At 41.3% G+C, this 139,520-nt stretch overlaps 1 protein-coding gene across 1 annotated transcript; it reads left to right on the forward strand.

Annotated features, from left to right (window-relative positions):
• The first annotated feature begins 25,016 nt into the window (after positions 1 to 25,016).
• On the forward strand, positions 25,017 to 121,052 carry cacna1ha (calcium channel, voltage-dependent, T type, alpha 1H subunit a). The gene is made up of 38 exons (XM_041062390.1): positions 25,017 to 25,122; positions 26,349 to 26,821; positions 72,623 to 72,734; positions 74,250 to 74,383; positions 75,267 to 75,364; positions 79,116 to 79,275; positions 82,440 to 82,764; positions 85,922 to 86,014; positions 87,513 to 87,751; positions 88,282 to 88,832; positions 91,688 to 91,854; positions 92,202 to 92,396; positions 96,208 to 96,359; positions 97,169 to 97,354; positions 97,490 to 97,607; positions 98,822 to 98,977; positions 99,487 to 99,574; positions 99,740 to 100,023; positions 100,193 to 100,564; positions 102,844 to 102,947; positions 103,216 to 103,339; positions 103,726 to 103,794; positions 103,965 to 104,149; positions 104,303 to 104,429; positions 104,961 to 105,086; positions 105,320 to 105,409; positions 106,425 to 106,638; positions 109,477 to 109,628; positions 109,905 to 110,014; positions 110,596 to 110,729; positions 111,096 to 111,166; positions 112,427 to 112,505; positions 115,004 to 115,125; positions 115,883 to 116,041; positions 116,240 to 116,380; positions 116,475 to 116,643; positions 118,646 to 118,803; positions 118,885 to 121,052. Exons 2-38 carry the CDS (start codon positions 26,373 to 26,375, stop codon positions 120,322 to 120,324), a joined length of 7,653 nt encoding a protein of 2,550 aa, XP_040918324.1. The 5' UTR covers positions 25,017 to 25,122; positions 26,349 to 26,372; the 3' UTR covers positions 120,325 to 121,052.
• Positions 121,053 to 139,520: the final 18,468 nt, after the last annotated feature.

Here is a 139,520-nt window from a genome sequence, read left to right on the forward strand (position 1 = left end):
AACCCTGGTGTGGGTGTAATGTGACCACGTGTCTGTCAGACAGTCTGTGCATTACATGCTAGTGTCATATTTGTGAGCACATGTATATGCGTGTGCGTGTGTGTGTGTGTGTGTGTGTGTGTGTGTGTGTGTGTGCGCGTGTGTGTGTGTGTGTGAGTGCTGACTAAGGGATCATAGCATTTGCAGCTGCTAGATTAAAGAATTCGGGACTGCTTAGAGGACAGAGGGATGGAAGTAGGGGATGATTTGGTATCCATTACTGTGAAAAGCCAGGCAGTTTCACCACGACGCTGTAAATCTCCTGTGATATGAGTGTGTGCCTGTGTGTTTATATTTATATGCCTTCAGGGTTATGTTACAGACACTTTATGTGTGGATATTTTTTGTCTGGTTTAGAGTTAGGATTTGGATTAAGGGTTAATATTACAACTGGGATCAGGACTTTGTCCTGTAGTAACAAATGTCATGCATGTGTGTGTTTGTCTTACAATGTCAGGTAATTTCAGCTGTTCCATTCAACACGTGAGCAACAGAGCTGCAGAAATAATGAACCAAACACACACGTTTTCACCTTCAGCACACCCACACCATGACTCCTCATTTTTCTTTCTCTTGCCCTCCTTCATTCCCTCTTTATTTTCCCTCCCCCCCAACCTGTAAATGATTATTGCATGCAGTATAAATTTCATATAGCAGCTGGTTATTTTCTTTAGAGACATCACCCTCATCCTGTCAGCAAACATATGTTAGTGCATGATTTACACAGCATAAAAGCAGGAACGTATGATACACAGTGGGTGACGGGAGTTAATAGATCGCCTGCCTGGTGGTAAATGCACACATATTAAAGGATCATTTCCTCGAAAAAAGTGTTTATATCCAGTCCTGCCCAGAATATTTTTCATGGGACAAATAATGCTCAACTTTTATTACCACCATATGTAAACGCAGTGATGTTAAGTTCCATAAAGTGGCTCACTCAACACATTCATTCATATTGTTGCTATTTTCCCCAAGTCAAGCATAATAGCATGAAATATACACAATAACATTCTTTTGGGTTTATATGGAGGGATATGCTGACCCATATTGCAAGGGATTGGTGCATGATGGCAGGACTGAGCAGGTATTCCCTTCCTTTCTCTCTCTCACACACACACACACACACACACACACACACAAACGCATACACGAACACACACTTGCATAAAGACACGCATTGTTATCTTCACTCTTCGTGCTGTCGTTTCCAACCAAAGAAAATGTTCTGTTCTTTGCTTGCACTTTGCACCAACATGTTATTTTCTCCTCCCTCCCCACCATTTCCACCATCGGTCCATCTTTCCGCCCTTCCTTCCGTCACTGTCTTCCCTCCTTGCATCACTCCCCTCTCCACTATCTGTCATTACCTTTCCCCTGAGTCCCTCCATCCTTCCTTTCCTTCATCCCATCGCTCATCTCAGTTCAATATAGCTCCATTCAATCAGTTTTGATGGCTCTAAGTACAAATCAGCATATATTGCCAAGGCTTTTGTATTGATCATTGTTGGTGATTACATTAATTATGATAATCAACACAGATAAGCAATCATAATTCACTTAAATGTAATTGTGTATGCTCTCACTGCTCACTTCCTCACATTCCTCCCCCACTGTCCCAGCATCAGGTGTTAATCTGTCATTTCAATGTGTGTGTGCGTGTGTCTGCTTATCTGATCCTTGTGATTTTTTTTAATCACCTGTGCCCTCTCCATGTTTCAAAACATATATGTATGTATTATTTGTAAAATGAAACAATAGACACAGCAATTTGCATTTACATTGAATCTGGGAAACAATAAATTGTCCATTATGTTTGTGTTTATGTTTATGTTTATGTTCAACTGATAAATAGAGAATGGCAGGAGTTCAACGCTATCCACACACACACTTCCCCATTTTATTCTCATCTGTTGTTATTGTTTCATTTTTCATTTTGATAAAGCCTCACATTCGCTTTGGCTGAACTTTAAACTGCATCTTTTTCACAGAGCAAGAACAGTATGTTTTGTCCCCACGTCGTTTAAAGTGTAAACCACTGTATTAGACAGACTTTAAAAAATCTGAACCTCCTTTAAACAAAAATCAGCAAGGTCTCACTCACACTTTATTTCCGTTTCTTAGGGGAATTTTTTTTTTTTGGGCATTGTCTTCAGCTGAGCGAGGGATCAGAAAAGGTCAGCTTGAAAGAAGGAAAGAAAAATGACAAACTAAACCCAGAAGTGAGGAAGCAGATGTTCTTTTTTTTGTACCATCTCTGCTTAACGCATGAACTCCCTATAAAGCTCTAGTGAAGGATGAAGAGAGTCTTAAGCCAGTGGTACAGCTCTGTCTCTCACTTGCACACTCAGACATATTCCCATCTTCTGCTGTTGTTTGCCTCTGCTGTTCTGTTTCACACCTGACACTTTGTCCCATCAGATGAGGCCTTGATTCTCCAGTAAAGACATAAACATGTTTTATATTTTAAAATTTCTTCTCTCAGTTGGCAAGTTTATTTTTTTCCAGAGCAATGCACATTGAGTGCAACATTAAAAGATAGTTCACTACCTAGTACCTAGGTTGACCGAGTAGCCTGATGATATGAATGTGATCCACAGTCGTGCAAGAGAGAAGTGCTACAAATAGATAAGAGGAGTTTTTATTTCAGTAAGATATATAGAGGAAGAGACTGACAGCGTGAGAAAGATTCACAAATTCACAAAGCCCCCTTTTTTTGCCAGTGTAGGAGCTCCTGAACCTGAAGTGAGAGCAGAAAGCAGATTACTGGGGCTTCAGTGACAGATGCTTTTTCTTTTTCCTCCCCCTGAGAATAGGAGCACGCTATTGCTGCTTATATTACTGATGGGAATACAAATGGTTTTTATAGATGGCTCAGTTTAAAGTGGAAAGATTTGCATTTTGTAAATTAACATATACATTTATTTTGCTTTGAATTGATTAATAAGACTCACACTTCATCTGGTTCATTGGGCAAATCCTCCTGAGAGCTCGGTTTATGCGACGTGGAAAGAAATCTCAACGTTAATATTTGATGTTTGGAAGGAGATGGTGCTGTAGAAATCCAGCTTTCCCCCAGATCACTTTACATTCCATCTGTTTTAATCACTAGCCGTCTGTATTTCTACAGTCCTGCCAGGTTGCCAGTGTTGTGGCTTTCAGTGTAATTGTTACCAGTTTATGGAGTTAGTGCACTTTGGGGAGCAGAGTTAAATAATTTGACATGAAAATGCAAATTGGCTTGGCCACACAGCTTTGGCCATAATGTTCTCTGCACCAGCTGGCCGTTTCTAAGCCTTGGCAATGTTGCTAAGAAGTGGCTACTGACTTGTCATGTGGTGTGAAGCTGCACAATTTGATTTCCTCAGTCATCATCTTCAGAAGACTATGTCGTCTACACTGTCAGCAGCCCACAGGATAGTAATTTGGATCAGTTAAAGTGATGAAGAGTGGAAATATAAGAGACTGTTTAAGGAAAGTAAGGAAAGGAAAGGAAAGTAAATGAATTTCCTGAACTTTATTGTCTCCAATCTTTGGAAATATGATCGTTTTTAGTGTCTAATAAGTGGTGCTAACCATTGTCCTTTTGTATGTTTGATAAGTTTAATTAAAAGTCTAGCCATTATTATTTGATCATTGCTTCAATGTCATATGTCACATAAGTTTTATTTTACACAAAATGGGACAATCTGTTGGTAAATAAAAAAATAAATTTTGTTTCCGACTTAACGCTGCCCTGCCCTGCTGTGCAAAGGTCTCCAAGATTACAGTTTATCCCCAGAAACAAAAGTATTTATGTTACCACAGTAAATCTAGGCCACCAGGAGTCAAGGCTGAATGCTGTTACAGTGCATTTTTAACAGTTTGAAATTTACCGCTGACTAATGACAGTTATGTAAGGAAGGGGCAGGGTTACGTAATCACTGTCACAGACAGCAGGAAGAACAAAGAACAGATTTCCTGGTCTCCTGTGTTTGGTCCTAATCTGGCTCCTGACAGTTAAATATAGAAGAGTAATGTCATGAAGCAGCTATGTATACGACTAATGACAGGTCAACAGCCCGAGGAGATTAAAAACATAAAAATCATGCACAGTTGCCTTAGACTTTCTAACAATAGGATCAGAGGTTCGATCCTGACCTTCATCCGGATGAACCTCAAATGATTTTGTGTGATTCTGTGCTAAAGTTTGAAGTGAAGAACTGAAGTTTGCACTATACTGTGAGCACAGGCATACAGTATAATGCATGATAGACATCATTACACTAGCAGTCAGGAAATCTGCGAGTCGGAAGTGAGGACACAGTTTAGAGAATTCTGTCTTTCTTCCTCATGTGTTCACACATCAGTAAGGTTTAGAGAGGCCCCCTCCTCTGAGCTGGGGAGACTGATCACCTCATCAATCATCTATACCCAGACCTGACCCATCCTCGTGACCCCTGCATGTGCACATATACGAGACGCACAGACAGAGTTAAAGTTTGAAACAGCAATGGTGTGCTTAGGGTGTCGTCCTTTAGTGCGTGACAGCTGAGAATGTGAATAGGTCGGAGCAAACGTGAGTGTTTAACGGCAGAGATCTCAGTGTCTGATGAAGTTATTACCATGGGCAACACTGATCTGACTCTTGGCCTTATTTTAAATAAAAGCGTTTTAATTAATTTTGTAGGATGAATATAAAACTAAATCATTCAAACTTCTGTATGCCACAGCAGAAAGTACGATTAACCAGTAATGACACGATCAGAGTTCATTACACTGCCATAGTTTACCTCTGGTACGCTTGTTGCATCTGTAGTTTAGCTTTGCTCTGGGAAACAACAGGCTTTTTAAAGATACAAGTGAGACTAGATTCAGGTAGCAGAGTGTGAGTGGAGATGGTTCCCCTGGAAGCTGTACTCCACAAATGGAAACACACAAGATTTGTTTGTGCTTAATGCTGAAAAGTCTGAGACAAAGTGTGTGTGGCATACTTTACCAAGCAGTAGGATGTTCCTGTTTCTTAGAGGAGCAGTTTGACATTTTGGGAAATTTGCTTATTTGCTTTATTGCTGAGAGTTAAATGAGAGGATCAGTGCCACTCTCGTGTCTGTGCTGTAAATATGAAGGTAATACCAGCAGCTGGTTGGCTTAGTTTAGCACTGGAAAACTGGAAGCAGTGAAAAGAAAGCAACAAAGCGAATAAATGTACTCCCCAAAATGTTGGACTGTTCCTTTACAATATGATAAAAATTTCAAATTAAAATTTGAAATACCCTTTGGATTAAAGATAATTTTAATGATATTTAACATACTCGTAGCCCGAGTATCAGCTTAATCAGGTTAATACTTGAATATCGTCGTCATCAATATCATAATCATAGTTATTGAGTCACTGATATTGATCAGTGACTCCATCAACCTTTCAGTGTAATATGATTTTTTTTAATTTAGCAGTAAAAATTTTATTTATTGGCCCTTTAAGAACAAAAGCATCCCCAGTGAGTCAGACTATGTGGAGCAGTCACCAACAGATTGATGGAAACTCACATACATTATCAATTCCCGCTACATGCACAAACACACACACACACACACATCCATTAGGGAGATTTAAGTAATCTAGGGAGTGACGTGTCAATGTAAGGTAAACGGTTTCTGAGAGATTTTACTGTCCCACAGTGCTGAGGACTGTTTTACACACACACTATAAACCTCTCGCTTTAATTACCTCCAGCCTTTAAAATTCACACACACACGCACACACATTTGCAGTCACACCTACTGCATGCACAGAGTGTATTCCCCTTACTGTTGTGCACTTAACTGTATGTAACCTGTTTACACATCAACACACACACCATTAGTTACAGTTCATTTATTATTGACAGCCGAGTGACCACATCTTTCCAACTCTACTGTAACAAGAGGCCTCAGGGTTCAATGACAGGTCGCCTAGAAACCCTAATGACATCACCCACCTCTGTTTCTTGGGCGTGTGTGTGTGTTTGCAGTCATGCCTGTAGGTTTCATAGCATTTGTGTATGTGTGCTTATATGAGAGAGAGAGAGAGAGAGAGAGAGAGAGAGACAGGGAGACAGGGAGGAGGAAAAGAGAGCGAATAAGTGAGTGATTGATTTTATTTGACACTGTGTAAGAAACATAAATAAAAAGACTGCAGGCAGGGAGGCCTGTCAGTGAGAGCAGGGATGGCTGTCAGAACTATTAACAACCCCTAACTCTGGCGACTTCACCGTCACTCTTTAAATCCCTTAAATTCTGACTCACAATGCGCAACTTTTTAAAGCTTCAATTTTTCTTCCAGTGGTGTCACAGTACTAATTCAATGAAAAGTCGGTGATGGATTTGCCCACTTAGTAACATAGCTTCACCAGTGCTTGTTTTTTAATACCGAAACCAGGTTTCTGTGGTGGTCCTCACATGGAGAAGCAGCACAGGGGACAGTAAACTCTGTCTCCTAAACATGACATTTATATTTAACAGAACTGCAAGAGCAAATGTGTTTTGTAGAAAACATAATTATGACAGGATTTTGTTTTCTATTAACGTAATGAGGAAATGTTAATTTATGTATGTGGCAAGTCACAAACATGGTACTGAATGTAAAATAAAATGTAAAATGTTCACAGACAATATATTTGTTTCCCACCAAAATATCAGATTTTGTAGAACTTGTAGTGACTTTAACATGATTAAACTATTTTATGGTTATGTTCGGGTGCTTACAGTATTCAAGGTGAGAGAAAAATTGTGGTCTGGAATACAGGAAAACAGTGACTTCAGACACAACAAAATAATTTAACAAAACCCAGATCTTTCCTTAACCTTAACCAATGTTTTTGTTTCCTAAACCTAACCACAGGCTGGATTGTGGATGTGAACTGAGGTCACAACTGTGCTTTGTACACCCAAAGAAGTACAAAAATATAAAATGTAAAAGTGCTCATTATCCCGAATGTTCCATTTCCGAGTGATATTTTATAGATATAATGTCACTGCAGTAGTTACTAAACTGGTCCCTTTAATGGTCTGTTGAGCTGTTGCAAGAGCAGTTTCCCTGATCAGAGGAAAACTGAGCCGAGCAAAAGCTGAATGAATCTGATTAATAAGGGGGTATAAACAAACAAGGGTGCTCTGATGCTGGCAAGATTTAGCTTAGCAAGATATATCAGAAAGAAAAATTCAAAGTAAGGAAAGAGGAAAGGCAAATGCAAAGTAAAAAAAACCTAAAAAATTATATATATATATTTAAACTGTATTGTTAAAGTCATAGAATAGCTGTACGGGGAGGATGTGATTTTAACTACCTACCTACTACTGTTGGGTAGAATTAATGGATCATATATTTTAAGCCAAAACCAGCCACATAAAACAGTGAGAACAAGCTGAAATCAGTGGCATCAGTGTTCAAACATTTTTTTTCTACATCTCTAAACAGTGTTAGAATGGAGTCCACAGGACCAGCAGCCAGCGTGCAGCAGCCACGCATCACTTTTCTGAATTCTGCTCAGTAGAGCTCATCACGTCAGAGAGGCTGATAGTGTCACAGGAGTGGGGCCTTTGAATGGCAGAAATTTGTTTGCCATTGTTGCCCCGTGCAGTGACGTGTCGCCGCCCGTCCACCGCCACAGGATGGGCTCTCGCAGTAAATACGTTTTGAGTGGATAATAACACACACAAACAGAAAGAGGATAAAGGGGAAGACATTCTGGGGCAAGGGATTTACGTGTGAGCATTTGTGTGCACGGGTTGTGTTTGCATGTGATTGTGCGTTTTGTCGTGTGAATGAACGGCGTACGTGCAGGTGTGCTTCTGGGTATGTGTGTGTGTGAGCATTGTGTCAAAGCAGAGTAAAGGCTACTCCAGGCTGAGAAAGATAAACCCTGCTGATACTACAGCTGCTGTTAATACTGCAACTCTTTGTCTAGCACAGCTTGGAGCCTGACTCACATTTATTAAGCATCTTCGGAGGCGTCCAGCAGTATCAGTTGCCGTTCTGCTTCATTTTAATGGTCTGTTTAGTAGTCACTGAGTTATTGAGTCGATTTTAAGGCCATAAAGGCTTACCATTCACAGCAGGAAACGAGATACAGCTCCCAGCAGCAGTGCCTCGGGCATGGATGGGATTTCCAGTGAACTCAGCTGGCTGTATAGATGGTCTGAAGAAGGCACGCGATTCCATTTCCCTGTTGCTGCACCAGTGATTTCTACTGGTTGGTTAGCATGTCTTCCCAGGGGTGGGGTAGAGTGCTCAGGGGCCTGAGGGAGATTTGGTGAATTTAAATATCGTGTCCTGGAGAACGCCCTTCTTGTCTTAAGTTGTCGTAAGTTATTATCACTGCGCTTATTTCTCGTCATAATATAGTAAAGTGGCTGCGCACCAGAATCTCATCAGGGCAGTAAAAACTGTGGAGGACACTGAGGACACTCATGTCGAGAGGAAGAGAAATGAATGGTATTTAATGTTTTCTTGAATTTACTGAACACATTTACTGTTTTTACAAGCTGAAATGGAGCATTCTAAATTAAAGGAATGTAGTGGTTTGACATTTTGGGAAAATACACAATTTGCTTTCTTGTCAAGAGTTAAGTGAGAAGATTGATCACTTCTTCCAGTCTTTGAATAAACTATTCCTTTAAAAAAGCAAACTGAAGGAAATGAGCCTAAATCTCACTGCTCCACCTTCCCAGTCTGCTGACCTCTGCCCTCAGAGTCTACAATACGTCCTGTTCATTACAAATGTATGGAGATAGTTGACAGTTCACACAGCTTTTCTTTGTTGACCCCATGGTAAGATCTTAATATTGATAGGGCTGTGATGGCACAGTACTGATATCAAAGTTTAATTATTAAAGACTTATTTGTTTAGTAAAGGCCCCAGGGCTAACAATTAACAATACTTGCAATGAGACAAATTATGAAACATTTATACATTTGTAAAATATGCTTTGAGAAAAATATAACCACCGCCCAGATTTCTCATTCTTAACATTGAGTCCATCTATGTAAAGGGATGTGAACCTGGGTGGTTCACGTGAGCGAAAAGCAAATGAACATAATTCCTCAGATACTGGCTTGGATCTGTGTGTTTCCAGCACTGATGCACTTCTCTCTCTATTGGAGAAATACAAACTGTGCTGTGCTCTGAATCACAATCGCTTTATTTAACAGAGTACATTTCTATGTTGGAGGAAATTGTGCTAACGGTTTGGTGCCAGACAGAAACAACATGGGCAATAAATTAAAACCGCAAGCAATATATGAAAGCCCAATTTCTCCTCCCATAATGGCACCCACCCCACCACAGAAACAAACACACACACACACACACACCTGTGTCAGAAAGCAGTGTTTACCCACAGTGTCATTTGCTTGAAGGAGTATTTTTCCTGGTAATTGGACCTGACCTTCAGTTGTTCTGCAGTCCTGCCTCTGTCTCTCTGGCTGATCATGACAGTTTCATTTGTCTGTTGTCTCTAAGCCGTCTTTAAGTCGTTTGATGTTGTACTAATTAAATTAATCTCATCTAATACTTCTTTTGATTTTAATGTCTTATTCCTGCAGCTGGACTCATATGTTTTCTAATGGAGGGAATTCAAACAGATATGGGTCAGATGACATTTGTTGTTATCCACTTAAGGTCCAAGTGGGTGGAGTATTACAGTATTATCAGAAAATCAGACAGTCAGAGTGCAATATTTGAGAAGTTAGTGTCACAGAGTTTACATACTTCACATACTCAGTGGCCTAAATTGTATAATCTACGGTATCTGATGCAGTAAACCCCACCCAAGTACTTTTAAATGAGTCCCTGGAACTATCTCCTCTCAGTATCTCACCCTGACTTGTGTGTTACCCCTTCCTTAAACCGCCCCCAACCCCACACCCCCACCCCACCCACACACATACTTCTGCTCACTCCCCTCCTCCTGTGACTCATCCACTTTTCGCTGACCGCATGTTATCCCCACAGTCCCACTTCTGTCTCAACAATCCTCCTGACACTTGGCACCCGCCTGTCTCTCCTTTGTCTCCTCCACCCTTTCCTCCCTCTCCCTCTCTCTTCAAAGCTGTCAGAAGAATAAGAAGACACGCTTTGTGTTAATCGACAGAATGAAATTCTGACATTCTGACAAACTGTTAGTATGGAGCTGAGACACAGGTAATGTTACATTTAGGTTTCACAACAGAACATTTTCATGGAGGACAATACGACATGTAAATGGGAAAGCACAGATTATTTATGGTTGAATTCCAGTTAGGTGATTAAGTTCGGGGTCCTGGTATTGTGACTCACTGTCACACTCACAGCTTACTGTACTGAGACACATGAATAGAACAAAGCCATTATAAATGTCATTATTGACACCTGTGCTTTTCCTACTGTGACTTGTTGAACTGCCTGCTTTGATATCTTCAATTTATCGGACATATTTACATCTTTTACAGCTCCTAAAATGTGGCATTTTCAATTAAAGGAATAAAGTAGATTTACATTTTGAGAAAAGAGTCGAATGAGAAGATTGATCCCACTCTGTGTCACCATGTCTGATCAGTAAATGTGGTGCATGTTGTGGAGTTGTAGTTGGTGTTGTGGTAACTGTTGTTCTACGTGTCTGACTGACTGCAGGATTTTTTTTTCATAGTTGGAGCCTCAGCGTTGTACCTCACGAGCAAGATGTATGTAGAAACAAAGCAACATGAATCTTCACCTCGACCGATTGCTGTAGTGGTTTTTCAGTCTTTGCAGTCAAAGCACCAGTCTACTGATTTATGTTTTGCTATGACCACAAACAGCGACTGCGTGACACCTCAGACTGACTTATTTCCAAATTTACCAGGAAATAAAGCTTCGCGTTTTCCTCCAGACTGTCTGCATTTTGCTTTTGTCTCTCTAAATTCATACAACTTGAATTAACCACTCCAGTTGAAACTCTCTCAGCTCAAATTGATGTTGCTTCACTTTCATTCGCAGCACCTTGGGCAAATCTGCTCCTGTTTGACTCTTCCTCTTCCACATACTGCTTTTTAAAATGCAACTGAGCTGTAATATTCACCTGATTTACTTTGAAAACTGGCGTTAGTGGTCAGCTAAAGTGTTTAAAACACCTACATTTCACAGCATTAGTTCTTTATATATTACTGGAGACTCTCATTCTCATTTTAGCATTTTATAACACTTTTCACAGAGATGTTCACAGAGATAAGAATGTGATTGTAAACAAACTTTTACTGAATGATAGGACATTATTTGCATTTTGCTCCAAAAGCTTTTAGAAGAACGATTAAAAATCAGAAGTCAATCATGACTCATGCGTGAATCAAACTGGATTCTGAGCTGACTGTATTATAGCACCTCTAACAGCTTTTAAATGGCTATAGTTCCATAACCATGAGCACAGCCATGAAATGAGAGCGATTTTAATGTTCTCTGTAGTACTTTTGGAATTACCAGGAGAGGTATGGTTATTTTTTATGTCCCTACAAAAATAGAAAAAATATCTTCTGTTCTGGTAAACATCCCAACTGAAATTACTTACTTTGTATGTGTAAACTCTGGTGTCCTGGGGAGATTTTTAATGCCATCTGGATTGACGTCTGCTGTTTCACGGAATTAGCGACTGACGCACCAATTGGATTACAAGGGGCTACATAATCAGCAGCAGGGTAGAGCAGCATCACTCTGTAGATTAGATTAGATGATGAGTTGATCATCATGACAATAATAGGCTGGAGCAGCAATCATAATACAGTTCAGGAAGGAAAATAACAATGGAATAAAAATGAAATAATAATGAATAGAACGTAGACTCACTTATGAGTTTATTATAACATCTTTCAGTGTAACACAGCATCAGCTACACAAAGTGTAGCATCCAAATGACTATGAAGTTTAATAAAGCTGCATTATCAACTTCCTGTGGCAATGCTAGTGCAGTCCAGAAGTGTCTGCTTCCAAAAGTGTCATTTGTTAAACCATAGTCAACAGAGATGCTGCTCCATAATTGTAATATGACATTTGTCCATCTCAAGTGCGAACCCAGAATGTTTTCTTTTCCTTTATTTTTCCTTTTTATTGATTTCAGCAGCGGTCCCATTGGGAAGCCCCCAAAATCTCAGTCTCAGTGTTGGTTTAATTCTGATCTGCAGAGGGTTCTTTGATTTCTGGCTCTGAGAGCAAGTAGTGGTCACCAACTGATCAGCTAAAGACTGTGAGATCTGAGGGATATAACCTCGTCACTCTCTGACAGAGCAGAGGCATCTTCTGAAGTTCAGCGATTCAAACCAGCTGACTTCAGTATGGCGAGCTTCATTAAGCTGTCCTCACTGCGTCAGCCTCTCCCCTCCTTCTCCAACCAACCTGTCCTCTTTTGCTCCCCCCACCCCCCTCCTCCTTCCAGCCTGCCTAGGAATCCCCTTTGATCTGTGGTATGACAGCAGCTGCACTGTGCAGCTTCCCAGAAGCCCATAAACCAACTGACAAGTGATCTTTCTTTCTCGCCACACACACATAAACACACACTGGTTACAGAGCTCAAAGGAATGCACCCAGTTTTCGGGAGACCAGCCGATTGGTCAGTTTAGAGTATAAGTTATGAGAACATAAATATCAGTATAAGTGCATATAGAACAGCAGTGGTGTCAGGGAGATTTATGACCCGTTTGTTTGTCCATGTGTAGCTTACATTTACTCAATTACTTTGCAACTCATGGGATGGCTGAGGCTCAGGTGGTAGAGTGCGTTGTCTATTAGTAGTAGGATTGGTGGTTCGAAGTGTCCTTGAGCAAGATGCGGAACATCAGGAGTGCATTGTTCTCTGTTAAAAGTGCCATGTGAGTGCAGTCCATACTAGAGTCAACTGCAGATTAAAATGATTAAACTGCTGTTTTGACAGAATTGATAAAACACACGCTGATGTGAGAGAGATACTCGGTATCCAAAGAGTTTCGAGGGTGGTGTCACTTTTCTAGGAGCAAAAATTCAAGACCAATAATATAGGGAATGGATTAAGCTGTGTGTTTATATTTGTAGTTTATGTTTAACGTATGATGAATGAATGAGACATTCAGTGTGTGAGAGCTGGTTCTGGATGTTGCTGCTCTGTAACCGCAGCCTAATAGTTACCCAAAGCAACTGTCAACCTTAAAACCTTTTCTCTTGTAATGTTTGAAAATATGAAACACTAAGCATGAACCTCAGCTGGATACAGAGTTTTCATCTACTCACTGAGATAACAATACTCTACCTAGCTAGCTGGCTATCTACAGTATAAAATAATAAAATATGCTAAGAACAGTTGTTATTTCAGCTTGCAAAAGGGAAGGTCAGCGGCTAGAAATGAGAAGCCTGCTTTTCTCTACTACAGTCTGAAATCAAGGACCCATTGTTCCAAAAACTTCTATGAATTTAAAGTGGTAAATCTGCCGCCATCATCGTTGCAAACTGCATGAGAATGGAAAACTTGACAGGCATAGTAACAGTAACCAAGGGGAGGCTTAGCGAACTGTGAATTGACTCAAGGTTTCGTGTTTACTGTAGTATATTTTTCCAGCTTCAGCAAGTTTTCATAAGTTTTTCATAGTGCATATAAATTAATGGCAGGAAATTCCTGAGGACAGCATGCAGAGTCCTGATGCATCCATGCATCAGCTACATTTTCTTCAAACACCACGCAACAATGAAAAGCAACACGGATGACTGATGCAAATATTCCTTAAGAAAGGCAACGTATCAAAGCTCGAGGCAAAATCATATCCACAGATTACAGAGCCATCTGTTCTAAGAAGCAGCGCTTTGATTGGTGAGCTGGATGGGAAGGTGATTATCATTGGGTGGTGTGTCGATCCAGTGACCCAGCACAGCCAACCTTCCAACCTCTGTGGGTCAGGACTGCATGTTTGTGTGTGTGTGTGTGTGTGTATGTGTGTATAAGATCAGTATCAGCAGGTTGTTCTCCTGCGAGGCCTGTATTCAGATTAGATCACACCACTGGAGAGTAATCCTTCTTTGATGAACATATGTTTTAATCCTACAGCTTCCCACATACCCACACACAGACACACACGCTCTATGCTGTACATGCCAAAACACACCACTTAAGGTAAAAAAAAAAAAAAAAAGAACAAGAAAAAAAGACTGAGGCTTTCTATAGAAAACATGGAGAAAGAGGGAAGTAGAAAAGAGAGAAATAGAAAAGAGCTTGAGGTGCAACAGAGCAAGCAAGAGATGGGGGATTAACCATGAGAAGCTGCCAGGACAAGGACCATTTGGCCTCACACACGTTTTCTCTCTCTCTCTCTCACACACACATACACACACACACACACACTTACAAACCAGGAAACGGATTAGTGAGTGGGGTTGTTTGGAGGCATATCGGATGAAATGGTGATTCACTGTGTCTGTTCAGAGAGTTTTAGAGGAGAGTTGCTCCTGCATGTGTGCATGTGTGTGTGTCTGTGTGTGTGTGTGTGTGTGTGTGTCACTGTCTCATTAGTGAGAGCAGTCAAGCCAGCTCCGTGGAGGCGATGCTGCCACAGACCTCGTTAGGAATCCTCGCCTCTAACCTCATGATCCTCAGAGTACACAAACTCACGTACACACATGAGTGCATGTAACCCCTCACACACAAATGCTGTACATTGTAACAGAGGATAATATTTGATGCTCATATCAATTAAACTATATTTACTGGGTTTCAGGCCCTCCACACATGTACATGTGCACGTCTGTGTGTGTGTGCGTGCACGCTTTTCTTTGTGAACATAAAGGGGGATGATGAAACTGAGCTGAAAGTCTTGTGAGGCAGTGAAGCAACCGAGGCAGAAAGATGTTATCAAATGAGACAGAGCATTTCCTGTTAGCACACAGTAGCTTCTGACTTTTACTTCAGTATTAACTTTTCAATTTTCTTTTCTTTTCTTTTTCTATGATATAAATTAAATCTTTTGGGTTTTGGACTGTTGTTTGGACAAAACAAGACATTTGAAGACGTCACCTTGGACTCTGGGAAACAGTGTTGATGATCTGAAGCTTTAGTCAGGTTACATACTCACCAAAATGATATCTGGCTGTTCCATCCCAGTCTCTCACTAACCTCCCCCGATGTGATAGAGATAAAAGAATTAATGGAAATTTATGTTCAAAAGACTTGACCGACTATTGACCGATGACCCACGTTCAGTTCTCAGTTCAGAATAGTTTGTCTCTGTGAGTGAAATTTAGATTTTCAGCGGCACATTTTCCTGTTTTCCTGTCAACTCAGGATCAGACGAACAGAATTTGACTTCAATCTAACCTTGAACTTTTCAAGGTTAGATTGAAGTCAAATTCTGTCCTGTTCAGGATGACCCTGTATAGCTACATTTCTAAATAAATTTGTCCTTGATGTGAATTTCATCTCAGAATATGATGTTACTATTTTTCTGTTGTGTGAAAGGAGAATTTTATTTAAGCTCCTGTAAGTGACATTTTGGCTCTGTGTAATTTGAAAGCATTGCTCCCACTACCAGATATATTGAGAAATGGCACGACACCTCAGTCTGTAGCTTATGACCTGTAGGTTAAAGTGTGAGAAGTGACCAAAACAGACAGACACAACATTAAATTATATCAGCTAATTGACAGCTACAGCCGTCGGGAGCAGATTTAGCCAGTAAACATTGTTAGTACGTGTTCGGTGCCTGGTGATAAAATTCAGTAGACGGACAACATCTGTAAATCACTGAAACAATTCTCTCTGCATTAGCATGGCCAAATGGTGTCCTCATTCCTTATCGGCTGTATGTGTACAGTATGTTGTGAAGCACACTATGGCCACAGTCAGTTGTGCGACCGGACTGGGCATTAAAGTGTGTCGATGTAACTACAAAACCTGCAAACCTGCTGTGAAACCAGCTAATTCTTCTTTCTGTGAATCTGAGACATGAGGCTGGAGACAGACAAATACACACACACATACACTGGCTGGTAGCCGTGACTGGTCCAGATGGTAGGAAAGCAGAGGGTATTAGTGGATAATGTGAGGGAGATGGTGTGTGTTGGGGGGGGGGGGGGGCCCTCAGCAGGGGCGAGAGGGTTAAATCTCTCTGATTGGAATGCACAGCTGCACCGTCACTCACACAAACACACACATACACAAATGCACACGCATATCGTTACACAGCTGAGTATGCGAGGATTGCACAGAAGTTTCTGGAAGTGTAGTGAGACTTCACAGTACAGCGTGACTCAGTAATGGGAGTCTGCTTCCTCCTGTCTGTCTGCTCATCTTTTTTATTTATCTCTGTGCCATTTCCTTCTCAGTCTCCCTTTCCCTCCCTGTCTCTGTCTCACCTTTATTAGTGGGTCTCGGTTCAGCTCACACTCACTCTAAACGCACGCTGTCTTATTTACTGTCTTTGTCTCACTTTATGTCTGTGTCTCTGCGGGAGCTCCTAATGTGACAGACAGTTGTAGACTCCTCTGACAGCTGTTTCAGACACACTCGCCGGAGTGGAAAGTCAAGCAGAAACACACAGTGATGAGTTTGAAAGACAGATGGTTTAGTGGTAGACAGTGAAGAAGAAAAGGAGGGTAAGCCCACCTTTAGCAAGTTACCTGCACATCTTATCTTGTTGTTTAATAGTGTTGATTCTTCTCTTTGAACTGAGATGAATATGGAAGTTGTTCATTGATTGATTCTTAAAGAAAATATTATTCTTAAAATAATTTCCCCCACATTTATCACCGACAGGACGCCATATTTTCCTCACCTCTTCATTGTTCATTATAAGCTTTTGATTAGTTTTACCAATTTAGAGCCATTTAGTTCCAACAGGTGGCATCGACTTTGACAACGTTTGTCAAAGGGGGAAAAAATACATGCCTTTTTGTAACCATTGCATTATATATTCCACTCTGTATATTTTTTAATGTCTCATTAGTCCACGTGGTTTGTTTTTCATTGACAATAGTATTGTTTCCTAATTTGTATAGTCCTGTGAAGTGAGACAGTGAGTTATGTTTTTGTAACTGAAGCTGTGACTGATGAAACTTCAATAAATGGATATCCAAGAAATGAATGGTTCCCTAACCTCCTATGACTAAGACCTGTTCTACACCAAACAATGTGAACAGGAAAAAGTCATGTTTTTTAAGTCTGGATTTGGATTTATGGATAAATTATTCAAAACTGAATCTGGAGGCAGGCAACTTAAAAGTGACCCGCTTAATCATTTATATTACATAAAGCAAAGGAGTGGTAGTAGTAAATTGTTGACCTGATAGAACTGTCATGAAACTGACGCTAAGGTAGGCTTGGCTGAGACTCTATTAGCACTGCCAGACAAAGCAATGGGAAGGTCACAAGTCCACACGATTCCTATTAAGCAAGAATCAGCTTGGGACACAAATCAAGTCATTTTACTGCAGAGGGGTGTGTGCGTCAATAATGAATAATACTCGAATGGATCCAAGTTGTCAAGTTGTCTGATCATTTAGTGTTTTGTTATAAATCCCCAGGGCTCTTTTCATCAGGTCTTTTTTACAAAAAAAAAAAAACCTTTATGCAGAAGTGCAACAGGTTTTCAGTGACATTGTGTGTTTAAAGTACAGGCACAGTATTACTGATGTAGTATTGTTTTTCTGTATGTGATTGTCCATGTAGGTGTTAATATGAAGTCACTCAGAGGGCAGCCAGACCGTGTTATACAACACCAGATTATAATCCAGAAGCTACTGTCATTACTGCTGCTCTGACACATCATTCTCTCTCATTCTGTGTTCTCGCTCTCTCTCTCTTTCTCTCTGTTTTCACCTCTCTCTCCCTCCATCTCACTTTCTCTTTGTATACCTTTATTCCTCTCTACTCTCTCTCTCTGTTTTGGTCTCAGCCTCTCTGTCTGTCTCTGAACGGGTTTGAAGTCTACCAGTAGGGGTGTACGTGGGTGAGGACGCCCTGGATTCTGCAGGTCTTTGTATTGAAAATGAGTTTTATATTTTTCAAGAGGGCAGGAGGAGGTCAACTCCTGTATGTGTGTGTGTTCCTTTATTTTTTATTTTAGTTTCATCAGATGAAAGGAGACACGGTGTAGACACAGCAGAATCACACCTCAGACGATACAGTAAACAAGATTCAAATCCACATGTCCAAAAGAACATTTCTACTTGAGATTTATCAGATTCTTCGCTTTTCAAATACTCCGACGCAGAGAGGATAATTTGGTGTTCCAATAGACAACCTAAATTATTTATTGATGAAGAAAGTCACAGCTTGGCAGGGTTGCATAAGAGAGACTAATTTTATTTCTGTCTTTAATTATGTATTTATGTAACAGTGACGATACAGATAAACATAATGTATATAGGGCATCTCTTGCTTGAGATAATTTGCTGTTTTCGGTTGTAAAATATAAATTAAAATAAAACAAAAAATAAGTATAACAGCTTGAGGATAAAACAACACAGCAGATGAAATGGACTGTGTACTGTGTAAGTAAGTCCACTCACAACATTTCCACATTTTTGTTGTTTTTAAGCCATTGTTTCACTTGTGACAGGTACGTACAAACAGTGGGTACAACAGCTAATAAAGTCATATGCCATGCATATCCATGGTTTTGTTTTTATAAATTTGGTTGATGTGCATGAACCTGATTTCTATTCTTAAGTTAGCCACATCTGTTCTTGTCTGCTCTACCAGGCTCTGGGCAATGAAGAGTATTCAGTCGCATTATGTTGGTGAACAGTTACAGTTGCCTGTGTTTTGTTAGAAGGTGAGCATGTAGAAAGCATTGAAAATTCACTTTTGTTTGTGTAGTGCTAATCCAAGGGTTCAGTTCCCACCCAGCCACCAGTTATCTCCATGATATACAATGAGTCCCTCTGTATTTAAAAGCCTTCATAGCTGGAGGTGTCAGACCTCTTTGTGGTGAGACCCCTTGCTGCCAATCTAAAAAAAATCTAATCTAATCTAAGAAAATAAAAAAGTCCAATATTTAAGATGTATGTATTTTAGATTTCCATCCATTTGGCTTACACGGTTTTAACTTAAACAGCCTTAATGTGATGGGTATTTGTCAGGAAAACATGAATGAAACAAGTTAGAATGAGATTTATGTAATAGCACTAATCCAGTGTTTAAAATGCAGCACTACACACACACACACACACGCTTCAAGACAACACAAATTTACATGCAGTGGATGCAGATGACCCAACAAATGATGTGTGTACACAGGCTATATGCAGATGAAAGCAGATCTAATTCTCTTTTATGCATCACACACACACACACACACACATAGACACACACAGGTGTCTTTTACATGTCATCATGTACGAGTGAGCTGCATGGCTGAGTGGACTCTGTGGCATGACAGATTTTGTTCTAAAGCTGTCTGTGATACTGCACCATACTGTGTGTGTGTGTGTGTGTGTGTGAGAGAGAGAGAGAGAGAGAGAGAGAGAGTGTGTGCTGGTGTTTGTGTGTGATTATGTAACTATTTCCTCTGTTCCTGTTGTGTTTATGAATGTACAGATATTTTTTCCTCTAACATACCCTAATTAGAATTACTTTGGCATGCAGCTTGAAAGAGGGATGAAAAAACACAGACAAAACAAACTCTTTCATCCTTTTCTATCTTTCTTTCTAACTATGCCAGTCTCTTTTCAGAATTCCTGTGTATCTCGGTGTACTTTTCTTAGCTAGATTTCAATAATACATCAAGAGTATGTATATTTCAGAGGCTTTGTGCAGTACACTCGTGACACACACTCATGTCTGCACATGTATAGAACAGAGGAGCCCGTGCTCGCTGCTGCTGCTGGGGGAAGCCCTCTGAAAGATGAGGTGTAGTGTCTCCCCCTCCTCACATACGTCAGCAAGCCTAATGAGAAGACTCCAGTCCCACAGAGACGAGGGGGGCGAGGGGGGGGGCGGAGAAATGAGGGGGAGGAATGGATGAGGATAAGATGGATAGATACATTGACCTAAGATAGATCAGAAGACAAGGTGAGATGGAGCTGGGAGAAAAATAGATGATGCTGAAATCTTTAAGAACTATTCCTGGACTTTGTTGTTTTCTTTCAGGACTTTGGAGACATCTTTGATGTCTTTGTTGTGTTTCTACCCTGCACATCTCGAGAGATCACTTGTCAATCAAACAGTACAGGCAGGACTGATTTTCCTTGCAGTTTCCGTCAAAGACGTTTTTTTATGTACTGCAGTTTTCTTGGTGTGTTCAGCCATTGTTGCTCTTGCTGCTTATACTACCTTCTCTACCATTATGTAATGTAATTCACTATATTAATGGTACTTCAACAAAACTTGATAACACTTATAGTTCACTGATTTGTTTCTTGTATATATATATATATATAAACGAGAAGGCTGATTTAATTCTCATCCTGCAAATTTTAATCTGTCCGTGTCTGTGTCTGATTAATATACACTTGGAAATGAAAACCCATCTCTTTGTGTGTGTGTGCACGCAATGGCTTTGCTCTCTCTGCTACTGTACTTGAAAAATCCCACTTAGTAGGATCGAGTGATGGTCGCTGATGAGAAGGAGATGAGAAAAGCAGGAAGAAAAGGCTGGATGATGAAAGCGTGGGAGTTAGAGCGGAGGGGAGGGTGGGATATGATGGGATGGGGGGATGGGGAAGTGGTCGGGACAGCCGGGAAATGGAAGGCAGAGAGTGCAGGCTAACGGAAGAGTATTGATTATCTGAGGGAAGCACAGGCATTCCCATTGATTTAGACTGGTGGCAATATGTTCTGTACAAATGAATTAAATACAGTGTGTGAAGAGAGATGTTTTCTTCCCTTAAGATATAACACAGTCCGTTATTTTGTCGCTGTATTGAATTTGTGACTAAGTGTATAGCCTTCATAAGTGTTTTTAAAATCAGAGGTAAAGTATAGCTCAGGAGCGACTTTATCATGTAAGAAAAGGGAAGCAAGCAGAAAAAATCAGATACTTTGCTTCTCTGAGGCAGAACGTGCTGCTGAGGGCTGGTAGAGAAGATCGTTTGGTGAGAGTTGCCTTGAGCAAATTCAAACCAGCCTTGCAGGCTTTGTAGACACAGCTGAGAGCGGAGCGAAACTGAAGCCAGAGTTAGCAAAAACCTCATGGGAGCCATTTTGGGGCCAAGCCTACGGTAATGAGGATATGAGCTCCAACTCTGTGCATGATGGGAAGGCGGGGGGGTTGGTGGGGGGGGGGGGGGGGGGGTAGACAGGTGTAAGAGGGGTGTGTTGCTGTGGAGCTCGGTCTGTCGGCACACTGCACGCCTTTGCTCACAGCTGAGAATGAACAGACACACACAAACACACATATGATCAGCAAGTTTTCACGATTGATGCTACTTTGGATAGTGTAGTGCTGCTCAGACTGAAAACAGGAAAGAGTGTTTCAGCAGGGATGGGGGCTCAAGTAAATAAAATGTATGACCCCCACCCCACCCCTTTTCAAAACCATAAATAACCCTGGGATGTGTGAAGAAATGAATGCGCTGTCCTCCTTTCTTACAACTACAGATTAAAAATGATTAAAGTTCACCATTTTTTAATAAAACCCAGGAGCGTCTCCATTGTTCCTTCAGTGTCACAGCTTCAAACGACTCCTTAATTGGCTTTCAGGGATGTGGCTGCGCTGCCAAGGGTCTTGAAGGAGAACATCAACCTTTTGGCAATTTATTATTTTGATCAGCTTAGTCTTGTGTGATGAGGAGGTTGGCAGCGACTTCACATTTGTGTGCCCAGCAGTTATTCAGCTTGTTCCAATGTATTAGATGCTTCAGAGTGATCTGTGAACCGCACAAGATAGCTATAAGGCGATGCTGCTCAATAAGTCACTGGCAGTGCGATTACAGCGGATCTTATTGTAACACGTCACACCGATCAAAGAGCTCAATTGCCAAAAGGTTGGTTATCTAAACTTTAAATATTTTCTAAACCAGCTGAGAGTCTGATATCTTAAAGGCCTTTGTAAAGATGAGCGCTGCTTTTGTTGTGTGGGTTTTTAATGGATTGAGTACTGGCATTTCAAAGTAGGGACTATGGATTTGTGGCTTGAGGATGCATTTGTTTTTAGTTGTAATGAGAAAGTAGTACAAGTTGCTGTGTTTACAGTTTGCATGTCCCATTGCAGGACACAAATATAAAAGCTGCACGGGCCTGACAAACCAAGGAATAAGTAAGTGTTCCTTTCCTCATGTCAGACGTACAGATGTGAGGATGGAAACACCAGGATAAGGAAGAGTGTGTAGATTACAGGTCTCATATTTCTTTGTATGTATACACAGAATGAGTAAAGGATTACATCAGGTTGTTGGGAGACTGGCCTGCCTGTCTACTTGTCCATTAACAATCCAATAGATTGTCCCCTTCCCGAGCGCAGATTATGCTGATTACTTAGCACAATTTTACAACAGCAATGCATGAGTAGCCTTATTCAATTTGTGAGCATTTTATTTTTTTAAAGACATTTTAAATGGGAAAGCCTTTGTTATATTTTTACATAAAATAATAATAAGAGAAAGATGTTAACTCAAGCCAAAGACAGTGCCTTCAGGATTTACCACTTTTCCAGACAAGTACCTTCGTAGGCTTATTTCTCACTGACTTTTAGCTGCAGTCCTCCACTGCTCCCCCTCCTCGGTTTCCAGTGGGAACCAAAGCAGCACTGGTAGGTCAAAACACTTTTATTGGTTTTTCTGCGTTAGCGTGGCGTGCCAGAGCGAGCGGTCCACCAGGAATACATGGATGACTTTTCAGCCTTCGTCTCCCTCGAAAATCTCCCACAAACTCGGTGTGTTTGAATGACATGCAACTTTGCATTTATCTGTGACCACGTTTGACCGCTCAGACTTTCATCCAATCAGCTGTCAGATCTAAATGAACCCTGAGAGATTTGATTCCAGAGGGAGGCTTTGAATCCTTTTCATTCTCCCACATCCTGATGTCAATTACTGTCAAGTTTCTGTCAGTTTCTTCTTATGCTGTTGATGTCAGCAGGGTTTACCAGCGTGGGCCCTGGCAGTAGAGCTGCTCAGGATCCAAATGTACAGCACTAAACTGTACCCGAGTACAAACCTTTGCCTCTTCCAGTCTGTGAGTTTATGTCTTCCTCCCGCTGTCTCATCCTCTCTCTTTATCACACTAAAACACTCTTCATTAAATATATAGTTTGTATTTGTGATCGATCGTCCAGGCAGCATGGGAGTTTAAATTGATTGCCAAATCAAATTGCCTATAAAGACGTTGACGCGGCACAGAAGGAGCAGTTCCCTGATTCAATACAGGCACTGAACCATGACAAATATACCAAACAAAAAATAATGTTGATTATGAATAAATGCATAAACAAGTAATTTTAAAAAGCCAACTTTGCAATTCACATTAACTGTGACATGAAGGAGAAAAAAATACACTTCCTCAGCAGATACTGGGTGTATTTTGCCAACGTTGGCTGTAGTTTACAATATATATATTTGAGCTAATATAACACTTAAGATTAAACATTTATAGCAGTGCTGTTTTCTTTTATCTGGCTAATATTTGCAGCTTCAGTAGAGTCAAACTGTGCAGTTTAACACACAACTCCTCCTTCTCATGTTGTGTAGATGATGTGTTCCAAGCTGGCTTCAGTGAAATGAATGGCTCACAGGCTTTTGCACTTCTGGGGAAAATAATTCTGGATCCAGACCAGATCCGAGTAATTCAAAGTGGCTCATCTGGCTCTAATCCTCCGTGGATCCATTACTCAAAGTGATTTTTATGAGCTAAATCAGATATTATAAGAGGTGCAGACAGTCTGACCAAAATCCAACCAACTCAGGGCTGTTGAAAATAATTGAATAATACGTCTCTTTAAGACTTTTTATTTTCATTGGATCTAATGAGCAAATTGTGACAGTATTAAGAGTCACTTGTAGTTTTTGAGATGCTTAGAAAAAAATGCATTCATCCTTCAACAGCCGTGCGTTTTTGTGTATGGGGAAAAAGTCTTGGGACAAGTGAGGGTCACTTGTCCTGCAATTCCAACAGTGGCCACTGTTCAAAATCGCTTTGCAGCTCAGCTTGCAACAGCTTTTTGTTTTTCTCACCTGTCAGCACCTTCATCTCATGATGAAGTCCAAAACCCAAACCCATCTGTTCAGCCCAACAGGTACCGACTATTAACACCCAGACGAATATTTATAATAATATTTATATAAATATTTCTTTTTTGAAAACATGGACATGTAAGCACATTAATCTCCCTGTCACTCCCCTATTATACCGTGATGTTTCTATACAGTAGCAGATATGTTAATGTAGGCTCCATACTGGAAGAATATCATGGAATGTTATAATAATAAAATATGTTATTGTTATTATTATTATTATTATTATTATTATTATTATTAATAATAATAATAATAATAATAATAATAATAATAATAATAATAATACAGTGTTTCTGTGCTACAGGTTAATATATTTTTCATACCACTTCCATTATCTGCTGCTGACTGCATGGTGATGCATGAAACACCGCGGTGCGTGCGCGCCCAGCTTGGCTCTCCTTGCCTTTTTCGCGCGCATGTGTGTGTGTGTGTCTTCCACTGTGCGCTTCGTCTCCATAGCCGAGCGTCACGTCACGTGTCAGGGCTCCCGGGTCCTGGGCCAAGTTTTTTTTTTTTTTTCCTTTTTTTCTTTTCCCCGTGTCAGATCATCCACGGAGCTTCACAGCAGAGCAACCCACACGGTCCGACCCTCTCGCGCGCATCTCCGCTCCACGCTGCGTAACCAACACCTCGGCGAGGATAGACGGATGGATGGATGCATGGATGTGGATAGATGTTCCCGTTTAACCCAACGCGCAAAACTGCAAGAGATTCTTTGATTACTTAAATTACTAAACGGATCTCGGATTATCTTTGATCTGTGAAAAGGCAAAAGAAGTAAGAAGACTTTTATTTCGCGGAGAGAGAAGAGAGGAAAGAAAGGAAAGGAAAGGAGAGCTCCGGGTTTGCTGAGAAAAGGCTGGGTGCGCTAGAAACACGGAAAGTCACGGATCATGCTTATGGGAACTTCCGATTCCGTCTCGATAAGGTATTTTAAAAGAATAAAGTTGCTCTTTTTGCCTGTCATGTTTAAGTACCCATTGTGTCCACTTTTTAACAACGAATAACGAGAAAACACAGGTGATGGGCGCTCTGTTCCCTCAGGCGGTTTTATTTCCTTTGGCACCGTTTGAAATGCGCGTGTAAGTACTTTTCAACATCTATTGTGGTGAGAGCATGTTTAATATTTTTCCCTCTGTCATACGATTCTTCGAGAAGAACATACAACTGCCTCAAGCGTCAGATGCGCTTTTCTGTCTTACAACGGCAAACGGCGGACATCAAAGCCCATTAAAAAGCCCTTAGAGGAGAAAAGAAGTCTGTTAGCTGGATTGTGATGACCAACGTTTTGTTCTTGATGTTATTCTACTTATTATTATAATCAGGATTAGTATGGCATTTATTGTTTTTCTTTTTTTTTTCTTTTGCGCATTCCCTGCCCACCAATGCGTGGTGTGGGCTAAAAACCTCCAGTAAACCAGAGACAGAGCAGTCCATCTGTTCAATCACATAGCAACAGGAAGAGAGAGGGAGGCAGAGTGAAGAAAAAAAAAATCCCCACTATTCCCATAATATCACAATATAATTCTGCAGTGCTCACAGCGTTCACTGTTACATTGTTTTACTGGATAAATTTTGTGTTTATAACTATTTGTTGTCACTGGAACAGCAAGTAATTGTCCGTCTGTGGTGCTAAATAGTGAGTTTGGTGTAGCCTTTATCATATTCACACAATATGTCTGTGATGTTCCACAGAGACTCGTGGTTTTGTGTGATAATTTTCTTTTTTGTGGTAGAGAGAGAGCAGGTTTTGCTCTTTTTTTTTCTAAGTGGAGCAAGAGACAAAGAGGAAAATGTCTGAACTGACAAAGAGCTTTGTGAAATAAATTCTCATGAAAATCCTCAAACGCTGCCAGGTCAGTAAACAAATATTGAAAATCTGTGTGTAGACTGATTGGAAGTACTTTTTTTCTGCTGAGGGATTGGATGGAGGAGGAAACTGCCTAAGTGTTTATTTGGCTCATTGTGTGATTTGTCTCCAATGGCTCTGTGCTGAGTTGATCGCTCTCTTTCAATGTCTTCTTACTCACTGTCACTGTTTCCCTGCGTTTTTGCAAATTCCTCTACCTCCATCTCCGCCTCGCTCACCACACTGTTGTCCGTCTTTTCACCTCTCTCCCTCTCTAACCTCCCTCTTGTCTGACCTCCCCTCAGAGTGGCTCTGCCTGATGCTCTATCATGACTGATGGCGAGGGGAGAGCGCGCTTTCAGTATGCAGAGTGCCAGGAGGGGCAGGAGCAGGAGGAAGTGCAGGAGGAGGTGAGGCTCGCCATACCGACGCCCTACAGGAATGACGCCCCGGGTCGTGATGTTGACCCTGGCGGAGGCAGTGATGAAGAGGACGAGGAGAAAGAGGAAGTGGAGAGGAGGAGGAGGAGGAGGAGAAGGAGCAGCGGTGTTCGGGGAGAAGGAGGAGATGAGTGGAGTCCTGAGGTTCAAGAACCGGAGCTGGAAGTGGAAGTTGGACCAACGCTGGGAGTTCGCATCACGGCTCCTATTCGCGATCCAGACTGTGTCTCCGAGGAGGAGGAGCAGCAGCCGTACCCGGCCCTGGCCCCCGTGGCCTTCTTCTGCTTAAAGCAGACAACGAGGCCTCGAAACTGGTGTCTTCGTGTCGTCTGTAACCCATATCCTTTCATATGCTGGGAATCTAACCCTGTCTGACGCCTGGTAAGACCAAATATGTCCACAGTCCTTTACGTGTGAGTTTACTGGCCAAGCCTCTTGTCTCAACATGATGATGTCATCAGCTGTTGTTTATGGGCGTTAATGGATTTGAAAAGCTTTTCACTAGCCATACTAATTTAGCAACTTGCTTGTTCCTGCAAGACTAAACAAGCACCAGTGGCAGAAGTTTGACTGGTCACTTCTCCAAACACTGGAGTTAAATATCCTCAAGCTGCCTGTTTGGGCATCTGAGATTATTAATGACGTGTGCAGCTGTACATATGGGAACAACTGGTCTTGCTACAGTTGGAGATCTGTAGCAAGACCAATTCATGAACAGATCTTCACTGGAGATTTATTAGATGCTACTTTTACTAATTTTCCATCCTGTACTGGCTTAAAATTTGGATAATTTTTTGTTTTAATCTTATGTATGGACTATGTGCTTTTCACTTGGTCAAAGCAAAACATGTTGGTGTGTTTTGCTTAAAGAAGCAGTTTCAGTTTCTTCTATAGGAGCCACCAACAGAGCTTTTAGGCTGCTAAAGGTTCATTCAGATGCACATAGAAGCTCTATTGGCTTTATTTGTGCAAATTTCACCTCTTTGTTGCTTTTTAGATGCTGTTTTTTTGGCCACCTACAGCCAAATGACAAGCTTTCCGTGTCTTCACTGACTGTAGGCATATAAATACCTGTATGAGAATAGCACATTTGCACTGAGGCATCATAAAGTGAAAGAGCACAGAAACCAGCCTGTAGGGAATCCCAGCACTGACAGGCTTTCACTGTATTGCGTCATGCTCTTTTCTGGTCACCTTTGGTCGCATATATTTTCTCCAATTATATTCAGTAAGCATTTCAGCTGTCTTTAATTTTGTCAGCATTGTTTCTGGGTTTATGTTCATCCTTGTTTTGTGACGCTGTACCTGGGTTTGTCTTGGTCGTGCGAGTGTAGATTTGAAGTGTTTGTAGAGTCACCTGAGGATGCACATCATTAACTCTACAGGGTAAATGCTACAGCAGCCATTGCTGTGCTAACATTTTCCTCCAGCTATTTTGTGCTAAAAGTTATTCATTTAAATTTAATGTGGGGATGCCAAATAGTCCAAGTGAAGTCATTTTTCTTTTAGCTGCTAGTCTTGCTTTAGCATCTTTTATTACCTCTCAGCTGAACATTCTGCCTGGATAATTTTCATCTGTGGGATGAGCACAGACAAAAAAGAACATAATGTGCATCCAAATCCGAGTGCTATGAAAAGAACTTGAAGATGAACCGCTGCAATATTTTTTCATCCCTGATGCGGTTTAAGTGGGCGGTGTAAAAACAAAATCAGGACCTGAGTCATATTTATTTGCTTAGTACATTTTTTGTGCTCTGAAATCTAATCTGTGGGGTGCTGAGAGTATCAAAACACAAGCAGAATTATAAAATGCAAACTCAAGTAGTTCTTTCTCCTCAAATCTTCCCTTTGTCTTCTATTGTGTGGATGTTATAGCTGTAGTAGATGATGCTAGCTGAGTGCTGTAGACTCTGGCTGCATGCACAGATGATTCAGTTAGCAGTAATGCGTGATGCTTTGGTCTGCAGTGTATGTGTTTGCACAGGTCTGTGACAGAGGCAGCCTGAAGGTGGAAGTGTGTCTTTTGAAGGTGAATCTTGACAAGGTGTTTGAAGTTGGACAGGAAACAGATAGAGGGTACAGGTAGATAAACAGATAAACAAATTATAATAAAAATTACAAATTATAAATTATATTTCTTTTTGTGAAGAATTGCAACCAAGTAAAAATATCTACTTGTCAGTGCTCTCTGGTGGATAAACTATGCAATAGTGACACTGTTTCTAAATAACCTCACCCCAGTTTCTTTCTGCATGTTGGCCAAGATATATACTCAAACTGATACAGCTGCAATAAGCTAATACCAGTCAATGTAACAGTCTGATCTGATTTATTGGCCAAGGTCTACCACACATGCAATTCAGTAGCACATTTCATTAAACCTTTTCTGTCTTTTAAATGCCCTGCCCAGCTCTAAAAAGCCAGTGTTCTATCAAATAATTGAAATCTCTAACTCAAGATAACACAGAAGCTGTAATCAGGAAATACAGATGACATTACACATCTGTTTTCACAGGCTGAGAGGACGAATAAACTGATCTCAATGCATTAAATTGGTGGAATGCCCCTTTTAATGCTCCTGGATACTTTACCATGTTGATCCTGTGTTGGTTTGAGAAATGGGCAGATGAGGAAACTGTCGTAAGCTTGTTCTTGAGGACAAGCCTTCTGGGATTTTCCTCAAACTGGGGGCCTTTGATGCAAACGACCGTGTCAACAATCATCCAGCCCATCAAGTGACAGTATAAAGCATCTCTTCTATCTGCAAGGTTTCTGTTTTGTGGCTTACAAAACACTTCTAAAAGGGAATTTTCTTTTGGGGGATAAATGTCACAGTGTCACACATTCGTATACTGCTGATTGTTGGAAACAAAGAACCCAGCCATGGAAGCGAAAGGCGTGTCATGCTCTTTTACAGAACAGGGGTACTTGTTGATATTAAAATATTCCAGAGTTCAAGCAGGCTGCCCTTGCTGTACGAGCAGTTGCATCTAAAATTGGTTAGAAGAAAATTTAAAGGCGATTGAATTGGCAGACCTGTGCAGGCATTTTGGATATCCTACAGATGCACATCTTGTTGGCTGTTTTTAAATGAATACAGCACAAAGTGGCAGGGATCCTGGCCAACTGTGTTTCTTCTCATGCTGGTGCTCACATACACGCACTGAAGGTGTATTTAGATATTTCAGAGTAAGGATGCAGAATACTTGAATTACTTTCGTTTTCACGTATTTTGTTTTATTTGAGGCATTGTCTCTGGGAGTAGATTAAACTCAGATTTTGACATTATACATTTATGCATGTAAATCCTTCAAGAAGATAGAAATAAGAGAAAATTAAAGCAAGCAGATGAGGACAGGAGAGAGGTAAAGTCTAAAAATGATCCAGCTTTATCCAGTTAGACATGTAGACTTAACACACAGGACATATGGCTTGGCAGCCAGCTGCTTGACAGATGTTAATGTTGCATTGCATTATGTCTGTTTTGTTCACAGCACTGTAGCAGGCATGATACTGCAGTGGCTGCTGAGGTAGCCTACTGCTATGGACACATGTCTCTATGGTCAGCACAAGTTCTTTTTTTTTTTTTTTCTTTTTCCTCCTTGTGTCCTGATCACATTTCTGATTTCCAGCTGAGCGCTGATGGTGTGAGATGTGTTGTTGTTGCTTGGCAAGTGTGAGGACTGTTTGTACCCAGATAACATGGCTAATGAATGAAGCGCACACTGTCACATGCTTGGCATTGCATTATAGCTGCTTGTCGAAGACTAGAGCGAGGTTATGTCATAAGAGCTGATTTCCCAGGAGAGCTCTCCGTGTTTTATTCCTCAGTGTCTGCGAGTGTGTTTGTGCAGGACCCACTGTGTAAAGAGCGCAGTGTTGGTGGTCCACAGTGGGCTATGTAAATATTATTCACAGTATAAATGCTCTGCCACTCAGTCACACAAAGGCATGCACACACCGGTCAAAGTGTGAGTCTGGAGAAGATAAAGAGACAAACCGATTGGCTGCAGAGGTCAAGGAAGCCACTGATCAGACTGTTGTATCATATAAAATCCAGATTTCTCACAGTCCCGTTTCACATGGTGCAGAATAGCTAATCTGTATTTGGGGACACACTAATCACACGTGACAAGAAAAACAGGTCAACGGTTTTTCTCATTTACCAGACTAGCATTTCAGCACATTTTCTCATCCATCATGTTTATGATGCTTATCATCATTGATCAAATGGACCGCTCTCTATGTCTGTTCATAAACATCTGAGCATGTCCAGAAAAATGCATATCATCACTCAAGCTGCACTTAAAGCTGTTAGCTATTAAAGTTACTCATTTATTTATCGCTCTGCTCTCGACTCCTCCATCCTCCATCTAATTCAATGAAAATATTAAAATATTTTCACACTTTTAAACAAGGAAGCATTGTGTTAATTCTTAAGTCTGCTGAAATGAATAGAAAACCAGTTGTTGCCTGGGAAATAAGAAATGCCTTGAATGCTTTGGAGTTTGTTTTAATTGTTGTGTATTCTGTTATACCTGAATATACTCCTCCAGCGCTAATACAGTCACTGTCACAAGACCGAATGTTTGGGAGTCACTGTTTAGATGGTGTCATACAGTAACAAGCTGATTCAGGCTGATTAGATCAGATTCGAGGGCTAGACAAGGTTAATCCATTGCAGATGAGTGGATTCATCATGCTATCTGTCTCCATTAGTCATCCTATACTCTAAACATGTTGAGAGGGGCCTCTTGCACTTCCTTCGTAAATGAATACAGATGAGGCTGTAACGAGGAACACACACACACCCACACACACACACACACACAAACACACACAGAACAGCAGGCCACCTTTTGTGTTTGTTTGTTTGAAGGATCAGAGGCGTTTGATATTTCTTGTCTGAAAATATAAATCAAGAGGAGATGATTTCTCCGGGCATTTGAGCTTTTTTGCAAGAAGATTTAAAGCTGCCTGACATGTGGGATAACCATGAGTTAAAAGCTTCAGCATGAAGAAACTCCTTTAAGTGTAGCCTGGATAAGTATCAGCTTCAAGTGGTGGTGACCCCTAATCAGCTCTGTCTTCAGGACAAAAATGTGGTATTGTCCACTTCCTCTTACTCGCACTTCAACGTCATGTTATAGGTTTTTGTTCTCTATGTCCACAGTGTGCATGTGTGTGTATTTATGACTTCATCTCTGCAGTGTTAGGCACACAGAGTGTTAGCCTTGATGTCAGCAGGTTGTCCTTACCTTACTGCCACTCAGACAGGAATCCTGAGGTATGTGTGCGTGTGCGTTTTTATGTGTGTGCAAATGCACTCAGATAGACTTCTGTGCATCTCTGCCAGACTCAGTGCTCATCTCGCTGTATTTATGTTGAGCAGTTTGTCTGTGTGTGTGTGTGTTTATGTGTGTGTGTTTGGTGACTCATTATATTTGGCCTGTGCTCATGATAACAGCAGATTGGGGGTCATGAGGTGTGTATTACTGCAGAGACAGAGGGATCCTGTCTCTCTGACGTGTAAAGTACTGGCACACCCTGCACAGTCCTCACAACATGTGTTGTTGTGTGTGCGGCTGTTCGAGTTTGTGTAAACGTGTAGCAGGTATAGCTCTGCGTTGTCTAGTGGATCACAAAGCACCACACTTTCAGCACTTTATTGCAAAGCACCAGACATAGCAACAGCACAACGTCCTCCTCCTGGAGCTGTTGTTGTATATGGTCTCTCTTGCACAAATGCTCAGTGTGTCCTTCAGGGTGAAGTCCAGAACCAAAAAAGAACATTATACACACTCATATAACAAAAGGATAAATAAAATTCAGTGCAACTCATAGTGTACTGTTCACTTCTTAAAATAAGATAAACAGTAAACCTCCGGTCAAGACAGAACCGTTCCATTTAAAGAAAAATATACAAATTTGGCATCACAGCATATTCACTTCTATAAAAATATATTAAGATCACTTTAGGATGAATAGGGGGAAGTAGAAAATACCTTTCAAAAATAAAAGTCTCCTCTGAATCCAGAAAGGATTTCTGAGGTATTTACTTAATCTTTACTTGGACAGCTGGTTGATATTATCATTATTTCATCAGTTTTACTGTCACTGTAAAATGACCAAATGAACCCAGCCCAACGTGGATCATTGTTATTGTTCAGAAATACATTATGAGGCCAAACATAAGAAGCAAACAAACGTGCACTTCAGTGTAATATTGTTTGTCGGCCCTCCAGGTATTTATTAACATTTACATCTATGTGTGTTTTGTGTCCGTTTGTATGTGCGTGTTTGTGCACAGGGTGTTAAGGTGTGTGTTGTGAGATTACTTCCAGTACAGTAGGATCTTTGCTTATCCCCAGGCTCACTGTTTACAGACTGCTTCGCAAAATGATCTGGAACTAATAGCGCTGAGCTGAACGTGTGTGTGAACGGGGTGGGGTGTATGCGCATGCAGGGGTGCGTATGTGTATGTTCAACTGTACGTGTGTTTGTGGGCATTCACACACACACATGCACACACACACAGACACTACACCATGTGTTTAGGCAGTGACCCTCTCCTGCCCCAGGCGCTGAGCATCTGACTCCACAAAGCACTCCAGAGAAAAGGAGTGTTTCATATTTGGTGTGTTTATGCTGCCGGCCCGATGAAAGCTGGTGTCTGTGAAATTATGGATGCCACCAGCGTTATGGGCAGGAACACTGTGATTGGCACAGTCGCATCAGCCACAACTGCCACAACTGCCATGTTTGGGTTACATTACATTTAGCAGATGCTTTTGTCCTCGGTGAGTTACAGTAAGTCCACTGGATTTTATTTTATTTTTATTTTTATTTTTTGTGTCTGGGTTAAATAAACAAGATAAAATGTGTTAATTACTGAGCTTTCGAGCTGCTGGTAGGCAGCACCTTTTGGACAGCTCCAGTGGGATGCATAAGAAATCACTGTGTTGTCACTGACATGTTTCAGCAGCCAACCGCACTGCAGTTAATCAGAGCATACTGATGAGTCTGTCATGTCAAAGGTTAGAGATCAATCCGAGCGAAGCTGGTGGCTGCTGGTGTTCAGGGTCAGAAGGTCAGTCTGTTAAGGAGTAGACTATTGAGTTCTTGAACATCCCTCTGCTGCCTGAAAACGGTAAAACAGGACAAGTAGGTTCTGGGATTTTATTCGTATTTAAAGATGCTTTCCCCCAGCCCCTCCAGTGTTTTCTCTCAACTTTGAAACCTCTTTGCACTGGAGTCCTTGTCACTGCTAACGACACAGATGGTCTGAAGAGAGCTGCAGACTGACATGCACCAGATCTGTGACACAAGGTGCTGCCAGACGCTTCTTTTTCACCTGCCAGCGATGTGCTTCACCTGGACTGGTGTCCTGATTCTATTAGACAGTCCTTGAATAGTTGATGTTGGGCCGTTTTACTGCTATGTTACTGCTTTTGTAACATTTTAATCCAGTGTGCAAGACTATGCTAAAACAAGATTTGAAAAAGGAGTCAGTATAAAACAGTGGAGGGAGGTAGGAATTGATTGAATGAGTTTTTCCTCTATATCTTTAGATACAGAGGAGAGGGAACACAAGTGTGCCCAGTATGTCTTTTCACTCAGAGAGCTGTCACTCAAGTTCCCTGTAGTGGCAGTGCCAACAGTGATTGGCCCACTGCTTGTGTGGGAGGGCTTTTTGGCAGCTGTTGCCATGGCTATGTATCATGTTGATGACGATCTTGAAGTGTGTTCTGTGTTTCCATGGATCAACCCACCATCCAAAACCTGCTCTGTCACTCTTGTCAAGGAAACCCTTACTGAACACGTGATGCACATTCTCTTCGTCAAAAGTCGCATCAGACAAGGAGTAATGATGGGAAATGACTGTGTGTGAGTGAACGGGTGCAGCAGGTGGTAGGTAGGTGTCAGGCAAAGCTGACACAAGCGTGGAAAAGAGAGGGACAGATGAGACAAAAGAACTGAGGAGAAGAGAAAGAGAGACAAGAAGATGGATGGGAAGCACTAAACAAAAAATAAAGTCAAGAAATGGAGGATTGAGGAGAAGCAAATGAAGTCTGGGATAGAAAACAGACGAGGGAGGTCAAAGAGAGAGGACAGGAAGTTAAAAGTCGAGGCAAGAACAAGGAGAGGAGGGGAGGATTAAAGGCATAAACAGGATAAAGAGATGAATCAGGACAGAGAGAGGGATGATGGAGGAGCAGAGCTGCACAAGACGAGCAGGAACACAGCGAGAAGTGAAAAGGACAGAAATTGGTCATTTAAATCCAATCTGTTCTGCACCGTGTGTACTTTAACATGGCACTCCTGTCTGACAACTGGACATGGAGTTCAGCCAATCACAAGTCTGAGTGATGAGCATGTACCTCTCCGCTCTGTCCGCTATGTTATGCTTTTTCTTTTTTTTTTCTTTGCTAGCTGATGCTGCAGTGTGCAGCGGCTTTCTCGTCAGATGCATGCAACTACTCTCTCAACCAGTCCCCCCTCCCCACCCCCCGTCTTGTCTCTCTCCAAAAAAAGCTGCAGCTGAATAACGTGTGCTCTTCCTTTGTTTCTCTTTCTTTCTCCTCTCATTCCTTTGTCTTTTTCTTGCTGCTAAAAACGTATCTGAGCCCTGACTGCTAATTCACCAAAGCTCTTGAATGTCCTTTTTTTTTTTTTTTTTTTTATGTTGCTGTTTTGGAAGCAGGGTTATGCGGTTATGCTTGTTTTTACAGTTTTACATTTGCATGCACACACGTGCCTACTTGGAAAAGGGACTGTTGTTGATAAAATGACCACTGGCTTTGTTTCTCTCTCATCGTTCCTTTGTGTCTCAGCATTTGACATGATCTGCATCCCCAGGCTGCATTGATTTATAGGCATGAGTTGTGTGTGTTGGAGCATGATGTCCTGGTGGTCATGGGGTTAATCTGGAGGTCAACAGGAAAAGTGGATTTATCCAGGATGATGGTTATAAAGTAAGAAGTGGAAAGACAGAGAGCCATAAGGTATAATTGAAAAACTGATCTACTGCAGATAAAGAGGGACCGCTCTACCTCATAGTGCATCTCAAACAACACACTGACACACAGACACACCTGGTAGGATCCCCAACATGCGTGTAATAACCTGGAAAGGCGAAAATGTGTTTCTTTTTGTGGAGGAGGAGCTGCGATGGGGAGGTCAGCGCAGGCTCCCCCTGTTTCGTGCCGGGGTTGGGATCGTCAGCAGCCCCTCACTGACGGCTATGGAGCTCCTTCTCTTCATCCTGCCTTCAACACGGTTCTTAGTATTCAGTTATGTTTTTAGGTCATATTGCCTTGTTGCATTTGCTGTTTAGTAGCTGCACTGCTGTTCCTAATGAGCTTTTTTTGTTGTTGTTGTGTGTGCGCGCGCGCGTGTGAGAGTGTGTTTGCACTGTATGTGTGTCTGCGAGTTCCTGCTGTTCTGAGCCGTTTCCCCACAGTCAAGCTCCACATGAATAACACAGCAGCCCTCGCCCTGCTGCTGATCACATTACTGTCTGAAAGATGGTTGGAATGACAGAAACACACATAGAAAGAGAGGGAGAACCAGAGAGGGAGCATTTGTAATGGCCTACTTTGAATGGACAGCTTTTCATTTCACACAAGGCAACAAAAATTGCTCACACCAGTCTGCCGGTTTGTTTGCTTATTTATTTTGCAGAAAGACATTTACAGACGCATATTTCCTCTGTAATACCAACTCTGATGATCAAACCGTCTCGCAAATGAGGGTCTGTCTATATCTATGTGAGGAAGTGGGGTGTGTGTGGGATTGCATGCATGGATGCGTACATATGTAAGGATGCACATCTGTCTGTGTGTGTGTGTGTGTGAGAGTCTGAAAGAGTCTGAAAGTGTAATGCAGAGATAGATGAATAAATAAAAGACCTGGAAAACCCATCAGAATCTAGCACTGGGTTGTCATGGCAATGCGGACAGCACAGCGCAGTGTTTGCATGTGTGTGAGTGAGAGAGAGAGATAGAGATCATATTACTGCAATGTCTTAGCATGCATATATATATATATATATATATATATATATATATATATATATATATATATATATATATATATATATGTATAAACTTTGTTTCAGTACAGGACTGCTTTAATGCTAACAAAGAATGGCTATATAGTCTGAATACACTATAGAAAAGAACAAGAACATCAAATAACAATTTCGTACTCATGAAGAAATGTACTATGTGCAGGGGTTAATATTTGCATAAGTAAGGAGTTTTTATATTTTCGTTTATGAAGTACTCTATAATTCATGTTTTTGCAATTAAATGGAAAGAGTAAACGTGACCTTGTTTGTTTCGAAGCTGCTTCCGGTGCCAAACATGTGGTGACATGCTTGTTGGGTGCCCATTGTTGTGTGTGTGTGTGTGTGTGTGTAAATAAGTATAAGAAATGCTTTTACAGCAGTGGTGTATAATGGATATAGCCTGATACTTAACTGCATCTCCTTAGAGACCTGAAAACTGCAGCCTCTTCTCTTTGGTTCTCTTCCTCTCTACACTCTGTAGCACGTGTCTCTGCTTTGGGTACAAAAGGGGCCTGTATGCACAGGAGTGCATGCCTGTGTGTGTGTGTGAGTGTCTGTGAGATAGACAGAGAGAGAGAGAGAGAGAGAGAGAGAGAGAGAGAGAGAGAGAGAGAAATAGACAGTGTGTATATGTGTGTAGGTAAGTGTAGTGTGAAGAATAAGAGTTACAGCAGCCTAGTTTTATGGCAGAGTGGTGATTGAAGGTTGATGGTGAAGAAAAGTGCCTGGTGAACTGTGCACAGTTTAATGAAAGCAACTTTAAACAGCACAAATGTGCGTTGCAATTTGTGTGTGTGTGTGTGCACATGTGTGTGTTAGAGAGAGAGAGAGCAAAACTGGGTGACAGAGGAAGAGAGAGAGGTCTAGGACAGTGGGATTCTCTCGGCAAAGAAGCCCTTACTAGAAACCCTACCTGGTTACTAGGCAACAGGATATCACTGCTGCACATTGGAGCATTGGGGGGGGCAATCTACTTACTGTGTGTGTGTATGTGTGTGTCCATGTTTGAGTGCTGAGTCAATAATTATATTATTTATGAGTATTTTATAGAAAGAGTGTGCGAACTGTGAGACAGAACAAGGGGGAGGGGAAACAAAGGGTAAATGTGTGTATTTCTGTGTGTGTGCAGGTTTCACATGTGCCATATATACCATATGTATGGGAATATTTTTATTTTGGTGAAGGCAACATTTAGAGAGACGTTGGAACAGCTTTGGCAGTAGCTTAAAAAAACGACGAGATAGTTATTTGACGACAGAGGAGATGTTGAGTCTACACATAGCTTTCAAAGCTTCTGACCGGGTCACGTTGAACGGCTGAGACAGAGCTCTGCCTCACTTTGAAATAGTCTCTGTTGGAGATAATGGTGGAGTGATGCAGCACACAATTGACTGCATGAAACAAAGCGAAGGAGGGAGGAAGTGTGATAAAGCAAGAACAGACAGACTAAGTTGACCCAGCCTTTATGCTTAACTCTAACTTAATTGCTAGTCATATCTAATTTTTTCTGTGGGTGATGTTTGCTTTTTTTTAGTTTTTTTTTTTTTTTTCATGTGTTGGAGGATATAACCCACACCAAACTGAACTGACAGAGAACATAAAAAGAGATGTGCGGAGGAATAAAAACATCACATCTGTTTGTTTTGTGGCTTGACTGAATTGAGGCGTCTGACCAAATACAAGTCAGGTTTTTAGTGGAATCGCCTAAGAATTATATAAGTGTATTGGAAAATACAGATCATTGCAGTACATCTAGCTGCTATTTAGATGTGATTTTTAGCTTATATAAACATTAATGTAGATAAATCTATACATACAGATATTCAGTTTTTCTGTCATTGTTAGAAATGATCTTTATCCCAGTAGTTGGTTTCTCACTGTCATTTTACAATAATAGGAACACAAAAGAAGTTCCTTTTAATATAATATTAATGGGCAATGTGCAGGCAGTGGCCATTTTTCAAAGTTAGCTCAATTCCTATAAAAATAAATTCCTATTAAAAGGGCTTTTGTGTCTGATGCTGCTGAATCATGCAGGCAGCAGCTGTCTACACTGAATTTTATTGTTGGTGCAGGTGGTTGTGTCAGTTTCAGTGAATTTCAGAGTCAGTATTCTATTGAAAAATAACATATCTGTCTCAGTCTAGATTAACATGGATGCATTTTTATTGTCACACATCTGTTGTAAGGTCAATCTGTGCTGTCAAAGAGGTGGAGCTTACAGTAGGAACAGTTCATTCAAAGGCAGTGGTGTGAGAGCGGGATCTGTTGTAAACCAGGAACTTAGACTTCACTATGTCAGTATGATTAAACCAAAAACCAGTGAACTGTCCTCCCTGTAAAAGATCTATTGTTTTCTGGATCGAACTTGGCATTGTTTGTCTCAACTCACAGAGGTTACACACACTCACGCTCGCACACACATACACATGCAGGCAGTGGGTCAATGCAGATGGATTCATCTTCCTCAGACAGTTCAGATCATCATTAATTGTCTCTTGGAAGGAAGTCAGCCTTATCAACAGCATTTCTTGCTTGCTGCTGCTGCTGCTGGTGTGTGTGTGTGTGTGTGTGTGTGTGCGCGCACTGCTGTTTAATGTCCATTAGACTGTAATGAAGGAATGCTGCTCTCAGTGGCCCCCTGTCTGCTTTCTAATGGACCTCTATTATCACAGTTCAAACACACATGGAAGCTGCATCAGACACATTGCCTTCTCTGTGACACACAAACACAGGGGCATGCACACACACACACACACACACACACACACACACACACACACACATAGCCTTTGTGTGAGATGAAAGGGCGTTGTGAAGCAGCAGACCCAGCTGAGGTGCAGGAGGCCTGGAGTGTGTTAAACAGACTTTAGCTGAAGTGGCTTTGTAACGGTCCTGTTATTTACTTGTGTGGAGAGTAGGTAGCCATACGTCACAGAACAACACTGAATGCAGCACCAACAGTCAGCCCCGATCTCACTGTGCTGCTTACTTTATAATGCAATAATAACAAAGCAGAGAAACAACATAGCAGAACACCTTCATATGAAAGTATTGCAGTTTACTCCAAAGTCATGTTCAGTGATTTACTGTAGTTCTAAATATAAATGTGGGTAATATATCTAACTTAATTTTTATAAAGCTAACTCTACTTATACGATCCTATATCACACTTACGGTGATAAATGTTCTGAAATATGTGAAAGAAAGGCACCAACATGGTAGGAATGTAGCTCCCTTCCCTTCATCCCTGTACAGGAATTTACATTCCAATTCCTGTTTATACAGTTTGACTTCAGAGTACCTATTAATATAATTGTTACACTTGGCAGCACTTTAATTGTGTAGAAGAAAACATAATGAAGAAAACATGGTTTCTACATCAGATTCTGTAGTGAAATATCAAAGGTAGGCTCCAGAGTCAGATAGGATTCTTGGCAACACATCACTTAAACCCTAATGCTCAAAATCTGCTTAGTGTTGGTTTACCGATGATCTAAAAATACCTGTGTGGACAAGATTTTTTTGTCTGCATCTGCACCGTGTACATTTAAAGATTATGGAGTGCACAACTTCTGTTGCAGTGTAATCTCTGTTGTATTCTCCGCTGCGGCTCGGTTCTGTGATAAATGTGCAGGTCAGAGGTCGATCACACCAAACTGTGGACCTGCATCAGCAATAAAAACACAGTTAGAAGCTTAAAGGAAATGAAGCTGTAACACAAAGACCTGCCAGGCTCTGTAATAAGTTGAATTTGTGCAGCTGCAAAGCACCCCATGTATCCAGCGACTCACTCAAATAGTATTTATCTATTCATTCCTTTACTCATTAAAAGTTGGGGGGATGCTACAAACAAAGATGCTACCTACAGCTGCAGAGCTGCTGGAGCTAAGACAATGAATGAAGGAATATGGTGAGAGTTGCTTCTGGCATCCTTGAGGTTCTCAGCATTTCTCAAGTACAGACTCCGTTATGGTGTTAAATGAAACGTAGAAACACTAGACCTCTGCTGGTAAATGTCTACAGCTCGCAGACAGCTAATTGGAGAACAGCATCATCTGTTTCCCACCAGCCATTTAGAGGCACGCTGGACAGACTGAAAAGGCCGTATTTTCTGGAACAAACAGTGTTCATTTAGTTCAACCAGCAATTAACCCAGCAAGGAGAGAGATTCACTGTTTCACCTTAAAAACACCAAATAAAGATGCAATTAAAAGCCAGTTAGTCGTTCCTTTGTAGTTTCATAGTGTGTGTGGATATGTGTGTGTGGCTGTTGTGTATGCTTGTGTAGCGTACGTCTGTGGGTGTTCATGCATAATACAGCAGGAGGACAGTTGTCTTGTGCTCATGTGGTAGTCGGCATTTCTGTTTCCCTGTGTAGTCGGTGTGTGTATTTACATGTGTGTGTCCAACAGCACTCTGTTAGGATTTCCAATGGTGTGTGTATATGTATGTGTGTGTGTGTGTGCCATAGCGCACTGCAGGCAGAGGAGTGCTAACATGAGTGTGTGTGACAGACCTCCCACGCACCGAGTGCTGATCTGGTTTGTTCCGGTTGGCGGCCCTGTGTCGGCATGGCAATGGACGCTGGACAGGCCCTTCCTTGCTGAGCGCCGGGCGCAGGGACTAACGAGATGCTGTGCTAACGAACAGATCAGAGAGCGGCAAACTGAGCCGCGATGTGTGTTTGTGTGGGTATGTGTGAGAGAGAGAGAGAGAGAGATAGAGAGGGAGGAGGTGGTGTGCTGGTGCCGGCATGTGTGTCTGATAGGAGCGTCATCTGTCAGCTCAGCTCTGGACAGCGAAAACTGAAGTCCAGTTTGGCCTGTCATCCACCGCTACATCAGCTGTTGATGCAGAGAAAAATAAATCTATAAAATCCAGATCTTAAACTGAAAAGTAAACAAAACGGAGACCCAGCAAAACAACTCATTCTCAGCGTCCTGAGACTAACACACCCATCTCTATCAAAATGACACACCTTGGCAGTGGTGTTAAGGGCAGTGAAATCAATGAGAGAAAATCACTGAAAATGTTTGCAGCTTAAAATATCAAAAGACTAGTTGATCATTGCTGAGAGCAACTTTGATGCACAAATAGTGCGACAATATCTAAGCAGATTGATAGATATTTATTCAAATGTTCATCTTTAGCAACTCATTTTCAAGTTGCAATATGTTGTAATTACTGTTGTGCTTTAGTGTAGGTCAATACAGATCTCATAGAGTTTCAGTTATTTACAACTTTAGTATGTATGCATATGTTAAAACCTGTTTAAAATCTGTAAGGATTCAAAATGATTTGGATTTGATCAGCAGATTTGGTACTGGGTATGGATTTGATTATTGATGCAGTAGTCTGCATTTACACTGAACACCAGCTATAAATAACTCAAATATCAAAATAAAAACTTGGGACAGCATCTGATAAAATTCTCCTTATTAGTCAAGTTTAGTGTTTGTTACTTTTGGGGCCTATAGTATCATAATTTAAAATGTTTAAGTTTAAGCTGTTTAAATTATGATACTGGTGAGATAATAAGATAAATGCTGATGTATTACCATCAGTGCTAACCTTCCTGCACAGTAGGGAGTCCAGTCTGTTACAGAAAAAAAAAACAGATGTTCAGACTGCAGTTGACTAATAAAGAAATAATAAATGGACATATCAGATTTAACAGTTTATAACAACAGTCAAATATGTCTGGTATCCTGGAAGCACCAACCTCCTGTATGTGTGTTTTCTTCCCTCACTGTGCAGAACATGATGTTTGTGCGACCTTGCATATTATTTCCTAATTTGGTATCTGACATGGCGAGCTATGCTGTGTGTGTGTCTGTGTGACAGAGAGTGTGTGCATAAGCTTACAAGCATCTAATGTTTTTCTGAATGATTACTATCAGGTGGAGTGGATCCTGTGTGTGTGTGTGTTATTGTTTACAGGCAATCCTGCTTCCTGTGTCATAGCAGAGAGATGTGAGGCAACGTTCAAGCATGAAGACGTTTGGAGAGTGGGAGAAAGATTTGGGGTGGGGGAGAGAAAAACTTGTCTCACGAAATGAATTTTACTTTTAAAACAAAGGCCTGTAAAATGAGCAGTGATATAACTTTAGTATGCTGGGATGTTGTGCTACTGGAAAATGACCTCCACCTCTAAATGTGTCTGCCTCTGTTCAAGCATTTGATACTAACCCACTGAGATGGATAAAACAATGTTAGCTGTGGGAGGAGGGATATGGCATTAACAGCTCAGCGTGGATAGCTGCTAATTTTACACTCATCCTAGCCCACCTAGCTTCGTGTCTGTACTCGTTTGAAGTGCACTCTTATCTGAAGAGGAAACTGTCATCCAGGGCTTGGACTGGAAGAAGGGATGTAAGGGTGGACTGAGACAGACGCATCCAGGGACAGATAGTATTTTAAACAAACGTTATCTTGTAATTGTAGTGTCTATGGGAACAAGTTATTTTTGTAGCATAACGACTTGTTTTCATGTCAGTAATTTCCACCGATGCATTACTCACACAGGGAAGAAAAATAGCTTAGTATGCACTACACATGCCAGCACGCTGTGCTGCTCAGGGTTAGGTTAAAGCTCCATGCAAGTAAAACTGATGTCTGTTTTTAACTCGGCTAAAAACATTGAAATTTGCATCTTTTCATCATCATGTACATTTTTAATTTGTCAATATTTTGGTTCATGACAAAATCCCAGCAAAACTACCATTCCCATTAGCCCCAGCTTTATTTTGTGTTTTCCTTTGTGCGGATGTTTGTTAGCCGCTAGCATGGCCGTAGACTAGTCTTTTTCGCACATCATCCTTCCCAAAGCCAAAGAACTGCTGCAGAAGTCACCTTTGAAATATATTTAGAATAGATTAGGTTTGACATTTTCAATACCGCAGTATTCAGTTTCAGATCTCACCTGAAGAGAAGCTGAAGATGGAGACGGATGAATTTAAAGCAGGCAGAAGGCCTGTGCTGCGAGCTTGGCTCCATCAATTTAACGCTGTGCTTTCTAAAAAAGCAACAGTTTTGTCTGAGTGTACCACTCGACAGGAGAAGTTAAACCACCTGCATTACCCTCTGTGATTCAGACCCTCCTGGAAATGAGTAAACATCGCAGAACCACAAATTATTCCCCTGGGAAGACTTTTAAAAAAACCCACCAGTGGCAAAGTGCACTTGTAAATGATGCAACAGTAGAAAAGAGTCATGTGTTTTCCCAAGGAAACCTCTGACCATGCATGTGCAGAAAGATGTGCCTAAAATAGAAAGTTACGGGAACAAGAGTTACATAACAAATTGTCATCTGTCAAACAGTTATAAAAAGTAAATGAAATTAAATTTACATCTCCCAGTGGGCATTTAATTTTGATCAAGGCGGTTAAATGAAGCATTTCTTATTCTAATAAGGCTGTAATTCAGATTATTAATGGAGTTACAGGCTCCATGTAAACACACAGCCAATAAGAGTGCTGCAGAGAGATGATGCACAGTGAAGGGGAGAATGAGAAATGTAGAAGAATAAATACATAAAAGGAGCGCGAGAGGGAGGAAAGTGAGAGGAGAAAAGAACTTCAAACATTACAGAGCTACAAAGTAAACAGCACATACATGGGGGGGAGATGGAAGAAGAAGAAAGAGAATAAAAAAAGAGGTGACAAAGAGAAAATGGGAGGAAAGAAGTAACAAGAAGGCAAGTGGGCATTGGAGCGGAGATGGATGGAAGATGGAAACAGGGAAGGAGAGAAGCAATGAAAGTCAAGTGGATGAAAAAAAGACTAAAAAAGATGAAATGGGAAGAACAAGGAGGAGGAGGGCAGGATGGGAGGACTAGAAGATGGGAGTTGAGTTTCCTGCAGTAGAGACAGACTGCAGTGGAGCACAAAGCCAAGAGATGTAGTTTTAACTGCATACAGCTATGAGATATACTGGAATATAAAAATAACTTTCTGTATATGTGTGTGTCTGTCTCAGCTGTGATTCACCAACACACAGTAAAATGCATACTTTTTTTTGCATGAGGTGTGGGAATACACAGGATTCTGTGTGTGTATTTTCTGTCTGTGTATAACGGTGGCCTTGCTGTTTTTTGTTTGTGTGTGTGTGCGTGCGTGTGTGTGTGTGTGCGCATGAGTTCGGCCGGTCGCTGAGGTGATTTACAAAGCCTCTAGAAGTGAACAGCTTCTCCCGCTTAGTTTGATCAGCTGCTAATTGAATCGGAGAGAATAATGAGAGGGTCAGAGAGATTGTTCATTGTTTTAAGGCCATCTGGAGCAATGCCTTGAGGGGGCACACATACACACACACACACACACACACACACACACACACACACACACACACACCCACAGACACACACACACACGATTCTTATTCTGCAGTTATGTGCTCACAGATATACAGAAGCGCCCAGGCATGCAGAAACATAAAAATGCCAACAGCTAATGCTACACAGACACATGAGACACTGACACACACACACACACACACTAGTAAATGTGAGATCAGGGTACGGATAGAGAGACAAAAAGGGCGCGGCAAGACTGGAAATAAAAGCAGAGAAGGACATGAGGAACAATAAACAATGGATAACTCCAGATAGACGGTTAATAGCTCCTTGAAGCTCTTCTAGATGAAGAAGTAGATTGCAGAGCGGAATATGAAAACAGTTCGGGCCCTGGAGTCGTTTACACAGAAGAAGATGACATAAAGTAAAAGTCAGAAATAGATCCTTGATTTTATCCCTTCGTGCCTTGGCTGTGTGTTGCAGCACTGGAGCCATTTGTTGTAATGATATAGAGCATCTGTATTTTCCTGTTTAAAAATATTTGTGGCCAAGAGAAAAAGGTGCAAGTGGTGTAGCAGCAGATGCTCAGCAGCTTAAGATGTTTGTGCCTGTGTTTGCATCCTTTTATGTCGACTCTGGTGAGAGTTAACTGAGGACACTGGCTGTTCCTGATTTCTTCAAGGAGCTGGCTTAGGATTCAGCTCAGAACTTGTTGCATTCATCTGTGGGTTACACATGAAGGTGGGCAAAGAGTGAGTCATGCATGTCACTCAAAACGTGACACGTCGCTGCGTCGCATTCTGGTCTCTTAAGGCTACTGTCACTTCTTATCTGCTTCTTTTGCAGTGGATTTCTGTATGTTGAATTGTCATGTGTCGTCGAAGCTGCGCGTCTCAAGGGAGACACTTTTTGCTATGTCTGAGGAGCGTTGACATCTCAACCCTTCAAAGATCCATATGTGGATCAGTCATCACAAACTCGTGCGGTGCAGCCAGATGTTGTTCAAACCCACAGAACATTATTTTGAATTTTAGTGGACAACCAAAGGTTTAAAAAACATACAAAATATCAAAATATGTCATGCAGAATTCTGGGAAAAGGAGTATAAAATAGTGCACAGGATATTTAGCTGCAGTCTTTCTATCTGATGGATGGAAGTATTGAATGTTAATATTTAACTAAGTCTCAACATCATACAGCTTCAATGCAGAGCTGGAACGAGCTGATACAGAGTATATAGAGTATGATACGCACAATTTTTTTTTCTTTTGACCTCATGTCAAACAGTTCAGCATCATCAGTCACAGATGACCCCACTGGTGATCATTATTTACTCTGTATAAACACGAGCACATGTGAACATGCATGTGAGCATCAGGCCTGCGCGTTGTTTGTTTGTGTGTGTTACAGAGAGAACAATGCTGATGAGGTTAATGGAATGACTGGCCTCTTGCAGCTCCTCTCATTAGGAGTAATGGAGGGCCTCTGTAAGTGGCTCCTAACACACACCACAAGAGAGAGGAAGTGGGCAGGACAGGCATTTGGATTTGATGCTGCTTGATTTAACAGAAATGGAAACCATGTAAAGAAGGAGGGGAATACGCAGAAATGAACAGAAATAAGGATTTAGAAATACTGCAGGAGAGAAAGATGTAAAGGACAGAATGTAGTAGGGAGAGTCTTGAATAAGCCAATATTTGTAGACTCATTTAAGAGTCTCCCAGCTGGCCTTTAAATCTGTCAGTTCGAACTAAAATACTGCCAGTATAGGTTGTAAATTTGGCTCTCTGTGCTGCTATCTCCGCATACCTACTGGCATATTATCTTGCCTGATAATTGGCCTTTTAATAAAAATTGAATTCTGTCCAGTCAGTGTCATCTGCCACCGATATAATGGCTGTGATACAATTTGAATCACTGCATATTTACTGTAGTACTGATCGCTTTACACTGTCTATGGAGAGTCCTCAATCAGAACTGATTGTAGTGGACTGCTGTAATTGGGCTGAACAGGAAGGAATTAGTGTGTGTATGAAAAGTCTACTTTGTATTACTGCTGACCATTTCCCAAAGCATGCTGTAGTTTTAGATGTTGGAATATAGTTGTAGGTGCACATTGCATAGAGGATTCATTGCATTGGTATATAACAATAATGTAACTTTGAACTCACTCTTAGAGATTTCCTATCTTAAGTTTCAAGTTCCTGTAAGTTGATCTTTATGGCATAACAAGTTTTACTGAAATGAGTGGCACCACTGGTGGTGGGAAAGACTTTAAGAAACTTGAGTCTCACACTCTACTTGCCTAATAATTCCTTAGAAGCAAACTTAAATGTAATTTCTCTGGACGGTTTTCTCAGGACAGCAGTTTAAAGGAAGTTCCTCTAGAAAATCAACAGCTGATCTATATACTATTATATAACTACTTAATAATGATGGGTCCTCCCTTAGATGTTGGATTCTTCCTTAAAATAAAATAGTTTCTACCCATTATGTGTATTGTTACAGTACATTGTTCCTGTTTTCCCTATATATTTTGTGCCAAATTAAGTACTGGTTCCTTCCTTCTATGGAAGTGTCATATGAAATTCTTAAGAAATTATGGCAACTGTAAAACAACAAACAACAAAACAAACAAACCAAGAAACAAACAAAATACTTTGAAAAAGAAGTAAAGTTAGATGTAAAGCACACAGGATTAATAGAAAAAAGTTCAAAAGCCTTAGTATGACCCACTTCTCATATGGGGATTGCTGATCTGCATTCCGATAAATCTACTTATATGTAAGTTGAAGAGAGCAAAGGAAATACAGGGTGAGAGAGCAGCGTGGATAGAGACGTGACATACATGAGGTAAAAGAGAACAGGAGAGAGAAGCAGTGCACTCAAGGTAAATGCAGCAGAGGGAGTGAAGTCAGGTTAATTACATTAAGAAGGAGTTGAGGTTGGGTGAGGAGGAAGAGGGAGAGACACCAGAGAGAAAGAGGGAGAGACACCAGAGAGAGAGAGAGAGAGAGAGAGAGAGAGAGAGAGAGAGAGAGAGAGAGAGAAGTAATGGGTTTTGAAGGTTGAATGAGCACTGTCAGGAGAGAGTATCAATCTGTGCCTCATCTCTTTCTGACCATAAAAAAACATGCCAAGGGCCAACATGTGTGCACATAACCTAATGCAGTGTGGAAGCAGCAGGCCATATCTGGTTCTTCTAGTGCTCAGTAACTCAGAGAGAAGAACATGCTGCCTTCCATTATTCAATCAAAACCACATTAAACCTCTCCATGCACACATCTCTCTCTGTCTGTCTCTTCATAAATCTTGTCTTCACACCCCCCTTTGTCTCTTATCCTCTGTCTCTTTAACCCTTTTTAATGTATTCTCTCTTTATGGGAGAGGTCGTATATTCCTGTGACACTACCGGCTAAGTAGATGCCAAGTTTGTTAAGTTCAACCGATTCCCTAGCACTAGCAGGAACACTTATTCTAACTTTTAAAGTAATGGGCACAGGGATAATCTTTGACGCCATAAAACGCTGTGTGTCCTTTATTCACTCTGCAGGGAGACAGAGTGATCAACGTAGAGAGAGGAGGAGAGCGAGAGAGGACAGAAAGCGAAAAAGCAATCCAGTTTATTCAGCAATAAGTGCCTGTGACAGAGAAGATAAATGTGACATTAAAACTCTTTGTACTGCTACAGCTTTAAACAAGCAGCTCTGTGCGTTTATGTGTGTGTTCGTGTTCACCTACGAGCATGTGAGCCACGAGGGTTATGGCGAATGACTCCCTTAATCATTTTCATAGTAATGTTTCTTGTTTTTATGCAACTCTACAGTGAATGCCACTCCTGTCAGGGAGTCTGTATGTGTGTGTGTGTGTGTGTGCGTGTGTGTGTTCTGGTTTAGCATAAAGATATACACACAGTGATCTGATGGGAGCTGATTTATCTCCAAGGCAGAGACAGGTCTGACCTTTAACTTCACTGCGACGCGAGGAGGAGGGAAGGAAATCATAGAGAGAGAAAAGGATGGAGGAGCGCAGGAGGCTGGAGAGAAGGATCAGAAAGTGGGAGGAAGAAAGAAAGGACTAATTTGTCTGTTTCTTGTCATGTACATTGCTGTTCGTGCTAACTACCTTTCATTTTACTCTGTGCAAACTGCTGTTATTTTTACTTTAAAATGCATCACTTCCTGTGAAAGAGTGACCAGACACCGAGCATAGAGAACAGCTTACATAAACTTGGTATACACTGCGTCACTGTGATGATTTATTATTAATAAAAAGCAGCAAAATATATATTTATTTATATAAAAATGTTATTACTTCAGTTTCTGGAGTAGATATTTGGGATAGTTTCACAAATCAAGGCACAGTACACAAAACACAGTCAAGTGTGCCTGCAGCTGCCAGCGCAACAGCCTGGTGCTGGTGGAGCAGGACTTAGTCGAGGTAACCACAGAGGACGTGGCATGTTTGATCACACCTTGACAATACGCGCCACTCAAATTGGAGACTGTTGATGGAACACATACCTTCTGCCTTCAGATGGCTGTAAAGGGAGTTAATCAGCTGAAAGAGAAGGCCCTAATACCAGCAAGCTGCTGTGGATGACAGGAACTGCTTCTGCTTTGCATCCTGCCTTCCTGGCATCACAACAGAAGATTATCTTTTTAAACGGTGAGAGCACCTCTGTAACGGCAGCTGCTACAGAGAGTGTTGCATTATGCTTGTTTGAAACCTGTATGCTGGCTATAGTGTTTCTTTAAGTCTGTATATAATATATCTTTTACGGTTAGTCAGCCCAGACAAGTGTTGAGGGAATCCAGATTAAACTATGGGACCCTCTGACTTCTTGTGAGATGTGTTTTGCAGCTATGAAGGAAAGACATTTTCTGAACTGAAAGCATCTTCCAACATCTTTGATGCAGAAATGCACCCGAGACCGGCATTGTCTGTCAAACAGCCAAGAATTACCGCTTTCACAGAAAACCATCATGAGCCACCCAAAAATACAAAAAAAAGTCTGAAAAATCTTAACTTTCAGATGAAAATCTTTCTGAGCGCTTCCAAAAGCCTGACAGGAGGTTGTGGGAGTATGTGAGCTTTAGACAAGCAACATGATTTACGTTTTTCAAGTATCTTGGAGAACCTTTCCCAACAGTACTAGTGTTAAAGTCCTTTGTGTCTTAAAAAAAAAAAAGTCAAGTTAAAAACAGGTGCTGGAAAAGATGGGGTTGTCTAATAAGCATTATTGTGCTCTACTCAGGCCGATACAAAGAGGCTGTGTGAATTTGGTCTTTGTGGATTGTGTTGTGCCTCCTCCATTTCAAGTGCTGGGCGCCATGCAGAGTGCGCTCTTGTCACCAAAATACTGAACAGGCAACGAAAAACTGCACCTAAGGAATAACGCTTCTCTTGCATAAAAACAGAGCCCAAGAGTTCACTGTTCACCGAGCTGACTGGTTCAGTAGAGGTTGAATAAAAGAGACTAATTATGTGGATGATGAGTCTTTCCGTTTTTCGTCTGTGTGTGTTAGCGAGACCGAGTGAGTGTGTGTGAGAAACAAAGTGAGTGTCTGTGTGTATAAAGGCTTTAGGCTAATCCTGTTGTATTCAACTGGATCAAAGTTGGTTTTTAAGCTCTATTTGTAAAAAGAGTGATCCGGTTAATGGACTAATGTCTCTACACACACACATACAGCAACTGGAGACACACACACACTAACACCTAACAGTTCTCTAAATGTTTGTGTTTACATCTGTACACACTGTCTTTATGTGTGTGTAGTGGTATGTGTGTGATTTTGTGTGGGAACGTATTCCCATATGACCAAAAATCACAAAACGGAATCATGCTTCACTGTACACACCACACCAGTAATCTCTCTCTTAACACACACACAGCTAACACACAGGCACACTTGCGCACATACACACATGTACAGCAGGAGGCTGTCAAGTAGGGCTGTAGTGTTCTGTTCAGTTTCCTCAAGCATGTGACAGCTCCTAGACAGGAGGAGAGAGATAAGGATGGATCGGGGAAGGGAGACGACGGTGGAGAGGGAGTGGTTGGAGGGGAAGGCCTGAGAGAGAGGAATGGGGGTGGGTGGGTGGGTGGGTTAGTTAAAGGATGGCAGCAGTGCAGAGTGCAGAGATACAGTTTGTGTTGTATTGCTGTGTACAGCAGCACAATGGGCAGCACACACACAACCACATATATAGGAGCATTATAGGCTGTAATCCCCCACCTGGGAAAGTGGGTTCATTTCAAATCCAGTGTGCTGAGGTGCGGAGCCATTTGAACCACATATTTTTTTCCATTAAGGTATTGAGTTAAGGAATTAAAAAAATATATAATAGTTTTTTTGGTATTTCTATCTTAGATATATATCTTATATCTTTGTTTATGAAGTGAAGACTATACTTGCAGTCTAGGAAATGGAAAGAGAAGGGGCAAAGCCAGGCATGTTGTGAAGATCAGGCCTGAGGACTGCAGTAGAGGGCCTTCACGAGGATGATAAGATAAACAGAAGGTGCACGCACCTGTAAACATCAGAATGACAGAAAAGTGAATCAGTGTTTAGAAAACCACATCTTCCCACACATTCCCCCTTAGCACATTGCAGCATACTGGTCCAAGACTCATCTAAGTCCTCCGGTCAACACAACTTTAGTCAAGGTGAGATTTCATGGTCAGTTAGCTTCCCCCGAGGGCTGGAATATTCTGCACTGCGCTGCGCTGCATAAATCTCTGCGTTGACACCAATGTAATTGCAGAAAACTCTCAAAATTTTTGAATTGGTGCCAACTCTGTGCTTTCTGAAAAGACTCAGCTCTTCACACCAACAGTGTGTTTTCTTTGACCAAAACTCGAGCAGAAAAGTTTACTTTATTACATTTTGCAGTGGATCTATTTAGACTCATGCTGCCAAGCTTCAAGCAACTGGGGTTTTTAAAAGTAAGTCATGTGGATTCTCAAGTAGCGAGTTTTCTGGTAAGAGGGTTGTTTACCTTCAAGAGCATGGGGGATTTAACTACATTCCCTGTAATTTATAGATAAGCATAATTAGTTTGTTGATGTTTGTTTTAATGGTGGATTAATGTAGGTTTTCTGCCAACAGTGTCTACTGAAGTGACTTTTTTTTTTGTTTTAAGAGTTAGTGGAGATGCACATAAACATTCTACAGGCAGCAAGAGGTGTGCCTTTTACTTGATGTTTATAGTTTTGTTTATACTTTTTTTTTCATTTGCACTGTAAGTGAATCTCTAAATGTTAATAGATAATTAATAACCACTTATAGAAACATCTTAGGTCAGTATAAGATTACAGAAGTTAATGTTATTTAGGCATTGCTACTTCATTCTCAGTGACTGATTTCTCTTTTTTAATTAATCTTTGATGATTTCCTTTTATGTTTGTCCAACAGTTTAATTGAGAAATTAGAAAAGGATGCTGTGTGTCTACCAGCAGTGTCTGCCACTGTGACAGGAAATTGTAGCAGAGTAATGGTTATGGGAAGTCTTAGTAGCTTCTGACCTAGTTCATTAGTAAGCCATCCATTACATGCTGTTACTGAACCATAGAAAGCATTTAGTCTAAGTTAATATATGACAGGCATGTTTTTCTTTTTTAATTCAATATTATTACCAACAATAAAAAGACCAGAACCAACAATAATTTCAAGCTAACAAGTCATGTCCATGTAGTCAAAGCCTGATAAATCCTGATTCATCCACTGTTGTGCATTTCCTTCTGAACAAACATTGCAGGTGTTCTTGTTGACATCTTTCTGTTTGTGTCGTCTTACACTTGCATGAGGAGACAGTATACTTATACGAGACACAAGATCTGTCAGTGAATAGATGTACTGGATCGCTCTATTTTTAAATTGCTGGTACCCCAAAACAGTAGTCCTTCAGTGGAGAGCTGGATTGCTGTATGGTGATCAAAATGTTTTTTTTTTCTACTAGTCCATGTTTGAAATACTGAACATTTCTATTTCTTGTCAAGAAATGGAAAAACATAAAAATACTGTGCATCGACAGTGAATGTCTGCAGCTTCAGCAGATGCTCAGCAGACATACCATTTCCATGTTGTTTGAATCCAGTACTAAATATTTATTTGTGTGATGGAAATCTTGTGAGCTGCTGGATGAAGTGTCAGGAGATAAAGATGTCTTAAATAGAAACATTTAGTGGTGCTCGATGCGTCGAGGAGAAGAGAGACGAGCAGTACATGTTGACAGCGTCTAACCTCCCTGGTGACCACATTTAACCCTTTAACTACGTCATACTTACTACCTGTCTGAATAACGTTATCCTTCATGGGACTACGTCACATCCATACATGTTTGAAGACTATTGGATAGCTTATCCTAAACACTAACTCAGGTTTTACTTAACTCACATTGTTACCTCTGTCCCACTAAGAGAGACCTTCTATAACTAACTGACTATCGGACACAGAGACACAGGCTGTTTGTAAAGGCTGTTTACTCCTTTAACCGGTCCCCCCGTCTGTCTTGTCTTCTGGGGGCCCCCACTATAACCTTGGTTGCTATGGCCATTGTTGATGGGAGTGAGCCAGCTGAATTCTATCAGACAGCTGTCCCAGAGACAGACAGTGAGCTATTAGGACCTACTTATAACACTTGTAAGCCTAATACTAACTAAAGACATAAAGGAGGAAAAATTCCTTCACACGTTGGGAATAAGCTGATCCAGTCTTCTAAACTGTGGCAACATGCAGACAGCTCTGTGCTATACTGTGAAAAGATTACTGCAGTTGGTGCCTGTCCACCCACACCAGTTGGATTATTATGGTATGGCTCATTCACACAGATTGAGAGGCTACCGTATATACTTTTATCTGTTTCTATGGAAACCGCAACTGGAGATGCAGTCAGCCACGAAATCAATTACATTTACCTGCCTCTTAGCCAGTCTTTCTTTGGCGATAAATCATTATGTATGTATGCATGGACTCTGATACAGATGTTACAGAAACAGATGTGCACGCACTAATTCTTAAACACACACACACAGAGTCAGTGTATTTTACTGAAGGCTAGGTAGATTTGGTGTTCCCAGTGCAGTCTGGTGTTGCCTGGTCCCAGAGGCTGAGCATTTGACAACGTTTCAGCAACCTACTTCACATTTTGGACATTCTTTTATCTGGATTGGTGAAACTACAGACTTCTATGCAAAATGAGGATGGTAAAAATAAAGGTTTTTCTTCCAGTTGGCTACCAGGTAATTTCCTACCGACAGCAGAAGTGAGGGAAAGAAAATTGTTCTACATTTAATTTAGGGGAAAATTGCTTTGATTTTTAAGTTCATTTGCATATATTTTATTTTCAACAGCACTTCAGCAGACCAAGAATTTGTGGTTGCGTAACACAGGAATGAATGAAGGAAACACTCGTCTCGTCTGTGAGCACTGCACTATAACTTTGCGTCAGGTGTATATTTGGAAGATTTAAGCCCACTTGCATCTTTTGTGACTTTCAGTTTTGACTCTAAAGGCACGGTATCTGTCAAAACTTTAACATGTTGTAAAGTAAAGACTGATCCACTCGGCTTTGTGTTACACTCACTGTAACTAGAGCGACCTGTCTGTGTCTGGGCTTGACCGACCATTTGTTGCAGTGTAAAAGGTTATCTATCTGTTTTTCCTGTGTTTATTAGAGAGATTGTTTGCATGTTGTTGGGGACTGGTCTAAAATGATGGAAACCTGTTTTGGTTAAATGGCCCACATTGACTTTATCGAGAGAGATTGTTCACTGTATGCATCGTGTGTGTGTGTGTGTGTGTGTGTGTGTGTGTGTGTGTGTGTGTAGGAGCCAGAGTGAGAGGAAGGAAGAGTGTGGGCATAAGTAATGAATGTATTGTCACTTTCCATTTGCCATACTAAAGCTGCACTGCACTCCTCTCCCCCGAGAGGAAACGCTACCTGCCTTGTTCAGCTCTGATGTTGGAGTGGAAGATTGAGGGAAAGAGGGAGCGAAGGCGGAAGTGGTGTAAAAATGGTCTGAAGCACAGAATAAAGTGAAGAAGAGAGAAGTAGAAACGGAAAGGAAGGGGGTTCAAAGGTTTTGGACATGGACAAAGATGGGAAGAGAAGGATAGGATGAATAAATGGGGGGAACAACTCTTTTCTGACTTCCTGTGGATGTGTCTCGTTACTCTCAGTAACTGTGTTACTGAGAGTAATGAGTTAATAATACTCGCAGTTAATACTTGTATTTCTTTTGTTTGGGTCTTTTTTATTTTCAACAGTCCATTGCTGTTGTTGTGGTATTCCTGTCAGGGGGTCTGTGTGTGTGTGGGTGTGGGTGTGGGTGTGTGTGTGTGTGTGGGTGTGTGAGGCTCCATGCAGTGTAGTAGAGAACAGCTTTGCTGCAGAAGACCTGCTGTACCTTGTAGCTTTTTTCATGGATTTTATTATTTATTATGGATTTTTATTTATGATTATGTTTGGGATGATATGTTTTATTATGGATGCTGTTTGGGTGTGTGCGTGTGTGTGTCTGTCTACCAGTTGGGTCCAAATGATCAGTTGTTTTACTAGGCTGCAGAAAAACCATGTTTACACTGTTAATCCTTAAGCTGTGGGGCTATTAAACATAACCACACACATGCACGCACACAGACAGATTTCTTTGTGTTCTAAACACAAACGGCTGCTCTGGTTTTCCAGCTGTATATAACTGACTGAATCTTACTGAACCTTGTTCTGTTCAAATGTTCCTGTTTATTATTAGAAACTAACATCAAGTCTCTTTTTTTTATAGGGGTCAAACTTGAATCACAACATTATACTTGAAAATAGGGTGTTTGGTTTGTATGGACTTTCTAATACACCTTTATATTGGTGTGAAAAGGTGGAAGACAGCACTACCACTCCTTTCCTGCTCAGTGATAACAAGTCTCTGCTCTTATTTATCATTGGAATAAGCCTGTCAGCTCCAGGTGGTTCGCAGAACAGCAAATTCTGTCATGATAAGGATTCGCATGCAACACATTTGCATGCATGGCTGTATCATGTCTTTGTCTGGGATGCACAGTTATTCATTTCTTGAGATGCTGTTTATGAATAACATTGCATAGCCCATTTCCATAGCAAGGATAATCATGTATCTTAATTTGGAAAGAAGCAAAACAGAACAAATTTTAGCCTCTGATACTGAAATGGCTTTTCCTCCTTTCTGTTCATTCTTGCAGTCCATTTAAGCTCTGTTTCCATGGTAATTTTCAGTAGGCTTATGGTCTGTTTGTTAATGTAGAGTATATTTGGATGTTTGTGATGTGGCTGTAAGGATGCATTGACACTGCTCATTCTGTGTGAACACAAACAGTGCACGAGGTCCCTCACTGAAAAACACAGGAACACTTTCTCTAAATGTTGTCCATCTATCATATTTACACTAGTTAATATTAACCTCTGTACTTCCTGTGAAAACTCCCCTGTGACGGCATGGAGCGGTTGCTATGGCAACCTGTGGTACCTGCCCCAGGTGCATCCCTTGTTGTCAGCTGTTGCCACAGTTACAGTAAATACAGTTTTACTATTGTTTACTGATCACTGTGGGCCGGTGAGCCATGAGCAGCGTTGAGATATGAGATGATTTATTTCCCCTGACCCTGGAAAACGTTGAGTCACCGCCCACAGTAAAATATTTCTAAAGAGGTCAGTGTGATGCTTTAATTTTTAGAGGAGCTAAACACAAGCGTGGCGCCACCTTTTTTTTTCTTCTTTGTTGTCAAATTTGAATCTTAAAAATATTAGGTTAAATCTAAATGTATCCCACAACTACAACAATAACTCTTAGTCACTGCCCCTGTCAAACATCCAGATTAAGTTTCTGCACAGGTGTATAAAGTGATTATATAAAAAATTATGTTTTAGTGATAGACGTTTCACCCAAAATTAAGCCTGCAACACTTGGATTTAATAGGAATAAAATCTACCCAAAGGTGCTTAAATTAAAGAGACACAATTGAAAAATCAGCTCAGTTGGGGGCACAGGGTTTATATTTTTCTTTGGCTCAAGATTAATTCTAAATGAAGAAATCTGTACCATGTAGTCATAACAGACCTAATACAGTCAATACAGTCAAGTTAATATCAGTTTGTGGACTCGACAACAACTGAACATTATACAAATGAATGAAGGCTTTTCAGACCAGCATCATGTCTTTCACTATAAAACATGAAATTGCAGCCATTACCACAAAAGGGCTGCTTGTGAGCTTGGCTGGCTCGCAGTTTGGCAGTGCAGACTCTGGCTTTCTGTATACTGGGAAAAGGTTGTTTATTCATTTCCAAATCACCAAGTTGTGTGACATTTCTGTGTCATAATTTCGTTGTCCTGTGCAGCAGATTCAGGGTGAGCTCAGAGACTTTCAGCCTTCAGCCGATGAATTTAAAAATGGCTTTCTTGAACAAAGTCCTGGTGGATGAGGGGCTTTAAAATTTAGACCCAACATTAGTTTTGCTGCTTCCTTTTACAAAGATGATATTTTCCTGCTTTGCTCAAGAGAAATAAAATATAAACAACAACATTGGTGTCGCACAGTAAATAAATGACGGCACACTTATCATACAGCACTCCATCTTGCATTTCATCCCGTGTACCACTGCTCTCAGAGGACAGGTCATTGTAGATTAAAATCAATGCGCAGCGGAGCCCAGGGGGGAAACTGAAGCACACTCTTTCTTTAACTGCATTAATTGCACCTAATAAATAACAATTACAGGACGAGCTGTGGGCTCCAGTTTCCTCCTGGGCTCCAGTACCCGTTGAATGTGATCAACATTTTTCTGGAGTCTAACACCCCCTGGATTGGAGGAGCAAACCATGGACTCTGCAGAAAAAGAAGAAAGTCTGTGTGTGCCTGTGTGCTAAAGGATGTGCTGCAAGGAAATGTGGTTCCTATGGTAACACGACCTGAAAATATGGAAACAAATTCAATTACTCTTTCTCTCAATTTTTGCCCTTCGCTGTCTCTGATCTCCATTTTGTGTCTCCCTGTCTCTTTGTCGCAGTCTGTCCCTCTTCCTCCCACTCTCTCTCTCTCTCTCTCTCTCTCTCTCTCTCTCTCTCTCTCTGGCACTCAGAAATAGAGGTGATTTGGAGCAGACTCTAAGGAAGGAAGTTGTTGCGTCTAAGTGCAGCAGATTTAGGCTTTAAATGAAAGAGAGCATTGAAACAACACATTCACCAATCTGTCATATATCAGATTTTGGCGGTCTGTGTGCATGTGTAGGTGTGTGTGTTTGTTTGTTTATGTTTGTGTGTGCTTGACTGTGCTGGGGATGGGTGCAGTGAAGAGGAGTTATTTTACAGCTCTGTGGCAATGAGCAGAAAATTTTGTAGAGCGCGCCAAACCATGGTCAGTGTCTGTGTGTGTGAGACGAGGCATTACTGTGTTAGCACTGGATGTTGAAAGCTCTTTCCTTTCCTTCTTTGTTCCTTTCTTGCCGTTTCCTTTCACATTTTTATCTTTTTGTAGTCTCTCTTTTTTCCTGTCGCTCTTTCTAATAATCCACCTTTTATTCTCTGTCTCTTTCTGCCCCCACCCTCGGGTCCTCCAGCTCCACTGCAGGAGCGATCCTCTCTGTTGATGAAATGAAATGAAAAACGAGGAGCCCGACAGAAAAGTTTTATGGAGAAGACAAATGTCATCTTTTTGTAGCCCCAAGTTTTTTTTTGTCGTGCTGGAATAATTCTTTCAATCTGCTTGTGATAAAAGGGACTTTGTTAAGCCTGAGGAGTTGTATCTTCTTCATGTTAACGGAGAAGGGAAAGTGGGGTGCACACATTTGATCAGCCTGCACGGACACACACACAAACACACACACAGATGTGATCTGTGCTTGTGTATTGTTTCACTGGTAAGGTCTGGCACACGATCGTGTCAGACTCTGTGTCAGTGGATATTTTCAGTTATGATTCAGCTGCAGTGCACTGTTTAATGTTGCTCTTAATGACCAGGGCAGAGTCCTGTTCAGTGTTTACTGATGTACTCAGTGTCTTCCTCGTAATGGCTATTAAGCAACTGCAAGATCTCCAGATTGCACTGTTACACTGTGGCAGATATTAATAGCTTGTAGTGGTTTTGTATTTACTTTCTTTAACTAAATTTGTGTTGCTAATCGATTTCAGCTGAACGTCTGCTTGGAATTGGATTTGTTTTTTTACAAGATCAGCTTTATTGAAAGCCAATAAATTTGTTTATGTTTGTGCAGTACTCTGTGAGGGATACTTATTTCAGAGACTTAGCTGGTTTTTCTTTAGGTAGCAGAAGTTCATACTACTGATCTGTTGAAATAAAGCAGGAGTGGAAACATCAACCATTTCTGTTTCTAGTCTTTGAAAACTGGTGATTTGCACTGCAACCAGTGCTTGAACTGGAATAAAGAAGATTCTAGCACTCGAAACCAGCTGCCTTTGGGGGCAAAAATGAATACTATGACGATAAAAGTCACTAACCTATAATCCAACACCCTGATATATATATTTATGCTAATTATCCAAACCTATACACCCAATACTATCCAGGGTAATTATTATCAGCCTCAGCCAAAACATGTCAAATTCAACACACTGTTTTCTCAGTATCTAAACAGAAGTACTTCCTCCTCTATATACACACATCAGTTAATGCTAAAAACATAAAGCTTTGGAGGCTGTTTGGACGTTACTTCATTAAACCTACATTAACCAACTGTAACAGTGCAAGTTATACTTAACTATGTGGCTTATATAATAATAGTTACCTGTGAAGGAAATAGCGAATCTAGCCTGCTAGCGAATCAGGTGAGCTCACAAAGAAAGCTGCCAAGATTCACCCTACACACACACACACACACACGGCTACAGACGTATACGCACGGCTACACACATACTTGTAGACACACACATTGGTTCACACAGTGGGCTCGCATGGATTTACACACACACATACAGTAGCACACACAGATGCAGTATGGGTGCTATTTGGACGTTGTGTAAAGGTGTGTATTTTGTGTGGCTTGGACACCAGGTATGTTTGTTTGCATTTATTAATGGGTCCATATGTTGTGCATTCATGTGTGTGAGCAGTGAATAATTAGTAGTGTTATAGATGGTGAAATGTTTGCCTTTATAAGCATGTTCATTTGCATATACATGTGTGACCACAACCGTATTTGTGTGTGTGTGTGTGTGTGCGCAGCTCATGGCTTTGGTTTGTGTCCAGATGCCCATATGCTGCCAGGCAGGGCAGGGCATATGGCCATCTGGTGGAAGATAGAAATACAACCAATAAGCTTTGACCTTTTGATTTGGTTTCAGTAATGGAGCCTGTATGTAAAATGCTCATTTGTCGCCTAGCTTCACATCACTGCAGTAGGTGGGGCCATTACAGAAGGTTTTTTTTTCCTGCATGTGTTTGGTCATTTCTCTGTTTGTATGAGAAAAATAACACACTTTTGCGATCCAATGCTCCAGGTTACTGTAAACATCTAGACAGAAGAGCGTAATAAAAGCCAGGCCATGTCAGTCTGTGGAAGGTAGAACACCCCGCCTCCTCTTGCCATGATCATTGCCATTGATTGATATATGTACATTAGGTGTATGTATAGTAGTACACTATTTCATTTGTATACAGTTAATTAAAAAAAACAAACAAACAGATATTTCACATATTCTACTTTACACAGTGGCCATATGATGAATCACATGGTTCATTTCATTCAGTCTCTGTATTCATTTTCATTTTATTCTTGTAACACATCTTTTAACACATCTTTGCATTTTGCTGTACAATTCGGCTTAGATCAACAGAAAATAACTTTTAATTGGGAAGAATAAAATTATGTCGGTAGTTTTAGAGGAGCTACACAATAACTGCCACTGAATTTGCTGCAGAGTTTAATTCCTCAGTATTATTAACTTTTGCAGATATAGCAACATAAGTAATAAAACAGTTTTTTTTCTTTATTTCTGTAATTTGTTCTGCTCTTTGTATTCTTCTTTCCTTCGTTCCCAGGCACTGGCTCTGTCTCTTTACTACATACATGTCTGTGCAACCTGGCAAACAGTATAGCAGTCAGCAGGGCTGATCTATGAAACACACTAAAGCAATAAAAACGATACTGTGGGGTCAGCACTATGGCCCTCTGGAGAGCCATGAGGCTCCCAAACAAACACTTGACCAGAGCGTTGAAACGCTGCTGCACATTAACTGGACAATTGCAGGAGCTCGTTTTCAATATGTTATGAACCGACTGCCCACAGTGTAATTTGTTATGGGAAAGATTCAGTTTAAATGTTGTTGATGTGATTGTGATAAATGATCCTCTGGAAGTTTAACATAACAGTTTAAAAGGATTAATAAAAGAATACACTTAGGGGAGAGGCTGACAATGTCTATGTATATGTGAGGAGATTATAACTCACATGTAATGGATTACAATGGATTATGTGACTTGTATTGGTGATATGTAGTTGGCATGCAGAGGCAGGGAGAGCAGAGAAAAAGAGGAGGGGAGATGGGGTAGAAGGGGAAATGAGAGGGAGGTGATCTTTTTTCTCCCTTGACAATATGGAGCGTGAGACTGGTTTAGGGAGAGGAGGAGGAGAAAGAGGATGGGAGAGGGGAGTGGAGGACTGGAGGGAAGACTGTGGAGAGAGGAGAAAATAGAGGAAACAATCAAAGAAAATGTAAACATGGTGGCCAAAATGCAGACAAAAGACACAAAATACTCCAACTTCCTGTGCTGTTTTCTCTCTGTGGACTGTTTTCTGGAATTCTCGGACTGCGGCCGGTTACTTAGCAACCAGAATCCCGTCGAAACTGTGTCAGAGAGACGGAGCGAGAATACCATACATGATAAAAGTGGCCCCTCCTAATCGCTGTAATCAGTCAGGATGTTTATGTCTTCCACGGTATGAGTGTTGTCACCATTAACATAAACCAGTGATATCATTGGCACAGGCCTACAGGAATCCATGTATACACAGGATAAGGATGGCATTGAGTTATATTTTACTTTTTGTAAACAATCTAAGCAATTCTTTAAAACAATTGTACAATATCATCTGTGGCTGTGGAGGAGCTTTGTCCAGTCTCTGAAAATAATTATCTCAGCTTGGGCTTGAGATTGAAATTTTTTTTTTAACAGAAAGCCTGCGTCAGAAGTGGGGTCATGAAGGTCCAAAGATGTGGGTGTTAAACAGGGAGAGTGGTACTTAGTAAAGAGGCTATTGAGTTTCATTATGGGAAATGTAGGATCCAGTGTTTTTGGAGCTTAAGCCCTTAATAGAGAGTAGAAGTCAAGACATACCAGGCTCTGCTGCTTCAGTTTTGATCATTCAGTTATTTTTAATTCTAACTTTATTAAGGATAAAGTCATTGTTGGTTTTGGTTTTGACATTGTATTTGTTGATAATAAGAAAAAACATAGAGCATCACCTGTGTTATCCTTAAAGCAAGGAGCAATACCAACTTGCCAGTGTTTCACGTGACTGTGCTAATAAATGTAGAGGAGCCAATACCTCAAGGTCGAGCTGAACGGTTGAACTGTTTCAGGCATGTTGGGTAGCCTCCGGTGTGTGTGTGTGTGTGTGTGTGTGTGTGTGTGTGTGTGTGTGTGTGTGTGTGTGTGTGTGTGAGCAAGTACAGGTTTAAGGCCAGGCCCCACCAGATGCAGCTGCTCTATTTAGAGCTCTCTGTATCTTTCCCTCTCTCTCCTCCCTTTCCTTTTTGACGTGCCATGACACACACACAAACACACCTGCACACACACACACACACACACACTGTACATGCACATGATGGGACAGATGCCATAGGAAAGAAAATCTCACCTTGGGATGCCTTTTGTTCAGGTGTGTTCTGTGTCAGGGATGTTTCAGTCCAGTGCACCATCTGCACATTGCAGCGCAGCAGAGAACAAACACTTGTCTAAACTGTTTCTGTTTTGTTGCACTCGACTGAAAAAGACTATCTGCTCTTTGTCACTGCGCACACAGATTTTTCTGACTGCTTTGGAACAGAGAGAAACAGAAAAGAATTGAAAATAATCAATGCCGATAGTTGATGTGAAGTTGCTCAGAAAACATTCTGCTGTGAACAAAAACTGCCATCAGCATGGAAGATTAAAAAGGCTGTGGAAATAAGTGGGAGATGAAAGAGCATACAGCAGAGAGACTGTAGCAGAAAGACAGAGGGAATCCTGGTGTAAATGCGTCACTGCTGCCTCAGTCTCCTCTGGAGGGACGCAGGGATGGAGAGATGAAAGCAGGAGCGAGGAGACGAGGGAGAGAGGAGCGAGTTCAGGGGACAGGCTGATTTATGAGTTTCTGTTTCTGAATCGTGCCGTCTTCAGGGACTCCGCTGAGATGAGCCGATCTGGAGTTCACACATACACACACAACACGGCTCAAGCAGTAGACACATGCGGCTCTGCGACTAGTCATTCTATTGGCAAAATCCTTAAAGTAGTGATCACAGCAGGGGGGAGTCTTTTTATGTTTGAGGTAATGGTAGAGCGTGTATGTGTGTGTGTGCTTCTGTTGTGGCAGATGGTGAAATAAATGAACAATCATCCGAATCAAACATGGCTAGGAATCTGGACTGGAAGCACTCCACTGCCACATCGACAGAGTGGGAAGAGAGGAAGGGAAGCAGAGATGGAGGGAACGGAGGGGCTAGGAGAGAGATGGGAGAAAAGAGGGAGGAAAGGACAAACATGACGGGGAGGGAGAGAAGATTTCGGTTGGAGCAGAGATTCACAACAAAGTTTTGAAACGAGCGATGGTGGGTAAAAAGGAAGAAAGGACAGCGGAGGGGGAACAGAGCTCATTAACAGTGAATCTAAGAATGAAGGAAGGAGGGCAAACAGCCTGCGATGGTCTGTGGGGGTGATGCCAGCAGCTGGAGAAGCTCTCAGTCCAACAGAACTATTCATAGCTGCTGGTCGGTTGAAGTAGCAGTAAGTTCCTCTGAGATTTCGAGTGAAAGGTGTTTAAATAATGTCTACAAGTGCCGCAGTGCACAACATGACAAATGCAAGAAAGCAAATCTGAATTATATGCAAATAAGGATATTTGATACATGAAACATGATATTAAATAAGATATTGAAGACAAATTAAACCTGCGTGAAAAATATAACAAACCTTTAATGTTGAGCAACTTCTAGATGGATCACAGTGTAACAGAGGGACATGGAATAATTGGCAGCACCCAGAAGTTGCTCAGCATCTTTCCAGATCCATATTATTCATGTATGTGTGGATTCTATCTACGTAATATTGTCACCAGGGCTGCAACTATAGTTGTTTTGATAATTGATTATTGTGTTGATCATTTTCTTGATTAATTAGTCCAAAGGTGTTTAGTTTACTAAATCACATATGTCAGTGAAAAGCAGCTCTAACATTCTGCTTCTTCACAGTGAAACTTTACCATCATTGTTTCTGTCTGTTCTGTACACGACATCTACTACATGTCTGTCTGTTAAGGAAGAGGGATCCCTCCGATGTGTTTAAGTCTTTTTTTCTATTTTTTTTTTTGGAGTTTTTCCTTATCCACACTGGATAAGAACTTACTTTGACTGAATCCCACCTGAAAATGCCATATTACAGGCCGATTTCACACCGTATAGAACGTGGTTTTATTACAAACCCTGCCTCCTAAAAACTGTGCTCATATACTGTACAACTAATGTGCTTTAGCAATTATGTTTTGCCAGACACATAATGTCAACATGGTTATGATCAACTTAATGAGGAAGCATTTAAATTGAGTGCATTATGCACATTGTTCACTGTCAACACAATCTTAACACTGAACTTATCTGGAAACAGAAAATTGTTTCCCCTACAATATCCGCACCAAACAACTAAAGCATGAATAATGTTTTTATGGTCCTGGGTAAATATTAAAAGGGTCAATTCAAATTTGAAGCAGGAGACAGGCTGTGTTGACTTTTTAATATTTAACAAAATGTAGGATTTTTTTCTTAACTGTAACCGAATGTTTAAGTAGCCTGGACCTAACAAGCAGGTCATGAACCCTGGTCTCTATATACTCACAACCATTTACCAACCCCTTCCCCACGACTTCTGTGCAGCATTTTGGCATTTGACAAAGTATGTTACACTGTCAGGCAGGTTTTATGATACCAGCTGGTACAAAGTAATAACATACAAAGCAGATATGGGAAGGACAAAGGACACTGCAACTTAAATTGGTATGCTCATCGTAACAAGCAACACAAATACATACACACACTGCTGCCCCGCTGATCGACCTGATTAGAGAATGTGATTAGGTTATTACATCTGATGGGATTGAGTTTGCTCTCCTCTAATGAAAGAGGGATGGACTGGAGCATGAAAAACGAGGACGGGGCGGCAGAGAAATGGATTGCGAAAGAGGATGGAAGAAAAAGTACACAGAGGGGGATGCCGAGATAAAAAGAGGGAGGTGAAAGGCTAAGCGAGAGCGAGATAGGGGGTGGATAATGTAGAGAGATGGAGGTGGCAGCAGGGGAAAAGGAGAGAGAGAAGGGGTGAAGGTGAGAGTCAAGGTAAAATGGAAGGAGGGAGGGATGTAAAGGATATTGAGGAGAGGGATGGAGCATGGAAAAAAAGGGGAGGTAACCTTGTTTTCAGCAGAGGGATGAAGTTAATATTCCTCCACTATACACATTACAGTAGTGCAGATCTCTGCATAGACAAACACAGCTAAGGGACATACAGTAATTGACAGAAATATCTATTATTGGCAGAACAAAATAAAAGCAACTATACACGCTTATGTCACACAAGTGAACATCTTGGGAGAAGCTGTTTATGCCCCACTGCGTGACACATTTCTGCTTTCACACATAAATTCTACTTAAAGATGTGAGTGCAGTTTCAGAATGGGCCAACTCACTCTTTCTTCTCCCTTGTCTCCTTTTCCTGCTCCCTTCTTTCTAATTTATGAACAGAGTCAGCCTGAGAGCTCCATTAACCCCCAAACCACTTCAAGAAAATGTTTCATTGTGTTGCACACAAGTATGTTTCCTCTCCTCATCTCTCTACCTTTGTGCGTATACAGTAGATGCATAGATTTGCTTCCCCCGGAGCCCATCTGTCTCCATGGCAGAGTTAACTGCTGTGACTGGTCACTGAACCTCTCACATTTACTCTAATTACCTCTCCTTTAGGTCCAAATTCAGTGGAATGAGGCAAACAAAGTGAAACAGACAGGTTGAAATCTATCCGCCTGGCTGAGAAATTTCACCGGACACAAGAGAAGGACAGCCAGTAAGCTTCAGGCAGGAGCCACGAGGCTTTGTAAATTGTGACCACGATCTGTGACCAATAACATCTGCACAGAACATTTTGAAAGCTAGATTTCCCGGAGAAGATGGCTGGCTGGTCCGGCTGCCTGGTTTACTGTAGTACAAAAGAATGAACTGAAGGACTGACTCAAAAAAGCAAAGTGATGTCATCACATGTAATCTCATGCCATCACGACAGTTTCTTTGAACAAATCAAACTTCTTGTCTGAACATGTGGTCAGACAAAAAAAAACAGAAAACAAAAATCTGCCTCACGCTGAATCAAAGAGAAGTTTGAGAGCTGTTACCAGATGGGACAAGTTAAATATGTAGCTTATCGCAGAACAAAGAGAGCTAAGCCATGGAGCAGATAGGGATAAGTTCTGCTTGTGAGCTGAGACTTAACACTGTAGCTCCTCTTCAACACATATGGACAGAACCTTGGGAGGATGGAGGAGATAAGGGGGGAGAAAGGGAGAGGGAGGAGAAAACTAAGCAGGGAGGAAATCAGGGGAAGAATGGGATGAAAGCAGGTAAAGGGATAAATGTGGTCTTTTTTTTTAACAACACACTACAGATGAACTGTTGGTTCAGCTGGACTTCTCTTCATAGTGCTTCAGCGCTCCTTTACTCTTTACTGCACCCTCCTCCCTCCCCTCCACGCTCTCTGCGACCGCCTCTTGTGTTCACAGTGCACTGGCACTGACCTGACAGCTCAACTGGACTGGGCATGACACTGTGTGTGTGCTGTGAGACCTCTTCAGTGTATTCATGCTTGTGTGCATCCATGTATGTAAGAGGTTATGTAGGGGAATTGTTGTTGTTGTCTTGCATCAGCAGCTGCTTGTATCTAAATATGTGTGTGTGTGATTGCATGTGTGTGAGCTCGTTTGACCATGTAACGGTGCAGTGCTACTGTGCCTTTCAAGTCCAGCGGGATAAAAAGAAAGAAAAATAAAACACAATCTACAACAAACTATGCCGCACCCTGAGTACACACGTGCGTACAAGTACTATGCATTTGTAAGTGTGTGTATGTTCACTTAGTGACTGTGTGTAAGTGTTATCACAGTCGCTGTAGGTGTGAGACTTTGCTATGACAGAGTGTTTTACAAATTTAACAGGCTCTTACAAATGCCTAATATTGCATTGTGGTATTTGTGTCTTGTTTACCTTGGAAAGCTTGTATTGTTACATATTTGCACAGCAGAGGCTGAAGATAAACACTGAGTCATTCATTACCCATTGTACAGGGACAAATGAATGTAATTGGTGCTTCATATCTGTTTTTTCGGCAAGCTCTCCGTCCTCTGTGCTGTAGTTTGTCTCTACTCTGTGTCAAACAGTTTTAATTATTGTGTGTGCGTGTGCATGTCAACCTGACATGGAATCTGATGTCTCACACAGTTTCGAGTTATTGCTCCTGCCCTTGAGCAAGATGTTGAATTGCTCCAATGTACCTACAGTGCAGTATATGATACCCACTAAAGAACTCTGCGATTATGCTGGAGGAGCTAAGAGATAGTGAGACCCATAAACCACATCAATAAAAAAGTAGCTTTTGCAGGACATGGGAATGGTTCATGAATTGTCCATCTCTTGCCATGTAGGTGCCATTCATTAATCTGTGACAAATAAGGTTGAGCTCCCTGCATGTGCCTTCCAGTAGACAAATAAATACCCCAAAAAAAAAAAAACCCATGAAAAACAGACAAGTTATTCTTCCTCTTATTGTTTCTAAGAAGTCAGCAAAACAGTTTCATATCCTTAAAATATCTCTTTGTTTTTAAAGCATTAATAATGACGCCAGTTTAAATGGTGTTTCTAGATTTGGACCCCAGGTACTGAAATTTAAAGTTAGGACACTTGAAATATCAGTGAGTCAGATTTCACCTAAATTGTCTTAACCTAACTCAGGCAAATATAACCCAGTTGCATTTGGTGTTTTTTTTGTTTTGTTTTGTTTTTATCCACGGGTAGAAAACTACCCAAGACAGTGTTTTATGTTTCGTATTACTGTTGGATTATTTACCCAGATTTAAACATGGCAAATCTATAGTCTGTAATCTTTGTATTTGTTCCGTATATCCTTTGCAGCTGTCAGTGATGTATGCACATCGTTTTGCACAACTAACGATAAATTTGTGACAGTTTAAAGGCCAAACTTGATTTTTAGTGAGTATTCTGCCCTGTTATGTGGATAGGTGATAAATAGTAATATTGAACTATTACCCGGTCCTAGACTTATGAATAGCTACAATAACCCACATCCAGTGTGACACGACACAGACTTAATTTGATTTGCTCAAAGTGCCGAGGCATAAATCGACCTTAACAAGTGAGACCTGCAGCATTTTGTGCCAGGCCTGGATTTGTCACTGTCGGGGGAGGAAAGCCAACCACTGCACACTACATTTGATCTTGCTTATAGCAGCATAGGGCAAACATAGCTATAGTTCACCATTTGTGCTTTTGTGTGTGTGTGACGCAGAAGCCAAGCGAAATTTGAAAAACACCGGGATCGTTGTTGTTTTCTGTTTACTGCAAATCAGTGTGTACGCTGATCTCTCTGTGCAGCGACAGCCTGGATTGACTTTTAGGACTTACACATTAATGCTTGTGTCTATGCATGCATACATTTTGTGTGTGTGTGTGTGTGTGTGTGTGGGAGAGCCGAAGACAGAAGGGGGCTCAGGAGGTGTTGACTGTGGAGATTAAAGAGGAATTAGCGACAGCAGAGAACAGGGAGGCACAGAGCAACAAGAGAGAGAAAGATTCACTGAATATTCAAATCTCTCATTTTAATTCTGCTGCAGATTATTGAATCTTTCATCTGTGAGGGAAGAATCGACCTTACGTTGCTTGACTTAGTGTGTGCATATGTGTGTGTGTGTTTGAAGCATGTACAGTGACAGACTGGCCCCAGGCATTTTCCATGTGATTAAAAATATGTTTTTCTCTTTTTAATAATACCCACAACAACGCATTGTAACTTAACGCAATGTTTTATTGCTGCTCCCCCTGAGGGCACAGCAAAACATGTTTTACACTGCTGTAATGGCGAAATATACATCTAAACCATTTGTAGACTTGGTACATACAACACAACTAACAGCCTTAATGCCTCAGAGCTCCCTGTGTGACCATGTCCTCTGAATTGGACTGTCCCTTCACCATACCACTCGTATCTCACATCATCTGCCACAATTGCCCTGTTTTACATACTGTACCCCTTTAAAATGTTCAATACTCAGAAGGCCCTGTTTTTTTTTTCCTCCCTCTCACTCTTTTTTAAATGTGTCTCCAGAGGATAAGCAGCAGGGTTTGCATTCTTTCTGCCTCCCACAGTAGTAGTGCCTCTGTTGACTTGAACATCCAGCTGCTGCATACCATAGCAGTGGGAGCTTGGTGCACTACTGGCAGAGATTTTTTTTTTTTTCCAGAAATACAAAAGACAGCACAGTTTCCCTCAGTATCACAATATCATCACATCAGATTGCGAGAAACAAGACATACATTTGTAAGAAGTGCAAGTGCGCGATCTTAGATGTTAGATTTCTGCTTGTATCAGTGCTGCAGCACCAGAAAGACACGATCTGCGTGTAAGGTAACAACACAACAGTAATGCTTTAATTGATCTAGATATCTCACATTTCAGTAGATGAGTATCTCTAACTTCCCTCGCAGCAGACAAAGGAAATCCTTTTTGTCAGTGGAGAGAATAAAGACGTGTGGCATTTTGTCAGAGTGCATTGCACACTTGTCAGGTTTGGTTAATTAAGCAGTCGGACATAGGTGAGTGGTGGCAGCCAGGGCTCAGGAAATCCTCTGTCAGACGTGCAAATGGGCCGGCATACAGATGATATGTTGCAGGGAGCAGAACAGAGGCTATTCTTTTTATTTTACTACATTTTTGTACTAAAATGTTAAATTATCACAGTTGACTGATTGGAAAATTTATTTTTACTTGTCTGTAGTTGATGTGATCCATACCCTTAATACAAATGAAAAACTACTGCAGAAAGTGTAGGAGTAGTGAGCAGTTTCTTGGTGTACACACAGTATGTTATGAATTCTCATCACAATTTGTAGTAAGAGCAGATGTTCTTAAAATTTGAGATACTCTTTTATTTGTGAAAAGGACGTACAAATACCATGTGGAACAAAGATTCGACTGTAGAACTAAATTTAGCCATTTAGACATCGCTGAATTTAAGAAAAAGGAGATATAACGTGGTTAAATGGCTTTGCATGTTGTGTATGTATTCCAGTCCAAGTGGTTTGAAATGATCGGTCTGAAACACTTCACAGAATTTGCCTCTTCACGACAAAGTCTCTTGAGTATTCAGCACATGATCATGAATCTGCAGTTGTTACTGCTGGATAAACTCGAGGTGGAGAGGCTTTTAGCTGTGGCTGCAGCAGGCCGCAGTTGCTTCTTACTCTAACGGCCACTGGAGGAAAAAAAAAAGTTTTAGATCAGACTTTTTTGCTGATACAGACTTGTTTTGGCCCCTGATCACAGCTGTGATTGTGTGTCTGTGTGTGTGTGTGAATGCAGCTTAATTTGCATACAATATGTTTATGCCTGCATTTTGTGTCTGTGTTTACAACTCTGTATATATGTCTCTCTGTGTGAATAATATAGAAGACAGTGGTCACCATTTGTTTCCTGCTTTAACTCCCTTTCTAATTAGAACAGTACTTCACCCTGGGAATACATCAATACTGCAACTCAGTGTGTGTGTGTGTGTGTTAAGGAGACGTGATTTTGTTTCTTCTTGTCATTCTCCCTCATCCCATCTGTTTTACTGTCCCGCTGTCTCCCTGTCTTTCACTCATCCTCCTGGTGTGTATTATGTTTTCTCATTATGACAATGAGAATATTTTATGACTTTGCTTGTGTTTCTATAGCCTGGTGTGATTTGTGGTATTGCGTCATGCTGCAACATGTTGACAGTGATGTATTTATGAGTTTGTTAGCAGTCAGAGTGCAGCTACATGTTCGTTTTCATAATGAGGATCCCTTTGTTGGAGCTGTTCAGGAGCTTCTCCACAGCTCCGACAACTGAATGCTGCAGAGGCTTTTAAAGATTTATCTTTCATTTAGTCAATAGGATGCAGTTTTAGGTGTCATCCATGTTGCTGCACTCAAACTGAGTCAAAGGAATCCTAATACAGACACACTCCCACTCTGTCAAATGTCTGTCCATGCGGTGAGGGATCAGTGAGGCCACACTGTTGAGACTCCACCCAACAGATGAAGCTCTTATTATGTCAGCAGAAAAGAAAGTGAATTAAAAGCACAAATAAAATAAAAAGTAAAAATGATAAAAGTAGAAGAGGGAAACCACCAAAGATCACTCACAAGTGCTTTTACCCAGATCAGAGGAGATATCTGACATCAGTACTCCCTTGAAATTATGCTCCATTCTTGTAACAAGGAAGTTACTTCTTCATCTTGAGACACATGAGAGATTTGCGTGAATACTTTATGCCATACCTCTCCCTTTCCCGGTCCTTGGATCAATTGCCGCAAATATGTGGGATTATAAAAATCCCCATCGATCGTTGTTGATACTCCAGCATCTTTTCGTAAGGGTTTAATTATGTCGTTAATCTACATTAGCAAACAGTGCAACAGGATATAGAGTAGACATGGATCCATTAAAATGTTTATTTGTGAAATTGTGAAAAGGCCTCTAATCAAATTAGCAGCCAGGCCCACAGAGTCATTATTAGACCCATTAGGTGCATTAGGCTCAGACAAAACTTCCCATTGACATCCGGTTCCAGTGTGTTGGTTTGGCATTTGTTTACTCACAGGCTCTTTTATATTACATCATGTCTTATCCAACACTGACTCCTAGAAATTACGTTTCTGTACAACTAAACTGCAACAGCAACTATGTTCTGTAGGAAACTTGTTGAAACTAGTTGCATAGAAATGTCCTATCATATTTTCTTTTATTGCTGGCACCCCCTTTGAGCATTCCTTAGCTCATCTGGTGGATGACACTAACAAACCGGCAGCGCCACGTGAAATGAAGAGTCCCTTTCCCCGTGTCAACTGTCTGACTGACACGGGCCAGTTCCCCTTCTGCAAGCATCGTTGTTTTTCTCACTCTGCAACATGTCAGCAGGCCTGTCTGATCCCCGCTGCTCCCGCGTGTGGCTTGCACCTGGTCATGCACCTGTGGTTAGCACTCGACAGGTGGTGTTAAGGTGGCTGTCCCCAGCCTTAATGATGCAACATTAAGATAGTTTAAAAGCATACTGAATTCTTGTCTTGTTTTTTTTTTCAAGTGCATCTGATTATCAGTTGTTGCTTTTTTGGGAAAAAAAGTGAGAAAGAAATATGCACTTCTTTGTGCATTTCTTTGTATTCAGTAAATAAACCATCCTGTGTCATTTAAAATCACATCCTATGTGTTTTGACCTTAACTTTCTCCTGCACGTGGTTCGAGCACGTGTCCATGCTGGTGATCCTGCTCAACTGTGTGACTCTGGGGATGTTCCAGCCCTGTGAAGACGTCACCTGTCAGTCAGAGTGGTGCCGCATCCTACAGGTTAGTGTGACACTCTGAACACTATCAGGATGTCTCCACTTGCTTCGTATGTACAAGAATATCTATTACAATAGTAACCTGCTTATGAAGGTGATTTTCTCCTTAGCCAGGTTATTTGGTATCAAATGGACAAATTATTTTAATTTAATTTAATTTTTTATTGCTTTATCAACAAATTGCTTCAAAGAATAGGAACAGAGAGAAAGTATCCCATTGGTCAGATGCTGTATTATGGTGTAGACAATTTCAATTGAACTCGCCACAAGAACTTCCCTGGCTAAGCTGAATTATAATTAAGAGATTAATGATAATTGATTATAAATAAAATATTTCCTATGTGCCAGGAGTTGCTGTCACATAGGTTGATGTGAAGCGACTTGAAGAGCAATAACAATTTTAAGTCCAACTGGTAAATAAATGGTATTGAAAACTTAATTCCTTTTCTTTTTCATGTCTCACTTGTCTCATTTGTTTCAGTAGGCTCTTACTGTGGAGTAATGTTGATTCTTGGCACACTGAGATGTGCTCATTATATTCCAATACAGACGTTCTTTTTGCTGTGGTGGATGTCTAATTAATTGAGACACAGACATAACCGTGCTAAGCCAGAGCTATTCCCTGCTGGGATGAAACTAACTAATGCGAGACAAGAACTCTTTTTCAGTCAACCTCCACTGCCATTTTCACTGCTTCTTTCTAAATGTGACTGTATTGATGAGGAATCTTAACAAGAATGTGACCTTTCTTCTGTCGGCAAGAAGTCTGTTTTCTCTTATTGTTATTGATATCAGCTTTAACCTTAGGGCTGTCACAATAACTGCAATATTGCAATGCCGTGACATTGACAAGCCAGCCACAGGGGATGGCAAGCAACCACCGCAACCACTATGTTCGTTTTTTTTTTTTATTCCCTTCTTTTTCTACACTTCAGCTCATGTGTATTGAATGTTAAATAATTTCATCATGAAAACAAGTTAAGAGTCATTTTTCCTGCCAACTGTCTGTTCGCATCTGGTGCTGCTGAGTTTCAGTCCTTGTTTTTTTAAAGCGGAAACATTGGCAGCTGCTCTCATTTGGTCTCAAGACCAAATGTAACTTCACCAGGTTTGGAACATTTTGGCTTTCAGCTAGATTAAAAGGGAGAGCTAGCCAAATTAGACAAGGCAATATGCAACATCTGCACCAGAAACACAAAGTGCAACTGCCCCCCACCAGCACCAAGTTACAGAGCAGCCTCAAAAATGGACAGCTGGAAGATGCTGAAGCTTTTCCATGAGTTGTCGCGAGTCATCTTTGTCACTTAAAAAGTAATAATATACTTAATAGTGGCTTAACAATAAAGCTTATTTCTGTAGCACTAAAATTAGGATAAATTAAGGAAATTTCCATATCATGCTACTGAGCCATCCTAAATCACATCAGGTGAAATTCCTTCATCACAACAGCCCTGCGACAAACATTATTTCTTGCTGTGTGTTTGTTTTCTGTTTTTTTGTTTTTATCATGTGTGACCAGGTGTTGGACGACTGTATCTTTGCTTTCTTCGCTGTGGAAATGGTCATCAAGATGGTGGCCCTGGGAATTTTTGGCTCCAATTGTTACCTTGGTGACAAGTGGAACCAGCTCGACTTCGTCATTGTAATGGCAGGGTTAGTATCCCACAATGCTTTGTGGGCTCATGCCCACAGGTTGCTCAGTTTCCTCTGTCATCTGCATCTAGATAATAGCAGTCTGCTTAGAAAGAAATAACATTTCATTTCTCCCTGTTACCCTGATGTTGAACACAAAGTAAACAATCAGACAAGCATGAAAGCAATCTCACACAAATAAGCATACACACATACACACACAAACTTATTATATCTTTGTGAGGGCCCATCATTGACATAATGCATAATGCTCTTACCTTAACCTCAGCCATGAAAACTAAATGCCTGATCCCAACCTTTACCCTACCCTTAACACAAACCTTATTCTAATCTGAACTGTAAAGCAAATCTTAACCACCAAGCAGCCATTTAAACTTGTGGGGTCCAGAATTTTGGTTTCCACAAAGCTGCCAGAGCCCACAAGTATACACATACACACACACACACACAGACACACACACTCTCTCTCTCTTTCCTGCCTGAGGAGTAAATATGGCTACTCACGGCCGACAGTTGACAAAGATGTGTGATACAGGTGCATGTGTTTATGCCTGTGGGTGTGTTTGTGTATCTATTTGAGTGTATGTCCTCACAATATCCTGTCTTTATCAAAATAGAAATGTCCTTTACAAAGGTGTACTGTGTTTTCTGTTTCTCTTTCACCAAGAGTAACAATGTAGAGACTTGTGGAGTAAACCCTGCTGATACTATGGGTTGATGCCATCATAAGAATTATTATATTTGTGATGTTCTCAGTTTTCTTGTTGTTGGTCCTTTGTGTAGATACGTGTGTGTGCATGTGTATGTGATTTTTTTTTCTTTATTTAAAGCACGGAACATCATTTAAAACTCTACCTTTCTCTGACTGACACTGTGTCTTCAGGGTGATGGAGTATTCTCTGGATGGCCATAACGCCAGTCTGTCCGCCATCCGTACCGTCCGAGTGCTCAGGCCACTGCGCGCCATCAACAGAGTTCCAAGTAAGTCCATTTTCTGCAGTAATTTCTATTTTTATTTATTTTCTGTTCTATTTTTTTTCTTTTGGATACTGGCCCTTTGGACTGTTGCTTCCCTGATTGGTGATGAGTATATGGAAATACACTTCATTTACCTGAGATCATTTGCTGATCAGAAAAATGTTAAGTAACTCTACATGACTCTCTTCATATGATTAACTAGCAGAGGTTTTATCGTTTACTTTGAAATCTTTTGTGAGCAACTATGAATATTCCTCTGCTGCACAGTAAACAGTCTTTTATATCATGTTACTCTTTTATTGTGACAGGGGATTATCCATAGGTGCTTTAATGTAAACTTTATATATTATTCCATTACGGTTTTAGCAGTATCCTACACAAAAGTACCTGATTTATGTGCTTGTAACGTAAAACTGCTGTGAGTTCGCGCAAGTCTAATTTTCTAACATTTAGAATTATGCTAGCCACCTGTTGTCACTCCAGAAGTTTGAATTGCGCTGTGCAAACGTAAACCTAAGTGTAAAAATGTTTTATTTTGGTGTCTCTGTTCTCGCCACTTAACGGTAAGTTGACCGATGATCCGGGACTTGATGTTTGCTTTAATCTCACTTCCAGAGCTTGTACCGTGCCAGTGTCGAGCGAGAACTTGCACATAGTTTGTCATTTTCCTAAAAGCTCCGTGACAGAAGTGGCCATGAATCTACAGCTAAAGAGGATCACCCGACAATGGTGTCATAACAACGTACAAGATTATTAACCAGCATACATTAGGCAAGCGGCCAAGCTGTTTTTCAGACTCAGGCTGCCAGTAGAGGTAGTCATTTTGTTCAATACACCTATTTTAAACAGGTTTATAGAAGTGGTTTCAAACATTTCCTTTCTTTCTTTCTTTCTTTTTAAGCACTGTATTGTTTTGGTCTCATGTCTCAACCTTTAAGACATTTTTACTGGTTAAACTGATTTTATTGTTCATAAAACACAATTTATTGAAACAATCTATTCTTACAGTGTTGGGGAAGCCATGGGAGTATTATTGGCATTTGGGAGTATTTATACTGCATTGACTAAGTACATGTTGTCAGGGTTATAGATGTCTGCTTGGTGTCTGGCTGCAGCTAAAAGACTACGTGTGTATGTGTGTGTGTGTGTGTGTGTGTGTGTGTACACTTGAATGATGACCCTCTTTTCCCAGAATAAGTTTTAGCACGTGACACAAGTTGACCTGAGATCCTGCCACGTAGAAGATGACGTTATATGTTTGTACATTGTGTGTTTCAGTTTATGTGTGTGTGTGTGTGTCGGGGGAGTGCCTTAGGCGCTGCAGATAACCCAAACACAATCATAAAGCATGGCAGGTTGTCTGTTTCTCTCAAGCTATGATCACAAACAGTCTCACACACAGGGACACACACACACACACACACACGTTCATTGTTCTACCTCTGTGAAGACCAAAAAAAACCCCTCTAACATTAACCTTAACCTTAGTGCTAAGATAACAGCATCCCTAAGAAACAATCTTTATAGCCGTGGAAAAGGTGAAGTGAAACTTACATTATCGTAACAAGTATTGTTGCTCCCTGAAGGGTCTGGTACAAGGAAGTGGAAGGAGAGAGGAGAGAGGGAGAGAATTGCAATAAGGATGACAATGAGAGGTATTACTTGGGGCTGGAAACTCAAGGTTAGTCTAGATACAGACAGACACAAACATACCCCAAAGCCCACACAGTGGAATACTCACAGGTACACACAGCAAGAGTAACCCTAAGGACGTTTAAGACAAGCCTTTCATCTCTTTTACACTACATCTCTTCTTTTGTTTTCTTTTTCATCTGAATAGTGATCGGAGATCGAGTGTTTTAGGGTGCAAGCCAGCCAGGCTAATAGCCAGGCTAAAGTTTTTCTCTCCCTACTTAGCGCCTCTGTTAGTCTCCAGCTATCACTCTGTCCTGTCTGTTTGTCTTTCTGTGTAAGTGGATGGGAAATATCCATTGTTAGACAGATGTTAACTGTGTTTTTGTGCTGTAGCCTAGATACAGTGAGCAGCACTATGTTTATTTCATGTTTACAAGGCTGCTTCGTGCAGGGGGTTCTGCAAATCCTCTGCCAGCTGTCTCCAACACTGCATGTGCACATGCACACACACACGCACACATACACGTCCTGTTACTTTGTCAAAACATTTTTGATGATGCAAGTAGCTGGAATGTCGGTATTTTATCTAGCCTGGCTGACAGCTTTACCGCGGCGGCCCTGATAATTTACCATTATCATTGATCTGCAGCCAACAAGTTCTTTGGCCAGATATATAGATTTAATCACACCAATATCTAATCTAAGAAGCAATTCTATGATTTTATTGCAAGTTCTTATCAGAGTTTAAGCCCTCACTCTAATAATTTCAGAGATTTTAGGAATACGGTATAACTCCTCCCTGTGTGTCTGACTGACCAGGACAGATCCTGTCCTGGGCAGTCCTGGTTTCCACTCCACCTCAAGGCCATGACACCTCATTAGAGCTCTGTCTTGATGGATTGACCCTCACCTGCTTGGCTGTCATATATTTCACACAAAAACACATTAAAGAACGTGTAACTCTTGATCTGCAGCGGAACTGTGAACAGTCAGCCATTAAGGGAGGATGGTTGGACTGATGAAAGATTGGATGGATTCAGAGTAGACTTTTACTTAATTTTGCCATTCAGTATACATTATGAAGACCAAGAAAAAAACTAGTCTTAGCAGACTGCCTGCTATGCCACTGTGTAGAAAATATGTCTTGGACACAATCTTTGTGGCTAAGGAGTACACCGAGAAGCACTCATGGATAAACACAAATGAAAAGATACACACTAAACACAGATGAGTCATTCCTTCTGAGCAGGGACAGTTAGTGCTTCACTGAGTAAAAACATCAGGATGCTCTCTATACTTGTAAACAAGAGGGGGTTTTCAGATCTTTACAATTTTGTTTTCAGTTTAGACTTTATTTTCCTCCTAACGTGTTCATGGCTCCAAATCAATAACTGTGTCATAACTTGTCAGTCACAACATTTAAACATGTAATTAAATGGAATTATTAACCATGCATTTAGATGCATTCATGTGTTTAAAAACATGGCTAAATAATTCATGATAATTTTATGCACAACAGTGAGATTTCCCTCTGACTTACTTGGCCCATCCTGATAACTGTAAAACTCACAAACTGACCATATTTTCACACTAGGGAGATTAAATGTTGGAGCCTCGAGGAGAGTCTAATCATTGCCACTCTCGAAATTATGAGTTACACCTTGGCACTGCCATAGAATAATGTTACTGTACCGTGTGGTCAATGTGACAAGGCTGTGGTATATGTGAAAGGGGACAGAGCACATTGTGAGGACCACAGGGACTGGATCCCTGACTATGCTGACGGTAAACACATCTGACAACTGGAGATGGATGCTGAACGCATGTGGTTAGATAATACCAGCCACAGGGAGGCTGCAAGTTCAAATCCCAGAGGATGAAATAATGTCAAACTGTCACTTTCAGTATTGTCATCACTTGTAGTTATATTGGCTGTGGGCATGAAGTTGTGGGTTCCAAGCTCACAAGATCAATAAAGGTTGTCAGGGTGTACGGTAACCAGAGGGCTACTAAAAGACTTGCTGCTGAATCACATGCTAATTTCAGGTATTTTTTGTGTATGTGAACTTCAAACATGTCTGTATACGCTTATTGCTGATTGCATCTTTATTCTTTGTAGGTATGCGGATCTTGGTGACACTGCTGTTGGACACCCTACCCATGTTAGGAAATGTCCTCCTCCTCTGCTTCTTTGTCTTTTTCATCTTCGGCATTGTGGGAGTCCAGCTGTGGGCGGGACTTCTGCGCAATCGCTGCTTCCTGGGAGAGGATATCAAAACGTAAGGCATTTCCTTCTGGGCTGGAAGTAGCGCAAATGACCCCTAAGAAATTGCCTCTTCAGGACATCACTTAAATCTAGATTGGATTTGTGAGGAGAAGCAATTTGCAAACTCCATCAAGAAACTTAGGTGTTGCAATCAAATTTTAATTTCCTCCTCAAATAGAAAAAAAATTCACCATCAGCCCTGCTTTGCACATGCTGTTGTCCACATCCACGGTGACCAGCAGCACCTCCAGCATGCCCCTTTCCTTCTGTCTGCACACGTGTGGTTACCTTTGACACTGACCTTCAAAAGTAGAATGTTTGATTTCATTTTATTATAAATTTTATTTATATTTAATTTAGAATGAGGTTAAAGGGCATGTGCACAATTATCTGTGGCATATTTAGAGATAGCCTAGACACCGAAACTATAGTTTAAAGTGTCAGCTATGTAATATTACTGGTATGATGTCAGTAGCACTATCAACAGAGCTGTTCGCTGATTATTTTTGCCAAAAACTGTGCATCGTGTGAAAAATAGGCTTCAGGCCAAAACTCTAGATGACACACTGCAGCAGCGAGGTTCGAGCCATGCCTCAGACACACGTCTCACGCAGGCTGTGTCTCTGTTCTAACCTGTTGACACGAGTGCCAAAATAAGAAGCAAGATGTTTCACGGCCATTACGCACAGGTGAGGTAAGCAGTATGACATGGGCTGAAGAGTCATTTGCTCCCTGTGTCTAGAAATGAGAAATATTTTCTTGTTTGAATATGCAAACATATTCCTCAGGATGTAAACCACTGTATGGCTCACACACTTAAAGTGAGCAGGTGGAGAGAAAAATGTAGATGTGAAGTGGTATTTGTAATAATAAACTTGGCTGTAAATTAGAATAGTCCAGTGCACCAGTTCTGAGACTCATATACAAACAAAAACAATTCCTCCTCCTTGCAGATGATGTGGTTTTCAGTCTTAAAGTTATATAAAATAAAGCCTGAACAAAAATTTTACCAAAAGAAAACAAAACTAGTAATATTCCAGAAAAAGCATGTGTGCAGAATTTAAATTAACGCGCAGGAGAACTGAAGAAAATACTATAACAACCTAGGACTTATCAGCACAACAGCAAATTACTGAACCGAAAGAAACATTGCAGACTTTGTGGAATGAAGCGATAAAATCTCCAAATAAATTTAAAACTTATCCTGCTCAGACTAAACCGTACAAAATGGCAGACCACTGAGAATGACCCACAGCTGAGAAAAATCTTAACAAGGTACAGGCTCTGTCAGCTTCAGATAGCGGTCAGTAGAAAAGATTCAGCACCGATAGACCTGTTTCCGAGAGAGGACATACTGTGTTCACGCCTCCTAAAGAGAGCTGGAGAGAAAGCTGCACTTCATTCGACCCTGCTCATGTTGTGAACACGTTAGACAAACCTATTCTCCCCGATTTATCTTATTTTGTCTAGAGATGAAATAGAATAAGAGAAACAAACATCATTATCTCCCAGATAAGACACACACATAAATGGACAATCAGGCATACAAACATTAATGCAGACAGAGAAAAGATCAGAGTCACAGATTTAGCCATGGGCAGGGAAATTATACAAGAGAAAAAGAAAAATAAATGCTTTAAGGTCCATAACCTTAGGAAGCAAAAATGTCACTTAGAAATCCTTGAACTATTCTGTTTTTGATATAATGGTACAAATTGTACCAGAGTTAATGTTGCTGAATCCCTTCTGTGTGTGAGAGAGTAAGAGACAAAGACAGAAAGAGAACAGCAGCTTAATATTTCATATCCAAGGCTGCTGTGTTTCCTCTCACAGAACAAATGGTTGTCTGACCTCCGGTACAATATGAATCCTGCCTATCTGATATAACTAACACACATGAATGCATACAAACCCGTGCATTAGCTCTTTCTCCAGTTATTGTTTAGAAATCACAGGGAAGCTGATATTTTCTGCATGTCTCTGATCACATACTTTAGATTTAATCAAGGGCCTGGAGAATAACAACATTATTTTCTGTACTGGCAACGTGCAGGCTTAAGACAACCAAGTCAGCAGTTATAGTTAACATGTCAAGGTTGGATGCAAAAGCAGCCAGAGATTCAGCATGTAGAGTGAAAAGGCTGTTAACTTTAACAAAGATCAGGCTTTAAGTCCACTACAGGTAAGCAGGAGTCAGAAAAACACAAACACTGGAGAGTCTGGATGTAAACTTAATGGCAAAAAGCCGAGAGGTTACAGAAAAAAAAAAATAGCAGGAATGCCTGGAACACAATAGTAAAAAGGCAGCAGACTGGCAAAGATTTAGACCCTTTACCAAACCGGTCCCTCCCTACTACCACTTCAAGAGCGAATGTCACTCTGCATAAAGGTACACTCACTGTTGTGGAGGGCTCTCCAGTTTAAGGGGGAGAGTATAAATAAGCAGGTAAACTGTGGAACACATTCACCACTCTCCACTCTACCATAAGTAGGAAACAGCTGTCACCATGGATACTGATAGATGCCTTGTTCACTGAGCTGTTGACTTGTGTACCGGTTTCTTTTAAATGCAAAACATCCTGAAAACAACAAGCAAGTGCTATAAAATAGATGATGTTTTCTCTTTTTAATCTAAGCAAATTACATGTACAGCGTGAATGAATTAAGACGCAAAGTGCTGGTATCCATTTTTTATTTTACGTCCCCCATATTCAGTGATATTTGTCTAACCCCACCCTGAAAAGACAAAATGTAACATGAACAAAACCACATTTGTCTCAGTAGCAAGAGAGATTTACAGTTTTCTCCATTTTTGGCTTGAGCAATAAGCACTAGTGCAGACACATTGTTGGAGGGTTGTAGTAGTCCACTTCCACTGACCACTTTGGGATCGCTCTTGATTTGGCAAACCCTACATGCGAATGCACAAACAGAGGAGGAGCGGATAGGATGAGAATGTAGTGGACAAAATGAGACTGAGCCTGACAGTTAACTCTCCTTTATAAAGTAAAATTTGTTGATAAAGAGAATCAACTGAATAAAGACAAAAAAAAAAAGATTACATTAAAAAGATTAGGTGATGTTTTATATTATAGGCAATATAAACCCCATTAGCTTATATCAAACTCCTGTGAAATAAGTGATTTACACTTGTGTTACTGTTCTTTTTCCATCCAGAATGTACAACTTGTCCATAAGTTCTTACTACATGTCCGAGGAGGGTGAGGACAGCCCGTTTATCTGCTCGGCTGCACGCGAGAACGGGATGCTGCGCTGCCACGATGTGCCGCCCTACACCGAGGGCGGGGCTGAATGTTCACTGGCTGCCCCCCACCAAAGTTCGGCTTTGATTGGATCGGCCCCTGTGGTGGGAGGAGCCAGTGTTAATGGCTGCGTTAACTGGAACCAGTATTATAATGTTTGTCGCCCCGGGAACCTCAACCCTCACAAGGGAGCTGTCAATTTCGACAACATCGGCTACGCCTGGATAGCTATATTCCAGGTAAGCAGTGTAAAAGAACAGATTAGGATGTGGAAACTGAAAACATGGAAAGCTGGCTGTTTTCAATAGAAGATTTTAGTTTTAGATTTCATTTTTGTATTTATTCAAAAGTATCCATCTTTCTGTCGCTTGGCTAACCTTTAAAATAGTTTTTCCACATTTTAGCTGCCAAGTTAGTGAAAACTGTTCTTTTTTCCCCCTTGTTCTACATACAAAATGAGTCGCTGGTCAAAAACAACACAAACTTAACATGTTTTTCCAGGTTTGTTGAAATTTCAAAGATATCCTGTCAGACATTCCTCTACTCAGGCCTTCTGAGGGCACATATCATGGCCTGAAAGTCCTGTCCTCTCCACACTGGTTGTAAAAATGTCTTTTTTTTCCTCTTGCCAACTGTAGCTCCCTAGGAGACCATGACAGACTCCTTTCCTGTCACAGTCTTTGTGCTAACACTGTCTGCGCTGTTGTGATATGAAATCCAGCCCTTTTAATAGATCTGTCCAGGACCTGCTTATAGATCTGTCTGTGTGTGGGTAATGGGCTTTGACTTGCACAACATAACTTTCTCAAAGAGTCTTAACTACAAACTACCCCAAACAGCACAAATACTGAACACGCACACACACAAACAGATAAACTAATCCCTGTTAGGTACTCGCAACTTTCCAGTGAATGTGTGTGTGGGGTCTCAGCTCACAGTCAGAAGCTTTAAAGATTTGATTTTTCTTATTCCTTTTTCTTTTGAGATGGCTTAGCAAACATCCCTGTGAGTCTTATGTGAGATTAATTTTCTAGCCAGGTATTTGATGTGTGTGTGTGTGTGTGTGTACATCTCACGGCAGTTGTTTACTCGTAGTGTGCGGCCACAAACCTCCGATCTGTGAGGCATTTTTGAATCTGTTTTAACTGCAAGTGTTAAAGAGGTAGATGCAAATTACACTTGCATGTGTTAGTCTTACTGGTGTATCAACATGCCTAGATAAGGTGACATACTGTTGGCAGGGGTCTATTTAAATATGTTGCAAGCAAATTTTAATGTTTAATTAAAGAAGTTGGAAATTCCTCTAGAATTTGCTCAAATTTCCAAAAATCTTTGTATTTGTAAGTGTGTTATATTGAATGTTAATTGAGGTGTTTGGCTTGTTATCCAAGTCTACAGCTTTATTCCCTCAGGATCTGTCAATATAAAGAACATGAATTATACATTTCAGCTCAGAGTTTGGAAAACATTTCAGCCCTTGGCCCCAAATTGAGTTAATTCAGGTTTACCCTGGGACTCCTGTCGAGTACAACAAGTTGTTATAAAATAAAATGTCACTTTGGGTACCCACCACAACAAGCCTGTGGCTTAGTTGGGTCCCAACTACGCTTGGGGAATACACAAAATATACCATGTCAGCTTCCCTGGTTGATTCCTTTGCTGATTGCTGATATGCTGAGTTATCTTCAATTTTGCTCATGGGGAGTATAGCCAGCTATAGCCAGGTTTGTTCAGGATCACGGCTTGGTTTTTTAGACCCAGTGAAAGAGGAACATTTTCACAGGCTTCATGTGGTCTCTAATTCATTGGGGTATTCACATTATTTAATACTAAGTTATTTGTTTGGGTTTTCCCCTTTTTTCTTGACTACAGGACTCCAGTCTCTACCATAATACAATATGCAATACTGTATGTGATTGCAATGTGCACACACTCACAGTTTAAGAAGGAGTTAATGGAGAAAATCAAAGCTGAGAGTAAAGAAATGATAAAAACATGAGTAGAAAAAGTGACAGAGGAAGGTATGGCACCTGAAAATGGCAGAGAGGGGAGTTAAAAGACGAGAAGAAGAGCAAAGGCATCTACGGGTTATTAGGCCAATGTTTCTATCAATCTGCTGCTTAATGACTGATGACCCTGTAGACACACAGACACATGAACAATGTGTTGGTTAAGTCATTCACCAACGAACATGCTCTCTGCCCTACATGAATGTCATTAGCATGAATTACAAGGCTGAATGCTTTGCTAGCTTTCCATGATCTCCAGGGTGGGTCAGGGGCAGAGGACGGGGGTTAGCCTGGGGTCAGCAAGCGATTTGTTCAGGTTATCGCCTCTTTCAGATAACCAGTGTCAGCTGAGAATCTCCTCTTTCCCTTCACGTACACATCATTGATTTTTACAAAATGGTTTGACATTTTCTCAAGAGTTGCTGGTCATTAATGAATTGTCTTTTCCTTCATTTAGATACTGAATATATGGGCTTTTATTGCAAAGTCTTGATTCATTTAATGAATGAGGGACAGTCTGTAAAGGTGTGAAGTGTGAAGCCTGTCTGATAAATGTCCTCCAGGCCTGGCTTGACTTTTTTTTTTCCCACCTAGTCATGTTAACTTCCACATTATTAGTTTGGTTGGCTAAATATGTTTGTTTTGATGTCTGATTGTGCACACTGTGTGTTTAATAAGAATAAAAAGAAGCACAATGATCATATTTTAGAGGTGTGTTGTTGCTCACAAATGAGAATCCCTGGCGCTTTTGTTAATCTGGTGCAAGTAGAGCATTTCCAAAAAGAGCGGATTAGTCGTCTCTTGGTTGTGTGTGTGTGTGTTTGTGATATACATTTGTGGTGTCTCTTTATGGTGTGTTTGTGTGTGATGCTTTACCCATACACGGGTATGAATGCACATGCATGTTGGCATGTGTGTTTGTTGTGCTCTGGCAGTCTATGCCATAATGTGTTATTCTAGCTGAGGTGTAAATGTTCAGGTGTGAGAGTATATTCGGCTCGGTTGAGTTGAGCTGCTGCTTTCAGGTCTCAACATTTCGACTGCTCATTAGCATTGTGGCTACATGAAAGAGCTGCGTCAGTCCCCTGGTGCGCACACACACACACTCAGACACACACACACACATACTCACACACACTTTGAAGAGGTTGGAGGGACACCACAAGCTCTCTTCTGAGGGATAGCCATTAAAAACAGAATTGGAAATGTTCTCCATGCGACTGCTGTGTACTTTGAATATTTTGTGTCCACAGTTTTGTGCATGTGTGGGTGTGTTTGTCCTATGTTTTTGAAGAAATAGCCATGGGATATTTTTTCTAGTTTTCCCTGTTCATTATAATATAGTGTCTCCCTCTCTGTCTCTCTGTCTTGTGCTCTCTACCACCAGGTCATCACTCTAGAGGGATGGGTTGATATCATGTACTATGTCATGGATGCACACTCCTTCTACAATTTTATATATTTTATACTGCTCATTATTGTAAGTACCATTATTGTGTTTATTTTTTTTGTTTAGTTAACCTTTTCTGATATTTGAATGTGTTGCTAGCATTTAAAAAGCAAGCTCCAAAAGAGCATAAAATTAATTAAAAATGAAAATTAAACCTTTGATTGGGTCCAAAATATCTGGCCCAGATCTTCATAGACCAGTGTGGATCTTATTTGAACCTTCCCCAAGCAAAAACCATTCCAGCGTTTAATGAGCCCAAACCCAGTGAAGCTCAGTTTTCATCTTTTCTAAAACAATCTGGCTTTTTGTTGGGGTAACAGCCAACTGTAGATTCAAGTGGAAAGAGATTGAAAATACGAAGTTATGTAAATCTTATGTATGTCTTTATACTTGAACTAGTTCTCACTTGTTTAACATAACACACTGTTGAAATTAAAAGACAAATAACAAGAACCTACTTGATAAAAAGAAATGGACAGAATATAGCAACTGAATCAGTCAGCATTACCTGAAATACACATTTCTTTAATCCTGCTCCTCTTTACGCAGTTCTGCACCATCTGCAGTATTGTGCTTTGAATGATCAACGAATATCTATAACGTGTTGCTCCTGAAAGATATTTGTGTGTATTTGTGTTCAGTTCTGCTTTAAAAAACCCACAATAACCTTTCTAAAGTTAACCACCCAACTCTGCTTGGAGCAGAACTCCCTTCTGTTGTACCTCGTAGACTTATCGTGTACAATTTCACTCTTATCAGACTGTTTATAGATTCCAGCTTAGGCTATATTTTACAATGCTGTATGAACTCCCTGCCCGCCTGTCATTTGATGTAGATGTGCTTATTATGCATTCAGAGGGAGAGATGGAGAAAAAAAAATTGGGGGAAAGAGAAGAAGAGGTGATGGAGAGAAGTTGCTGGAGGAAGGACTGAAAAAAACAAAGTGATTCATATAGAAAGTGGCTGAGATGGAAATTAAGATAAATGACAATGCCAGATAAAGAAGTTTAAAAAAGATGGAGAGAGTGCTTATCTAATTTCCTGTCACTCTTTCAATAATACTCAACAATGAAATGTTAAATAGACATTTCAGTATAGTGTCGATTTGATACATATATCTAACTTCCTGTTTATGCCTCCTCATCAGAACATAATTTAAATTTTGTATTTTCAAAGTAATGATAAAAGCAAAGTCAGTTTTATCATTCCAGGATCTGGCCAAACCGGCCGCGTCTCAATAATATATAAAGCATCATAATGCTTCTTGCTGACACAGTGTCTTATTACACTTTTAACACCTTGAAGGGGGATGAAGTCAACAGTGAGTTATTCCCTGAATAAAAAAATGATGAAATAGCCACAGTGTCAATTTTACCAGCAAGGTGAAAGATTTCTTGCTACTATAACAACACTCACAGAGTAGGTCAGTGGGATGACAGGTTACGCACCTGCTCATGTATCATTACAAAGCTGCACTGCTTCAGTTTTATAACTGTAGCTATTTTTAACCCCCCCCCCCCTCAACCAGGTGGGCTCTTTCTTCATGATCAACTTGTGCCTCGTGGTCATCGCCACCCAGTTCTCTGAGACGAAGCAAAGGGAGAACGCCCTGATGAGGGAGCAGCGTGCACGCTACATGTCCAATGACTCCACGCTGGCCAGTTACAGCGAGCCAGGCTCATGCTATGAGGAGATGCTGCGCTACATCAGTCACCTTTATCGCAAGTTAACACGCAGGCTGCAGAGGATATACTCGGGATGGCACAGGTTAGATATGAGCTTCTTTATACAAACTGCACATTAACATCCATTTAAATCACTTTTGCTCTGTAAATGTATCATAAAAGAAGGCCAGTTAAAAATCAGTGAGACCCTCTTTTACTGTCTGTACCTCTGCTACCAGCTCGACCCATTTCATGTCTCTTGTAGATTTTGTGTAATAATATGAGAATGACTGTCATTCAGGAGAGATTTCCCTTTATTGAAATTATAATCACATGTTTTCCCCAGGTTAAATTAATCATGGCTTTGCCCGGCAGTTCAGTCTGTGCTGGTCCTCCCGTGTCTATTTGCAACACTTAATGTGTCATTTGGGGCAGCTAAAATGTGTTTTGTTATGAGCATTTAATTTAGCGGGCTTTGGTAATTGTATATCTCACAGTATTACAGTATGCACGGCCCCCAAAATTGTTGAGAATCACATCCCTAGAGATTCATTCAGATGCAAGCACACAAAAACACACACCTGGAAGTAATACCTTCTCTATCCATATCCATGTCTCTTGTCCTTTGAACAGTAAACGGCGTAAAAAGGTGAATCCTAATGGCAGTGGCGGAGGCAGTAACGGTGGGGGTAATGGACATGGCCACGGTTCCAGCAGGGGCTGCGGAAGCTCAGGTCCTAATAGTGCATTGTGGCTGAGGCCGATCCATAACCTTCTGCAGGACCATCAGCACCAGCACTGTCGCCTCAGCAACGGGGGGCAGCACACCATCAGCGTGGGAACGGCCGAGCACATAGACGGAGAAGGAGGCATTGGAGGAGGGGAGGAACTGGAGATGAAGTCGCTTCCTGTCCGGAGAGGAAGTGCAAATGGAAATAACAGTGGCGGCGGCAGCGGCAACCCATCTGTTGCCACCCATGGCATGGGGGCATTGCTCGGGCGGCTAAATGGGGGAATGAACTATCCGACCATTCTGCCGTCTTTTGTGTGCAGCTACAGCAGTAAGACGCCACCACCTCACTCCCAGCAGTGCAGGCCCAGCCCAGAGCAGCACCCACCAAACCACCCAGCGTCCGAACACACAGAGACACTGAACAAGCTCTACCAGCTCATGGGACAGCACAGTAAGAGGAAACACACACTTTACTCAGACACACAGTACACAGTTGTAGAGTCACACACAAGCCAGAAACACAACATTTTGATTTTGCTTGCACTTTCTTAAAGTTTTTTTTTCTTCACTGTCCTCCATTACATTTTTTTTTAATCACACTCACTTTCATCTCTTGTTTTCATCTTCATTTCTTGCTCTGTCTTTTTGCAAGTACCTCTGTCCTCTTCCCCAGTTTGATCTGAGGTAGCCTGTGGCTATATCTGTTATATGTGTGTGTGTGTGTGTGTGTGTGTGTGTGCATATGTCACAAGCAGCACTTAGAGAGTCCTGACAGGAAATCCATGTCTCAAGTGTTACAGTCATTAATGTAGAGAGGTGGATAAAGGGGAGGATTGAGGGAATCAACATGGTGTGTGGGGAACAGCAGAGTACAAGTAAAAGTAGCCAGTGTAAAGTAACATAAACAAAAACACAGGTATGCTGTGATATTTTTAAAAAAAAATGTGAAAGATGAAAGAAGAAACAGATGGAATTGAGGAGAGAGGCATAACGTATGAAAGCTTCAGATCCAGAGGGAGAGGCTAAGAGAGGGAGATGTGGAGAGAAAAATAAATTAGATCAATAATGAGAAAAAGAGGAACGAGCGGAGGGAGAGGAAGGAAAGAGGAAGATTTGCTCGTGGGACAGCATGAGGCAGAGAGAGAAAAGGACAGAGAACAGATACGGGGGAGACAACACGAAGCTGTGTTTGTTGCGAAGGAAAACCAAAAAAGCAGTGACAGCGTGAAAGACTTGTCTGATCTGTCCTAATGGGGTAAGTCTGCCAACAACAACAATACATACTGTACACACACACACAGCTGGCTGCTGACACTCCCAACATAATTGAGTGCACATGAATTAGTTCCTTGCTGGTGTGAAGAGTTACTGTGTGATGCGTGATAAATACAGAAAAGAGGGAGCGCCAAGAGAGAAAAAGGCTTAAGAACACCACTAGTGTGATTAACGTGTTAAAACAGTCGATACACCTCTGATCTGCACACAGTCAATATGAATCCTTTGGAGAGTGAGTATGAACACTTAACCTGAAAGCACATCACCTCTACCGCTAATGTGTGTTGAAGATGCACAATTTAAATCAGCTTTAATTGACTGTGATTTAATGATTTGTCTGCTGAAAGTTTAAATCCAAGGGTGGAAATGTTGTCTCCGGTCACTGTCAGACATTTCTGCATCTGTAGTCTCTAAATGTTTTCTTTCAGCGTTATCAGATAACTCAATCTCTTCGAAACTTTGTAATGTAATGGGATTAGAGTTTGAATCCAGTTTCCTGTTGAAAAGCCTCTTTAGACTCTAATAACAACAATGTATTATATTATATTTTTCAAGTTGGGGGCTTAATTGTAGCATAAATGTAATCCACTCTAACCTAATGTAATATTACGTGATGTGGGGATGGGGTTGAATTTCAACAACCCCTTTTTATTTGCCAGACAAATATTTTTTTGCTAAAAGAATTTGTTGAGAGTTGGAGTCAAAGTGCTGAGATAAATAAATTTATTTGCAGCAGTAAGAGATTATAAAAGACAATGAAATATATAGGACAAACTCTCACAGCTCCTTTTTTTTTATAGCTTGAGGTATGAGCTAGTGTTGTAAACAACACGATGTGCTGTTTGAAGCTGCTTTTGAAGAGCTGATGTTTCCAGAAGTCATGCTTTGCTTCTGTTGGTTTTCAGCTGTGCATTGCAGTTCCTCCGTACTGATTTTAAGAGGATGTAGTCAGAGAACAGAGGGTGAGAGGAGTCAGCCAGGATCTCATGGTGTGGGCGAGCTCTCGGTACTCACTGCACAAACTTACTTGGTACTCCACTGAGATAGGACATCCCTTCAGCACTGTATGTAGAATTTCACTTACATGATATTCCTCCAGCGTTATCATTCCACCATAATGTCTCACTGTCTTTGTATGTGTCTCTCTCTGTTGTTCAGTTGTGCTCTTTTCTAAATACAGCAGTATGTTTCTTTAAAATATAGATTCTTTCCTTTGACACAAGCCAGAGAAACCACCAAAGCCAACATAGTCCAAATGAGAGAAGAGAAGAAAGAGTCGCCTTCAGTTATCCTGCACTCACAGCAATAAGCTTAATGAGCAGCAGCCAGTGCTTTGCAGTGAGTGATGTTCAGAAGGCTACATACAGTACAGTCTGTCCTACCTTGTTGGTGGAGGTTGTTGTAGTAAAAAACTTCACACACAGCTCAGGGCTGAAAAAGTACTTTCACCTTTATGTTTATGTTTTTGTGAGAAGATGCTGGAATAGAACATCAGTCATAGACAGTGCAGTTGGGGACAGTGTTCTTTTGTAGTAAAGATGCAAATACAGCATTATTTTAAAAAGGGTGAGTGCATTAACAATACAGCAGCAATAAAGCAGATAACCAGCTTAATCATAATGTGTTATTTGTTAGGTTGATTTACAGGTGCAGGATATAGCATCTGTAACATAAGCCACATGTTAGTGTATCACCATATGTGGCTGCTCCTGATATACATACATCATTTATCTTTAATATGATATTATTTGTAAAACACTGTATCAGATTTTGAGATGTTAGTATAATAAATACATAAACTGTACTTTAAAATGTGCACTTGGATCTAACATAAACAGATTTTCATCACAATGCTAGATTTACAGACAGAAACAGCAAGTGAAACAGCAACAAGTGAAAAGGCTGATTTAAAAACGCTGGGCATTCTTGTCCTGCTCCACAAAGTCAAACAGCACAACGACAGCACATGAGGAGTGATAGGAAACAAGGCCTCTGAAATGTCTGACCATGTCCAACCATTTCCCCCCTCAGGTCGCCAGAGGCTGCTGTACCAGCTGGCAGGCGTGGTGCCCAGCCCTCTGCTCCTGGAGCTGCTCAGCTGCCCTCTGTGTGCCCGCAGCCTGGAGACCTTAGAGCTGGAACTGGGAGACCTGGAGGGAGGCAGAGGAGAGGCAGACGGACTGCACGACTTCCCCCAGGTCAGAGTAGACGTCGGTTCACTAATGATGATGGTAAACAGTGATGATAAAGGTTGCAGCAGTGGTGATTTAGTATTAATGACAGTGGTGATGATGGCCAAATATCCTCCTCTGTGTTAATAAGATTTAGCATGTATGCTTAGTGAGTATATATGTATGAAAACAAACACAACAGAGATAAATGTTGAGTTAATACAAGAAATAAAATCTAGTTGTTTTAAGGATAATTATTCAACCTCAGCAACTGCTAAAGAAAAAGGTTATTGGATCCAAAATCAACAGAACACTCAATCAGCATTTTCACCATTTTCGCCTCTCTTTAAATGACTCGTTCATCTTTCCTCTAGGGGGGAGATCTGAGAGGTGGAAGAGGTCGGGGCAGGCGGCGGGGGGTCATGGAGTACAAAAACGGAGCGGTTCGGGCGTGGATAGACTTCAGGGAAAAACTGAAGCGGATCGTGGAAAGTAAATACTTTAACAGGGGCATCATGATCGCTATCCTCGTCAATACTCTCAGCATGGGGATAGAGTACCACGAGCAGGTAAGAGTGTATGTGCTGTGTAGGGTGAATGAAAGCTCTAATCAGTTGAGGTCAACGTTCAAAGGCTATGACTGACTGACCTTCATAGGGAAATAAGCAGTTTGAGGAAAGCTGTTGGCTGTCACAAATGGTATTTGTGTGTGAAAATGGCATTTGGCTGTCTGAGAGTCTAAATGAGAGGAAGTGAGGGCATAGTAGGGGAGGAGGCAGGGTACACCGGGGTGAGGGACTGAAGGAAGAAAGGGGAGGAGCAGAGGAGCCACTCTCCCTTTTTCTCACACACAAATAGCCATCTATGCACTGTCACACACTCTCCAGGATTATGTTTCTTGTTTACCCTGTTGTGGCCAACATCTGGGAAGTATTGGCTTAATAATACCACTTCCCATTCTCTTCCTCCGCATGTCACACGCTGACAGATCTGTGTGGTTGCACAGACACATTCGCTTTGCGGAGTCTTTACACCCAAGTAGGTACATTTTATATGCACGCACACGCACACAACCTTTCCATTTCCCACCAGAAAAGCAAATGGATAAAAACCCAAAGAGAAGATTCTTGTGCGGGCACACGGTCCATTCCCTCCCCTCCTCGTTCCATCTCTCCTGGCCTCCCTCTCCTCTAATTCCCTCTCTAGGGGATGTGTGTGTGTGTGTGTGTGTGTGTTTCTATCTTTGTGGTGTAAACATAAGGAGCGACTGGGAGAGCCATGGCCTTATTGGGCCAATAACGTACACACATACACATACACACGCACACACAGACCAAAGCGTTATGTAAGAGCTCCTCCTCTCCTCCGTACTCATCATCCCCCTTTTGTGACACCTAGCCAAACTTTACGAGACTATGAGTGTATATGTGTGTGAAGAGGTGTATGAATGTAGGAGGCAGTGTAGACTGTGTGAGTGTAGAGAGACAGGAAGAGACGAACGGAGAGAGAGAGATTTAGAAAAAGAGGGAGATGATTGATGTTCGTTTTGGCTATGTTTATACTGATTCCAGAATGGAAATAGATTTTTGTTATTGAATCTCCATGAAAGTAAGAACACACACGTGAACTTGTTTATTCTAATTGATGAAAACTCATTGTCTTGCCTCTCAGATCATATTATAAACTGTTCTTTGACTTCACATGCCTCCTGACATTGCCACTGATGTTACATATAGAGGATGATTAATTGGCCTTGACTGCAACACGAAAACACGACTCTGGGTTCTGAAATGTCACTGCAAGTTGTTACTTGAGAAAAAACATGAACATAGTTCATAGACATGAACATGAACACAGTAAATATATATGAAGATGAGAGTTTAATGCGTAGTTTTTTTTTTTGAAGGTCTGTGTATCATGTCCCTAATTCTAAATATATATAACTCTATGCTAATGTATGCAAAGATGTACATTTTGATCCACATCATTATACTGTGTTTTTTTCCGGACTGTTTTTACTGATGCCAGGATCTTGCTTAATAATCAAGGTTGTTCCTCTGCCCTGCTTTGCCAGAGAAGTTTATGTGTGTGCGCATGCACGTGTGTGTCAGTGTCTCTATCTCTGTAGTGGTTTCTTTCCTCATATTCTTAAGGGCAAGGTTATATGCAGAGCTGTATTCATGTACACAAACATGAAAAATATCTTTTTGAGGGCAGAGACAGAGCCTTTAATTCTGATTGATCAGCTGTTCTGTCAGACTTCATGATGGTAGTGGAAAGCCAAGTTTAAAGCAATAGTTCTGAATGTTCATTTGGGACCACAGCAGATAACATGATGTATATTGGCCATATGGTAAAGAGCTTCTAATTGAAACCACTCAGTTACTAATGATCATGGCAATCTAGATCTCGCACTATAAATGGGTTGAGATGACAACTCAAGGGCACCTTGATGAGATTTATTAACGTAGGGGAGATCGTTTCTTTTCACTCACATTTTTCACGCTCGCCCTAAGATTTGAATAGAACCTGTCTGTTTAATCACGTAGCTCTTGCATCCTCCCAACTTCTTGTGCATTAGCCAGAACCAGCACCAGAATTCAGTTTCAGTTCATGACATCTCCTTGAGTTTTTTAGCACTTCAAACCTTCAGCTCTCAGATTTGTGCCCCTCAGATAGTACTGTATTTTATTTTGTATAGTTTTAACCCAACATGTCCGCCACTCTGTAAAAGCAGGAAGTAAAGGTAAATTTGTCATTCTGTGATGCAAAAAAAATCTTTTTCATTCTTCTGGTGGGCCACAGGGGTAATGAAAATGCCACTAATCCACTGTTAAATAATAATATATGTGAGTCTAGCAATGTGTGTGTGCTTAAAATAGAATAGCCGGCTGAGAGCTCTTTTAAAGCTTTGTTGCAGTGCTTTAAAGTTTTTATGTGCGGCCTGGCTAGTCAGGGAAACAGCTAACCTCTATATTGTCTGTCCAGCTCTTTTTTATTTATTTATTTATTTATTTATCCGTCTTTTTTTTTAATGCTTTATTTGCACTACACGACAGGTTGCAATTGAGTCCCCTGACATTTCTTCTGTCCTTTTATGTTTGCGCAGGCGTATCAGCTTCACAACTGTCCCAATTAATTCAAAAGCTCATCAGCCAAAAATAGTACATACACAAAAACAGAGATGCAGTATGTTTTAGATTAAAGAACCCTGCACTGCTCTGTAGGTGTACTCCACATACAGCAACACAGCTCATATTGACAGTGAGGTCAGGGTTACACCAGGTTTAGCAACAGTCTTCTCAAACTAGGGCAGCACCACCTTGTAAAAACACTCCATTACAGGTAAAAGTTCTGCATTTCGTAATTTTAAAGTATAGAATAAGTGATAAAGTGTACTTAAAGCAACAAATAACTCAAAATTAACTTAAGTACTGTACTTGAGTGAATTTACTTTGTTAGTTCCATCCACAACACCCACCTCTTCTAGTGTTGAAAGGTGGCTGCAAGAAGTTTGGTTTAGGAAGCTCTGTGTTTCCGTGTGTGTGTGTGTGTGTGTGTGTTTGGAGTGGAGTGGGGTGAGGTGAGGTGAGTGGTGAGTGTGTAGTGTGGCTCCCTCTATCTGTGATCTGCGATTTTAATCAGAATGCAACTGTTTGACTAACCAACCAAATAAATCCTAAATATCCTATGAAATCATTATCATACATGTTTATAGCAGGAGAGTGATGTGAGATTTCAGCCAGTGGTGAACGTGGTAGAAAGTCTGCACACAGATCAATTTGCTCTCAGGCCCATGTTTTTTTTTCTTTACACGAGATTATCAGAATAGTAAGTTAATAAGAATCATATTTATTTTGTTACCGTGTAATGGATCATTTTATGCTTTTTTCACAGTCCTTTTTTCAAGAGTGGATGGATGTTGATGTTTAATATATTGGCACAGGACAGGTAGAGTCTGCATCACATTTTTTAATGTACCGTATTCAGCACATTTAGATCACTGATTCAGCTTAAGCCAAAAAGTTGAGCATGTGGCCTCATGATGTGTTCTTCTTTTTTCCTCAGCACAGAATTGCTGAGTTTTTCATAAAAGACTTGACTGCATACTTTATGAGGGAGTCTCAGTTAAATCTTTGCTGGATCACTGACTGTACTGTGAGGTCAGTGGAGTGTATCAGCAGTGATAGATTGGTGCTGTTGGTCCCATTTGATTGATTGGCCCTGACTGCAGCTCTGAGCATGACTGATAATGTCTCAGCACAGGGCACAATGACCAAAAGGGCTTTACAGTTCTGGGATAATAGGGTGGAGATAATAACTGACCTGTTCTTTCTTTCTCCTGTTCTTCTTCTTTCTCTCTCTCTTTTATCCCTCCAGCCCGAGGAGTTGACTGATGTGTTAGAGATCAGTAACATAGTCTTCACCAGTATGTTTGTCTTGGAGATGGGCTTCATGCTGCTGGCATTCGGCTTGTTTGGATACATCAGGAACCCTTACAACATCTTCGATAGCATCATCGTTATCATCAGGTAATATTAATCCACATATACTTACCTTTGAATGTGTATATGCAAACAAGCTTTAAACAGTGCATCCTGTTGGGTGGCTCCTATCGGAGCTGCAGTAGTGATTCAGGAACCTGTTGGAGAGCTACACACATGCACATAGAACTAGAATTACTCCAGATAACTTCTATTTTAATTTAACAAAATGCACAGACGCTTAAACCATACATCAGATCAGTGTTGAACTACACAATGGCTTATGTTGATTTAGAGCCACCCCCTGTTCTTATTTCTCCTCCAGCTTGTCAGTCATTAAGTTTCGAGTGTGTGCTGCGGCATCCATCTCTGCAATAGCTAAGATTGACACAGTCATGATGGATCACACGGGAGCAGTTTTGCTTGCTGCCACAGCAGATTCTTGATCCCGTCGGGAGTCGGGGTTTGCTGTCTGGCTGTCATTTAGTTTGATAGAGCTCGTATCGGATCAGGGGACCTTTTGAAATGTGTGGTTACGTTATTTGTGTGAGTGAGGGGGACTTACCTCGACAATACAGATTTGCTCTGAGTGAATTTATCTATGTAATCAGTTATAGTAATGTAATAAAATTTTAAATTGAATTAGAGTGAATACACAATATACTACAGTGTGCTGCTCTGTTTCCCACCAGCAAACCAGTTCACTAAATACTAAAAATATGAGACATTAGTAACAGGCCACATTAACGCTGTATGTATGGCTAATACATGCATAACAGAAGTGACCAAATGCAAGCTCCAGCTTTTAAGTTGTCCAATAGCATTTTAAGACAACTTTGGTTGTTTGTGTTTCTCAGCGTGTGGGAAATAATCGGTCAGGCAGACGGTGGACTGTCAGTCCTGCGAACATTTCGTCTGCTGCGGGTTCTGAAGCTGGTTCGCTTCCTGCCTGCCCTGAGGAGACAACTGGTAGTGCTGATGAAGACCATGGACAATGTGGCCACCTTCTGCATGCTCCTCATGCTTTTTATCTTCACTTTCAGGTATGCACACACAGCACGCGCAACCCTCCCAGCCCGTCCATCTTCAGACATCTCTGTTACAGAAAATGTGTATTTTGTATTATTATATTAATATTATCACTCACAGAATGTCTGCATTTTCTTATTTCTCTGCAGTATACTGGGTATGCATCTGTTTGGTTGTAAATTCAGTCTCCAAATGGAGAATGGAGACACAATCCCTGACCGCAAGAACTTTGACTCTTTACTCTGGGCCATCGTCACTGTATTCCAGGTAAGATCTTGTCTCCATAATTTAGACATCAGGGGATAACAGGTAACCTGGTTCTGTCTTAAGGTTACAAAATCTAAGCTAAGCACCTTTAAAGCTCACTAATTAGCATATGTTAAAACCACAAGCTATGACTTGTGTTCCTGAAATTGTCACACTGCAAGAAATACAGTGGGCAGCTTGTGTACACTTATATTTTTATCCCGACATAGACCATGTTTGCTACTTTGCCATCCCAAATCAAAATGTCAGACTGAGCCCTGAGTGTGGTTCTGTGTATGTGTGCATTTATTGTATGTGTGCGCGTGTGTGTGTGTGCCAAACTTAACAGCCAAGTTCTACTCATTAGTCAAATGCTGTGAAATGAGAAATTCTGCTTATGCACACCCACCATGTCTCTTTCACAATTATTTCTATTTTTTGCTCTCCCTGTGTGGAGATATTGTTCAATCGCTCCAGATAGATTGTCCTCTTTTCTATACTGGATGTGTCAGCAGAAAGGTAGAACACAGAACGCAGCAGACTGTCTCACTTTGTTGTGTGTGCGTGTGTACAAGAGAGATGCTGAAGAAGCATTTTATCCAGAACTGACTGTCATGTTAAGGAGTAACACTCACTTTCTATAGTTTTTGTGTGGAGTTGCTACAGTACACACAGGTCTTTGCACACATGAATTTGTAGGTACGCGCGTTCACACACGGACGGCACAATGAATTGCCGTTGTGCCACAGCTCCTAATGAGTGGGCAGTGACGAAGTGAGCTTTCATGCTGCATCATCATGAGCACCGTCCTAGTTTTAAATGCTTTCATCACTCACATTGATTTAAACACGGGCAAACACGCACATACACCCACATACACTTTGCATGTCAACTTACAGTAATCCCATGTGTATGAAGCTGAAGCATTCTGGCATGATGGCAATAAAAGTAGCTCCGTACAACCCACAGGCACTTTAAAGGCTAATATTGCTCCATTCCTTTCATTGCTTTTCCATCTGTGTCCCTTTCTCTCTCTTCCTGTGCCTCCCTTTTACCTACTTTTCCCCCATGTCTTTTCATCTGTTACTCTCTTTCTCATGATTGCTATGCATCTCTGAGCCTCACACTCCCTCTGTCCATGTCTATTTCTGCCTCTATCCATCTCTTCCCCTCCACTCCTTCTTTATTTATCCCTAATCTTTTGCCTGTGTTATTGTGTTTCATTTGATCTATAGATTCTTACCCAAGAGGACTGGAATGTGGTGTTGTATAATGGCATGGCCTCTACCTCCCCATGGGCGGCTCTCTACTTTGTTGCTCTTATGACATTTGGCAACTATGTGCTCTTCAATTTACTCGTGGCCATCTTGGTTGAGGGCTTCCAGGCTGAGGTGAGAATGACTTTGTTGATTTCTGCATTTAATATCTTGTTAGACGTCTTATGGTTTATTGTTGCACTTGTCATTATTTTACAATATGCAAGTTTAAAGCTCTGAATGTGAAGAATGAAAAAAAGCTGTTGGTTAACTGAATGGAGCCTTCTGTGGGCTGCAAGTCTGGACTCTTACCAAACTGTCACACTATGTAAGGCGCCTCTCCTTTTAAAGGGGAGGAGAGGAGATTATTACTAGTCCCTAACACACCCACTGATAATTTCAGATAATCAATTCCTCCTCACTTAACCCTGTTATCATGTGTGCCACAGGTGCACAGTGCGCCTTCATCCATGAAAATCTCCTCTGAGCACTGAGTGCAGTGCACTTCGGTGTGCTTGCTGTCTGTGTCTTGATTAAAAACATTTGCACCTGTAATCTTCTCCATGATGATTAACTCTGAAGAAGATAGGAAAGAAATACAGAAAAAAAATGCTTATTAGCATGAATGTACATGGGTGTTGTAGGGCGACGCCAATCGGTCGGAATCAGATGATGAGAAGAGATCGGACAACTTTGAGGAGGACGAGAAGGTAGAACAGCTCAGAGACACCGGTAGGTTAAATGACAGATGATACATTTATTTTTTTAATTGTTTTGTTATTAACAGTTTTTTTCTTCTTATTGTTTTAATGACTCACTAATTACAAACTGTGTGCCAAAACAACTAAACGAATAAGAGATAAAAACAGTGACTTTATCCCTTCTTTTCCTACACAGAACTAAAGATGTACTCTCTGATGATGACAGCTAACGGACACGTTGACCCTCGCGGCTCGATGGCTCCTCCTATAATCATGCGAACGGCAGCCACACCCATGCCCACTCCTAAGAGCTCTCTGGGACCTGAGTCCATCCTTGAGGAGGAGCTCATGTACAGAGAAGGCGTGCCTCGGTATGGCGAGGGGGGGCTGGGGTTTTCCGAGGCGGGAGTTGGTCATGCAGAGTCTCGCCGTGGAAGCTCCACCTCCATGGACCCCTTAGCCTATGACCAGCGTTCTCTGGTGAGTTTTATCAAACACTAAAGAGGAAAAAAAATGACCCTGAACCTGTTTATCAGTCCATTTCAGACTTTTCCCCTACAAATGTCCAGGTAGCCATTTAGAAACGTCTGTAATTCTGGCACAGCAACTACCACACACTATGCTCACCCCTATTTCTTGTCCCCTTCAGAGCCTCTCAAGTCCCGGCCGGCGCTCTCCTGTTCCTCCCCGTGGATCCGGCAGCTCATGGGGAAGCCGCCGCTCCAGCTGGAACAGCCTGGGAAGAGCGCCGAGCCTCAAAAGGCGAGACACCAGTGGAGAGAGGGAGAGCCTGTTGTCCGGTGAGGGAGGAGAAGAGGAAGACGGCGGGGAGGACAGTGGGCAGGCTGGGGGAAACAGCAGATTACAGCCAGGGTCTTTGGAGCTGCTGCAAGCGTCTACTCTCTTGCCTTCCATAATAGCTGAGTATGGTGACTGTAACGGGAGGAGTCTGACTTATGACCCCAACATGATCTCAGACCCCAAGGAAGACCCTTCGCCTGAAGATGACATGGATGATGATGTAAGTTACCATGAGTCATAGTTTTCAAAATATTAGGAAATCTACAGTGCAGAGCTCTTTTAGCAGTTTTTAAAGGTCTTCAACATGGTGTGTTCCCTCAGCCTTTCATTTGCTCTGTGACTTGTTTTACAATTACTTACACAGGCCTCAGCAGGAAATTGTGAAGGTGTATGCTGTTCCCTCTCTCTTAAGTCAAGACAAATCGATTTATTTATAGAGCACTTTTAAGAACAACAACGGCTGACTAAAGTTCTTCACAGAGAGATTAAATTACAGGATTAATTGATTGATGATTACAATCAAGCAAAAACACAGGGAGGATCAAATAAAAACACAGACATATGTAAGAGGATCTAAGTAAATTAATAAAAGCATGAAATATCAGATTAAAATCATGACAGCAAATAAGATACAAACAAATAAAAGTGTGGTCAGGCATGTCTTCATGATGGCATTTAGGAGGATAAAGAAAAGAGATGGGTCCTCAGATGGGATTTAAAGAAATCACTGGAGGGGGAAGATCTGCTTGTTAGTGGCAAACTATTCCACAGTTGAGCAGTTCAGAGATGTAACCTGGTGCCAGTCCATGCTGTACTTTAAAAACAAAGCAAAAGAAAAAAAAGCTTACAATCAGTTCTACACTTAACTGGTAACCAATGAAGAACAGGCCAATTCAGGGGAGATGCAGTCCCTCCTCTTGATACTACTTCTTATCCAGTTCTCTTTCGTCTTCCTTGTCCTTTTTTTCTTTGTCTTTCTTTGAGATATTATAGTGCATGTTTAGTGTTCACACTGTAGGGCCTGGAGGGACACACACTGTCATGCTGTAATTGATTGGCTTGAGCAGTAATTGTTTTCTCAGCGGGTACAAAACAACTTGTGTATGTACAGTCACCGTGGCTCCACATTTGTGTGGATGTGACTATGAACTGGAGAAGGGTGTACTCCCCCCGGTGGTTTTGGGTGACCCCTGTTGTGACAATGTTGATGGTTTTATTGGCTCCAAATTGAGTTTATAAACCCATGAAATCCTCTGAAACAAAAGGACTCTCCCTGGGCACAGTGAATATGGGAAGCTTACAGACCCTCTAACAGTGTATGCGTGTATGTGTGTGTGTGTTGGCATGCACGCGTGCGAGAATATGCATCAGTGCGTGTGGCATGCCAGCTGAGACGTGTGCATACGCTTGTGGCTCTGTGTGTGTGTCTATGTCAGGGATTATGGATTTCAGCTCCAAAGATATCTGAGCAGCAGGTTCTTTTCATCCACACACTCACACTTGAACACACAGACACACACACACACAAGGACACACCCAGATGCACGCACACTCACACAAGCAGCAGCCTGCCAAATAAGCAGTGTCTTTGGGCTGCTTGACCTTGGGTTGTTTTTAATTAGAATCCCAAAGTACAGAAGCTGTGCACCTCAACTTTCTTCTGTTTGTTTTTATTACAAACTTTAATTAGTTTCACAACACTTTGGATTGAGCTCATGGGCTAGTTAAGTTGGGAGTCTGCCTCTTATCGTCCAGTTATCTCCGTCTCTACTTATGCAAGAAAATTCTTGTTTATAGGTTTAAATGTGGAAGAGCTAACATCACTAACATGGTGGAAACTCGGACTAAACTCTGTATTGTTTCTTAATGCTTTTATCATGTAATTGTCGATGGGACACGTACATTCCTCACAATACAGATATTGCTGCTGTCAGGCACACTCAGGACAGGAATGAAGTTATAAAATACATATTTAAATTATATTTCAAAGGTGGTTCTATTTACCGTGTCTATAGAATCAGCAGAGAGAGGGATACAATTTCTCCACAGCTGAGGGTTTAATACTGTGTAATATACAAGCAGTTCTTAAACAGGTTTTAATGAGTGTACACAAAGTACGATGCAGTTACATTTATCATTTGGTGCTACTGTTTTAGCTCCAAAAAAGTATAGTGAAAATCTGAATACTTTATGGATTTATAGAGCTTTATAGCTTACAGCTTGTAGTTCAGTTAGGGCAGCCATCTATGTTTAGAGAGGGACCTTGTCCAGTGGTATTTAAAACAAAATGACTTCTGTCTGACCTTATTGATTTGCTGTAGGGAGGATATGATTTGTGACAACCTGCTTGCTGCTCTCTGGGTTAGATGATAGTTTCAATCTGGAAAATGAAGATGATTATAACAGTGATGATGATTGTGGTCACTTTGTTGTTGATGGCATTAAATGAAATGATTTTCTCTCTTGGTGATGCTGACGTGTGACCTTTCGCTCCTGCAGAGTTCCTTGTGCTACTGGATCAAGAAAAAGCTCCGTAACATGAAGCCCCGCTGGTGCAAAGAGCATGAAGATTGGACGCTGTATTTGTTCTCCCCAGAGAGCCTGTGAGTCACACACTCACACACACACACACGATCCACACACAGTATTTCAGTATCAGTCTCTGTGGATTTGGTGTCCGTTGGTTTCCTCATCCCCTTTTTCCTCTGTCCTGCTCTTTGCCGCTCATTGCTTTATTTAATTATCTTCGTTTCCTTTCTCTCTTTTTTCTTCTCTTTTACTGCTTTCTCGCTGCTAATCACTCGGCCATTAGCTTTAACCAGCCATGGACCTTTTATTGATGACTCGTATTGTGCGTATGTGTGTGTTTAGATTCCGTGTGTGGTGCCAAAGTGTGATCTCTCACAAAATGTTCGACCATGTGGTTCTGGTTTTCATCTTCCTCAACTGCATCACCATTGCTCTGGAAAGACCTGACATACAGCCGCACAGCACGGTGAGACACACACATGTGCACACACACACACACACACAAGCTACAGTTACAAGGTGTCCACATCTGCTCCAGCTGTGTTCTTTAGTTGCAAATCAAGGCAGGTTTCTACAGCGGCTAAGGAATGGTTCATGCTTTACTCACATAACTGGTAAATCAAGTAAGTCGATAAAAGCCCCCCGGTTCATTAAACTGACTGGAGGCTTTTGGAGCTGATTTGCTGTAATAGACACACTGTAGACCGACAGATAGAAACTCACTAGCCTGGCAACATCATGGCTAAAAACTACCCACAGCACAATACTCTCCTAAAGCACCAGGCTTGCTGTGTACCACAGCTGATGGCATTATCTTTACTGTCTTTATATTCATTTCATTCTCTTCTTTAGGAGCGAGTGTTTCTGAGTGTGTCCAACTACGTTTTCACTGTGATCTTCCTTGCAGAAATGGCCATTAAGGTAAACGTTACCATTTCTTTCTTTAAGTAAATGTTTTTACCTGTTATTGAATTTTTTATAAATTTAATTCTGGATCAGTAATTACCAAGCTTTGATTTACAGGTGAGCTCATGTTTTAATGATTCCATAATGGTTTCAGTTTGGCTGGGTGTTTTGTGCTTTAACAACAGGTTGTAGCTCTCGGTTTCTGCTTTGGGAAGCAGAGCTACCTCCAGTCCAGCTGGAACGTTCTGGATGGTTTGTTAGTGTTTGTGTCTTTGGTCGACATTCTGGTCTCTCTGGCCTATACTGGCGGAAACAGGATCCTGGGCATCCTCCGAGTCCTACGCCTACTACGAACACTACGCCCACTCAGGTATGTACTGTGTTTGTGTGAGTGTGTACTTACATATTTTTCATCGGTTTATTGGTATTTCTTGTTTGTATCACTTTAGTTTGTGTCTGCAGGTACTGGACTACATGTGCCAGTACTAACACACATTTGTATGTCTGCATGTGTGTTTTCTAGGGTAATCAGTCGAGCTCCGGGATTGAAGCTGGTTGTGGAGACTCTCATCACCTCTCTTAGACCCATCGGGAACATTGTCCTTATTTGCTGCGCCTTCTTCATTGTCTTTGGCATCTTGGGGGTGCAGGTAGTTTGCATCCACATGCAGTAACATACACAAAAACTGGGGCTTGTCTTAAAGAAGTCACAATTTCACAACACAGACATGTCAGCTAGGTAGAGATCCAACGCACATGTGAAGATACTGGTTTGTTATTTGCCTTTTCTTCACTGAAGGACAAAGCTTTTTTACCCTTTGTAGCTTAAATGTCAGTCTTGTTGAGCAGCTCCACATGTGATTGTGGCTTGAGGGGGGATTGGAAGTGTCTTGAATATCCAACTGACAATAAACCTTTGTTCCTGAAGAGTGTAAGTTTTGAAAGAATGACAATTAGGTTAAGTGCAAAAAGGGACAATATGACCGCAGGCCAGCTTTCAGCCGAGCATTCAAGAAAAACCTCAGATAGGAATGTGCTCTATGAAACATCCCTTTATTACTGAGATTAATAGTTGGATGTTTAAAAAGCCGCAAGCTCCGGTGCAATTGGGATAATGTGTAAATGGCAGCCAAATAGCCCTGTAGAGCTCTTTCTCTGTCTCTCCCTCTCTTGCTTTATAGCTATTCAAAGGGAAGTTCTACCACTGTGAAGGTCTGGACACGAAAAACATCACCAACAAGTCAGACTGTCTGCAGGCGAGTTACCGCTGGATTCGAAGGAAGTACAACTTTGACAACCTGATCCAGGTACAGACTAACGGACTGAACTGCTAACTCAATCTTCAAAGTATAATGCAAAAAAAAAACACAAATAAATTGTTACTTAGAGCAGCAGTATGTTCTTCTCAGCTTTTTTAAAGCAGTGTTTTATTTCTTGTTCATGTAAAAATGAATTAACGTTCATATGAAACAAAACTCCATAATATTATGACTTTGGAAATCCCTGTGTGTTGACTTACATCCCTTTGTTTCCTCTCCAGGCCCTGATGTCATTGTTTGTTCTGTCATGTAAGGATGGCTGGGTCAACATCATGTATGATGGGCTGGATGCAGTGGGAGTGGACCAACAGGTAATGATGTGAGGAATGTGCCGAGCCGTTCTGCAGGTTTGCAGAACGACTTTGTTAACAGAGCCAAATATTTGTCAGTGACTCAGAATCAGCTGGATAAGGTCTGTGTGTGTGTACAGTAACCACATTAGTCCTCACTGAAGACCCACACTGGCACCCCTCTCTCCTCAGATGTTATACAACACATTATATGTCACTTTACAAAATAATACAGGAAACCATTTTCATAAAACTGGGATTCATGCTGCTGATTTTAATGTTAGCCGACTCTCAGCTAAGTGCACAGCATGCAATTGTATATGTATGGAAAAAAAAACACTACGATTAAAATCTGGATCTAATTCGGCAATAAAACTGTAGTGTAAATGGGCTTTATATACTTGAACTGTAATGCATGCTAGAGAAAAGCATCACTGTAAACTTCACTGGAAGCTAAAAACAGCCTAAGCACCAGTCACAGTATTAGAATCAAGTCAAATGCACTTCAGAGTATAAAGTGAAAAAAGAAGACAGAGTGGGAGTGAACAATTAAATTAATATTCTTTTTTAAAAAATAAACCAAGTTAAATGGCAGTGGTGTAATAATAACAGATTCTAAGTAAAAGCAAAGCTCAAAAGAGGAGTTTATAGCACATGCCTCAAAGCTTCGAGTGATGTTGCTGCCTTCAGATTCAGGGCTGCCTGTGGTGTAATGCACTGAAATAGTGTGGCCTTAGATAGTCGGTCGCATTTGCAAAGTCTTAATAAAATGAGTGACTATAACCCAAAGAATTAAAACGTTTATCTGCAACATCAGAAGGAGAAATCTTGTAACTGCTACATTTCCAGTGACATTATCTTTTTAAAAGCTAGAAATATCACCCAGGAAGGGATTTTTAAAGAATTCACATTGTCCTATTTACTATATGTGGGGCTTTTTTGTGCCTTCACTGAGCGATGGCCACGAGCAAGAACTACTGGAAAACGTAATATTCTCTTCTCCTCTGTTCTCTTCTGCTGTTTTTATACTACTCAGCCTGTGAGAAACCACAACCCCTGGATGCTGCTCTACTTCATCTCCTTCCTGCTCATCGTCAGTTTCTTCGTCCTCAACATGTTTGTCGGTGTTGTGGTGGAGAACTTCCACAAGTGCCGGCAGGACCAGGAAGAGGAGGAGGCCCGCTTACGGGAAGAGAAGAGGCTCAAAATGATAGAGAAAAAGCGCAGGAGTAAGGAGAATGGAGGGGCTGGTCGGTAGTCTATTTTTCTGAGCACTGCCTGCTTTCAGAGCCTGACAAAAAAGAAAAAGAGAATGACAGAGAGAAAAAAACAGGGAAATCGATTGTGGATTCAACATAAAAAAAAAATAAGAGGGAGAGTTTGAAAGACTGGGTAGCTCATGCAAACAGTGATTGATCACTGACAGAAGGCGTGGGCTACGCCAATCTGATGCATGTAACTGCATGACTGCAGCCCTCCCCCAACCCTCCCCTAACACTGCATGGAAAACTTAGTATTCCAGGCCATTCAACCCAACCTCTCAACTTGTACATCTGTATCTAAGTAAAAATTTGTATGCTCACTCTATGAACAGTAGAACTGCCACCAGTGTAGAGATAAAAAAAAAAAACATGACAATATCAGCAATACAGTAGTCTCTACTTTACTTTTTTATCTTCTAATACCAAATCCTGTTTTAGAGCTAAGAACTATTAATACATGTAATGATTTGAATTTTTTTACTGATGATGAAAACCTTTGTAGCCTCTTCTGCATGTGAAGCTGTGTGAGGTTGCTCCTTTCCTCCGTCTCAGGAAATTTTGCTAGCAAAATCTTCATCGGTGAAAAGCCGATGCCCTCTTCCCTCCCTCTGAGTGCATGTACAACCCTGACCCCCGAGGCGTCTCTAGACACGGGTAGCAGAAGGACATTTCCTGTAAACATGCTTTGACTGGCAGACTCAGAAACATAGCAGACGTTTTGGCTGCTATACCTGCAAATACCTTGGGGAATAGAGCTGTTAGAAGATGTTAAGTTGGTTAAATAAAGAGGATTTTTAGATGCAGCTTGTAGAAAATACGAGCACTTGTTGGCAGAAACATCAGAAACACACCACCTATTGCAAAAGAAAATCCAAGTGCTAACAACAGTGTTTTACGAGAACTTGTTCCTTTCTTGTGGTTATATGTCAAGCTGAAAAAAAAATGGTGGAAACATATGGTTTTTATTGGCAGAATCAGAGGCAAAGAAAAACGCCACAGTTTGGCCACAATGCAAAATGATATCCATCTACACAACACATGAATGGCAGAATTACACTCGAAGGCAGTATATGGTGTGAGCAGAACGCCGCTCTTTTCATCTTGTGTTAGTAACATGTCTCAATGGTCTAAAACTTCTGAAACTACAGACAAATGTAATCTGATTAGTTGTCTCAGAGAAAGAAAAATCCTAACTCCAGTGCAGTGAGTCCAAACTCACTCATCAATCATACAAAGAACACTAAAAAGTTTTAGACTATTGAGACTTTTCTATGCAGGTAAAACTACTGTAGCGATGCCATCAGAGAAGAGAGTGGCTTCAGTGTTTGTTCAACATCACAGTCGTTTACGAAAAACTCTAGTATAAGAAATTTAACACTGGCGCAACAAAGCATTTTCAATTATTAAAAACACACATAAGGTTTACTCAGAAACATTTGATGAATGATCCTGTGTGTGAGAAATTGTGTTGTTGAACATATCCTGCGCAGCCCCCTCTCAACCATAGGTGTTACATCAAAGGCATGTAAGCATGCAGTAGACAGACAGGGCATGGTGTACATGGGAGGGTGACATAGACATGCACGTATACACACACATACGCTCAAAATCATCTCCCTGGACATGTGAGTACACAGTCAAAACAGAACTCGGCAGCTTGACATAAGATGTGTTTGTCCACCTCTGGTTTCTTTACGATTAGGCCGACACTTAGAGTCTGTTTGTTATTGAAAGGCAGTAATGTATCTCACAGTTCATTTCTAAGAAGCAGCAACTCACCTTTCAAGAAGTCTGTAGTCTGGGTTTTAATGGATACATAGCAGAGACCTCTCCACCCTGACAGGAATGAAATTATTAGAGAGGCAATGAATCATGTAAAGATGCTGTAATTAGAAAAGCACTCTGACATTTTTCAGAAATACACGCTTGCCATTTTAATTGGAGTCAGAAAAAAAACTGATATTAACTGCTCTAAGTCCAGTACAGGGTTAGGTCAGGGATCTGTTTATCAGATTGGTAGAAGGGAGAATCTCTTAAACTAGTAAACATAGCTAGAAACAACCAGAATTTCTTGGTTACACCTGGTATCTGGTTGTGTTACCACATTAGAAATGATAAAAAACAACAACAAAAACAAACAGAAAGAAACATTGTTGTTTCAGGTGAGCTCTAAAACATTGCTGTCCTCAAGCTGTGTGCTGTTCAGCACAAAACCAGGTGACTTGGATTTCTTGGTTTGGACAAGTCGTAAAATGAATCCAAGAATGAGTCAGTTTAGCTAATGAACCGCAGCCTGTTCTAGCATTTGATCCATTTAAGTCCCATTTGAAAATAATGAAATATATAATGTAGCCTATCTGTGACTCTCATGTCCTCTTCTATTGCCACACAGACAGTGGTGTGCACAGACTGTTTAAGAGGCAAGGGTGAAAATCAGAAGGTGCGGCACCAACACCGTGCGCAGGGTTACAGTTAGGACATATGTTTTTCCATTAAGGTCAAGGCAGAGTGGTACTTTAAATGATAATTCAAGGGCTCCTCTGATGTGACATTAAGCCAAAAATAGTGGCTCAGTCCTCTTGAGGCACATACTTCATATCCTGGTTTAATGAAGTCATAAAAAAAGTTGGCATTCTTAGCATAAAGACGGTGGCAGTCACCCCCCTTGCCTCTCCTTGTCCTTGTGCACACCACCGGATACATGTAATATTTAAAATTCAGAGCACAGTTACTCACAGTTGCACTCTCTCTGTCTGTGTTTTAACTGTTTCTTGTGTCTGTCTTTGTGTTTCTTTGTTTGTGTGTGTGTGTGTTTTTGTGCTCCAGAGGCTAAGCAGAGGCCTTACTATGCGGACTACTCTCCCCTGCGTCTGTCCATCCACACACTGTGCACCAGCCACTACCTGGACCTCTTCATCACCTTCATCATCTGCATTAACGTCTTCACCATGAGCATTGAGCACTACAATCAACCACAGGTAATGTGCATGCATGCAGATACAAATATGATTGTTAAATTAGCACGGTTTACCGGTTAGACCCAAAATACCTTTAACCTCACTGATAATGTTGCTATCAGCATTTGACCACCATCCATTTAAATTCCCTTTTGCACAGATTTTAATCATAGTATAAATTGAAATCATGTCTTCATGTCCTCTAATAAAGAATAAGAAAATGGATAAGCATCTAGTCTGTAGGTTGTTTATGAAAAGAATGTGTGTGTGTGTCTATGTACGTTTGTGTTTGTCCAGTATTTAGAGGAGGTTCTGAAGTACTGTAACTACGTGTTTACCGTCATCTTCGTCATCGAGGCCCTGCTCAAACTCATGGCATTTGGAATACACAGGTTCTTCAAAGACAGGTAACACACAACAAAGAAAGCTGGTGTTATTACAGCAGGCACGCAATGCTGTAAAACATAATAGTTATTACTCATTAAGTTTGAGCCATTGTTTCCTAATTAAATTATATAATGTGTAAAAGAGTTAGAAATAGAGTTAGAGTTAGAAATTCTTGTTCTTAGTACACTGAGTTCAGGGGATTGGTTGGCGGGTGTAATCAACCTGTTTCAGGGTGCCCTGGTGAAGCCTTATCAGAGGTAAACTCAGTGTTTCTCCTACCATGGAGATTAGTAGGTGGGCTACCCATTAATGTGAACAACCTGCTCACTAATCACCACCAACAGCTAGGCAGCGTGTGTTCTTCCAGTCCTGTGCTTCTTCTCGACTAACTCAAAGTGGCACTCGCTAACTCAAGGGAGCAGTGCCTCATGCTCTTTTTATTTTACTGCCCCCATCCCTTCACTCACCATCATAAACTAATACCACTCACTAATCACATATGATAGGGGAAGTTCTGAGTTAACCAACAGAGGAGTCTGTCGTCTCCTCCTTTATTGTGTATGCAACTAAAATGTTGACCAGTGTTTATACGTGTGTTTAGGTGGAATCAGCTGGATGTAGCTATAGTGGCATTGTCCATCATGGGCATCACCCTGGAGGAGCTGAAAATGAACGCAGCGCTGCCCATAAACCCTACCATCATCAGAATCATGAGAGTGCTCAGGATAGCACGAGGTAGACACACACACACACATTAACAAGTCTATATACATGTATCTTATTCACAATAACAAAATGCACAGTAAGTAATTGTTGTGTCTGTATGTCGTCACTTCAGACAGACACCATAAACTCTGCATATGCTGTGAAGCACTTTTTATGAACACATTTTTTTATTGTATATTCTTGTGAATTCATCATTAAAAGTAAGATGTCGCAGATGCCTCCTGGCTTATAGGAATAAATACAAATCTGAGTGTCTCCCTGCTGTGGTTTCAGCACTACAGTAGTATCGTGCTGTGCCACTGTAAATTCTGCGGTAAAATGGGCGAGCTGAAACCAGCAACAACTCGCTGTTTAAGACTTTGTGTCTCTCTGCAGTTCTAAAACTTCTGAAGATGGCCACAGGGATGAGAGCTCTGCTGGATACTGTCATGCAAGCACTGCCACAGGTAAACAACACAGACTCTGCGGGGTCATGAACACAAAAGAGCAATTTTGTTTTCTGTTTTATTTATGTTTTTTTTCTTTTTTCCTTCTTTTTAATGAATATATGATCAGTATGAAGGTTTCCTTTGGAATAGACAGCCCTCTGAAAGATTTATGCTTGTTGATGAATATTTAACAGAAGGCATATCCGTCCATGTTACAAAATTTGGATTCTGACCCTAAAATGTCTCATTTTGTACATTTCTTTCCGTACCACTCTACAGCTGAACTGTGCACTCCATTTGATGTGTTATTAAATGTGCATGACAGAGTAATACATGCCAAACGCATCACATAGTACACAGTTTGTTGCAATCACAAAGACTCAGAGGATATGAAATTCCATTATTGAGCAGGGTCTTTTAAACAGCAGTTTTTAGACTCAGACTGTACAGCCAACTTCCTTGATGTTGATGTGCTTCTTTTTTTTTCTATCCAGTCGACACACTCCTTTTAAAGTGTGTCCACGGATGGATGCCGTGGGAGTATCTCAGGTCTCTCTCTCCAGCTGCCTGGCACAATTCTTAGAGCCAAAGAGCAGCTGCATGAAGGATTTTGATGCACATGCAGTGGCAGACTAAATGTTTCCTAAATGTCAAGTTTACAGATATAACAATTAAGGAACTGGATAAACTGTGACACGCTGGGGAACTTTCTGATGGTATGATGGCAGATGTAGTCATAGGAAGTGCATAAAGTTCAGAGGCTCGTCTTTCGTCCTTCATGATGACTGTTTTTTTTTTTTTTACAGCTCAGGCTTTTGGTAGAAAATGTCAAACCTTTCAGCGATGTCAACTTGTCAACATGTTACTGTAAAGATTCACTGTTTCACTATGTTGTTTTCAGTTAATGTCCTGTTGGCAGTTTATCAATTTTAACTTAATGTTTGAAGATTAAAATGACATCAGGTAGTATGGAAAGGTGTTAAGGCTTTGAATACTCAGCAAACAAATACTTGCCCCAAAACCCTCAGCATGCACAATGCTCTTGTGCCAGCCTGGTATTTACAGTATATCTCAAACAACAAAGAGTTTACCCAGGTGCAAGATATTTTTTATAAATATGTTCTTTCCATTAATGTTGCATGGTTGAATTATTGTCAGATGGTTGTGAATACAGTGCAGTGGCTCTTAATTCCTTCTGCTCCCTGCAACTTCAAACAAGCAATATTTACACTGCAGTGTTTGGTGTGTATGGGGATCTAACATTCATTTTGCTTCCAGGTGGGAAATCTTGGTCTCCTCTTCATGCTGCTCTTCTTCATCTATGCTGCGCTGGGAGTGGAGCTCTTTGGCAAACTGGGTCAGTCACACCAGTGGCAAAAAAAAAACACGCACACACACACGCACATACACCACAGTCTACAAGTTTCAGCAAAAAGAAAGAAAAAGAAATCCTCTCATTACTACCACAGTCACGACTTATGGCAAATTTCCCTGCCTGAACTGTCTCTGTCACATCCTCACTCTCTACTCCCATCTGTCTCCCTGCCTCTCTCTCTCTCTCTCTCTGTCTCCCTGCCTCTCTCTCTCTCTCTCTCTCTCTCTCTCTCTCTCTCTCTCTCTCTCTCTCTCTCTCTCTTTGCCTCTCTCTCTCTCTCCACCATTTTCACATCAGAAGCCTGTTTCAAACAAGAGAAGATCACATTTGCATGATCACGTTTATTTACATATTGCTTCCTCAGTAGGCCAGCTCTATCCAGCATCCAACTCATTTTCTCAGAGAGTGCAACAATGTGTTAGGGAAGAGGATTAACAGAAAGGCATCTGGGATGACAAAATGAAAACAACTTGGTGATGAAGAGGTTGCCTTCTGTGAAATGTTATTATCATTCTGCTCCACACACTTGGAAAATGAAGGGATGTCTGTTTTCCAGTTTCATAAAGCAACAGTCCCACTCCACTCATATGCCTCTGCACCAGCATCAGCCGTGGCCAGAAGCATTATGTCCTCAGGTTGTCCACGTCCCATTCTCGTGACTACCATAATCTCAGGAACGCCTTGAGGGCATTTCCTCACATTTCACTCAAACGTCCACTTGGACTCAAAGATGAACTTATTAGAAATTGGTGGTCAAAGATCAAAGGTCAGTGTGACCTCACAAAACATGTTTTTGGCCCCAACTCAAGAATTCATATTCTAATTATGATAAAATACACATATATTTCTATTCAATTCAAGCCTTCGCCACATACAGTATATTAGTCTACAACTGCGAGGCGGTGATTCCAGTTTGCTCTGATTTTTGTTTTTGTCAGAGCTGCTGACAAAAGCTTTTGGATGTGTCAAACTCCTTCTTTCCACTATGTGTGCCTCACTTTAAATGCTGTTTTAACACTTACGGAGCAGAGGGTGTGAATTGTATTTTGCTACAGGCTTGTAGGAGGGTTTGGTGAAGAGTATTGCAATACAGACTGTTCAACATCAGGAAACAAGTTTAAAAAAAATCCAAAACTATTTGCTGCTGTTTATATCATATTTTTACCATGAAAGGTTTTCAATAAAGGAACTTAACTTGTTCCATCAGAGGGCTGATGTCTGTGATTATTTGTAAGCTGACAGGAAATACAGAATAAGCAGATATAAAGTAATAACACCTTCCACTTTTCTGAGTTTTTTGGGGGGTTAGTGTGATATTACACTTAGGTATTTTGATACATTTTTACTCTATCTTTCACTCCCCAAAAAAATGAAAGAAAAAAAGTATAAATTATTTCTACACCTTAGAAACCGTCTCACAACACCACCAATAACTGAATTAACTGGCTCATGACATCTTTTTGCCCTCAGATAAAGACAGTGTATAAATTCCTTTGGGAGACATGGCTGAGTGTGTGTTGGCACTCTGGGAGTCTTAACTCTTTGCCTCTGGTGTCTGCAGAAGGCTGAACAGATAAGAGAAGGTCATAAGCAAAGGAGATAGGAAAGGAGAAGGAATGAGGGTTTATATATTAATACTCATACTGTTGAACTGTGTGCATAGGTGATTTATAAAATGCTTCATTTTGAATCTGAATCACATTACTGATCACTTGAAACATAGTGTCCAGACAAATCCCCATTTCCACCCCCATCCTTTTGCTGCTGAGCCATGACTCAGACGTGGGGAGAAGAGGCTGCAGTATTCTACGTACTGGAGGAACTGCAGATAACACCCTATACATTTTTTTGATTTACAATCAAATACTTAATCACATTGGTCTTATTTTTATTCAATCCCCTTTTGATATAGTCCATTTTTTCTGTGTTCTTTTTGTATTTTGTAAAATCTATGGTATTGTTATTCTTCTGTATGTATCTGTTTGATTCCATGTATTCTTATGGAAAGTTGCTCTATTTATTTCCTCTGAGCAGCACATTGGCATTGTTAAATGCGCTACCTTTTTCTTCTGCTGTCTGTTACTTAGAATAAGAAACCAGGTACATAATACTCCAAGGACTGCCTCGCTCCTCTCTGGCTTCCTCTTACAAAGGAAGATATCGTCTGGTAGCTTGGTGGTTATGATTCTGTAAACAGGTTCCTGAGGGCTTTCTGTCAAATTGACCCTGAAACTTTCCCTGTCCTCCAGAACACCACTGTTCATTCTCCTCTCCTGTGTCACGTCCACGAGGACACATTGCTCAGCGGCTCCTCTGTTTGTGTGTTCAGTATAGCGTAAGCTGCTTTCACAGGACTTTCTGAATGAGATATTTACACTTAGATGATCACAGCAGCTCACTTTTATCCATTATTTTTGCTTTTATCAACATGTCTACGGTGCATTGAAGTGAATCTCTGTCTGTGTTTGTGTGTTGATTAGAGTGCAATGACAACAACCCGTGTGAGGGCTTGAGTCGTCACGCAACTTTTGAAAATTTTGGGATGGCCTTCCTAACGCTGTTTCGAGTGTCCACTGGAGACAACTGGAATGGGATTATGAAAGTATGAACACACACATGCACACACACATGCACTTTCAATCTCTCATAAATGATGACTTGATTATCTCATAACCACAGAGAGAGCAGTGACCTCCAAAACCAATTATAGAATAAGAAAGTAGCTTAGAGCCGAGCAATGTCAATACTTTAACATCTTAATTTGGACATTATTAAAAAATGTGTCGTATTATACTTACTCAGAAAACAAGTCTACTTTTGTGGCCACTTGTGTTAAACAAAAATAGTAATATGAATCATTAGTCTGTGCCTTCTGGCAGATTTTTCATGACACACTGTTAAATTTCTGTTGAAGCGGTCTATTGATACAATGCAGCCACACCCCTAAGTTCCAGCAGAGGGCAGTCACGACTCACCCGGCACTGTCACACACTTTCTACATTTAACCCGTGGCTAAAATAAATGCTGCATCTGTCTTTCTGCAAACAAGAACTCACGTCTGTCAACTTGGCTATTTGTGTCAAGCAATTCACACATTCATGTGTCTGGCTGTGTTTTGGGTTCATTCCAGAAAAAAAAAGTGCTTAAACAATAATCGTGGCTGAATGTTGCATAGTTACTGAACAGTTAAGAATTCAAAGCTTCTGCCTTTTAACCTCTGGCCTGCTGCAGACAGCTGTTCAGTTTTGCATTTCCTGTGATAACTGCTAATGTGTGTGTTTGCACTTTCTCTGTTTCTCATTTCCTTTCTCTCCTTTCTGTCCCCCTTTCTCTCTGAATCTTTCTCTGTGCCTCTGAAGGACACACTGAGGGAGTGTCGTTCAGAGGACCGCCACTGTCTCTCATACCTGCCCTTGGTCTCTCCGATTTACTTCGTCACCTTTGTCCTCATGGCCCAGTTTGTCCTGGTCAATGTGGTGGTGGCTGTTTTGATGAAACATCTAGAGGAAAGCAACAAGGTACAGTAACTAGAACATTTGGTGAATATGTGCAAAAAAGGTCTTAGAGACACATATCTGTTTACTCATGACATGCAGTTAGTGATTACTGTCTCATTAAAGTTTTGCCTTTTTGCATGAAATTGACACTTTTTTTCATGCATATTAACATTTACTGTAAAATTCAGTCATTAAGTAAATGTGCCTCCATTTTTGCAGGAGGCTAAAGAGGATGCAGAGATGGATGCAGAGATCGCCTTGGAAATGGCTATGGAGAGGCAACGCAAACTAAGCACAACCTCCAACAACAGCTCTCTGGGAGGAACGTATGTTGGGCCATGTCCACATTCACCTGGACAGGTAGGAAGGACATTACCTTGCTCACTGGTCAGTGAGAGAAACAGAGTATGGACAGTCAGTGTTTGAGCTCTGTGGTCTCTGTCTCCCCCTGGAGGAGGAAGAGGTCCAGTATGAAGACCCAGACCTGCTGTCGTCAAGGAAGATGTCCGTATCCAGGATGCACTCTCTGCCTAACGACAGCTACATGTTCCGACCTGTACGGCCCGCCAGCGCCCCCTATACTTTGGAAGAGGTGGATCTCAGCCCCCAACAACAGCATTCAGGTAACTTATCTGTTCAGGATTTAAATATTAAACATAGAACAATGTGCATGAACATGGAGTTTTATTTTATTGTATTAAGCAGCTGCTAATCCTGTTCACTAAACCTCACATGGACTAAAATAGTTCCATGATATGTGTGATGCATGTTTCCAGCATCAAACTAAAATCAATGCTTTGAAGCACAGGCAGCTAATGCTATGATTTAATTTAAATAAAGGACTGAAGTGTCAGCTATTATTAATGGTATTTAGTTTGTTTAAAGTCTTCTGTCCTCCAGTAGCTCTTGAGTCTAACTGTAACCTACATGTGAGACAAATGTGTGTTGAGATAGGTGATTTAGGTTGGGGTTTTTTTTGTTTTTATTTTTTGCCGAGGATATAATAAGCCTGTTGTTGGTCACACACATTAATGTAGGCATGACACTGCCATTGTGAGTTATCATTCCACGGCAGCGGATCATATGAGACACTGTGATACACGTCCACTGAAGGCCAGTGTGGAGCTTTGGCCATCAAAGACAACCTGCGGCAAAATTCAGACAGTGTCAGAGATTTAGGATCAAATTCACACAGTGTGAAAGCTGCTACAAACCAGCCAATCAGAATATGACGTGAAATGATGTAGAACACACCGGCCAATTTTACAAATGCTATTTTTGAGTAAAGTTTAGGAAAAAAAAAACACACACAATTTGCCCTAGCCACTACCAGGTCCACACTCTCCTTCTTCTTCTTCTTCTTCTTCTTCTCTCTTTTTTCATGGTTTTTCGATGTTTTGTGATTACACAGATGATTTACATTCAACAAGAAGAAGAAAAACAATTCACAGTTTTTTGACCTGACATAATTTTTTTCCTCCAGTTCCAGCTTGTGTCTGTAAACGGTCGAAGTAGATGCAGATTAATATTAATATTAACAAGAACACGACTCAAAGCACTGACGGGCACTGTTTTATCTGCAGTCAGATTCTAATGGCATGTTGTGGACAGGCTCTGGACAGGCCCAGCTCTGTCCCCAGGTACTCACTGTAGTGGATGAGCTGATACATGTGAATCTCTGCAACCTTCTCACAGGCTCATCTGCTCAGCTGTGGAATGGCTGAATACTCAGATAGAATGATGGTTAACTTCATGGCCAAGCTGCAAAGTCAAAAAAAAAAAAAAAAAAAGACGTCTGTGGTGTTTTGTTTACTATTGGCGTTTTAAGATTGAAAGCAATAGATTTATAATCAAGTGACTTTTCAGCTTGGACTAAAACTTAAAATGAACTTGTTTAAGATCTAACTGATGTTTTTAACATGTTTTGCTTTTGTTACATCTGGACTCACAGGTGTGTTGGACCTGTGTGTACAGAATGCCTAAGACCCTGGTTACACAAAATCCCTACAGTCAGACTGAACTTATGATGGAGTCACTTCCTCCTCGTCTCTTTTCAGTCACACTCACATTTTATAGCAGTAGAGGACCTTAAAGCTGCCTGGCATGACTATCTAAATACAGTCGGATAGAACTGTTAATGTACCCAGGATCTGAGGCAGAATATTACATCCAGAAAACTGACCTCATACAGTACTGTATGGCTCTATCGCTGATATTCAGCTCACTGCTGCTACTTTACTAATAACATGTCTGTTTTGATGAGCAAATATGTGCTAATTACTTCTTCGTAGAAACACTTTATTTTGATAGCAGATTTGAAGAATTCTAAATAAAGAGCAAGAACGACTTCAAATTAAATCTGTAAATTGTTTTTTTTTTTATTGAAATGCACAACTTGTTGCTTAAATCCAAATATGCTATCAAGTTAAAGTATTAGCAAAGTCTTTTGTAATGATTGCCGAACTATCATGACTTTAGATTATCCCAAATAAGAATTTGTCTGTATGCGTGTATGTGCCCTAATATGCATGTTTTTTCTGTCTAAAAATGCATGTTTGCATTGAAAGCGCGTACATGTGATTGTATCGCGTGCGTGATTAGAACCCTTTACGTTCGAACCTTCAGGCTCGGTGACGTCGGTCCACTCCCAGCCATGTGAGAGCCGTGCTCTGCTGCAGGTACCAGACGTTTCCCCCGTTCACCCTCGGTCACCTCCCACGGTCACCCTGCCCCGCATCGCCCCGCCCACGCCCAGCCCCTCCCCACGTGCCCTGCGCAGACAGGTAAGAGCTGCCTACACACATACACAGTGATTTTGATTTATTGATGATAAGTGTCATGGTGGTTTGTATTTTATGTTGCAGGTGGCAGTTAAAGTGGATTCAGTGGAATCTCAGGGTTGTGAGCAACAGCAGAGGCCAAACCCTGTCCATCTGCCTCCCCTGTCCCCTTCTTCCCTCTCTCCTCATACCTCCTCCCCATCTCCCCTTCCTCCTCCACCTCCCTCTTCTCCTTCAGCACTCTCCGTCCCACCCAGCTCCCCCTCTGCCTTTCCGCTCCCTCCACCCTCTCCTTCTCCTCTGCCTCCTCTCCTGCATTCCCCCTCTCCCCTCCCTCCTCCACCGTCTTCCCCCTCGCTTCTTCTCCCTCCACCTCCCTCCCCTCGTCTCCCCCTGCGCCCGCCGAGCCTTCGGAGACCTAGACCACCATCCGCTGCCTCCTTCTGCGACCTGGCCGATGAGGAGGTGTATCACATCACCAGCTCAGCCCGCCACGGGTGGAGAGATGAGGAGGGAGGCGGGCAGGAGAGCAGAGGGAAGGCCGGCCGCAGCCACTCCCTCTCCCCCTACACCTCCCCGTACTCTCTCGACTCCTCCCCTCCTCCTCCCCCACTATTGCCTTCCTCCTCAAGGAGCACTCTCAGTCTGCTTGGGCCAGGATTGAAGGACCGTGACTTTAGGAAGGGCTTTAGCGTTGACAACCAGGGCTTCCTGGACAAGCCGCCATCATTGTCTGTTGGTTACCCTGACGACCAGCGCCGCCACTCCATCGAAGTCTGCCTTCCACAAGCTGTCATCGCCAGTGATGACCAACACTTAAAAGAGGAAGCCCACCGGTCGCAAAAGGGTGGTCAGGCATTTCCTATGAGGGTGCAGTCGGTCGGGGGTGGCCACAGAAAGAAGAAGATGAGTCCTCCTTGTATATCCATCCACCCGCCCTCAGAGAGGGAACACCCCCAAATCGCCTCACCCCCAAAACTTGCTGACTGCAGCATGATGCTGAGACGTAGGACACCCTCCTATGACTTGACCCCACACACACAGTCAAACACGCACACACAAGACGTCTCGGCAGATACACAGATGCACTCCCCGCTGCACACAGCGCTAACGCCTATCCACATGCCACTGCAAGCACACTCACCAACTCACACACTGACACCCTCACGGGCATCTACGCCGACACACACTCAGACATACACTCCACCGCACCCATCCACACCTACGCATCCACACATCCCCATCAGCCCAAACATCTTTATCCAGCCTCATGCACCTCTTGTCCCAAACACTATGCCTTTCTCACAGACACACTCCCTCTCCCCTGCTGCAAGGCACCCCTCTCTCACAGGGGACTACATCCCCCTCCCCCAGTTCACCTTCGACCAACCACAGTCCAGATACATGAGCGGCCTGTCAGCTGGCCTATCAGACACTGACACAGCCACCTGCTCCTCCCCTTTCGACACCAGACTGGGAAGCGGTGCAGGATTCAGTGCAAAGAACCGGAGGACCGCCCAATGAACATCGAGCATTACCTTCAAGAAGTCAATTTATTTGGTCCAAACTCTCTGGAGCTGGACTCGCGGGGGCCTTGGCTGACCTCAGCAGAGACTGGTGCTGGGGGGAGACTGAGAGAAAGAAGTTTACTGGGAGAGGGACTTTTTTTTGTTTTTGATTTAATGAATACTGACAAAACATGGATTACTCTCTCCAGAGAGACCCTGGTACAGTACTGTCCCAGAGTAAAATACAGTGGATTTTCCTGAACCCAGCGCAAAGGACAGCAGATCCACTGAGGTTGTACCAGTCAAACAGGACCCACTGTACATGGTGTGTTTGAACTAATACTAATAGCACACCAGGACTAAAGCCACCTAACTCCGTAGCCAAAGTTTTTTTTGACACACTGTCCCTACCCACGCGAGCCAATCAGGAAGCAGCGTCTGGCTGATAACCTCTGACCTTTACAGGAAGCGGTTTGTGAAATGCGAGCGTGGGGGGAATTGTGGGATATGCAACTTCAGGTTTTCTACAGAAGTTCTACTTGCCCCTCCTCTGCTCCTCGATCACATTGATCAGAGCAGAAGTGTGTGTGTGTGAGTGAGCGTGTGTGCGTTTTCCTGTGTGCGAGTATTGTCAAATCCGTCGTCATGGAAGTCGGCCATGTTATTCTTACGCCTGCAATGACAGAGAGGGGGAGCAGGGCAGAGCTGTAGTGTACGTTTATCTGTGTATCTGTGCAGTGTAAATAAAGGAAAATACTGTATTTGGTGAGATTAAAAATAGCTCTATCCATATGCACATATTTTTATAGAAATCTAAAATGTTTTTTGCACACAAATTTGAATTTCAAGTTGCTTGTTTTTTCCTCTGTTGTCCTCTTGTGAATGTATGTTTCTTTTCAAAACAGAGAGAGCAGTGGAGGAGATCAACCCTCCTCTCAACAGGCTAGCTGAGGCTGAGGAACAGGATTTTATTTTTCTATTTTGGAAAAGAGAGAGAAGAGAACAGGGGTGTGATGTTTTTTTCTGTAGCTTTGTCTCAGATTTCTATGTATCTGGTGTCCAAATGACAGTCTTAAGAAGTGGGCTCAGTGATGCAGGCCAAATTGATTTTAAATGATATTTCTCCACATAGAATCTGCAGAAAGTACAGTTGTTAAATTTGCGTAAAGGTGTCAGGGGTTAACAGCTAAACCTGTGTGCCGTCTCTCCACAAATTTAAATCTAAACTGGGCCATTGCTCCAAAAGAATCAAAAATGGGATTCACAGTTTGCTGACACTCTAGTGAGTTTATAATAGAGTCAGTTTTTATGCAACACAGAAACAAATGACTGCACTTTGTTTTTTACTGGTCCAGGTAAATCAGAAAATAACAACTTGCAGGCAGATGAATATTTCTGTAGGCTGCTGGCTGTGACGCAAAATACATCATGAACAAAATCTTTACTATCCTCATATAAGAAGTATGACACGGCATCACTGAGCCTCTCTTCTGCAACTGTGTTCAAGCTGAATCAGCTCCGACACCATTTAGTGTTTCTGTACATCTAAAGACAACCAAACTAACTAACTTACTAAATATGTGTAGCCAGAGTGCAATAATAATATATACTTGTGGAAAATATAGTGACATCTACACTATATTAAACAACCACACTCTTGTGTTCGTACATACTGTAGAACTACTATATATGATATAAACCCATTTTATATGATGATTGAGAGTGTTTATATCTCTAGTGTTCATGCTACTATAGGTTACTTGCCCCCTGCGTGTGGCTGTGGTGGCATGGGTGTGGCTGGCAGCAGTGTAAGGAACTGTAGATTTGTCCCAAAGCTCAGGCCCACCTGCTGATGGTGTAATTGTTAGCAGAACAGTGACATGCATCCCTGCTGAGGACTCAATAAGCCATTCATCACTCTCATCACCTTCTTTTTTTTTTTTTTTTTTTTTTTGGAATATCCCTAACAACCGACCCTAACTTCAAACACATCAGATCAGTCAACACATCATATTTGTTAAGTGCATATGAGTTTGGGGAAACTAACCTACCCACAGATAAACTCATGCAACTCCCTGAGGTGTGAGTGACAAAGTATGGCCTTCTAATGGCTGAATGTTCTCTTACGAAGCCATACTTTTATTCCTGCACAGCACAATATGTATTTCTGTTTCGTGAACCGTCTGGTTTTTGCACACAAGAAGCATGCGTGTAAGCTGCTTGGTACTGATTCCCCTTTCAAAGGCAGCTGACTGGGACGATGTCTTCATGTCTTTTTTTTTTTTTGTCTGATCAGCATGTAACATGCACAAGCCCTCAGTAATCTGAGTGAAAACCAAAGTGCTTTGATGCTGTACCATAATCACTTCAGGCTCAGTTTTTCATATTTTGTGCAAAGGGGAAAAAAAGTGATCTATCTTTATAGGTGTTGCCAACTAAACCATCCAAATTTAAAGTATTTGTAATTGATTAACTGGGTCACAAAACAAAGGGTCTTTGCAGGTTGTTAAAAAGTCAGATGACAAATGAAAATGCCAACAGAATTTGCTGATACCTGCAGAGACCATTGCAAGAATAAAGTCAGTGATGAAAACTATCATCAGATTACCATCCTCCTTCTTCACCCTCATTAGCTTTACATCTTCCAAGCAGTATGCATGTAGAGGGCAGTTGTTTAAAGTTAAAACATAAGGGAAAAAAGCAAAACAGAAGAAAGAAACTATTGTATGTCAGCTTGATTTTGCCACAGGTCATCATTACCTTTGACCTTTGTGTGCTGTGTTTGACCTTGTGCATGGTGCAGCCTTGTGATTGGTTGTCGTCCTTAGATAGAGGCACATTCAGCAGTATAACGCTGCTGCTTCGAGTTCAGGTGAAAGTGACGCAAAAATAACACATTAAGTTAGATCAATGTTGGCATCTCTCACAAAGACGGAAGGAAAATCTCGGACGATGAATCACAAATTGAAAACATTGCTGCTGATGAACACAGCTGACAGCTCGTTCATCCTTGGATAGCACTCTTCTTCCAGTTCTGACATACACAGGCACATCTGATGTCGGATCCTGAGATGTTGTACTCCCTCCTGAACATGGCACACTTGGTCATTTCCCCTGGTTTGAAATCATTTTTATACAATATGTGCTTGAACATACTGTTATTGTGCAACTGCTTTGTCTTGTTTCACGTCCTCTTCCTGCACAGATTGTCAGTAATGGGAGGTTTGAAGTTGTCTGCAGACCGCCTCTTTCTGTCTCATTCTTATTTGACTTAGTGCAGACAACCCCGATCTAAAGCATATTGCCATAATAATCAACACGGTTTGGTAGAGTGACTGCATAATTGTTCTTACGATTTACAGATCTTTGGATCTCAGTATTTAAATCCTGTTTTTGAGGAAACAGTTTTGACTATTGCATGTTCTGATTTAAGAAAAAAAAATCTTTTGGGAAAGAATCATCTGGATGTTTTAGAGATTTTGATATTTGCATTTTCAGATGTTTCCATTTGTAGATTGACTACCTAATTGCACTGGGCTCTGATTAATTGGTATCTGATGAAATACTGATTAAATGACCCCATTCTTTATTGTCCAATGCAATACTGGGTGGTTATTTACTGTATGAGGACAGAGCTTCTCTTTATACAGTTTTATAGAGAGAAATGGAAACCTGGTTGGTTCTATTTTGTGCGGAACCAATGTTATTTCATGTTGAGGTGAACCTTTTTTCACATGGTAGAACTCTGGTGATGGTGAAACTAATTAACCGATGTATATTTTATGTAGGAGTAGCCTCGGCCCTGATGCTCTGTAACGGACAGATCAGGATAAGTAATAAGTTGTATTTTCTGGGTTGACACTGAGCTGAGCTCCGGCCTCACTGTGACGCCGACCACGCTCCTGACACAACACCAGTGTTACCACAACCGCAGACTCCAGTAAGTTCAAACTGTGATAGAACTTGACTTTGATGAATCAGAAGCCTTGTGTTTTCTTTCTTTCTTTTTTTATAACCCTTCAGTGATTGACCCAGGCACCCTCACCACCCCCACCCCCAAACCCCCCCAAGCCTTACAAGGAGGGGAGGAGGTGTGTTCTGTTTGTCAGAGGAGAGCCAACGTGTCTGCAATAACAAGCCCTCCATTATTCCCCATAGAAGAGGGAGAGAGGATGGGACAGGGGAGGGGTTTAAAGGCTCGGCACACAGTCGGACTCTCTACATTGTATCGTTGCTGATTATTGTGTGATGACCAACCATTGTCCTGAAGGATGTTTCCCTGTCAATTAAAAAAAAATACAAGATTTTTTTATTCCTGACATATGTTGTCTGCTATGTTTCTTCAGTTGATGGTGTTGATTTCATACATATTTTAACCTGACCAATAAATTGCCCTGTGCCGAATATTCACCAGTATTAACTTAATGGAAATACACTGGTATTGTTATATGTGTTTGTTAACAAGTAGCAACGACTTGCAGTAAAGAAAGTTCTAGCTTATGTTTGAGGTAGTGTTGAAACTGTGATGCCGGGACGTAGAGCACTGACAAGTTTATTTGTCAGCTGTTAAAGAGGAGGTGCATCATTTTTATACCTCAAAGGCTGTTTACAATTCTTGGGGAGCACAACAGCTTATTTGAAAAAAGTTGCGTAAAGCTTTTTGTGGCTCCCAAGGGAGCCGAGGAGAAATCTGATGAATTGCCTCAAGTGACTGTCACTTGAGTCAGTGTTGGAAGTGAAGACAAGTTTGAAAATGAAAAAAAGAAATCTGGGGGTGTGTTGTTAGAAAGACTTGAGCTTACGAGACTTCTGTTCACTCCTCAACCCTGCTTGAAGTCAGCGACTTTGCTACGAGAGTAACACACCCAAACTTTGAGTGGCCCAGGTGCACCATGGGTAAAGTGGGCACCAGGATTTTTTTTTTAAGGAAACTTTAAACTGTCGATTCCATATCCAGCCATGTCATCGAAATCCAAGCACACTGAATGCTCAGAAAACAACAACAATAGGTAAATAAATGTTAAGACACCCCCAATGAAAACTTATCAGAGTTATCATGATCTATGAATAAGCATTTGTCCAAGACATACTGAGGTGTTTGTACTGGTTGTCATGGTGGGAGAGGTCACAGTGTATAGCCCTTGAGAGGATGTTAAGTGTTGAAATCAGAAGATAACAGCAGAGAACAAGATATCCTACGCTGATGTAGTGACATTCAGCAAGGGACAAAATTCAGTCAATGACAAAACACAGATTAGGGGCTGATCGGTAAGAACAGATATAACGTTGTAGATAAAAGAAGGAAGAAACTTAAGGGACTAAACTGACTCTTTTAATATAAATGACTTGGTATACAGTCCATCATAATTTCATAGTTTGAAAAACTTACGTCTGCAGTAAGTGCTTTTTAAAATCAGTTTAGAAACTTCAACTAATTCCAAGCTTTTTCAATTTACAAAGACTGGGAACAGCACCTGCAGTTCTACACTGGCCAACACTGATTAAAGAGCCTGTCAAGGAAAGGTATGAACAACATTAAGTCTTAAGTCCACTTGTTGTTCTATTGCTTAACTTTTCTGTCTTTGCTCTAAATTGTGTTCTCACTGTTTAACATTTTGTTGTTTTCTACAGGAAAAAACACTTCGCCACACCATTTCTCCAAATGTTGCACAATGATGGTAAGTTCATTTTCCTCTTGTGAGATACCCCATTCTCTTCACCAGTGTCTGTGTGGAACATGGTGAATGTTCACCATTATTCCATTGTTCCTTCCTCTGCAATGTAGGAGGCAACTCGCAGCAGAAGTTACTTGGGCACAGGCAGGAACAGGACACACAGATTGTTGGATACCTGATTAGATATACATCCTGTCTGGGTGGTATCTGCATAACACATTTCCAGAGCATGCAAAACAAATTCTGGTCTATAGACTCATGTTAAAAATATGTTATAGTCCACAGTATAGTGGCTAATGTCGTGCACGAAAAACGTTGATTTACAGGTTGGATTTAAATCTGTATTTTCACAAACCATTTTCAATGTCATACCTGTTTCACACTCAAAATGTGGCTGTCTCCCTCTCTGACCCAAAAAATGACCTTTACTGTAAATTATATTCACAACAGACTTGATTAATTTTGCAAGGTGTGAACTCAGCAAAGGAGAACTTAAGATAGTATATATAAAACTGTCATGGCAGATTAATGGATTATTCTGTTCCAGTCTTTCTGTAGGAAAATATCACAACCACTAGATGGCAATGTTTGGGTGTCAAACAAGTGTTTTGGAACTGGTGGAAGGACTTCTTCACTTTTTTTAAAACTTTTATACAGGCATCTTAACTTGCTGCTTTATATTTTTTAATATTTTTAACAAAAATTACAGGCATTACATTAACATGTTAAATAAGGTGAATATTTTAATGTCTTATAAATGTTAGAATTTGTTTAAATATGGGGAAATAATATATTCACTCATTCAGCTCACATTATGTGGTTTTGCTGCACAGTCACTGGTCTAGTCTGTTCATTCAATACAACAGTAGATGGTGCTGTTGAACATGATATACAGTGTGATAAAATGTGATGGTAACTTCTGGTACTGAGGAGCTTTCTGTGTGTGTGTGTGTGTGTGTGTGTGTATGTGTGTGTGTGTGTGTGTGTGTGTGTGTGTGTGTGTGTGCGAGCCTGAGTGCGTGTGTCTTTGTGTGTGTGTGTGTATTTGTTAGTGAAGCAATGTCACTTGTAATATGTTCCTGTGAGAAGTAAAAGGTCAAGATGACAGATCACAGAAAAAATAAAAAGCCTCCCGCCCCCTCCTCCCCTGACACAAGCAGTAGTGCCCGCTAACAGCTCCTCTTTTAAAATGCCAATATTTATTTAAGCCTTTGTCTGGTTATTACCGATGCAAATTCAATTCCAATTTGTCGCTCCTTTCAAATGAAATCTGTCTTAGGTTTTTTTTTTTTTTGTTCATTCCAGTCAGGACTGCCTTTTCATGTGTTAGCAGAAAGATTCTGGGTTTGAATGCATGCAGCTCTGCCTCTCCACCACTGAAATTAGCCAGTCAAAGCTGCATTCAAAGACTGACTTTGCCTGTGACCATTAAAGAAACACCTCTCCTTTTGGCTTATATTCTCTTTGAAGCCTGTTTTAAAAAGCAGTCTCACAGACACCCATCTCCATATTCCATGTGTTTCTGCACTTATCTACTCTTCACTACTTGGTTTTCCACCTTTATGGTGCCATGAAACAATCCGCTATCAGGTTTTCATCGGATAGCCACATTTGGCTGTTCAGCAAAACGCCCTAAAAGATTGGTCATGCCACTCTTCAAAAAGTTTTCTCCTTCAGCACCTGTTCAGACTCAGAGTGAAGCAGCTTTGTCAGGTGGTGATATGACAGCTTTGTCTGTGGGGAGAGCAGTTATGAAGATACAAAAGAAAGTTTGCATCCAGTTTGGTAGCAAGTGAGCCTCAGCTGGAAAGTCTACTGTAGGTTTAAACCATGTCGCTGAAGGGGAAAAGAGAGTAGAGATCAATATGTTATAACTTAATTCTAGTGCAAGAAAAAGGCAGCTGTAGGGAGCCTGTTTTGTCCTGACCATTTAAATCAGTTTCTAGTCTATGGGAGGCACGCTACATTTACTCTGCAGCCAGTGGATAAGAGAAAAGATTGTGTTTTATGGAAGATGGATGACCTGATTTGTTTGGTTAATGGTTCTGAGGAGCATTTCCAATCACATTTAAGTACCACAAGTGCTAATTTAAAAAACACAAAACAAAACAAAAAAAAACTTGGATTCAAGTGTCACAGAAGTAAATTGTTTGAACTTTTAGATCCACATTTGAACAGTCTTTGTCACACTCTGGTGGTTTGAATGAGGGCACACTTCAGCAGGCGCAATGAATCATTTTTCAAAACAGGGCTGTAATCATCAAACTATTATGCAGGCTTTGAGAATGGAGATAGAGAGGATTGCTTCTCCAGGAACAGTCCTTTCTGACAAAATTAAGTTGAAACCCTACTTAGTTACCACTTGCAGCCAAGAGTCAAAGTCAAGTTAAACAGCAGGTTATAATGTGCCACTGAGACATTGTACCAAATGATCCCTTGTTGCAGGAATTCTTTCCCTCACCCCCTAGTGATCAGTTTTAGCCTGACTCTCACAATAAAAGAGAAAAGTGTCAGCCATTTACCTGCTCATAGAGACTCTTGGCTAAAGGCTCCCTCAGGAAATCAAGGTTATGGACACCACAATTGTTCCATTATTATTATGATTGTATGGAAATGCCATTTTCATCTATGTGGGTCCAGCGATGCACAACAAAAACAAAGCCATAGACTATAAATATTGTTTGTCCTATGGGTGAGCATTATTTTCTCCCTTTCTGTGATATGGTACTTGTTGCACCTCTCCATTTTTGTATTTCATTCCTTATTAGTTTATTGTAGGTTGTCTGTTCAGTAGTAGTATGCTGTCTAAATAATTTATGATTCAGCTTGGCACAACGTTAGAAGTGGGTGCTGTAAAATGCAGAACACTGGCTGCAGAGAAAGCATTTGCATCTGCTGGAGGGAAGCAGGCGCATGATGAAGCTGTTTTCAGAGGAGTCAGTGGTGGAGGGAGATCTGCTGGTGGAGACGCAGCTATGGTTTCAGTCCATACCGTACAAAGGGTGTCCAGTGATGCTTCATTTGACTGAGCTGGCGTGGGCATTTTGATTTGTGCTCATGGTGGAGCTGACATTCAGTAGGATCAGGTAAAAGAGGACTCAGTATTCTCATGGTCCCCGGTTTATCATGAGACTCAGTAAATGTAACTGTCTCTGTTCTCTGGGGCAGAGGATATAACTCACATCTGTTATGGCTGCTGTATCAGAGGGCAAAGTGTCATCTTCTTCTTGTACCAGTGAGGTGACTAATTTTTTGCTGGTTTGCTTGGAGACTTTGCTGTGCTTCCCCAGTTTTTGCTTCAGGCTGCTGGCGCTCCAAATCAGCACCAGTATTTTCCTCAACTTGATGGTGAGTTTCCTGAAGCTCCACTGCTTTCCTCCTCTTTCCAAGTATAGCTGCTTGGATACTGGACAGCACTAACACAGGGGAGGTTTTTTTTTTACCTGCAGAGACACATTGTTTAAAGTTTAGAAGGTGAGCAGATCAGACTTCTGCTTATTACACAAACCAATTAACTCCTAAAAACAGCCGCTTTTCCAGGCATGTGAAAGCATTTTTGATGGAAAAACACAACACAACTTGAGGCTCGGTGGCATGAACACACTCAGTGTTCAGAGGTCACAGAATAAACTATGCTGGGATGCAGGAAAAGGTCAAGACTTGTGGTATTTCGTGATGGGAACCAGTGGCGCAGTAACAATCACGGATGAAGTCACGCTGCTTAAGGAAGTGGAATAATTTCTGATCTCATCATATTATTCCATTGGTAGCTAATGAGGCTTATAGGTGCTTAGACTGGAAATGCTCAGAGAAAGGTGTGGGTGGATGCTGGAAACCTGACATCTTGTACAACTGAATGCAACACAAAATAAAAATAAGAACAGTTGTTTCACTCCAGTGATTACATTGCAATCAGAATCCAAATGAGCTCCAAATAGCTGCACCTGATTATTCTCCAAGTCAGTTTCAGGAGATCATTTCTAAATTACCATATATGACTTCAGGAGGACATTTAGTTAATTTGACGATTTGAAACATTGGAGTTTTGTCAGCCAAGAACATCATTTAGCCTCTATCCTTTAAAAAAACCCCATCTCTCTTGCTCTCTTAATGTGAACATACATTCACATAGCTTTTAAATGCCACGCCCCCCGTGCTTAGAGATAACTAAAGTCATGTTATATAATCTCAGTAACCTGCTCAGACTTTCACATTACACATCATACACCTGTCTTCACTATACTACAAGTGTGCAAGTTTGAAGGCACTTGATGGAGTGCACTGTACAAGCAGAGATGAAAACTGTACTTGTATAGATTCGTTTGTGTTGTTTGTGAGGGTGAGAAAGAGAGAGAGAGAAGAGCAATTGATTTCCATTATCAGATTACTGCATCTGGAAAACCACAGGAAGTGCTGAATTATACTCAAAATAAAAAGATCAGGAAATATAAGGAGAAATATTTGATCTCCATATGTTTTGTTGCAGTAATGAGAGCGAGTGTGTGTGTTTGGGGGGGGGGCTAGATACTGTGGCATCTGTTTCCCTATCTGTCAGTCTCATATTTGTGGTTGAGTTACCCTCTCTCCCTCTGTGTATGTGTGTGTGTGTGTGTGTATGTGTGTGTGTGTGTTGCACACCCCTTGCGGCCATTCTGTCTCCCAGACAGCAGTTTGGTGACCTGGTAACACCCCTCCATTCCCTCCCACAGCATGTCATACACACAGACACAAACACGCTCCCACACATGGGAGCCTAGCATGTCTGCCACCGGTGGTATCCCCAAGCTATCACACACACAAACGCAATCACACGCAGACACCTTCAGTCCCACCCACTCTCTGCTCTGATCATCCAGCTTAGTTCATTCATAGCTGGAGTCAGAACAGCGCCTTTTTTTTAAAAAAAAAATCTGATCAGCTCTGGAAATAGAACACGTTTTCCTTGATGATGATTTCTTGTTATGGAAGGAACCTTGCATGAGGACACCAGGGCAAACCGTTGTACTGAGGGTTTGGGATTTGCAGGTCGACTCAGATAACTCAGCCAGATACCGCCCAAACAAAACACACGGAAATGCAGACAGCTCTAGGGGTTTACATGTGCTGTGGGCAAAGGACAGGGGAAGAGCTCGTATAGTCATTGTGAAACAATCATAAGGACGGGGAGCCTGAGTTTGTTTGTTGTGTTGTCACAATCTGTGTCTGAATGGATGCTGTGAACAACGCCAACAACATCCAGTGCTGCAAAATCCACCATTGCATTTCCAGTGACATCAGCGGTACAGCCTTAGGAGACATTTTGGGGCCCGAAATGAACCAAAACTGGAGCTGGGATCCCATGTTTGAAATGCACAAAAATGTTCCATGTTCCTAGGTCATTTTCAGGGGTTCTGCAGTTGGAAAAAGTCACTACTTCATTTCATCATTTGCAGATAATTTGGATTTAATTTGAATTTTCCAGTCCTCTGTGCTAGTTTTGCAGATTTTGGCAAAACTTGATAATGTTACCTTTGTAATCAGGGCACACTTCCTACGTGAATTATAAGAGGTGAATAAGAATTTTTGTTATTTTGTCAAACGTACTTAGGGTAGGCACTGAACTCCAGTAAGGATGTGCCATGCCCTTATTCCTGACTGTGACATTCATGTACAAGAAGGTGCAGCCAAACTGTCTGGAAAGTGTCCAATATGAAGGCACTGGGGTGCCATCTGACAGTGTCCTTCTGGCTTCAGTGGACCATGATTGCGGATTTGAGCAGGAGCAGTTTGAACCAGACTGTGATCAGGTACAAACATCAGCATGTGCACTTCCACCTCCAGTGGACATTACTGGGAACTTATGAGTGGCTTTTCTTTGCAGGACAAGCAGCTACCACTTGTATTTAAAGATAAGTTGAGGTACACTGATTTTATCTTTAACTGTCTCTAATACTGTAATTCCTGCTTCTGTCCTTGTCGATGGAAATCTGACTCATGACTTTGCCACTTTGCTTATTCTCTGTCACTCTCCCTGTTATCTTGTGAAACTGAAAAGTCATTAATATTATCTTTAAAGAAGATAAAGCACACTGCAAAACACCTTTCGTTCAAACTTGATCATCGCTGTGTAAATAAATAACAGAAGACAGTAAAATAAACCAATTACAGTGACAACATGGTTGTTCAGTCGTTTGACTATATAAAAAAAAATCATTATAAAGTTTGCATGTAGACTGGTGATCCGACCAGCTTGCCTCCTTATACAGTCAAACCTTCCTCGGAAACTTAAAGCAGAATCTGCGTCCTTTGTCCCCCCGCCCCAGCATACTAACAAATAACTGAAAATGACAATCAGGTCACTGGTCAAATGTAGGCTATTGCATCTCCGTTTATGTGTCAAATCAATACTGAAAGAGGATACAGTAGACTTTCTGACCGGACACACTGGATTGCAATGTGGGAAGGTTGCACTATATGGACTAGTGCACTCTGAAGATACTGTATCATAGAGGCTACCATAAAATGTCAAGCCACAAGAATATTATTATGGTATTCCAATGGGGAGAGGGAATATATCTGTGATGCCCAATAAATTAGATTTTAATGACTTAAAGGTCCATGACTGCATTTTAATTTCATGTACTAAGAGGCTACTTCTCTGTTTAATTTGTATTTGTTAGCTAAATTCCTACTGTGACTTGTAGTGCTTGATAGAACATTTTAAATCATTCATTTTTATATCATCATTTTAATATTTTAAGTTTAACTTCCCACAGGAATGCATGTTCTGCAGACTGCTCAATATTCAGATTATGTGACCTTATGACACCTCAGTGTAACCTTATCTTTGATGGTCTCACAGTAATATTCCTGTAGGGAGACACTGTAATGTGTTTGTGATTCCCAATAATGAGTTCATAGTGACCTGACTGAGCCTTATGGCATTTTTAATGTCACAATGGCATTCTGTGACATTTTTATCACGTCCTTGCTACTTACAGGTTTGCTGTGGTATTCATTGGTGTATGGAGCCTTTCAGTCCTTGTTGGATTACTAGAGTTCTTTCTTGTTCAGTGGTTGACTGAAACTCGTTTGTTTACTATTCTTGAATACAAGCGTGTCACTCCATAATAAATCGTAAAACAGTATTTTTCTAAGCTGCAGATGTGTGAATAGCAAGGTTTTGTAGCACATCCACACACTGAAATACAATCGGTGACCAGTACCCAAACACAACACACACACACATATACACGTGCACTCACAGCTTGCTCTGTGCCTCTCCAGTCGTTTGATCGTCGTTTGCTCAGTCAGGTGTGAATTGTGACTATAAACCCATTTGTGAAGTCCGTATTACTGCATGTAACACCCCTCCCTCTCTCTCTCTGATGCTCTCTCCCCTCCTCCTTGCTCCTCTCATCACAAAGAGAGAGAGGGAGAGAGGAGTGAGACTGTACAGCAGAGAGATGTGGAAATTCACTTGACAGCTCCCAAGTCATGGAGAGGTAAAGATCCACAAAGGCTGAGCCTGCTAGGATGCTACATGCACAGTTGAAAACCCAACAGATAGATAGATAGATAGATAGATAGATAGATAGATAGATAGATAGATAGATAGACAGACAGACAGACAGATAGATCCTGTAGGTTCTGACCTTCTCTGATGGGGAAATTTAGTGGAAGTGGCATCTGGCATTTGGCCTGACATTTTCTTGAAACTCCTCCCACCTTAACATGTATAGGTGGGACCGTGACATGACAGCTTTATTTGTAGGTACCTTTGGCAATGCAAATAAAAATCCAATAAAATACAAACATGTGTCCTTACTGTTCTCTTTTTCATTTCTCATGACAATATTTCCCATTGCAGTCCAAAAAGTGTGTCTTTTCTTCCAGGGCATCACAAAATACATTTCATAACCATCCCTTTATCCTCAGTTACCTTAAAGGGGTACCCTACATAATACATGGCCAGGTTACAATATAGAGGGTTCTCAGCCAGTGAAAACGGCTGTATAATGTGTAAAGTGAAAGTCTGAGAGGGTTACTCAGATAACCTAACATTACTTTAGTTATCTCAGCTTGCTCTTGGAGGCTGTGGAGATTTTTAACATAAAAGTCTAAGCGCTGGGGGTGTGGAGTTTAAAAGCCATATTGTGGGCATAAGATGCGATTGGTTGCAGTGTATGATCCAACATTTTCTGCAGGGACTAAAATCAGGATTTCTCGCTCCTGTTGCGTGAATGTTGACCTTTCTTTTGAGATCAACTTTAACACAACCTCCGGGCCGTGAATATTTCTTTTTAAAGCACAGCAGAGGAACCAAAGGTTCGTGTTCTCTGTTTCCAGGTCGGAAGCCGTTCAGCTTAAGGCGCTACGCAACCTGAGCAACTTTGCTGACTTACCAGGTGACTAATTAGCGACAGCTGGTAGAAAACTTCAGTGGCAAATTCGCAAGGTAGGCGCCAACATATCCTCCTGCAGTTTGTCAAGGGGTCTTAAATCATTTTAACATTTCAACAACGACGAATTCTCCTCAGTGAAACATGAAATTAATTTGTTTCTAACAATCCGTTTGATATAACATGTTGGAGCTGGTTTTATTTTGGAAACTATCTTGTGTGCATGCACATCAGAGTGTGTATGCGCCCACATTTGAACTAATTGACTTTCATTTGCAATTTCCTATTAATATTGCATTTGCTTTTGCACCACTAGTTGGTATATATTTTTAGGCTATAGACCCTTATCTGCTCTGTTGCGCTTCAGTTTTCCGGATGGATTCACCGTATATAAAAATCCCAAAAGGCATGAATGGAGGGAGGCAGCTGCTGCAGTCAGAGGAGAGGAAGATGTTCAAACGTCTCAGAGAGGAAGGTAAAATTGTTGCCTGAATCGTTTGTGATTTAGAACCAACTCTTGCCTGTATTGGTCTGTCTTTAGACTGAGCTACTTCCTGAAGGAGCTTTAGCGCAGAGACCAGGGGAGAGAGAGGAAAAGAGAGGGAGAGGGAGACAGACCGACGGACCGACAGTCCGTCTATCTATCCAGCTGCCCCTGCCTCTGCAGAAGCGCGCAGGCATACACATAGACAAAACGCGAAATCACACGCACGCGTGCACATTCAGCACACCCGTACACTGTCTCACACACACACATACACGTGCACGACGAGAGAGAGAGAGAGAGAGAGAGAGAGAGAGAGAGAGAGAGAGAGAGAGAGAGAGAGGTTGGGAGCAGGTCCCATGCACGGTTTGCAGGCTGCCGGAGCCTCTACTGTAGTAGTCAATGTGCGTGTGCGTCTATGTGTGCGTCCGGCGGCTGCTCGCCTGCCTCTTCCCTCCTCTGCGCTCCTCTCCTCGCCCGGGACAGGAATAACGGGATACCGGGAGCTCTAATCACACAGAGGCAGGTTGAGCCCCCACAATGCGCGGGGCCAGCAGATATTGCAGTGGAGAATCAGCGGTAGGCGCACACACAATGAAGATTGGATTACAGCAACAGTGATTTTTATTCGCAGCTGCGCGCCTGTGAAGTGCTAAAACGGAGGATTTCATTCAGTATTTTTGGACACGGTGGGAATAATTCATTGCAAGAGATTCGGTGATTTTTTATTTTTTTTATTTTTCATTTTTCTCTCTCCTGTTGTGCAGTGTTTGTGAGAGTGATCACCATCAGAGGCTGCATGGTTTCTCAGAGGAGAGAGGGGACTGTTGCAATGTCATCTCACACAACTGTTTTGGAGCTCTGTGGAAGGGAGATGCTGTAAGTACTTTGCCTTGTCTGTTATTTTTCTCTGAATTTGGGTTGGCATGATCATGCACCATCTCTGCACCCCCCCACCCCCCTCCCCCCTCTTTTCATCAGCGGGCGCCGTGTGGGTTTTACCCACAGGCGTCCCTTATCCAAAGTGCGGCACCCCACACCACAAAGAGCACAGCTGTCCCTAAAACACAGTTAACTTGGGATTTAAACGATTCGAGACAGGCGATATGAGATGCAAACAAACAAATTAAAAAAAAAATGTCAGCTGTCAGCTCTTACGTCAAGTGTTATAATTTCCTCACAATTCATAACGCTGGCGCAGTCAGCGGAGCGCAGGCTGCTTCAAAGCGCATCTGTACACAACATCTCTCCGCCAACCAAATCAAGATTAACACGTGTATTCCTTTGACACTAATTCACGTACACCTATAAACTGACTGTGCAGGTGAAATACACAAGAGATGTGCCTCCTTCTGGTAATTGGACACACACACACCGCATCCCCCAGTTATCAGACAGTGACCACAAACGTTGTGAAGCCGGTTTCACCCCCCCAAAAAAGATGGGATTAATGCAGAGCTCACACAACGCGAATAAGAAATGGATGCGCTTTCTGTTGATATTATCCAGAGACTGGATAACACGTTGCGGGGGTTTCGGTCGTGCCAGTGGTTGGCACAACTTGCAGCTCTTCTCCATCCCATACCAGGACGAACAGGCAGCGTAACGTTAGGGAGATATATAAGAGCACGGCGCTGATTCTCTAAGTTGTAGTGCCATTTTCGGGCCAAACGTTGCGTCCGTCCTCTGCAGAAACGTGACAGAAAAGGAACACAGGCTTTGCCCTAAAAAAAAAATAAAAATCACTATCTAAGGAGCGTCTTGGCACAAGTGGAGGAGGCAGGCCCACGTTGCACCAGTGGGGGTCGCACTTGTATTGTGTTGGCTCCGCTGAACCTAATAGGGAGATCCAAATGAATTTACATCCACTCTCCCCCCCCTCTCCCTCTCCCCTGTTCTCGGGACTCAGTCACGTTGTTGAAGCGCAGTTCTCCTATCACAGAGAAGCTCTCTCTCCCCCTCTCTCTCTCTCTCTGTAAAGGCGTCAGCCTCAGCCCATGGAAGGGCAATCCATATTTTTATGACAGCAAAAGGAAATAATATATTAACCCACTACCTCCCCCCACGTAGATTGAGGCCCCAACCATTCTGCCTTATGGTTTTCCTGCTTTGACTGTTCAGCAAGAGTGTGCACGTGTGTGCTTGTGTGTGTGTGCTTGCATTTAGGACACACAGCTTATTGTTTTTAAGTAGTGTTGCACTCATTATTCACAATCATACATCAATAGCACAGGCAAGAGAGAGTAAAAAGTGTGTGTGTGTGTGTGTGTGAGAGAGAGAGACATGGATGTGATTCATTTTTAATACACCTTTATCATACCCTTTTATTTACATATAGATGGATGTAGCATGAGCAGACCACAGTCCTGAGGTTACAGCGAAGAGGATACTTATTCTTAAAAAAAAAAAAAAAAAAAAAAAAAAAAGTAAAGGGTCAAAATTCAAGTTGCCATCAAGTACAGAGCAGATTGCTCCTACAAAGGAGCGCTGCTGTCTTTCAGATTCATCAGCATTGTTCATGGCTGAATAAAACCTGAAATCACCTCTGACTCTGGCCTTCAGAGATGGCCTCAGAGAAAAGATTCCTCTCCTGATGGGCGAAGACAGAAGCACTGCAGGTCTAGAAGAAGCTCAGTTTGTTCTCTGCTGCCACAAAGCAAGACAGACAGATAACAAATGCCTGCCAAACCAACTCTGAATGACAATACTTGACGGCATTATAACCACAGTATATTATAACATTACATTATAATGTGTTCTGATGTATTATAATCCCTTTATTTCTCTTTATCCATTATTGTCCTTTATGCGCTTTGTTAACACAAATGTATTAACGCGTCATGCCAGTAAAGCAAATTGAAATTCAGAAAGACGGACGATGGTCTGATATGGGCCCCCCTGCATGCTAATGAAGCAGAAAGTGACTGATGCAATTAGCACTAAACGAACTGAAAATAAAGGAGTGAGGAGACGTACTGTAGCACAGAGTGTAATCTTCCAATATAGCACAGAGGGATAGGTGTGTACTGGGCATCAGGTGCACACAGAGAGAGAGAGAGAGAGAGAGAGAGAGAGCACTGTTCACATCCATTATATAAGAGAATACTAGTGATCTCACTTCTTTCTTTGTTTCTAACTCTCTCTCACATTCATACATACACACAAACACACATATATACACAGACACACACAGTGGGTTTGTATTAAGCTAGAGAGGTATGTGCAGTGGGCAGACAACATGTTGAAGCCTGAGTGGTAACAGACGATTACTTCCACTGGGCTTCTCATGGGCGCTCATGCACACGCCAGGGCACACAGAGCAGATGGCCGGGGCCTGAGAGAGAGGATGAATGGGGGAATGGCTGGGAGAAAATGGATGGAGGTATGAGGTGAGAAAGGAGAAGAATGTCAGAAGAGGTGGGGAGTAGCTTTTGTGTTGCATGGGTTACCTAAAGGGGTACTCCAGCGAAGTTGGGGGAAATGGTCAAACCTGAAGCGGCAGAGGCCGAGATGTCCCAACTTCAGGCTCTTAAAGTAGCTTCAAAAACACTGAATCCTTCATTTTCTGCAATGACTTCCCATAGCATCTTTTATTCGACTCTTCCTTCTTGTTAAATGCTCAAGTCTCTCAAACTCCACACTGCCGGTTCACAAGCTTTGTGTTACAAATTTGTAGCCGCTCGGCCCAAGCCCAAAATCACCCCTGCTGACATCCCTAGGTTTATTTCCTCAGACTTTCAGACTTTAGAAAACTTGTTTAGAGCCACAGAAGGCATGCATCTGTGTTCTGCAGGCTGTGTATTACTCTCCATGACTGGTAAACTGATCTTGCTGTGTGTCCCCTTAATTCAGGCAACCTCTTTGGAGCTGCACACTATTTGCTGTAGTGCCTCAGAATTGCTCTTAGATTAGCTGTGTCACAAAACAGTGTAGGTGGTACTAGGACATTTTGTCCTGGGACAAATGCTGAGTTTCTGGAGGTGGAGCGCTTTTCCTTATCTGTTCAGCCAAAGTGTCTATCACTGCTCACTGCTTGTGCTAAATATCACCTCATGTACCAACTTATGTCAAACAAACCAAAGCTGCTCTTACTGAAAGGAAAATGCATCACTTCCTGTGCAGCAGAGGAGTTTCCTGGGGCCTTCTGAGAATAGGACACATTAATTTAATTTTGAAAAAAAAAACCCAAAACAAAAAAAATTATAATTTTATAAAAGCTTACATTCTTCATTCCTAAACATTATGTATCCACCTCAATGAAACTGTCCTGTAACCTCTCAAAACATTGTGGTTTTTTTTATGCAAAGGCTATGCAAATCTCAGCAGCACATTTGCATTCATACAAATTCTTTTACTTGGTCTGTGTTTGGTGTCAGAATAAAACTACTGAAATTAAGGATGGAAGGATGCAGAGAGAGTGATGGCGGAGAGTGGAAACGTTTTGGGACAGATGAACAAATGGAGATACAAAGCTGGGTTATTTTAGAATTGAGTTATTTTTGAATTAGTCTATGTCTGTAACTGGGCAGACATAGACAACTGAAACAACTTTTACATAATATCATTTTGTTGAACCTTGTAATCTAAATTCAAAGAGCAGTTATGAATTAAAACGTTTTCATATTAAGTTTTGAAAATCCACTTATGAGAGAACATGGAGGAGTGTGGAGTT

The sequence above is a fragment of the Toxotes jaculatrix genome, chromosome 18, assembly GCF_017976425.1.
Source record: "Toxotes jaculatrix isolate fToxJac2 chromosome 18, fToxJac2.pri, whole genome shotgun sequence".
NCBI classification, from domain to species: Eukaryota; Metazoa; Chordata; class Actinopteri; family Toxotidae; genus Toxotes; species Toxotes jaculatrix.

Excerpts from the sequence above, each read along its gene's own strand:
- cacna1ha (XM_041062390.1), top strand. The coding sequence starts at position 26,373 with ATGACTGATGGCGAGGGGAGAGCGCGCTTTCAGTATGCAGAGTGCCAG. Across the intron at positions 86,015-87,512 it reads ATTTTATACTGCTCATTATT|GTGGGCTCTTTCTTCATGAT; the intron begins GTAAGTACCATT and ends CCCCTCAACCAG. Across the intron at positions 91,855-92,201 it reads GACTGCACGACTTCCCCCAG|GGGGGAGATCTGAGAGGTGG; the intron begins GTCAGAGTAGAC and ends TCTTTCCTCTAG.